Source organism: Stegostoma tigrinum, unplaced genomic scaffold, assembly GCF_030684315.1.
Source record: "Stegostoma tigrinum isolate sSteTig4 unplaced genomic scaffold, sSteTig4.hap1 scaffold_67, whole genome shotgun sequence".
NCBI lineage: Eukaryota > Metazoa > Chordata > Chondrichthyes > Orectolobiformes > Stegostomatidae > Stegostoma > Stegostoma tigrinum.
The window spans coordinates 1,172,539-1,316,717 of NW_026728611.1; positions in this window are offsets into that span (position 1 = coordinate 1,172,539).

The following is a 144,179-nucleotide window of genomic DNA, read 5'->3' on the forward strand; positions in this document are numbered from 1 at the left end:
CATTTGGAAGCAGCATAACATTCGGGGAAGTCTCATATTTTTCCTTTAATCATGAGTTCATCTCTTATGTGGACAAAGTTATTTCAAATTAACATTTCAGTTTGTCTTCAAACATACATACGAGTGTGTGTGTATGTGTGTGTGTGTGTCTGTGTGTGTGTGTGTGTGTGTGTGTGTGTGTGTGTGTGTCTGTGTGTGTGTGTGTGTGGGTGTGTGTGTGTGTGTGTGTGTGTGTGTGTGTGTGTGTCTGTGTGTGTGTGTGTGTGATTATTTTTAGAAAGGGGAAATATCAATGTACATATTTGCAGACGCAAACTGTTTTACATTCTTCTTTCCATCATAGCGTGTGTAAATTTATTTTGGTCATAAACATGCTTTTTAGCAGATTAAAGAATACTGCCTGGCTTGTTCCTAACACTGATCCTGACCCAGTCTGAGCCTATATCATCGACCACATCACCAACCTAATTACATATAAAATTTGTTGTGATCAGTGGAGGAGTGGGACTGGAAAAGGAAACAGTGACCAGCCAAGCCAGGGAACCATAGACCAGTGAGGCTGACATGAGAGCTGGGTAAGTTGTTGGAGGGGATTCTGAGGGATAGGATTTACATGCAGTTGGAAAGGCAAGCATTGATTAGAGATAGGCAACACGGCTTTGTGCAGTGTAAAACATGTCTCACTGACTTGATTATTTTGAAGAGGTGATAAAGAAGGTTGATGAAGGCAGTGTTGTCTATATGGACTTTAGGATGGTGTTTGGTAAGGTTCCGAACGGTAGACAGTTTATTATTGGGAGGGCACATAGGATCTGGGGGAGATAGCCAATTGAATTCAAAATTGGCTTGAAGGCAGAGGATTGTTTTACAGACTGGAGACCAGTGGCCAGCGGTGTACCGCAAGTATCAGTGCTGAGTTCCCTGCTTTCCATCATTGATATAAAGGGTTTGGATGTGAATATCAGAGACATGGTTAGTAAGTTTCCAGATAACATTAAAAAGTGGTGCCATGGACAGTTGTGAAGTTTATCTCAGAGTGCAAAGGGACATTGATCAGATGGGCCAATGGGCCAAGGTGTGGCTGGTGGAGTTTAATTTAGGTAAATGAGAGGTTTTGCATTTGGTAGAGTAAAGCAGGGCAGGACTTGTACAGTTAATGCTAGGATCCTGGGGAGTGTTGCCAGATAAAGAGACCTTGGGTGCAGGCACTTAGTTCCTTGAAAGTGGAGTAGCAGGTAGACAGGATCTGAAGAACATGTTTGTCACCCTTGCCCTAATCTTTCAGAGCGTTGGGTATAGGGGTTGGGATGGCATGTTGCTTCTGTACAGGACATTGATGAGGCCACGTTAAGAATACTGTGTACATTTCGGTTGGCTCTGCTAAAGGAAGGACGTTGTTAGCCTTGAGAGGAGCAGAAAAGATTGGCAAGCATGCTCCTGGATTGGAGGGCTTGAGCGAGAGGGAGACGCTGAATAGTTTGAAGCTTTTTCCCCTGGAGTGTTGGAGGCTGAGGGGTGACATTGCAGAGGTTTATAAAATCATGAGGAGCATGAACAGTCTGAAAAGCCAAGATCTGTTTCCCAGGAGTCAAAAAGTAAAGTGCCTATGCTGAAGGCGAGAGGGGAAGGATATAGAAAGGAACGTGGGGCAACATTTTCATGCAGAGAGTGGCGTGTGTACAGAAAGTGCAGCCAGAAGTGGTGGAGACGGGTGCATTTACACAGTTAAAGGGAACCTGGATTCTTAATTGAAAAGGAAGGGTTTAGATGGATATCGGCCAAATACTGGAAAATGGGAATAGATCAGATTACATTGTTGCATTACATGAGTTTCTTATTCTATAAGATGGATGAGAAGAAATTCTAAAAGGGCATTGCAATTTGGAATCCTGTTCCCCAGAAGTCTGTGGTGCCTTTCTGTTTACATTTATTCAGAGCTACAGTCGTGAAATAGTTAACAGATGTTGTGAAAAAAACCAAAGCCTCTCAAGCTGTTTACTCAAGTTGTGTTAACTAGACAGCTTTGTGCCTCTTGTTCAATCCCTCTCTTAAAAGATTCCAGAACAAAATAATCTCATACAGTTACAGCATTGTCACACTAGTTCGCACCTCGGGCTGTTACACAGGAACCTGGGGAAGCCCACTTAGGCACTTGTCCTGTTGTACAGCCCCTTGAGTCACTGACATATGAACAGGTGGAGGCCATTCAGCCCCTACAGTCATTTACATGGAAACAGAGTGAGGTAACTGATGCTCCAACATGACAAGCAAATGGAGCACGGGCTGCACAGATCGTCTGCCTCACGCTGTTCCTCATGTGTCCATTGCTCGTAGTACACATGTGGTACGTTAATGCAGTTTTCCAGCAGTGAGGTGGGAAGCCTAATGATTTGTGCAAAATCTCAAGCTCGCATCCTCCTACAGACAGACTTGTGTTCTCTATGGACGTCAGAATCTGGTTGGAATGGCTTTCTGTTTCAGAAGTAAGGTATTATGGCTAATGTCAGGATTGTGAACTGCATGACATTCAGTGTAGGGTCACACATCAATGTGGAGAGAGTTCATTCAGAGTCTGCATTTCTCTCTCAATTGACATGGAGCTCTGTGTAATTCTACATGTAAAACCAACATGTATTTACATCGGTAAAGTATGGAATTTCTCACCATATCAATGTGTTGTTTGGGCATAATTGTTCATCACCAACCCTAAGTTTTCATGGAATTATCTGTTATTCGTTCATAGCTCTACAGATTAAACAGCCAGTTTCCTCATGGTGCCATCATCTCAGGGATGAGACTGGTGATACTTGTCTGCACCGTGCCTGTGGGAAGGTGATCTTTCCTCACAAAAGAGACCATATTGTACACAGTGACCCAAAATACTCTCTGATCAAGGCTCTACAAGTGCAGAAACATGGCTTTATTTTTGTACTTGAATCATTTACAATGTAGGACAACATACCATTTACTTCCCTCATTACTGATACCCCTGTATGTACTATATTTGGCAACCTTTGATCACAGACATACAGGTCGTTTTGGACAACAACACTTTCCAACCTTGCACCATTTAATCAATACAAAATGAGATGTATACTATTGCTGGTCACATCCAAATTGTCTGCATGCCTTTCAAATTACTGTGGTCCAAACACGTAACAGTGTTCAGTCTGGAAAAGGGATTAACTCTCTGTATGGTCTCAACTAAACAATTCTCAAACCATGATGTAGATCCCCCCTTACCTCTGGACTCCAGCTTTATCCATTCACCTGTGTGCAACCGTACCAAAAGTATTCTGGAAATTCAAATACACCACTCCCACTGGTCCTCATGTGTGGATGCTTCAACCAACATATACATATTACTCAGCCGTGCATGCACTGGATAAAGGATCACAACACACAGGAATTGCCAAAACAAATAGGAAAGTACATCTACTTCTGTCGATATTCTAGTTTTCTCTATTTTTACAACTCATCATCCACATTCTCTCTCACTTTCTCTCTGTCTCATACATACATGACATATACTGAGTGAATAAATACTCCAATCTTTCTACATGCCTTATCTCTCAAGCCTCCCTCTTTCAGTTTAAATGAATTGCTCACATTTGGATGTGACTCGAATATAATTGAGGAATGAAACTGCACAAACATGACGGGGGAACTGGTCAAAGTTAACAGGAATACAATCTTAGAAGGGAAGACTGTGAAGCAGCAATGGAAGAAGTTTCTGGGGATAATTTGGATGCAGGTCCAAAATTTGTGGACGCTTTAATTGACACAAACTCCACAGGTTTATCAAAGATGATTTCCCTTTCCTAACCTAAGTTGACTTTGCCAAGTCATAATATGAGTCCCCAAGTGTCACGTTTTCACAGTCTCCACAAAAGATTGTCATATTTTCCTCATGACTGGCAACAAGTTGCCCAAATTTTAGTTTTTTTCCTGCTCCCACTCCAGATTTTATCTGGGTTACAACAGTTACTTTCCAATCTGCAGGAACAAGAAATTCCGCAATCTTAAGACTTTTGTATGGGAGCAAATAATTCTTTCTTGTAGTTACAAGTTTTAAATGACATTTGGATAATTGCATGTACAGGGAGCAATTGGAGAGGTATGGGCCAAGCCCAGGCAGGTGGGACGAGGATAGTTTGGGATTATGTTTGACATGGACTGGTTGGACTGAAGAGCTGTATGACCCGGTCGCTCTCTCACTAGCTCTATTACCACCTCCATGTATTCTCTGGGATGTACCAGAGCAACGTACCAATCTTCGGTTCAATTAGATTTGAGTAATTCCTCTTTATTAATTCTAATCTCCCACAGTTTCTCATTTTTACAGTCACTCTGCCCTGTAGAATTTCTGGAAGATTTTCTGTATCTTCTGTGGAGACAGAATTAATGTATCCCACTCAGCAGTGGGTCAGTGGGGGTGAGGTGAAGACAGATGCTTCTGTCACCAAGTGAATACATTGGAGCACTGCACTGAGGAGATGACGGACATGGCCCCCACTCATGGCCATCGACGGGTTATGCTGAAACCAGTGACACAAAGCTGTAACCACCTCATTTTAGAATCAAACTGCCCTCACACTTTGCAAATGGCACAGGTCCAGGTAGAGACAAGAATAAGTACACAATTAAAATATTAGTAACTGCAAGTGTGGCCAGAAGAGAACTGCAACTGTAAAGGAGCAGATTTTAGTTTATTCAGAAAGAGCAGTGAATAAGAAGTGAAAACTGGGAATATTATTGGTGATAAAGGGAATATTGTGATATAAATCAGCTCAGGACAAAATGGGCCAATGCTGGTTATGAACACTTTTGTTGCTCCGCGGGTGTTTGCAAGTGAAGGTGAAAAAATCCATGGAATAAGAATTGAGTTTGTAATTGAAAGTGAATACAGTAGTTTACATCTTTGCCAGATATAGATCACAGAAATTGAGACGCTGTTCACAAAGTTTTACAGAATAAATGAATGGACGGAGATAGAGAGACTTACCAGGAACTCCAACAATCCCAAGGATGGGATAGTAACCAGCCTGAATAACCATCAGTACACATTCTATTCGCCGTGTTAACCGTATCCAATCGATAGAAAGCCAGAAAAGGCCATCGGATAAACTCCTGTCCTTTGTTGGAACATTCCAATCTATTCCTCTCAGATTCTGGTACATTGTTGTAACATTCCCGTCTATGGCTCTGAGATTCTGATCCATAATTGGAACATCCCAATCTGCTCTTCACAGATTTTGATCTCCCCCTCTCTCTGGAGCTGTTAATCCTAATCGTGCTGAGGATGACACAGCCACTGATACAATGGGATAACGCTTTGGAAGAAACCCCTTACTAATTAAAGAGGGAAACCCTCCAGTGACACAGTTAGTATCCATGGAGACTGACATTAATTCAAGTCACAGAACAAACAGTTCCAGTTAACCCCTTTCACTCTGACACTTTTAATGTAACAACAATACCTGGTCTGGGTGGGATGCTGACATCACCTGCTTTCGGTCTTAGTGTCCATCTCCAATTACTCTCACAGTGAGAGAAGTAAAGGAGAAAGGTGATGCTTTCTCTACACAAGCTCAATGATTCTGCCGTGTCATCCACATGCGATGTCACATGTAACCGCTTTCCGAAGAGCCCATCGAGAGGTTGTTACAAGTCTCCTCCACCACAACAACTGCCAATCTAAACACTGTCTCTGGCCACAACGGACTACATTATTAATGGAGACATGTTGGAGAAAGACTTGAAATGTGGATTTCGCTGAACTTTCCTCTCACTGCCCTAATAAGGCAACATTTTATCTTTCACACAATACTTGCAATAATTTGCTTCTAGAGTTACAAACAACATTTTTGCCATTTATACAGCTTTTCTTTCCCGATTTGTTGGCCTTAGCCCAAAAGTAAACGTTACATTTCCAATTGCTTTGCTTATTGGGAGCAAAGGGTCAGAGACAATATCTATGTGATTGATTAAGAAACAGTAAGGAAGAGGGGACAGTGTGTGTGCAGACTGGGTAGGACTAACATGATATCGCCCAGTAGCCAATTTCTTCTTCATAGACAGAATGAAACAAAACGCAGAGAAAGAAACAGAATAAATTTGGCTGAAGGAATGGTGAGTGACAATGTAAACAAAACACGGTAGTTTGAAATGGAAAGGAGGAGAAATGATTTTATATGCACTGTTTAATCAGTGCATGTGCAGATAGATAATATTGTTCATATATGCGCACGGCATTCAGAGTTATTAATGGAGACATGATATGATGCAGACGATGTGACCTTGTCTTGTTTGAGTCTTGTTAACATTGCGCTCAATAGGGAGAACCCATCTCCCCCATTCACACCTTTATTTATTCTCACTGTACATCTGCTCCTCTTTCACCACAATTAAAAGCCCATTGTATCTTACACGGCGTCCCCACACCCGCTGGTTCCTGTCACCACTCCTCTACCTCTGTCAAGGTATTAAAAAGATCATTTTACAATCTTTTCCAGTTCTGAACAAGGGTCTCACTGGACTTGAAACCTTAACTCTGTTTCTCTGTCTCCTAGACCTGCTGAGTTTCTCCAGAAATAAATCGGCACTGACTGAATTGTCAACAAAACAAAGCACCGTGCATGCTGGAAATCTGAAGAAAGAAAAATTGCTGCAGAAACTGGGAGCTTTGAAAAGGCATCACTGGGTCCAACAGCTTAACTTTGCTTTCACTCTACAGATGCTGCCAGACCTGCTGAGTTTCTTCAGCAATTTGTGTTTTTGAATAAATTCTGATAAAGTGTGTCAAAGTTGCTCAAACACCCTGTTCAACATGGATCCCCAAACACTGAGAAGTGAGTGACAGCACAAGGTGCACAAATGCATTGGTTCCAAACGACATAACGCTGGCATCACTGACACTGCAGAGCTCTTAGTCATGGTCAGGGAGAGAAACATTCTCTTTAAAAACCTTCTTACAGTGCGGAAACAAGTCCTCCAGCCTAACTAGTCCACACTGACCCTCAGAGCACCCCATCCAGACCAATCCCCTTGTTACCAACCTAACCTACACATCCCTCAACACTATGGACAATTTAGCATGGCCAATTCAGCTAGCCCGCACATCTTTAGACTGTGGGTGGAAAGCCGACCCCCTGGAGGAAACCCACGCAGACACTGGGAGAATATGTAAACTCCACACAAACAGTTGGAATTGAACCTACATCTTGGGCACTGTGAAGCAGCAGTGCTAACCACTAAGCCACCGTGCCACCCGAAGGTGCCCCTACTGGAAGGGAAAAGATTCAGATGAATATGTTAAATGTGTTTTGAGGAATGTAACAAATTGGAGACGTGACACCACAGAAAGACCGTCAGAAGAACGAGAATATTAAAATGGAAGTGCTACCACATCAGAAAACAGAGTAGGTCACTGCGTACAAGGGCGATGGGGATTCGGTCTGAACTGGGGGACATTACATTGCACTTATTGCAGCTCAAACATGGCCATTCATGTGGTGACGGAAACCACAGCAACAGCAGCAGAAGCAGAATTGTATTCCACCAGAATGTGTGACTTTTTGTCTGGGAGAATCCCTCAGTCTATGATTACCATGAAGCTGGTCAATGGTTCAGTGACAAGTGCAGGCAAATGTGCCGGGGTCAGAACCATGTGTACCTGAAACTGATGCCAAACCATTATAGCTACTGCATTCGACTGCTTGCATTACAAACAGCAGAACTAACGCATTACAGTCAGGGTGGAATGGTTGCAAGATCAACAGACCAACTATTCTGCTACAACCAGTCATGAATGGTGATGGGGGCAGCAGGAACTGCCGATGCTAGAATCTGAGATAACAAGGTGTTGAGTTGGATGAACACAGCAGGCTAGGCAGCATCAAAGGAGCCGGAAAGCTGATGCTTCAGGTCTGGAGCCTTCTTCATAAAAAGTGGAGTGGAAGCGAGCTCTGAAATAAATACAGAGATGGGGAGGCAGTGATAGAAGGTAGACAGTGGAGCAGATAGGTGGAGAGAGTATGGACAGGTCAAGGAGTTGGGGATAAAGCCAGTAAAGGTGAGTGTAGGGGGGTTGGTCAGTGAGAAGGGAGGAGTGGGTAGGTGGGAGGGAAGACGGACATATTGAGGAGGCAGGAAGGAGGCCAGTAGAGGTGAGGTGAGTGTAGGTGGGAAGTGGGGGTGGGGGTAGGTCAGTGAGGGGGGAGTGTAGGTGCTCCAAAAGCAGTCTCCAAGCATCCACGATAACATGGTGTGAAGCTGGATGAACACAGCAGGCCAAGCAGCATCAGGGGAGCAGGAAAGTTTGACGTTTCAGGTCGGGACCCTTCTTCAGAAATGGGGGAGGGGAAGGGGATTCTGAAATAAATAGGGAGACAGGGAAGGGGATAGAAGATGGATAAAGGGGAAGATAAGGTGGGAGGAGACAGACAGGTCAGAGAGTTGGGGTTAGAACCAGTGAAGGAGAATGTCGATGTGGAGTTAGGGGGAGATAGGTCAGTCCAGGGAGGATGGACAGGTCGGGGGTGGGTGTTGGGTGTAGATAGTGGATAGGGGATGAGGGTGGGGCTTGAGATGGGAGGAATGGTTAGGGAGGGAGGGACTAGCTGGGTTGGTTTTGGCATGTGGGCGAGGGAGGGGAGATTTTGAAGCTTGTGAAATCCACATTGATACACCCTTGGGCTGCAGAGTTCCCAAGCGAAATATGAGATGCTGTTCCTGCATCTTTCAGGTGGCATCATTGTGGCAATGCAGGAGGCCCAGGATGGACATGCCATCCGAGGAGTTGGGGGGGTGTGGAAATTGAAATGGTTTGCGACTGGGAGGTGCAGTTGTTTGTTGCGACCAGAGCGTAGGTGTTCCGCAAAGCGGTCCCCAAGCCTCCGTTTGGTTTTCCCGAGGTAGAGGAGGCCGCAACGGGAACAGCGGATACAGTACATAACATTGACAGATGTGCAGATGAACATCTGTTAGATGTGAAAAGTCTTACTCGGGCCTGGGATCGGGGTGAAGGGGGAGATATAGGGGCAGATATGGCACTTGCTTCGGATGCAGGGAAAAGTGCAGGGGGTGGTGGGGCTGGAGGGGAGTGTGGAGCGGACAAGGGAGTCACAGAGGGAGCGGTCCTTCCGGAAAGCAGATAAGGGTAGGAACTGAAAAATGTCTTTGGTGGTGGGGTCGGATTGCAGATGGCGGAAATGTCGGAGGATGATGCGTTGGATTTGGAGGTTGGTCGGGTGGTACGTGAGGACAAGGGGGGATTCTGTTTTGGTTATTATTGCGAATAGTGGGTGAGAGGAATGTCTTGCGGGAAATGCAGGAGACACGGTCGAGGGCATTTTTGATCACTGTGGAGGGGAAGTTGCAGTTCGTGAAAAAAGATGACATCTGGGATGTTCGGGAGTATCATAGACCTAGACATCTTTGTCAAAGATCATCAGTCTCCTTCGCTTTGTGCAGAAAAAACTTCAGTTTCTCCAACCTGACCTTACAACTATTATCCCTCAGTTCCTGAATCATTCTGATCAATCTCCTTTCGATCACTCCACACACCCTCACATCCTTTGTGCACACCAAATGTTTGTGCAGACTCGAATGCTCTTGTGTTCAAGTGGGTGATGTTATCACACACGGGCAATTGCTCAGTGACATCACCCTGAATCCTGGGCATTTCATGAACTGTGGGTTTCCCCTCACCCCAGTGCTTCTGATGTCTTTTGAGCTGCAGACTCCAGCATTTGATTTTAAAGTTGAAGACAATGAAATTATTTCAGTATTTTTAACCAGTAATGTACACATTTTGTATCAGAGATAATGGGAACTGCAGATGCTGGAGAATCTGAGATAACAAAGTGTGGAGCTGGATGAACATAGCAGGCCAAACAGCAGCTAAGGAGCACAAAAGCTGATGTTTCGGGCCTAGACCCTTCATCAGAAAAGGGGGATGTGGAGAGGGTTCTGAAATAAATAGGGAGAGAGGGAGAGGCGAATCAAAGATGGATAGAGGAGATGGCTAGAGGGATCTCCATCCCCAATTCCCAATTCCTCCTCCTTCGCCGTATCTGCTCCCAGGATGAGGCATTTCACTCCCGCACATCCCAGATGTCCAAGTTCTTCAAGGACCGCAACTTTCCCCCCACAGTGGTCGAGAACGCCCTTGACCGCGCCTCCCGCATTTCCCGCAACACATCCCTCACACCCCGCCCCCACCACAACCGCCCAAAGAGGATCCCCCTCATTCTCATACACCACCCCACCAACCTCCGGATACAATGCATCTTCCTCCGATACTTCCGCCATCTACAATCTGACCCCACCACCCAAGACATTTTTCTGTCCCCACCCTTGTCTGCTTTCAGGAGAGACCACTCTCTCCGTGACTCCCTTGTTCGCTCCACACTGCCCTCTAACCCCACCACACCCGGCACCTTCCCCTGCAAACACAGGAAGTGCTACACTTGCCCCCACACCTCCTCCCTCACCCACTTCCCAGGCCCCAAGATGACTTTCCATATTAAGCAGATGTTCACCTGCACATCTGCCAATGTGATATACTGTATCCATTGTCCCCGGTGTGGCTTCCTCTGCATTGGGGAAACCAAGCGGAGGCTTGGGGACCGCTTTGCAGAACACCTCCGCTCAGTTCGCAATAGACAACTGCACCTCCCAGTCGCAAACCATTTCCACTCTGCCTCCCATTCTTTAGATGACATGTCCATCATGGGCCTCCTGCACTGCCACAATGATGCCACCCGAAGGTTGCAGGAACAGCAACTCATATTCCACTTGGGAACCCTGCAGCCCAATGGTATCAATGTGGACTTCACCAGTTTCAAAATCTCCCCTTCCCCTACTGCATCCCTAAACCAGCCCAGTTCGTCCCCTCCCCCCACTGCACCACACAACCAGCCCAGCTCTTCCCCTCCACCCACTGCATCCCAAAACCAGTCCAACCTGTCTCTGCCTCCCTAACCTGTTCTTCCTCTCACCCATCCCTTCCTCCCACCCCAAGCCACACTTCCATCTCCTACTGACTAACCTCATTCCTCCTCCATGACCTGTCCATCTTCCCTGGGCTGACCTCTCCCCTACCTACCACACCACCTATACTCTCCACCTATCTTCTTTTCTCTCCATCTTCGGTCAGCCTCCCCCTCTCTCCCTATTTATTCCAGAATCCTCACCCCATCCCCCTTTTCTGATGAAGGGTCTAGGCCCGAAACGCCAGCTTTTATGCTCCTGAGATGCTGCTTGTCCTGCTGTGTTCATCCAGCCTCACATTTTATTATCTCTGACCATCTCTGTGCTGTTTGATGTGATGCAATGCCACCCTCTGCTGGCCTCCACACGCCACTGCACAGGCAGCAGCAGAGGATGAGGAGCATCAGGGATTTATTCAGAGAGGGCCTGGGACAGCAATAGCTCACAACACCATCCAAACTGATTTCTTCCTCATGTACTGATCTAAATGTCTTTTAATTGTTGTAACTGCACTCACTTCCACCAGTTCATCTGGAATTTTATTCCATACACGAACCACTCTCTGTAAAGTAATTGCCCCTCATGTCTCTTTTAAAATGTTTGATCCTCAAAATTTGAAACATCCCCACAGCCTTGAAATCCTCCATCCCCAAGAAAAGATGACGGACATTCAACTTATGTGGACACCTCATGATTTATAAGCCTCAATCAGGTCACCCCTCATCCTCCTGTGCACAAGTCAGTAAAGTCCCAGCCTATACAGCCTCTGAAAACACTCTGAAGTGGTGATGTATCCGGATTGAATCAGGCGACAGTGTTGGACCCACGCAGTGTTTTCGGTGTAAGGGAGTATGTCTACATGACAGCATTCTGAAACTTGTGAACAAATCCTTCCATGACACTGTCTCTCTATCTCCCCCTCTCTATCTATATATCCAAACCATCCCATTTGTTCATATTTAAACCAATTCCAGGCCATCTATCTCTGGCAGTGACACCCATGGCACCCCTTGTCCTGGCACAGGCAGCACAGTGGCTCAGTGGTTAGCACTGCAGCCTCACAGCACCAGGGACCTGGGTTCAATTCCAGCCTCGGGCAACTGTCTGTGCGGAGTTTGTACGTTCTCCCCGTGTCTGCGTGGGTTTCCTCCGGGTGCTTCGGTTTTCTCCCACTGTCCAACGATGTGCAGGCTTGGTGGATTGGCCATGCTAAATTGCCTGTAGTGTTCAGGAGTGTGTGGGTTATAGGGGGATGGGTCTGGGTGGGATGCTTCAAGGGGTGGTGTGGACTTGTTGTGCCAAAGGGCCTGTTTCCACACCATAGGGAATCAAATCTAATCCTTATATCTCAAACCATCCATTCCCACCGACATCCCGGTAAATCTCTGCTGATCCCGCTCCAGATTAATATTATCCTTCCTATAACAGTGCGACCAGAACTGGACACAGTACTTCAGAAGATGCCTCACCTACATCCTGCACAACATGAAAATGACATCCCAACTCCCGAACTCAAAGGTCTGAGCAAAGAAGGTAACGAACTAAATACCTTCTTAACCAGCCTGTCTATATGTGGCACAGACTTCAAAGAATTATATCTGATGGCCTCGTCTCTGTTCTGCAACACGACCAAAGGTCCTAATTTAAATTGTATAAACCCTGCCCTTGTTTGTTTTAGCAAAAGCAATGTCTCACATTTATGCAAATTAAACACAATCTGCCACACCACAGCCCAGTGAGAGATATTCCCACCCCCCGACACAACCCTGACATGTTTTGAAAGACCCTCCCATCTCCAGAAGGCCTACAAACTCCTGCCTTTATTTTCGCAAAGACCCTGAGCTTGGTTTGCCTTGCGTGGGCAGCAGGAGGCGTGGGGTGGTGGTGGTGGGAGTGTGGATTGCAGACCAGCCTGTGATGGGGAGATTCATTTTCTTCAGGGTAGAGAGTTTGCCAATGGGCACCCAGATGGGCCCTAGTTATGCCTGTCTCTTCATTGGGTACGTGGAACATTCCTTTTCCCAGTCCTATTCTGCTACCCTCCTCCACCCACAGCTCTTTCTCCACTGTATCAATGATATCATCGGAGATAGTAGGAACTGCAGATACTGGAGAATCTGAGATATTATCAGTACTGCTTCTCTCTCTCATCTGGAATTGGAAAGCTTCACATATTTTGCTTCCAACTTCCACCCTGCCCTCACTTTCACCTGGTCTATCTCTGACCCCTCCCTTCCCTTCTTCAACATTTCTGTTTCCATTTCTGGGATAGACTGGCCACTGATATTCATTACAAATCCACTGTCTCCCACAGCTACCTGGGCTATATGTCCTCACACCCTCCTTCCTGTAAAATCCTGTAAATGTCTTGCATTTATGCAAATTAAACATAATCTGCCACACCACAGCCCAGTGAGTGATATTCCCACTGCACCCCCACACAACCCTGACATGTTTTGAAAGACCCTCTCAGCTCCAGAAGGCCTACAAACTCCGGTCTTTATTTTCGCAAAGACTCCCTCCATCCCATTCTCTCAGTTCCTCTGTTTCCAGCACATATGTCCAGATGAGGCTAACTTCAACAAGAGAGCCTCCGACATGTCCACCTTCCTCCTCAACCAAGGATTCCCCAGCTCCTTTGTTGACAGGGCCCTCAACCAGGTCTGATCCAATCTCGCACACTTCTGCCCTCACTCCTTCTCCTTCCTCCTGCAACAGCAAGAGGGTTCCCCGTAGCCTCACTAACCATCCCAACAGCATCCACATCCAGAAGATCATCAGACGCCATTTCTGCCACGTTCAGTGAGATGCCACCACCAGACCACCTCTCCCTTGATAACAAAGTGTGAAGCTGGATGAACACAGCAGGCCAAGCAGCATCACAGGCCTGCCTTCCGCAGGGACCGTTCTCTCTGGGACCCCCTGGTACACACTTCCTTCACCCCCAACAAATCCCCGCAGCCCTATGGCCCTTCCCCTGTAACCGGTGAAGGTGCAACACCTGCCCATTTACCCCCTCACTCCCCAGTATCGCCAAATATACCTTCCAGGTGAAGCAACACTTCACTTGCACTTCCCAGAATCTGGGCGACTGCATTCGCTGCTCACAATGTGGTCTCCTCTACATTGGGAAATGAAGTGAAGACTTGGTGACCGCGAGGTAGAACATCGATGCTCAGCTTGTAAAAAAAGTCTCTGAACTGCCTGTTGCCTGCCACTTTAATGCACCACCCTGCTCCCTGGCCAACATCTCTGTCTCTGGCTTGCTGCAGTGTTACAGTGAAGCCCAAAGCAAGCTGGAGGAACAACACCTCATTTTCCACTTGGGGACCCTGCAGCCCTCCGGACTCAGTATTGAGTTCAATAATTTTAGGGCCTAAGCTCTCCCATGTCCCACACCCCACTGCACACACCAGGCCTTGTTACCACACAACCTGCCATTACACACTCCCTGTTGTTCGTCACTAACAGTCCCTATTAACAACTACTCACCCTCCCAGCCTGATCGTTATTAACTCCTTTGTCTGTCCAACTTCTTTCTCTCTCTTTGGGCCCGAGCGTCTCGTTTACTCTCTACCCCACCCACCTCCCTATTTTCAGCATATAAACTGACATTTTCTCAGCCACCATCAATTCTGAGGAAGGGTCACTGAACCCCAAACATTGACTCTGTTTTTTTTCCTGCAAAGATGCTGCGAGATCTGCTGAGCTTTTCCAGCAACTTTGTTTTTGATCCTAGAATATAATTTGTTGCTTTGTAACATTTAATGCTTTTAGGAGGAGGGCAGGCACACCTTAGAGGTGGGAAATAGTGATCTGCAATATGATCTTTTGGGGTTGGAAATTATGCTCTTTTGTCGTGTCTGGTGTTCAGTAATGGCTGATCGAGATTCTTCAGAGTGCAGAACACGTCTGCAGAATTTCTTTCCCGAACATTGCAGTCTCCAGATATAGTAGGAACTGTTGCTGCTGGAGAATCTGAGATAACAAAGTATCGAGCTGGATGAACACAGCAGGACAAGCAGCATCAGAGGAGCAGGAAAGCTGACATTTCGGGTCTGGACCCTTCTTCAGAAATAGGGGAGTGGAAGGGGATTCTGGAATAAATAGAGAAAGAGAGAGGGGCAGGTGGATGGAAGATGGATAAATGAACAGATAGGTGGAGAGGAGACAGACAGGTCAAGGAGGCTGGGATGGAGCCAGTAAAGGTGAGTATAGGTGGGGAGTTAGGGTGGAGGTTGGTCAGTCAAGGGAAGAGGGACAGGCCATCGAGACAGGGATGACACTGGCTGGTAGGAGGTAGGGGTGGGGGTTGAGGTGGGAGGAGTGGATCACTGGGAGAAAGGATGGACAGGTCAGGGAGGCAGGGACGAGCTGGGCTGGTTTTGAGATGCAGTGGGGTGTTGGGAGATTTTGAAGCTTGTGAAGTCCTCATTGATACCATTAGGCTGCAGGGTTCCCAAGCGGAATATGAGGTCCTGTTCCTGCAGCCTTCGGGTGGTATCATTGTGGCATTGGATGAGGCCCAGGATGGACATGTCATCCAGGGTGTGGAGCGTAGATGTTCCACAAAGCGGTTTTGAAGGCTTCGCTTGTTTTCCCCAATGAAGAGGAGGCCACATCAGGAAGAGGGGATACAATATACATCAGCAGATGTGCAGGCGAACATCTGTTTGATGTGGAAGGTTTTCCTGTGGCCTGGGATGGATGGTTCAGGGTGGTGGGGTAGGGGCACGTTCCGCACTTCTCGCAGTTGCAGGGAAAAGAACCGGGTGACATGGAGCTGGAGGGGAGTGTGGAGCGGACAAGAGATTCGTGGAGAAAGTGGTCCCTCCGGAAAGCAGGGAAGAGTGGTGAGGGAAAAATGTCGTTGGTGGTGGGGTCAGATTGCAGATGGCTCAGGTGCTGGAGGATGATGTGTTGGATCTGGAGGTTGGTGGGGGTGGTCGGGGTGGGTGGGGTATCAAAGGACAAGAAGATTCTGTTTTGGTTTTATTGAGGGGAGGGGGTGTGAGGGATGAGTTGTGGAAAACATGAGAGATGCGTTCGAGGGTATTTTCAACCACTGTGGAGGGGGAGTTGCAGCCCTTGAAAAACGAAGACATTTGGGACGTCTGAGAGTAGAATGCCTCATCTCAGGAACAGATGAAGAGGAGGTGAAGGAATTGGGAATACAGGATGACATTTTTGCAGGAAGGTGGGTGGGAAGAAGTGTATTCTAGGTAGCTGTGGGAGTTGGTAGGCTTGAAATGGATATTGTTTTCCAGGTGTTTTCCAGAGATGGAAACACAGAGGCCCAGGAAGGAGAGAGATGTATCACAAATGGTCCAGCGAAACTCAAGGTTGGGGTGGAAGGTGTTGGTGATGTGGATGAACTGTTTGAGCTCCTTGTGGGATCACAAGGCGGCATCGATTCAGTTATCAATATAACGGAGGAAGAGGTGGGGTTTAGGGCCAGTGCGGCTTCGGAAAAGGGATTGTTCTATGTAACCTACAAAGAGGCAGGCATAGCTTGGGCCCATGTGGGTCCTACGGCCAACCCCTTTGTCTGTAGGAAGTGGAAGGACTTGAAGGAGAAGTTATTAATGGTGAGGACGAGTTCAGCTAAGCTGACAAGGGTGTCAGTGAAGGGAGACTGGTCGGGCCTGGGGGACAGGAAGAAGCAGAGGCCCGTTAGGTCATCTGTATGGGGATTACAAGTATACAGGGATTGGAGGTCCATGGTGAAGATGAGGTGTTGGGGACCAGGGAATTGGAAGTTCTGGAGGAGATGGAGGGCGTGGGTGGTATCATGGACATTGGTGGGGAGTTGCTGGACCAAGGGGGAGAAAATGGAGTCCTGATAGGTGGAGATATGTTCCGTGGGACAGGAGCAGGCAGACACAATGGGTTGACTAGGGCAGGCAGGTTTGTGGATTTTGGGAAGGAGATAGAAGCGGGCGGTGCAGGATTATGGAATGATGAGGTTGGAGGCTGTGAGTGGGAGGCCACCTGAGGTGATGAGGTTGAGGATGGTCTGGGAGATGATGTATTGGTGGTCAGGGGTGGGGTCATGATCAAGGAGGCAGTAGAGGGAGGTGTCAGAGAGCTGGCATCTGGTCTCAGCAATGTCGAGGTCAGTGCGCCATTCTGCAACTGTGCTTCCCTTGTCCTCGGGTTTCATAGTGAGGTGAGGGTTGGAGACAAGGGAGCAGAGGGCTGTATGATCAGCGGGGCGAGGTTGGAGTGGGTGAGAGGGCTGGAGAGGTTGAGGCAATTGATGTCTTAATGGCAGTTGGAGATGAAGAAGTCGAGGGAGGGTAGGAGGCTTGGGGATGGTGTCCAGGAGGAGGAGGTGTGTTGGCGGTGGGAGAAGGGGTCAGTTGAGGGAGGATTTCAGATAATAACCATTTGAGCTGGAAATCATAGCCAAGCAATTAAAGATGTTAATAGTTTATCTCAATGGCACAGCACATTCCCTCAACATCCTGTAGTTGAGGCAAGTACCTTGCATTTGTTCAACACTGAAAAATCTTCCCTGTGTACTTCAGTAAATTTAACCAGAATTTGATGAATTCAAATTCAGCTGAAAGTTGGCACGTAAAATGCGACTCAAAATCTGGGCATGACTTTGGTCTTGTGTAATGGGTAGCGCCAATGCCTCTGTGCCTGTGCTCTGATTCAATTCCAATCTCTGAATCTATGATAATGTCACTGGCTCTGGACCAGAAGTTCTGGATACAACTCCTGCCAGTTGCAGAGGTGTGTCACAGCCTGTCAGAACAGATTGATGAGCAAATATACGGGACAGTCATATTGTAGATTCAGGGGCCATCCCAGTGTGGTGGCCTTCACCTTTGGACCAGAGGTCTCGATTTAAATCCCACAGCAGTGTTTCATAAAATGTCTGAACAAGTTGGTGAAATATTTTCCAGAATTGTGACTTGATTGAGAAGGACCAGTGTTGAATTTCAGAATTCAGGCCCGGGATAACAGAAAGCACAGCCGTTCATGTTGATTGGAGTAAAATGTGCACCTTATATATGTTTATAAAATCATGAAGGGCATGGTTAGGGTGAATAGTCAGGGTCTTTTTCCCAGAGTATGGGAAGTCAAACATTAGAAGGCACAGGTTTATGGAACAACGGGAAAGATTTAAAAACTATACGAATGAACTGCCAGATAAAGTGCTGGAGGCTTGTGAAAACACCATTTCAAAGGATGGGTATATGAATTGGAAGGGTCCAGAGGAATGTAGGCCAAATGCTGGCAAATGGGATGAGATTAATTTCGGATACCTGGGCAGCATGGATATGTGGACCAAAGGATTTGTTCCCATACTGTGCATCTTTATGATTCATTCATTTGCTCAGGATCTCTTTGTAATCTTGGATAACCTTGTCTGTCCATGGTTCAAATAATCTCAGCGTCATCCGTAAACTTGCTAACCTTGCCTTCTATAATTTTCATCTAAATCATTCATTTAAATGACAACCAAAAGTAAATGTAGCACCGATCCCTGTGGATCACCGCTAACCACAGGCTTCCAGTCTGAAGGACAATCCTCCATGACCACCCTGTCTCCTTCCATAAAGCAGAAACACACACACACACACACACACACACACACACACACACACACACACACACACACACACACACACACACACGCACACACATACACACACACATGCACGCACGCACATGCACACAGCCATGGAGATCGATACATTCTGATGAATAAGCAGTTCAAGGGTTATGGTGAGAAGGCAAGAGAATTGTTTTGAGAAATATGTCAAGCTTAATCGAACAGCAGAGCAGACTCGATGGGCCAGATGGTAAATTCTGCTCCAATTTCTTATACTGTCTGTTCTGAAGGTATCGGGAATATTTCGAGGAGGTAATTTGCTGTGAGGCTAACACACTTTAAGGAGTCTCCCAATTCAGACTGAGATACGAATATATCTTTCTCTTTAACATTGTGCTGTCTGTGGTGTTCTCATCCCCAGGGAATAGTGAAAACTGGGTTAGTGAAGATATTCAAGGCGGAGCTCAACTGACCTTAAATGGACAAGAGAGTCCATTATTGGGAATAAACAGGAAAAGTGTGTTCAGCCACAAACAGATCAGCCATGATCTTTCTAAATTAAGCAGCAGGCTCGAGGGTCCAATTGGCCAACTGCAGCTCGTATCCTGTTTGCTGTTGTCTCACTCCACCCTTCAAAGCTGTTACAGAGGAAAAGGATGTCCCCAGCATTTGGTCCATTCCTCTCTAAACCATTCCGAAACATATACCCATCCTGATGCCATTTAAATGTTGTAACTGTACCGGCCTCCACCACTTCCTCTGGCAGCTCATTCCATAAACACACCACCCTCTGCATGAAAATGTTGCCCCTTAAGTCCCTTTTAAACCTTTCCCCTCTCCCCTTAAAGCTGTGCCCCCTCGTTTTGACTCCCCCACCCCAGGGAAAAGACATTGGCTGTTTACACTCCTGTGTCTCTTATGACTTTGCAAACGTCTGTAAGGTCACTCATCAAAGACTTTTTATTTTATTGTGTACCAATTGTGGCACTTTTTCCACACAGCACCCACAGCCAAAAATGAAATTAACCAGAAGCTTATCTATATTTGTGATGTTCTTAAAGGGACAGATGCTAACCAGGCTGATAGGAAATGTCCCCTCCTCCTCGATACATTTCCGGGGAAAATTGAGCACCTGATTGAGAGGGCAGACTAGATTTATTGCTGCATCTGAAAGGCAGCATTTTTGACCTGACAGCATTCGACTCAAATGTCAGTCTATATCCTGTGCTTGTTTTTTAAACACTCAAGGATCAGAATCATTGACAGTACAACCTCCACCTGATGATCGAAAAACAAATGGCCCTCATGGTGTGTTGCTGAGCTCAGATACTTCTCGACAACCAGCTACACACCACAGGAGAGGCCCTGCAACCTTTCTCAGCTGCGACACAGTGAGTCCTGGTTAGCTAACAGGAAATACAGAATATGGATAATTATTTAGTTTCAGGTTGGACAGCTGCGACTAATGGAATTCCTCAAGGAATGTTGTGAGTTCATCAACAGTTTACAATCCAGATTAACGATGTCAATGAAGGGCTGATCGGATTGGAGCTCAATGTGCTAGTACAGCTTTATAGTCACCCAATAAGATGACAAGTGGAGGGAGGCGATCTATACTGGTGTGCAGACAGGGGGTGTTTTGGAGCAAACTTCCGGCAATGCAAACAAAACAGTACAGTGTGGGTTGTGGGACATTTGTGTTTTGGGGAAAGGATAAAACAGCAGTAAATTATATGACTGGAGAAGTAACACAGAGATCGGTGCTACTGAGTGATTTGTGTGTCCTGGTACAGAAATCATATAAAGTTAGTTTGAAGATGTCGCAAGCGATTTGGAAAGTAAATGGAATAGTGCTGTTTCTTGAAAAGGGTGCTGGGTATGATGTTAGGCATGTTTCCCTGCTTCTGCACAGGGCATTGCTGAGAATCCATCTCATGCTCTGTCTGTAGGTATGATGCACGAAACTAAAAGAAAATCACAATGGCCTTTGAAACTTTACAAAGATGTTCTCTATACACTGTCCTGTGATGAAGGCATCATGTTATGTAGGATTAACAGTTTAGTTCTGAGAACCAGAAATGTTCTTGACGATATAAGAACTTGAGGAGAGTGTAAGTGGTGAATACCTGACGGATAATTTGTCTTGATTGGGAGAATACAACTGGGGAAATATTTTAAAAAATAAAACAGATTCTGAGGAAGGTTCACTTGACCTGAAACATTAATTCTAATTTCTCTTCATAGATGCTGCCAGGCTGCTGACCTTTTCCCCTAATTTCTGTATTTCGTTTGGAGTAAGACACCTTCATTTTAATATTGTATCAGTGATAATGGGAACTGCAGACGCTGGAGAATCCAAGATCATAAATTGTGAGGCTGGATGAACACAGCAGGCCAAGCAGCATCTCAGGAGCAGAAAAGCTGACGTTTCTGGCCTAGACCCTTCATCAGAGCCACAGAAGCACAAAATATAGATGTTGTGAAGACATCAAGGCTTGTTATTTTTAAGTTATGCAGGCTCATATAAACATGTCTTTAAATCAAGTAGACCCTTTTGTTGCTCAGGAAATGACTCTGTGTATGACAGCAGCAATGATGCGTCAACATGGAGCAGGGAATGTGATGGAAACAAATAGCTCCGACAATGTTCAAGAGGACCCCACATGTTCATGTTTGGGGGTTGCATAGCATTATTGCGCGATTCAACTCAGACAGGGGAAAAGAAACGCAACCTACCAGAAACGCAACAGCCTATCGCTCCCTCTCTATTTCCTTGTTCCTCATCGCATCAATGTATGAGAGCTGAAATGCACCAATCATCTTTACCACTCATAGAGGATTCATGATGAGGATTAACTGGAATCTCCATCTGCCTGTAGCAAAGGGATTTCAGCCAAATCTAACAGTTCAGGGAAATAACCCCATTGCCAACAACTTGTTTGAGCAGAATAAATCTGCAAGCACAATAACATTTGGGACAATCTCTCACATTTTCCTTTTATCATGAGTTCAACTGTTATGTACAAAGTTCTTCCAAATTAATATTCCAGCTTATCATTAAATATACGTGTGTGTGCGTGTGTGTCTTTCTTCTTTACATCATATTTTGAGTAAATTTGGTTTGATCATAAATGTGTCATTTTAGCAAATTCAAGAAAACTGTCTGACTCTTTCCTGACACTAACCCTGACCCAGTCTGAGACCTATATTATCAGCCACATCACCAACCTGGTTACATTTAAAATTTGTAGTGATCAGGGGAGAGGTGAGACTAGAAAATGGAACAGTGACCCGTCAAGCCAGTGCGCCAGAGACCAGTGAGCCTGACATGAGAGCTGGATAAGTTGTTGGAGGGGATTCTGAGGGATAGCATTTACATGCATTTGGAAAGGCAAGAAGTGAATAGGGATAGTAAACATTGCTTTGTGCAGTGTAAATCATGTCTCACTAACTTGATTATTTTGAAGAGGTGATAAAGAAGGTTGATGAAGGCAGTGTGGCAGACATTTTCCAAATCGGCTTCAGGAAGGTGTTCCATAACGTTTTGAATGGTAGACAGATTAGTAATGGGTAATCACATGGGATCCAGGGGGAGCGAGCCAATTGAATTTAAAATTGGTTTGAAGGCAGTGGATTGTTTTACAGACTGGAGGCCAGCGACCAGCGGTGTGCCACAAGTATCAGTGCTGAGTTCACTGCTTTCCATCATTAATATAAAGGGTTTGGATGTGAATATCAGAGACATGGTTAGTAAGTTGACCGATGACATTAAAAAGTGGTGCCGTGGACAGTGATGAAGATTATCTCAGAGTGCAAAGGGACATTGATCAGATGGGTCAATGGGCCAAGGTGTGGCTGATGGAGTTTATTTTAGATAAATGAGAGGTTTTGCGTTTGGTAGAGTAAAGCAGGGCAGGACTTTGGGCCCCACACCACAGGAAGGACATACTAGCCCTGGAGCGTGTCCAGCGGAGATTCACATGGATGATCCCTGGAATGGTATGTTTACCATATGATGAACGGCTAAGGATCCTGGGATTGTACTCATTAGAGTTTAGAAGGTTGAGGGGAGACCCAATAGAAACTTACAGAATATTGGATGGCTTAGAAGGGTTGGACGCTCGGAAGTTGTTTCTGTTAGGCGGGAGACTAGGGGAGACTAAGTTGTTTCTGTTAGGTGGGAGGAGAGCGAGAGCCAGACAGAGAGAGCGCCAGGAGGCTGTCGGGAATGTAACATTTTTAATTCCCACTTTACAAAGCTTACCTCGAGCCGGGGCCTTCTTCATTTATTTGGAAAGGAAAAAGAGTGGAAGGGCGATAGTCATTGAGGATTCAATTGTAAGGGGAATAGATAGGCTGTTCTGCGGTCAAAAACCGGACTCTCGAATGGTATGTTGCCTCCCAGGTGCACAGGTCAGGGATGTCTCCGATCGGCTGCAGAACATTCTGAAGTGGGAGGGCGAACAGCTCGTTGAGGTGGTGCATATAGGCACCAACGATATAGGCAGAAAACGGGATGAGGTCCTACCAGCAGAATTTAGGGAGTTCGGAGCCAAGTTAAAAAGTAGGACCTCAAAGGTAGTAATCACAGGATTGCTACCAGTGCCACGTGCTAGTCAGGGCAGAAATGAAAGAATAGCTAGGATGGATGTGTGGCTTGAGAGATGGTGCAGGAGGGAGGGGTTCAGATTTTTGGGACATTGGAACCGGTTCTGGGAGAGGTGGGACTATTACAAATTGGATGGTCTGCACCTGAGCTGGACTGGAACCAATGTCTTTGGGGGTGTTTTTGCGAATGCTGTGGGGGAGGGTTTAAACTAATGTGGCAGGGGGATGGGAACCAAATATTGGACAGAAAAGAGGTAGGAACGAAAGCCTGTAGGGAACTAGTTAATGGAGTCAGTGTGACTAAAGGGAATAGTGGTCGGGGCGCAGATGATGAACCCAAAGGGACAGGTGCTCTGAGGTGCATTTGTTTTAATGCGAGAAGTGTAGTTGATAAGGCAGATGAGCTTAGGGCTTGAATCAGTACCTGGAAGTATGATGTTATTGCTATTACTGAGGCTTGGTTGAGGGAAGAGTATGATTGGCAAATGGTTGCCCCAGGATATCGATGCTTCAGTGGGGTTAGAGAGGGAGCTAAAAGGGGTGGAGGAGTTGCAGTACTTGTCAAAGACGATAACACAGCCATACTGAAGGAGGGCCCCATGGAGGTCTCAAGCAACGAAGCAATATGGGTAGAACTCAGAAATAGGAGGGATGCAGGAACATTGTTGGGGCTGTACTACAGGTCTCCCAACAGCGAGCGTGAGATAGAGGTACAAATATGTAAACAGATAATGGAAAGGTGTAGGAGAAACAGGCTGATGGTGATGGAAAATTTTAATTTTCCCAACATTGACTGGGATTCACTCAGTGTTAGGGGTCAAGATGGAGAAGAATTTGTCAGGTGTGTCCAGAAGGGTTTTCTCGAGCAGTATGTATGTAGTCCAACTCGGGAAGGGGCCATACTGGACCTGGTGCTGGGGAATGAACCCGGCCAGGTGGTTGATTTTACAGTAGGGGACGACTTTGGAAAGAGCGACCACAATTCCGCAAGTTTTACAATACTCATGGACAAGGATGGCAGTGGTCCTAAAGGAAGAGTACGAAACTGGGGGAAGGCTGACTATACCAAGATTCGGCAGGATCTGAGGAATGTAGATTGCGAGAAACTGTTTGAAGGTAATTCCACATTTTATATGTGGGAGGCTTTGAAGGAGAGGTTGATTAACGTGCACGAGAGACATGTTCCTGTGAAAATGAGGAATAGAAATGGCAAGATGAAGGAACCATGGATGACAGTTGAAATTGTGAGACTAGCCAAGAGTAAAAAAGGAAGCATACATGAGGTCTAGGCGACTGAAGACAGACAAAGCTTTGCAAGAATATCGGGAATGCAGAGCGAATCTGAAATGAAGGGTTAAGAGGGCTAAGAGAGGTCATGAGATATTGCTGGCAAACATGGTTAAGGAAAAATAAAAGCTTTTTATTCATATATAAAGAGCAAGAGGGTAATGAGAGAAAGGATTGGCCCACTTAAGGACAAAGAAGGAAAGTTATGTGCCGATTCAGAGAAAATGGGTGACATTCTTAACAAGTCTTTTGCATCAGTATTCACCAAGGAGAGGGACATGACAGATGTTGAGGTTAGGGATAGATATTTGCTTACCCTAGGTCAAGCTGACATCAGTAAGGAGGAGGTTTTGGGTATCCTAAAAGTCATTAAGGTGGACAAGTCCCCTGGTCTGGATGGGATCTATCCCAGGTTACAGAGGAAAGCGAGAGAGAAAATAGCCGGGGCCTTAACAGATGTCTTTGCAGCATCCTGAGATACGGGTGAGGTCCCGGAGGACTGGAGACTTGCTAATGTTGTCCCCTTGTTTAAGAAGGGCAACAAGGATAATCCAGGTAATTATCGACCGGTGAGCCTGACATCAGTGGTAGGGAAGCTACTGGAGAAGATACTGAGGGATAGGATCTATTCCCATTTGGAAGAAAATGAGCATATCAGTGACAGGCATCATGGTTTTGTGCAGGGAAGGTCATGTCTTACCAACTTAATAGTATTCTTTGAGGACGTGACAAAGTTGATTGATGAGGGAAAGGCTGTAGATGTCATATACATGGATTTCAGTAAGGCGTTTGATGAGGTTCCCCGTGGTAGGCTGATGGAGAACGTGAAGTCCAGGGTGTGCTAGCTGGATAGATTAAAAAAACTGGCTACGCAACAGGAGACAGAGAGTTGTAGTGGAAGGGAGTTTCTCAAATTGGAGACCTGTGGCCAGTAGTGTTCCACAGGGATCTGTGCTGGGACCACTGTTGTTTGTGACATATATAAATGATTTGGAGGAAGGTGTAGGTGGTCTGATCAGCAAGTTTGCTGATGACACTAAGATTGGTGGAGTAGCAGATAGTGAAGGGGACTGTCAGAGATTACAGCAGAATATATATAGACTGGAGAGTTGGGCAGATAAATGGCAGATGGAGTTCAATCCGCGCAAATGCAAGGTGATGCATTTTGGAAGATCAAATTCAAGGGCGAACTATACAGTAAATGGAAAAGTCCGAGAGAAAATTGATGAACAGAGAGATCTGGGTGTTCAGGTCCAATGTTCCCTGAAGGTGACAACGCAGGTCAGTAGGGTGGTCAAGAAGGCATATGGCATGCTCTCCTTCATTGGAGGGGGTATTGAGTACAAGAGTTGGCAGGTCATGTTGCAGTTGAAAAGGACTTTGGTTCGGCCACATTTGAAATACTGTGTACAGCTCTGTTCACCATATTACCAAAAGGATGTGGGTGTTTGGAGAGGGTGCAGAGGAGGTTCACCAGGATGTTGCCTGCTATGAAGGGTGCTAGATATGAAGAGAGCTTGAGTAGATTAGGATTATTTTCATCAGAAAGATAGAGATAGAGGGGGTACCTGATTGAGGTCTGCAAAATCATGAGGGGGAAAGACAGGGTGGAAAGCAAAAAGCTTTTTTCCCAGAGTCGGGGATTCAATTACTAGGGGTCATGAGTTCCAAGTGAGAGGAGGAAAGTTTAAGGGAGATATGCGTGGAAAGTTCTTCACACAGAGGGTGGTGGCTGCTAGGAACGCATTGCCAGCGGAGGTGGTAGACGCACACATGTTAGCATCTTTTAAGATATATTTGGACAGGTATATGGATGGGCAGGGAGAAAATGGACCCAGGCCGTTAGAAAATAGATGACAGGTTAGACAGAGGATCTTCTGGAGGTGAGTTTCCTCGCTGAGCTGGAATGTTAGTTTTCAGACGTTTCATCACCATTCTAGGTAACATCATCAGCGAGCCTCCGATGAAGCGCTAGTGTTATGTCCCGCTTTTTATTTATCTGTTTAGGTTTCCTTGGGTTGGTGATGTCATTTCCTGTTCTTTTTCTCAGAGGATGGTAGATTGGCTCCAAATCAATGTGTATGTTGATGGAGTTCCGGTTGGAATGCCATGTTTCTAGGAATTCTCGTGCGTGTTTCTGTTTGTCTTGTCCTAGGATGGATGTGTTTTCCCAATCAAACAGGACAAATGGACAACCAAATGGACAAACGGGCAGAAAGCTAGCCACCAGGATACATGAACGTCAACTAGCCACAAAACGACATGACCCACTATCACTAGTATCCTTACATACAGATGAGGAAGGACACCACTTTGATTGGGACAACACATCCGTTCTAGGACAAGCCAAACAGAGACATGCACGAGAATTCCTCGAAGCATGGCATTCCAACCGGAACTCCATCAACAAACACATTGATTTGGAGCCAATCTACCATCCTCTGAGAAAAAGAACAGGAAATGACATATCCAACCCAAGGAAACCTAAACAGATAAATAGAAATGGAGACATAACACCAGCGCTTCATCGGAGGCTCAGTGATGATGTTACCTCGAACGTTGACGAAACTTCTGAAAAATAACCTTCCAGCTCAGCGAGTAAACTCACACCCAGAAACTCAACTTGAGCTACAAATCTTCTCAAAACTCGCTAACAGAGGATCTTGATTGGCATAGGCTTGGAGGGCCGAAGGGCCTGTTCCTGTGCTGTAATTTTCTTTGTTCTTTGTTCTTTGACACGTGGGCACAGCCTTAAAATTAGAGGTGATAAATTTAAAACTGAAATGAGTCGACATTTCTTCAGCCAGAGAGTGGTGGGCTTGTGGAATTCATTGCCACGGAGTGCAGTGGAGGCCAGGACGTTGGATGCCTTCAAGGCAGAGATCGACAAATTCTTGATCTCACAAGGAATCAAGGGCTACAGGTAGAGTGCAGGGAAGTGGAGTTGAAATGCCCATCAGCCATGATTTAAAAGGCAGAGTGGACTTGATGGGCCGAATGGCCTTACTTCCACTCCTATGTCTTATCGTCTTATGGTCTTATACAGTCAATGCTGGGGCCCTGGGGACTGTTGTTGAATAAAGAGACCTTGGGTACACACACATAGTTCCTTGAAAGTTGAGTAGCATGTGAGACAGGGTAGGGAAGGACACATTTGTCATGATTGCCCTCATCAGTCAGAGCATGGGGTATAGGGGTTGGGATGGCATGTTGCTCCTGTGCAGGACATTGATGAGGGCACTTTAAGAATACTGCGCACATATCGGTTGGCTCTGCTAAAGGAAGAAAGTTGTTATTTTTGAGAGGGTGCAGAAAAAAAGATTTACAAGGATGTTCCTCGACTGGAGGGTTTGAACTGTAGGGAGAGACCGAATAGTTTGAAAGGTTTTCCCCTGCAGTGTCAGAGGCTGGGGGGTGACATGACAGAGGTTTATAAAATTTCAATTCCATGAATATTCTGAATAACCAAGGTCCATTTCTCAGGGGGAGGGGAGGCCAAATGTCAAGTGCTAAGTTCAAAGCTGAGAGGGTATCAACTTAGAAGGGAACTTACAAAGATCAAAGAACAAAGAAAATTCGGCCCTCCAAGCCTGGTCAAGCCCAGGCATGTGGGACTAGGATAGTTTGGGATTATGTTTGACATGGACTGGTTGGGCTGAAGAGCTGTCTGGCCCTCTAACTCTTTCACGAGCTCCATTCCCACCTCCATGTATTCTCTGGGATATTCCAGAGCAAAGTACCAATTTTCAGTTCAACCAGTTTTGAGCAATTCCTCTTTATTCATTCTAATCTCCTACTGTTTCTCATTTTCACAGTCACTGTCCTGGAGAATTTCTGGAAGATTTTCTGTATCATTTTCTGTGGAGACAGAATTAATATATTTCACTCAGCAGTGGGACAGTGTGGTTGGGGTGAAGAGAGACGGCTTCTGTCACCAAGTGAATACATCGGAGCACTGCACTTAGGAGATGATGGACATGGCACCCACTCCTGCTCGGAGAGTTCTAGAATCTAAACAATTCAATGAAACTGCTATTTAAAGCCTATCGATGGGTTATGCTGAAACCAGTGACACAAAGCTGTAACCACCTCATTTTAGAATCAAACTGTCTTCACACTTTGCTACTGGCATAGGTCCAGGTAGAGACAGCCTCCAGTCAAAATTTTAGTAACTGCAAGTGTGGCCAGAAGAGAACTGCAACTGGAAAGGAGCAGATTATGAGTTATTCATAAACAGCACTGAGGCAGAAGTGAAGACTGGGGATATTATTAGTGATAAAGTGAATATTATGATATAGATCAGCTCTGGGCAAAATGGGCCAATGGTGGTTCTGAATACTTTTCTTCATCCTCAGATGTTTGTAAGTGAAGCCATGGCATAAGAATTGAGTTTGTTACTGAAAGTGAATACAATAGTTTCCATCTTTGCCAAATACAGAAAATAGAAATCGCGATGCTGTTCACAAAGATTTACAGAATTAATAAATGGAAAGACAAAGAGAAACTTACCAGGAACACCAACAAAAGCAAGAATGGGATAGGAACCTGCTTGAATAATTATCAGGACAGCTTCTATTCTCAATGTTAATGGTATCCAATTGAAAGTAAGCCAGTCAAGGCCATCGGATAAACTCCTGTCCATTGTTGGAATATTCCAATCTATTCCTCCCAGATTCTGGTGCGTTGTTGTAACATTCCACTCCATTTTTCTCACATTCTGAGCCATTGTTGGAACATCCCAATCTGCTGGTCACAGATTCTGATCTCCCCCATCTCTGGAGCTGCTGATCCCAATAGTATTGAGGATGACACAGCCACTGATACTATGGGATAACACATTGGAAGAAATCCTTTATTAGTAGAAGCGGGAAACCCTCCAGTGACACAGTCAGTATCCATGGGAACAGACATTAATTTGATTCACTGAACAAACAGCTCCAGTTAACCCCTTTCACTAATAAACTTTAAATGCAGCATAAATACCTGTTCTGCGTGGGAAGCTGACATTGCCTGCTATTGCTCTTAGTGCTCATCTCCAATTACTCTCACACTGTTAGACATAAAGGGGAAAGGTGAAGATTTCTTTTCACAGGCTCGATGGCTCTACTGTGTTATCCACGTGAGGCGTTTGGTGTAACCACATTCCTAAGAGCCATTCAAAAGGTTGTCACTGCGCTAAAGCCTTCTCCACTATAAGTGCCAATGTAAGCCCTGTCTCTGGACACAACTGCCCTGAAGAAAGACAGGAAATGCTGAACTTTCCTCTCATTGCCCTGATAAGGCAACGTTTTATCTTCAACACAATACATTCAATAATTTGCCTCTAAAGTTGCAATCATTTTTTTCACAGTTTATTTTCATTTTCTTTCCCATTTCCTTTGGCCTGAGCTTAAAAGTAAACATTATACTTCCAATTGCCGTGTTTATTGGGATTAAAGAGTCAGAGACAGCATCTGTGTGATTGGTTAGCAAACAGAAAGGAATAGGAGAATAGGAAATGCAGACTGGGCAAGAGTAAAGCGACGTTGCCCTGACACCCATATCTTCTTATAGTCAGAATAAAATAAAATGCAGAGAAGGAAAGAGAATATCCTTGTCCGAAGGAATGGCGAGTGACAATGTAAACAAAACACAATAGCTTGGAATAGAGGAGAAATGATTTGATATGTACTCTGTCAGTGTGTGCAGATAGGAAAGACTGTTCATGTGTGCACGAGACATTCAGAGTTAACAATTGAGACACAGTTCACAAAATATGATGCAGACGATGGACTAAATTTATAAAACATTTAAACATTGTTTGATTCTCAGCTGATGTGTTCTGTTCCCATTCTCTCAAGAATTTCCCATCTCTGGGTTTCCATGCTCTCCTCTCTCATTCTTATCAGTTTGTGTGTATAAATTCCCGCTTCGTGTGTCCCACCTTATTCCAATTAATTAACACACTGCAAGGAAATAAATATACTGACCTGCTGGGTTCTGTCAATGGCTGGCGTCTGTCATATTAGTGTGGATAAAAGTTCTGGCATCAGACAGAGAATGCGAACATGTTCCTCTGTTGTGCATTCATTGTACTGAGGAACACAGCACACAGAAATTGCCAGAGTAGCGAAGTACATTTACTTCTGTCAACAATCTATTTTTCTCTATTATTACACCTCTTAATCCATATTTCCTCTCTGTTTCCATCTCCCTCTCTATTTATATCTTGTTAATAAACCCTCCAATAGTGACTGGTATCACATCTCTCAAACCTCCCTCTTTCAGTTAGATCTATTGCTCATTTGTGGATGTGATGTGATTATAATTGAGGAACATCACTACAAAGGAGGAAGGAAGTTGCCAGAGTTGATGGGAATGGAAGTCGAGCGGGGACAACAGTTGAGCAGCAATGGCAGAAGTTTCTTGAGATAATTCGGAGGCTCATTTTAAATTCCTCCCAAGGGAGAAGAAGCATACTCAGGGAGGACAAGGCAGCTGTCGGTAATGCAGGAAGTCGAGGACAGCATAACAGCAAAAGAGAAAGCGTTCAAAGTGGTGAAGACTATTGGAAATCCAAAGGATTAGTAAGACTTGAAATTCCAACTTAGGGTAAATGATAAAAACAATAGAGAGGAGAAGATGAAATATGATGGCAAGCTTGTTAATGATATAAAAGAAGATTGCAAGAGGTCTTTAGATATATAACAAGGAAGAGGGGGAAGCATGACCAAACACGGGACTGCTGGAAATGAGGCTGGAGTAGTTTTGGGAAACATAGAAATGGTCGAGTATCTGAATAGGGACTTTCCATCAGTCTTCACGGTGGAAGACACCAGCAGCCAGCCAGAACATAAAGCGAATCAGAGGCAGAGGTAAGTGAGGTGACCATCAGTAAAGAGAAGGTGCTGGGGAAGCTGAAAGATCTGAAGGTAGATAAATTAACCAGATCAGATGGACTGCGCGGCATAGTTCTAAGGAGATAGCAGACAAGTTTGCTTGGCTTTGCTGGTGATCTTTCAGGAATCACTGGAGACAGAGAGGTCCCCAGAAGACTGGCAAATATCACTCTGCTGTTTAAGGAGAAAGAGGCGCAGAAATCAGGAAATTATAAATGATGGGGCAATGAAAAATATTTTGAACAAGGCTCAGTGGATCCTTAGATTTATGAGTAGAGGTCCAGAGTATAAAAGCAGGGAAGTGGTGGAGTATATTGAAAAAATATTTTATTAAGCCACAGCATGACAAGGGTTAAATTTACAAATTATATTACAAACAGAAGACTTGCAAGTGCGGTTGAAATCGGTTTAAAGCATACAGGAGGACACATGACAAATAAATTGTTGCCTAGACCCTGTAGTTAAGGATGTCGGGAACAGCTTGTAAGCAAATTGAGTTTTAAAAAGTCTAAAAAGCACAATTAAAGATGTTGCTGCAGAGGTCCCAATGCACAACAATGTCAGCAATATTGAAGATGAAATAAAGCCGGATATTTGAAAAGATTGCAGACTCATTCCTCCTTTCTCAGCAACCCAAATCACACCTTCCAGGAGAAGCAGCATTTCACTTGTACTCTTTCAATCCAGTTTGCTCTCATTGCTGAACGCAATGCTGCCTGCTTTCCACTGGCGAGACAAAAGAGAGACGGCTTTGCCAAACACTTCCACTCTGTCTGTAGGAATAATCCTAACCTCCTTGTTGCTTCCAATTTCGATATCTATACCTTGTTTTCATGCTAACATTTCGATCCTGTGTTCCTGCAAAGCTTCAACGAAGGGCATCCCAAGCTCGAGTAACACCTCATTTTATGCTTTGTGCTTTATAGTTTGTAGGCCTTAAAATTCAATTCCATAACTTCACAGCCTGACACCAGAGGGAATGTTCTCCATTTTTGTACGATCTCCCTCCCGGTCTCCCTGTGACCTTGTCATGTCTGTTTAACTTGCACTCAATGGAAAGAACACATCTCCCCTATTCACACCTGCATTTACTCCCATTTTGCATCTGTTTCTCTTTCACCACAACTAGACGTCCATTTGTCTTTTGCACTGTACACCACACCCTCTGTTTTCTGTCACTCCTCCTCGACCTCTGTCAAGGTATTTTTCAATCCCTTTCAGGTCTGAAGAAGGCCCACGCTGGGCTTGAAACCTTAATTCTGTTTCTCCATCTCCAGAGATGCATCCAGAGCTGCTGAGTTTCTCCAGAAATGAATCAGCATAATATAAATTTTCAACAAGACATAGAACTGTGGACACTGGAAATCTGAAACAAAAAAAAATTGTTGATGAAACTGAGAGCTTTGAAGAAGTGTCACCGGATCCGACAGATTAACTTTGCTTTCACTCCACAGATGCTGCCAGACCTGCTTAGTTTCTTCAGCAATTTCTATTTTCAAATAAATTCCAACTGTGTGTGTGTCAAAGCTGCACAAACTCCCTGTCCAACATGGAGCACCATACACTGGGAAGTGAATGGCACAGCAAGGTGCACTCATTCATTGGTTAAGGCTGGCATCATTGGCAATACAGAACACTTAATCATGATCAGGGAGAGAAACAGGGAGAAGCACATTCACTTCATAAACAGAAGATTTTACTGGGGAAGTGAAAAGATTCAGATGAATATAGAACATAGAACATAGAACATAGAACATAGAACAGTACAGCACAGAACAGGCCCTTCAGCCCACAATGTTGTGCCAACCATTGATCCTCATGGATGCACCCTCAAATTTCTGTGACCATATGCATGTCCAGCAGTCTCTTAAATGACCCCAATGACCTTGCTTCCACAACTGCTGCTGGCAACGCATTCCATGCTCTCACAACTCTCTGCGTAAAGAACCTGCCTCTGACATCCCCTCTATACTTTCCACCAACCAGCTTAAAACTATGACCCCTCGTGCTAGCCATTTCTGCCCTGGGAAATAGTCTCTGGCTATCGACTCTATCTATGCCTCTCATTATCTTGTATACCTCAATTAGGTCCCCTCTCCTCCTCCTTTTCTCCAATGAAAAGAGACCGAGCTCAGTCAACCTCTCTTCATAAGATAAGCCCTCCAGTCCAGGCAGCATCCTGGTAAACCTCCTCTGAACCCTCTCCAAAGCATCCACATCTTTCCTATAATAGGGCGCCCAGAACTGGACGCAGTATTCCAAGTGCGGTCTAACCAAAGTTTTATAGAGCTGCAACAAGATCTCACGACTCTTAAACTCAATCCCCCTGTTAATGAAAGCCAAAACACCATATGCTTTCTTAACAACCCTGTCCACTTGGGTGGCCATTTTAAGGGATCTATGTATCTGCACACCAAGATCCCTCTGTTCCTCCACGCTGCCAAGAATCCTATCCTTAATCCTGTACTCAGCTTTCAAATTCGACCTTCCAAAATGCATCACCTCGCATTTATCCAGGTTGAACTCCATCTGCCACCTCTCAGCCCATCTCTGCATCCTGTCAATGTCCCGCTGCAGCCTACAACAGCCCTCTACACTGTCAACGACACCTCCGACCTTTGTGTCGTCTGCAAACTTGCTGACCCATCCTTCAATTCCCTCGTCCAAGTCATTAATAAAAATTACAAACAGTAGAGGCCCAAGGACAGAGCCCTGTGGAACCCCACTCACCACTGACTTCCAGGCAGAATATTTTCCTTCTACTACCACACGCTGTCTTCTGTTGGCCAGCCAATTCTGTATCCAAGCAGCTAAGTTCCCCTGTATCCCATTCCTCCTGACCTTCTGAATGAGCCTTCCATGGGGAACCTTATCAAATGCCTTACTGAAGTCCATATACACCACATCCACAGCTCGACCCTCATCAACCTTACTAGTCACATCCTCAAAAAACTCGATAAGGTTTGTAAGGCATGACCTACCCCTCACAAAGCCGTGTTGACTGTATTTGATCAAATGCTATGTTATATGTGTTTTGAGGAATGTGACAAATTGGAGGCGTGGCATCATGGAGAGACCCTGAGAAGAATAAGAACATTAAAATAGAAGTGTTACCACATCAGAACCCAGAGTAGGTCACTGAGAACAGGAGAGATGGGGACTCGGACTGAACTGGGGAATAAGCAGTACAATGACATTGCACATATTGCAGCTCAAAACTGGGCATTCATGTGGTGATGTAAACCACAGCAGCAGCAGAAGCAGAACTGTGTTCAACCACGATCTGTAACTTTTTGTCCCAGAGAATCCCTCAGTCTATGGTTACCATCAAGCTGATCAATGGTTCAGTGATGATGGCAGGCAAACACACCAGGGTCAGAACCATCTGAACCAAAAACTGATGCCAGCCCATTATAAATGCCAGATTTGGCTGCTTGCATTCCAAACTGCAGAACTAACACATTACAGACAGGGTAAAGTGATTGCAACAGCAACAGACCATAAGTCCTGCCACAACCAGTCATAAATGGTGATTGACAGTTCAACAACTCCTTGGAGGAGAGAGATCCACAAATATCCCCATCCTAAACAACGGAACAGCCCTCCACATCAGTACAAAAGTCAAGGATGTAGTATCTGCGCCATCCTCAGCCAGAAGTGTTGAGTGGATGACTTAGCTCACTCTCATCATGACCCCCTCCAAAATCACAGATGCCAGTCTTCAACCAATTCAATTCACTGCACATGATACCAAGAAAAAGATGATAAACTAAAGACACGAAGAAGATAACTGGCCCTGTCGCCGTTCCTGCAATGGGACTGAAGGCTTGTGCTGCACAACAAGCCGTGCCCCTGGGGAAGCTGTTTCATTCCAGCCACAACTCTGACACCTGCCAGGCAATGTGGAAAATTTATCAGCTGCGCCCAGTCCCCTAAGAGGAGAATAGTTACAATCTGACCAACTGCCACACCCGCAGTCTCATCAAAACCGTCAAATTGTTGGAAGTTGTTTTTGACAGAGCTGTTAAGCAGCACAGAAATAACCTGCTCAGTGTGGTTTCTGATTGGTCCCCATGTGGAGATGGTGCTGCCACAACTCTGACACCGACCTGGCAAAGTGGACAATCACTCCGCTGTGCCCAGTCCCCTAAGAGGAGAATAGTTACAATCTGAGCAACTGCCACACCCTCAGTCTCATCAGGGCGGTCGGATTGGTGGAAGTTGTTTGTGACAGAGCTGTCAGGCAGCACAGAAATAACCTGCTCAGTGTGGGTTCTGATGGGTCCCCATGTGGAGATGGTGCTGCTGTGGAAATATCAATAGATTACTAATCCAGACCAGGCTAATGCTTTAGCAGCCGAGGAATGTTAAGACAATTAACAAAATACCAAAATTTCAAATCTGATGTCAGTAAAAGTGCGCCTTGAAACCAATATCGATTGTAAAAACCAATGTGCTTCAACAATGTACTTTCAGGATGCAAATCTACTGTGCTTTTCTGGTATGTCCTAAAAGTGACTCCAGACCCGTGTTGAACTCTTCAATGGTCTCTGTGACAGGATAGAATGCAACATTACCTTCCAATTTTTATACTCAATGCCCAGGCCAATGAAGGTCGGCATGCCATATGCCTTGTTGATTACCTTTTCCACCTGCGTAGCAACTTTCAGTGACCTGTGTACCTGGACACCCAGATCCCACTGCCTATGAGTGCTCTTCAGGGTTCTGCCATTTACTGGATATGTTCCAGCTGGATTAGGCCTTCCAAAATGCAGTACCTCACATGTTTCCGGATTGAACTCCATCTGCCATCTCTCTGCCCAAGTCACCAACCTATCAACATTCAGCTTTGTCCTTTGACAGTCCTCATCGCTGTCCGCAATTCCACCAACCTTTGTGTCATCAGCAAACTTACTAATCAGACCAGTTATATTCTCCTCCAAATCATTTATATATACAGATAGCAAATGTCCTGACACTGATTCCTGAGGAACGCCACACTTGTGATCTCAATCTGACCCAAACTATCGACACACCCTTCCCCAGACTCATTATCCACCATGTCCTTCTCTATGATAAATACTGACACAAAGTGCTCACTTAATACCTCGCCATATTCCTCTGGCTCTGCATCTAAATTCCCTTCCCTGTACTTGAGTGGGCCATCCCTCTGCCTGGCTACCCTCTTGCTCTTTGTATGTATATATGGGATTTTCCTTAATCTTGTTGATCAATGATTTTTCATGACACCTTTATAGCCGCCCTGTCTCCTCGCTTAAATTTCTTTCATCTTTCCTTATTTTCCACCCTCGCTTCGTATAATCCACGCCTCCTAGCCTTAATAAATGCTTCCTTTTTCTTTCTAATTAGGCTCACATTATCTCCCATTATCCAAGGTTCCTTAAACTTGCCGTACGTTCCCTCATCCTTACAGTTACATACTTGTCCTGAGTTCCCAGCAATATACACTTGAAAGCCCCCCACATTATAGAGGTGAATTTGCCCTCAAACATCTGTCTCAATCTAAATTCTTCAGTTCCTGCCTAATATTGTTCTAATTAGCCTTTCCCCAATTTAACACCTTCACTCGATAATTACAACTATCATTATCCGTCAGGACCCTTAAACTCACTGAATTGTGATCACAGTCTTTGAGCTATTCCCTTATTGAGACATCGACCGCCTGGGCAGGTTCATTCCCCAATACTAGGTCCCCTTTCCAAGATGGACTGTCTACATCGTGTTTCAAAAAGCCCTCCTGGATGCTCTTTACAAACTCTGCCCCATCCGAGCCCCAAGCACTAAGTGAGTCCCAGTCAATGTATGGGAAGTTAAAATCACCCACAACAACAACCTTGTACTTTTACATCTCGCCAAAGTCTGGCTACAAACCAGTTCTTCTATCTCCTGCTGACTGTATGGAGGCCTATCGTAAACCCCAAACATTGTGATTGCACCCTTCCTGTTCCTGAGCTCTACCCATATTGGCTCACTGTATGAGCCATCTGATGTGTCCTCCCATGGCACAGCTGTGATATCCACTTTAGCAAGTAGTGCAACACCCCCACCCATTATCTACCTGACTCAATCCTGCCTGAAACACCTGTATCCTGGAATGTTAAGCGATCAATCCTGTCCCTCCCATAACCAAGTCTCTGTAATAGCAACAAAATCACAGTTCTCAGTACTAATCGCTGCTCTAAGTTCTTCTGCCCTACCTGCCCTACACTTCTTGAATTGAAACAGGTGAACTTCAGTCTACTAGATCCGCTTTGATCAGCAACTACACCCAGTCTGTTCTTTCTCTGAGCCTTACTGGCCCTATTCTCTAGTTCCCTTGTGGAATTATTTCTAGACTATTAATCCAAGGACCCAGGTAATGACCCACACCCCAATTCAAATCCTGACATGGCAGATTGTGGAATTTGAAATCATTGAAACACCTGGAATGATGAAACTATTAAGCCATCGTTGATCATTGGGGAAAAAAAAACACCTGGCTCACTAATTGCCTTCAGGGAAGGAAATCTGCCATCCTTACCTGGCCTGGCCTACATGTGACTCCAGACCAACAGCAATGTGGTTGACTCTCAACCACCATTTGGAATGACCAAACCAGTCACTCAGTTATATCAATCACCACAAAGTCTCACAGAAATGACACAGGACAGACCTATTTACAGCAATACACAGCATGTGTACGGTAGAGATGCAAGCAAAAAGCTCATAAACACCTTCTCAAGGGCAACGAGGAAAGGGAAGTAAATGCTGGCCCAGCCAGTCACACCCACAAACCATTAATGCATAAAGAAGATGACCACATTCAGGAAAGACAGACTGAGGTGACACAGCTTACTTTAAGCAGGGACTTAGAAGTATATCTACATGGGCATGATATTCAGGAATATGGGAAAAAGCAAATAAAAACATGTAATTAATTTCACATTTTATTTCCGTCCCACCTGATCATCAACAATCCCTTTCTTTGCTTATACTTTTCTCTCGCTGTCTCTTTCTCAATTTATTCAACTCATTCCTTCCCCCTTCAAAACAGATATCCCTCTCACCAGCATAAATCACAATATTTGCCAGCAGATTTCAGTTCTGATGTTTGTTCAGTCGACTTGAAATGTTAACTCCGCTTTTATTTCATCAGAGCCTGCCAAACTGTTCAGTTTCCTCAGCACTTTGTTTTATTTTTGTGCCAGATCTCTGACATATTTCTTTCTTTGGTTTTACTGTTTTTTTAAAATAAATTTCACGGGATGACACCATCATTGGCAAAAGAAGCATTTTTGACCTTCATTAATTACGTTTAGCTGTGACCATTCTACAAGCCAGTTTTAAGCCAAACACATTGTTGTGAGTCTGAACTCACACTTAATTCACCCCAGGTCATAACGTTAGATTTCTTTACCAGAGGAGATCAGTGAAATGAGATAGGTTTTTTTTTTGACAAATTGCTGCTGGTTTTATGGTTGCTATGAGTGAAATTGGCCTTGGTTACAATTCTCATCATTAGAATGAAAGTGCGACCACCGATTGTGGTAGGATTTGAAACAGTATCTATCATGTAATAACCAGTGTCTCTGCATTACCTGCTGAGTGACTTAACTACTCTAACATGGTGTCCCTATCGCTAGTTACTTTGAAAACAAGAACAAGGGTGTGATCAAATTATTTGTAACTTGGAAAACAGGCCAGAAGACAGCTGGAAACATGAAGTCTTAATTTTACCAAGGCAGAGATAATGGTTTATCCAGCCACAGCGCAGAGGCAGAGGGGGAGAGGGCAGATATTATGGAGCTTGTGTTGGACAAATTTGGTGATGGAGACAATTATAAGACATAAATCAAAAAAGGCCCACAATGTTGTGAACAAGCCTTGTTCTCAGATGCTTGCGAAGGATGAGTCTAAAATTCATGGACAATAAAGCGAGGTTTTAATTGAAACTGAAGATAATTGTTTCCATCTTTTCAAAATACAGGTAACAGAAACGGCAACAAAGTTGGACATGCCTTGTGGAAGTAGTGACTGGACAGAGATAGAAAGGCTTACCAGGAACACCAACAACAGCGAGAATGGGATAGTAACCAGCCTGAATAATCATCAGTGCACCTTCTATTCGAAGTGGTCAGTTGACCAAGATGCGGTAAAATAGAGAAGGCCCCAGGATAAACTCCTGTCCATTGTTGTAACATTCCAGTCTATTGTTGTCAGCTTCTGATCCATTGTTGTAACATTCCAATCTATTGTTCTCAGATTCTGATCCATTGTTGCAACATTCCAGTCTATTGTTGTCAGATTCTGATCCATTGTTGTGACATTCCAGTCTATTGTTCTCAGATTCTGAACCATTGTTGTAACATTCCATTCTATTGTTCTCAGATTCTGATTTCTCCTCCACCTCTCTCTGCAGCTGCTGATCCCTGTCAGTTCTGATGCTGATGCTCCTGCTCATACTCTGGGATAAGACAATGAACGTCACCCTTTTGTAATAGGAGAAGGAAATCCTCCTGCAACACAGTTAGAATCCATAGAGACTGACTTCGATCACAGTCACTGAACAAACAGCTCCAGTTAACCCCTTTCGATACACCTTCAGTGAACCTTCGGTCACAATTGAAACTGGGCTGGATTGGATGTTAACATCATTGGCTATTTGTCGTATGTTTCATCACCAATTGCTCTAAAGATGTATGTGGTGAGGGAGAATGATGGATGTTTTCATTTTGCAGGTTAAGTGGCTCTGCCTTGTTGTCCACGTGCAATGTTGTAACCACCTGCATCAATACACTACCAACCCCCCAAAAAAGACAAGCAAAATGTCATTACTGTGCTGATTGTACAAAAAAAAATGCTGAGCAAAATTGGGTTGGCCTTGCAGAGAAAGTGTGGATTTCTCACTGCTGTAATAAAACAACATTGTATGTTGAAGATACAAAGTTCTTCATTGCAGTTTATGTGCTTTAAAGCAGCAACATTTACATTTCTTGATTCAATTGACCAAAACTAAAATCAAATGTGGTGTGTACAATGATGTTGTTCATTCAAGCCCATGGACTAATGAGCCAGGGACAGAATGAATGTGACATTGGTTCAGAGACAGAGAGGAATGGGGGCAGAGGCTGTCGAGACTGGAGAGGAGCACAGTGATATCTCAATGTCACCAGTATTTCATGAGCACTTTTTCTGACAGATGGAATGAAATGTAATGCAGAACAAGGAAACAGATGATATTTGAGAGATGGAATGCCAAACAGCAACATGGACACACAACGATAATTATAAATGTAACAAGAAATTATATTTTATGTAAATACTGTTTAATCATGGGGTATGCAGAATGATAAAATTGTTCATATACGTACAGGTTATTCAGAAATAAAAGCAGACAAAAGATTTCAAAATAACAAGGTTTAGAGCTGGATGAACACAACAGGCCAAGCAACATCTTAGGAGCAGAAAATCTGATATTTTGGGATTTCAAAATGTTAGGCGTATAGGGTTTGACAGGATAATAATTGTAGGGATATTGTTCACCACCAGCTGGTGCAGAGATGATGGGCTGAGTGACCTCCATCTTTGCTGTAATTATTCTCAGATTTGTACGAAAATGGCTCAGAGCCTGAAGGGAAAATCTTTCAGTGAAGGGTACGGATTGTGCCGTCATGAGTAATCTATTTCTGTTATCTCATGAAGTGCAGCTGCCTTGGAAATTTATTTTCAATCAAAATCGATTTCCTGAAATTACTGCATTGAGGAAGATATTCACAAAATGTTTTTCATAAAAAACAGACACTGGTGTAATACACGTGTAACCAGCCCAATGGCTCTCAAAGAATCAGGAATGCACGATATTGCCCAAATATAACCAAGTTCAACATCTGGACCTATCAAGAAAAGCAAAATTCTGGAGATTAAGGAAACCTGAAATAAAAGTTAGTGGAGAAACGCAATATATGAGGCAACATCTAGAGACAGATTTTGAGTTCACAGATCTGGTCTGTTATGAATCTGTTCTGAAAAAGTCATATTGCAGATGCTGCTAGACATGATAATTTTTATTCCAGCATCTCTTTTCTTTCTTAAGGACTGTCACAATTTGTCTGATCTGAATCAGAACAGTGAAGCTGCCGTTTGCGTTGACCTTCAAGTATTTGTGAGTGGTCATGAAATGAGACATTGCAAAGTTTATTTAATAAAGATCCCAAGTATCGATGGCATATTACACTGAGGTAAATTGCCATGAAAAGTTGGAACTCAGTGGCACTGATACCACATGATCAGTCCTCTTATTGAAAACGATGTGGATCCTTAACTCAATGTTCCTGATGTCGCTGGGGTTACACTCATCCAGCAAAGTCTTACCTTTCTGAGACTTTGGGCTCAACTTTGAAAACATAAAATATCTTGATTTTTTAATAGGACGCACTCAACCATGGGTTTTAGCAGGCACTAGCAAAGGCTGAGTTTATTTGTCATCACCAATAGCTCTGGAGAAAGTAACAGTGAGCAACTTTCCTGAAACACTTCCAATCCAAATGCTGCAGATGTGCACACAGAGCTGTTTGTTCGGGATTCCAGGATTTGTTTTTCAATACATTATAGTCAAGGACCAGCAATTTAGTGCCTATCCAGGATGACAAGTGACTTGAATGAATACTTTCAGAGGTTGATTTCCCATTGTCCAGTCGAGGACATTACCAGTGCAGGATTGTCTCCAATTTGCATTGATCACATTTTTGTTCAGGGCCCTTGATGCCACAATGAGTGAAGTAACATGGGTGGCATGGGAAGTTACTCTGATCTCACTTCAAATGATGTTGGAACATGAGCTAAAACACTAAAGAGCGAAAGTACAGAACACTGTGCTCATTGTTCTCACAATATGCCAAAGCTTTTTTTTTCGGTATGGACTTCCGATTCTGTCAGCAGATGTTTGTCCCATTTGTGATGAGGCTAGTTGGTGTCTGGAATGCACTGCTTAGGAGGGTGGTTGAGGCAGGTAATGTCCCAAACTTTAAAAGTATTTGGATCAGCACCTGGTGGTGTAGTCTCAATGGGCCTTTTCTCAATTGTATGGTTCTGTGTGGGAGCAGCCATGAAAGGTTTGATGTATTCTGAAATACTGGCCAATGACACTTGTGTGTCTGTTCCATCAACTGTGCATAGAAAGTGTTTCAAAACAGCATCACTCAGACAGTATCAGCACTTACTCAGCCGAGGACAGCCCAGCTATCTCTGAAGACATAGAGGATTTTTCAAATGGTCAGTGCAAGATTATTCCAGCTGTTTACCGCCATTATTTTAACAAAACCAATAAAATGGATACAGCTTTCCCTTCATTAGAATAAAATATTTTATCTGTTATGGCGTCATTCCTCAAAAGAAGAACAAACTCCTTCTTCCCATGCACACACTTTGAGAGTGTGTTTGTTTTCCTGCCGGTTCTTAATCCCCACTCCCCTCCAGTGCTGTTTCCATGATCTGGTTCCATGTTCGTGCCACTCGAATATGCATTTCCAAAGAGAATGTTTCTGTTTGAGCCAAGATTGTGAATGCTCACAAACTAACAGATCATATTCCTCCCCACCGTTTCACAGTCCTCAGTTCCTGCAGCAGTCTATCTCGTTATTCCAAAATACGTGGCACCATTCAGGTTGAGCTGATGAATGGCTAACAAGAACAGTTCTTCAGTGTTGCTGGGCAGGAATTATCTCCAACAGGAGGCAATCCGAAAGCACCACCTTGATATTCAATGAGATAATCAAATTCCAGTGACAAATATCCTATGTGTAACTATTCATCAGAAATTCACCAAATCATAGAGTCAGAAAGTTGTGATGAATGGAAACAGAGGCTACAGCTCACTTCATCCATACCAATTACATATACCCAATAAATCTTGTCCCATTTGCTAGCTCTTGACCCATATCCTTCTAAACCTTTCCTAATCACATACCCATCTTTTCAAATGTTGCAATTGTACCAAACTCCATTACTTCCCCTTGCAGCTCATTCCACACACTCACCTCCCTCTGTGTGAAAAAGTTACCCCCGAAGTTCCTTCTAAATCTTTTCCAGCTCACCTTAAACTCGCACCCTCTAATTTTGGACTCCCCACCCCGCTGAAAACACCTTGTCTAGATACCCTATCTATTCTCCTCCTGACTTTATAAATCTCAGTCAGGTCACCCCTCAGCCTTCGAATCTCCAGGCAAAAGCCTATTCAGTTTCTCCCTGCAGCTCAAATCTTCCAACTCTGGCAACATTCTTCTAAATCTTTCCTGAACCTTTTCAACTTTCACAACATCCTTCCAATAGCAGGGAGACGAGAATTGCATGCAATATTCCAAAAGTGGCCGAACCAGTGTACAGCCGCAACAGGACCTCCCAAATACTGCACGCAATGCACTGACCAATAAAGGCAAGTTGTATCAAATGCAACAGGAGTAGACTCCCAACTTTAAGGGCATTTAAATGGTCACTGGATAAACATATGGATGATAATGGAATAGTGTAGTTTAGCTGGACTTCAGACTGTTTCACATTTCGGCACAACATCGTGGGCCAAAGGGCCTGTACTCACTGTAATATTCTATATTCTATGTTAAATGCTTTCTTTACTATCCCATCTATCTCTGAATCCACTTTCAAGGAACCAAGTGCCTGCACACCAGGACATATTGCTAAGCAATACTCCCCAGGGCCTTACCATTTAGAGTACAAGTTCTGCTCTAATTTGATTTCCAAAATGCAACATGTCAGATTTATTCAAATTAAATCTACCTACCATTCCTTGGTCCATTGTCCCATCTGATCAAGATCCCATTGTACTCTGAAGTAATCTTTTTCAGTGTCCACTACATTTCCAATTTGGTGAACTTCTAGCTGGAAGCTTTCAAGGTCAATTAATGCCGGTCTAGCTCCACTAAAATCCCAAATGAATTAAAAAGAATGTCTGATTTTCCAGAAAAAATATTGATCTATAGAGCTAATTGCTGTCTTTGAGGTTGTGGGATATATTTGCAAAATGCAGTTCATGCATAATGTGAAAGAAAAAGACAAATCACAGCTCAGGTCACAGATCATTAAAGATAACGCAGCATTTTTTGAAGCAGCTGGAAGAGCACTCAAAATGCGATGCCTAGTGGGTGTCGACTTCAAGATAAGTGTGATTAATGTAGTTTTGTTTTTTTGATTGGAATAGACATGTTGATCTGAAGGTCCTGTTTTTATGCTGAATGGCTCTCTGAACTTAATTTTTGAAAACAGAAAAAGCAGTCTCACAACTTCCATAATACGTCAGCTTTTGTGCTCCTGAGATGCTACTTGGCCTCCTGTGTTCATCCAGCTTCATTCTTTGTTATTTGGATTCTCCAGCATCTGCAGTTCCCATTATCTCTGATCACCATTTCCATATGTTGTGAGCATCAAGTGGTGAGGATTACAATCTCCAAGACTACACAGCATCCTGGCTTGAATCTATATCATTGTCCATTTACTGACACTTCTTCAGAATCCTGAACGTCTCCATGGAACATATCTGTTCGTGTCCCTGGGTTTCACCATCATATTCTGAATGAAAATTAGGCAGAGGCAATATGTGCTGGTCTTGCCAACAAAAGTCATCTCAATACTCCAAATAAAAGTAATCTGTACTATTAAGGACATATATTCAGCCCAATCTGTTTACTAAAGCAGTTTTATTGAGATTTTAACTTTGTTTTATGTCTCTGATCTTGCTGAAAAACCATGAAGCTTTCCTGAGTATTTTCATAGTGTCGTTTAAAAATCGGATTTGGAAGTTGTACCCATCATTCTGAAAGGGAGAGCCTTCGTGGCAATGTGAAAACTTGGATCAGGAGTAAGTGATAGAAAAATCAAACCAAGCCAGCCATGCGGTGAGCTCTTGAATGATGTGGCCTCAAATAAACGTTCCTCTCCACCCCTTATAACATTGGTGTGTTATTCTCAGTCAAGAATCTGTCTGCCTCTCCCTTAAGAATATTCAATGATTTATCCTCCATCTCTCTCTGGAAAGACTTCCATAAACACACAGTCCTTTGAAAGGGTAAAAGAAATAAGTCACCATTGTCTAACTGAGATAGTCTCCAGTCTTACAGCCCATCCACTGTTCACAAATGGAAATAATGTTTCAGCATTCAAATTGAATAGACTGCTCAGAATATTTTGCGTTTAAACAAGATCCTGTGTCATTTCCCTCAAGTCCAATAAATCCAGGGCCAGTCTGGTCATGATTTCCTCTGAAGATAAATACTTCTGAAAGGAATCACTTCAGTCAATCATCTCTGGATGGCTTCGGAGTTCATCATGCACACAGTCTAATGCAGTCTCACCATTACCCTGGAAAAGTGTCCAATAACTGCCCTCTTCGGCCTTGAGACTGCTTGACCATGTCCTGCAGCAAACCAGGTACTACAGCCATGTTACCTTCCTTAGTACCTGCCTACCGAACCCGGTCATCCCCAATGGACTACAGTCCACGTTCAAACCTTCCCAATTTGGCCCCAAACGTGACAATGTCTACATCCAGAACATTAAGACACTTCAGAAGCATCTTTCCCAGCGACTCCTGAAACACACACTCGCAGCAATGCAACGGCAATTCCAGGCACTGCAATCCAGCCTAACTCGGCTCACAGCCTCCATCTCTCAGACCTGCAAAGGACCTCTCCTGTTTTATTATTCTTCGTAGGATCCAGAATCTGAACTCACAATTCTACTCAGCTTCAGTGGACACAAAAAACCGTAAGTACAGTAAACTTCCTGGTGACTACCATCCAAAACGGGCAACCTACACCTCCCAAATCCCCAACCCAACCCAAGAACTCGCCCACAATATGCCCGTCAGCTTTGGCCATGTGGCCACTCTCGGATCAACTGGGGATGACGTCACATCCTCCGCCGCAGGATACATCGTTTCCGGAACAGAAATGCCACCACTTTCATTTCCATGTCCAACACCATAGACACCGAGGACACACCTACCATCACTGCAGCTGCCTCCTCCTACCCTGCTCCTCCCACCACCAACGCAAATGGCACTCCGCCCACCACCGATCCAACTCCGCCCATGCCAATGCAACTTCATCCACAACCATCTCCGATGTCACTCCACCCACAGCCTCCACAGCTAGCAGCTCCAGAGGAGACAGAAACACTGAGCCCTGTCGAGTCTTCACCATCCCCACAGACCTCTCCCTTACTGAGGACAAACGATCAGTCCTCAGTAAGGGGCTCACCTTTGTCCCCCTCCACCCACACATCAATCAATACCGGTCACGCTTGGACGTTGAGTAGGATTTCCGCCGCCTCTGCCTCCATGCTTACTTCTCTAACTGTGAGCCTAACCCTCCCTCTACTGACCCCTTCATTCACCTCCAATGCACCCCCTCCTCCTGGACACCATCCAAAGGTCCTCTACCCTCCCTCAACCTCTTCATCACCAACTGCCATCGTGACATTAAACGCCTCAACTGCTCCACCCCTCACACTCACTTCAAACTCTTCCCTGCAGAACGTACAGCCCTCTGCTCCAATCTCAACCTCACCATAAAACCCATGGACAAGGACGGCACAGTTGTAGTATGGTGCACTGATCTCTACATCACTGAGGTTACACGCCAACTGTCCAACACCAACTCCTACTGCCCCCTTAATCATGACCCCACGACCGACTACCAAACCATCATGTCCCAAACCATCCACAACCTCATCACCTCAGGTGACCTCCCACACACAGCCTCCAACCTCATCATTCCCCAACCCTCCAACGGTCGCTTGTATCTCCTTCCCAAAATCCACAAACCTGCCTGCCCTGGTTGACCCATTATCTCTGCCTGTTTCTGCCCGACTGAACTTATCTCCACCTAACTGGAACTCATTTTTTCACCCTTAGCCCAGGAACTCCCTACCTATGTCCGTGAGACCACCCACACTCTCCATCTCCTACAAAACTTACAATTCCCCAGTCCCCAACACTTCATCTTTACCATGGACGTCCAGTCCCTATACACCCGCATTCCCCATGCTTATTCCTATCCCGCAGGCCCAACCAGTGCCCCAACGCTGACACCCTCATCCGCCTTGCCAAACTCGTACTCACCCTCAACAACTTCTCTTTCAATTCCTCCCACTACCTACAAAAGGGGTGGCCATGGGTACCTACATGGACCCAAGCTGTGCCTGCCTCTTTGTAGGTTCTGTGGAACAATCCCTCTTCCATACTTACACAGGCCCTAAACTCCACCTCTTCCTCCATTACAGTGATGACTACATCCACGCCGCCTCATGCATCCATGCTCAAACAGTTCATTCACTTCACTGACACCTTCCACCACACCCTTAAGTTCACCTGGACCATCTCTAATGCCTCTCCCTCCTTCCTGAATCTCTCTGTCTCCATCTCTGGCAACCACCCAGAAACCAATATCCATTTCAAGCGCACTGACTCCCACAGCTACCCGGAATTCACCTCCTCCCACCCAACTTCCTGCAAAAATGCCATCCCCTATTCCCAATTCTGCCGCAAATGTTCCCAGGTTGACGAGTCCCACCCCTGTACATCTCAGATGTCCTCGTTTTTCAAGGACGGCAACCTCCCCCCACTCAGTGGTTGAGAACTCCCTCGACCGCGTCTCCCACATTTTGAACAACTCATCCCTCACATCCCGTCCCCACCCTTGTCTGCTTTCCGGATGGACTACTCTCTCCGTGACTCCCTTGTCCGCTCCACAGTCTCCTCCAGCCCCAACACACCCGGCACTTTTCCCTGCAACCGCAGAAAGAGCTCCACCTGCCTCTACCCCTACCCCCTCACCTCGATCCCAGGCCGCACATCTGATAATGTGCTAGACTGCATCCGCTGTTCCCATTGCGGCTCCGCTACATTGGAGAACGCAGGCGGAGGCTTGGGGACAACTTTGCAGATCACCCATGCTCGGTTCGCACTAAACAACTCCCCCTCCCATTCTACAAATGGCATGTCCATCCTGGGCCTCCTGCAGCACCACAACGATGCTACCTGAAGGTGACAGAACAGCAACTCATATTCCGCTTGGGAACCCTGCAGCCCAATGAGATCAATGTGGATTTTACAAGCTCCAAAATCTCCTCTCCCCCACTGCATCCCAAAACCAGCCCAGCTCGTCCCCGCCTCTCTAACCTGTTCTTCCTCACACCTGTCCCCTCCTCCCACCTCAAGGCGCACCCCTATCTCATAACTACAAACCTCATCCCGACCCCATGACCAGTCCATCCTTCCCGACTGACCGATCCCCTACCTACCTCCCCACCTACACTCACCTTTACTGGCTCCATCCCTGCCTCTTTGACCTGCCGGCCTCCTCTCCACCTATCTTCTCCTACGCAGCAGCAGCTACGCACTGATGATGTCATCTCGACTGGAGACGAAACGTTTGCAATTCATTTGCCAAGCTCGGCGAACAAACCAACAGCCAACTATCTTCTCCTCTATCCATCTTTGGTCCGCCACCCCCTCTCTCCCTATTTATTCCAGAACCCTCTCCCCATCCCCCTTTTCTGAAGGATGGTCTAGGCCCGAAACACCAGCTTTTGTGCCCCTGAGATGCTGCTTGTCCTGCTCTGTCCATCCAGCTCCACAGCTTGTTATCTCACACGCTCCAGCTTCCGCAGTTCCCATTGTCTCCTCCTGATTGGTGGAAGAATAACCCCGCCCACCCGCCGCGACATGAACAAAAACAAAGCCCCGCGGGTCCGGCAACTTCTGTGACGGAGTGAATGCAGTTGACGTTTCGGGTCCGGTGACCCTCACTTCGAACTGGGCCCTGCCCTTGTCCTCTGATTGGTTGGAGGGGAAGCATTTCCTGTGCCTTTTCTGTCCCGCCTCTTGCTTGCTATTGGTCGTTCGAGGTCAAACCGGCGTATTCAGATATGGAGCATGCGCACAGCTCATTGTGATTGTGAGCATGCGTGTTGGGAGGGGTATCCGGAATGAAACGTTCCTCCCTGAGAGCCACAAGCGGTGAGTACAGGTTAAAGGGGAGGGCAGCTTCGGTGCTGTATTCCAGCAAGAGGGCTGCATGATTGCTCAGTTTAGGTCTCAAGTCCCAAACAGGGGTCTTCTGGTGCTACGTGTAGGTTGCAGAGAGCCTTAGGCTTCCTCTTTGAAACAGGCCGAGACTGCCCTGTGAGAGGGAAAGTCCTGTCAGCTTTTACCCTGTCAAGCCACTTCAGAATGTGATTACAGCAATGAGAGGTGTTCTCAGTAAGGCAGAACTCCAATGTGCACGCACTGGTTAGAGGTCTTTCCACTGTGTCCAGTGTTAGCACCCTCGCTGAGTTTTTAAATAATTTCTGGCTTGAATCTGAGAGCTGAACGGTGATGTCTGGACTGTTGAGCAGCAGTTGTTGTAAAAAAAATCAATTATTGGTTTCTGAGGCTAGGCCTGAAAGTCAATTGCAGGTTCTTTCTTATTTGAAAACTGTGTAGACTCTTTTGGCCATTAATGAGGTCAGCATCTGAGAACTGGTGCCAGCAAGTTTGGGAGAGAATTTGGTCAAACAGAAGCACTTTAAAACTGGGCCAAATGCACATCTTTGACGCTGAGCTGGCTGCTGGTGTGACAGAGGCTCGGAGAAAGACCACAGATTTGAGTGAGTGAGCTGAACGGGGTAGGGCCGTGTGTTTGCATATTGGGGGTATTCTTTGCCCATCACCCCACCACAAAATCTAGCCAGTTGTTTCTCTCATTGTCCCTCTTCCCCCAACTTTACCCACTTCTGTATCTCCAGCCCCTATCCCACCCCTTGCTTCCCCCAGTATCAGCAAACTTCCAAAGTTATTTCTGACATACTATGTTACTTTTCTCAGGACATTCAACAACTTGAAAACTGGATTGAAAACGAGAGACAGAGCAGCCACTGTAGAAGCTTCCAAAATCACTCTGCACTTTCTTGAACTGCTGCAATCTGCGTAGTGATTTAGCTCCCATGTTGCACATTGGGAAGGAGTTATGGGGTTTTCATCAAGTGGTGATAAGGTCGTGCTGTTTTTTTGTCAGCAGTCGTCATTTTGTTCTTATGTTCTACCTTCAACAGAATAGAAACATAGAAAATAGGAACAGGCGCAAGCCATTGTAGCTTTCGATCCTTCTCCGCTAGTCACTTTGATCGTGGCTGATCATTCTACTCAGCCTCTTCCCACTCTAGAGCCAGACCCTTTGATTCCTTAAGCCCCGACAACTATACATATCATCATCTTCGTGGAAACATCCAGTGTTCGGCCTTAACTGCTTTCTGCGCTAGCAAATTTTACAGGGTCACCAATCTCTGTATTTTTTTTAAATTTCCTCATTTCAGTCCTCAACAGCTTAGCCCATGCCCCTCAGCTCCTAATCCCTGGACATTGACAACATCCTTCCTGTATTTACCTAGAATTTTGTTGGTTTCTGTCGAATCTTTCCTCGTTCTTCTAAACTCCAGTGAATTTCATCCTAACCAATCCATCTTATCCTTATATGTAAGTCTTGCCATCCCAGGAATCAGTCTGATCAACTGTTGTGAACAGCCTCCACAGCCAGAATTTCCTTCCTCAGATAAAAATTCCAAATTTACACATATCATCCAAGGTGTGGTCTCACTAAGATCCTGTACAATTTCAGGAAGACATCCCTGCTCCTGTACTCAAATGCTCTAACTCTGCAGGTCAAAATACCATTTGCCTTCTTCACCCCCTGATACACCTGCATGCTTACTGTCAGTGACTTGTGTTTTCCTAGTTTTGTAATCCAAAAGGATAATCTCGAACTGAGACTCATTTCTCATTTAAATAACTAATTGATTGTATGAATACCTGGGATCCACCATGGACCACAGTACCACTCTGGTCACTGGTTGGCACACAAGAAATGACTGTTTATTCTGACTGTTTCTGTGTGCCAAACAGTTCTGTATCCCTGTGAATATCCAATCTCTTATGCTTTAAATTTACGTGCTAATCTCTTCTGTGCGGCCTTTGAATGCCTTCTCAAAGCCGACATAAGCCACATCCACTGCCTTTTCAACTCTAAATGTTGCATTCTTGAAACATTCCGGCAGTTTTGTACTACATGAATTCCTTTTCGTAAATCCATACCGACTCTAATTCTGTCACTGTTTTCCAGTGTAAGGCTAAGGTTTATAGTTCTCAGGCTTCTCCCACATCCCTTCTAAAACAAAGGGATAATATCAGCCACTCTCCAGTCATCTCACACCCACCCATATTTATAGATGATACGAATATTTCTGCAATTTCCTCCCTTACTTCCCACAATGTCCTCAGATACACTAGATCAGGTAGTGGAGATTTATCAACCTTTATATTTTCTGAGACATTTAGCACGTTGTTTCATGTAATGTGAACTATTTTCAAAATATCAAAAAAATATTTGAGTTCTCTAGCCTCCTTCGTTACAACTTGTCCATGCCGACCAGGCTTCCCAAACTGAACGAGTCCCACTTGCTTGAGTTGGCTCCATATCCCTCTAAACCTTTCCTCATCTTGTACATGTCCAAATGTATTTTTAAATATTGGAAGTGTACCTGCATCTTTCACTTCCTTTGGCAGTTCATTCCACATAGAAACGACCCTCTGTTTGAAACAGCTCCCCCTTGCTGCCCTTCAAATCTTTCTCCTCTCGTGTTAAAAATTACGCTCTCGTTTTGGACTCCCCTATCCAAGTGAGAAGACCCTTGCTGTTCACATTATACCCCTCACGATTTTATAAACCTCTGTAAAGTCAATGCTCAACCTCCTATTTTCCAGTGAAGTCCCAGTCTCTCCTCATATCTCATACCCTCCAGTACTGGTAACCTATAGACCATAAGTGTGGAATGAAGCCACCCAGAGTAGAAAGTTAATCCAGCCATGAGAAGCATCACCTAACCTCCATCTCTTTGGCCCTTCGTCAAATCGTCTGGCAATAAGAACTGTCCAGATTCAGACGTGAACAGGGATCGTTTCAGCTTGCTTTCTCCAGCCCCCTAGTCTTGAAATTCCCCTCACAAATGAAAAGGGATCTTCCATTCACCTTATCTGTACTCTTCATGATTTTATAAACATATGAATCATCCCTCCATTCTTAGGCTGCAGTGGAAAAATGCCTCACCCGATCAAGCCTCTCCTTATGATTCTCAACCTCCATTCCTGGCAACTTGCTGCTAAATCTTTGCTGAACCCTCCCCAGGTTGATGATATCCTTCGCTGAACAGGAGATCTGAAGTGGACACATTACTCCAGAAGAGGCCTCACTGATGTGCTGCACAACTTCAACATACTGTCCCAACTCCGATACTCAAAAGGTCTGAGCAGTGAAGGCAAGCCGGCTAAACACTGACTTAACCACCCTTTCTACATGTGATGCCAACCTCAAAGAATTAAGGGCCTGAACCCTGAGGTCTCTCTGTTCGACAACACTGACGCCAAGGCCCTACTTTTAATTGTACAAGTACTGATCTTGTTGGCTTTAGTAAAGTGAAATACCTCGCCTTTATCCAAATGAAACACCATCTGCCATTCCTCAGCCTGTTAACCCTATAAATCAAGCTCTCTTTGTAATCTTGGACAGCCTACTTCGCTGTCCACTATCCTGCCTATTTTGGTGTCATCTGCAAACTTACTGACCGTGTCTCCACTATTCTCATCTAAATCACTTTTTTATACAAAGTCAAACAAAATTGGAGTGAGCACTTACCCCTGTGCAACACTTCTGGGAACAGGCCTCCGGTCTGATAAACAACTCCCCACCACCAATCCCTGTGTCCCGTCACTAAGCCATATTTGTATCCAGTTGACAAGCTCCCCCTGAATCCCATACGATCTAACTTTACAAATTAGTCCATCTTGTGGAACCTTGTCAAAATAAACTACATCGACCACTCCGCCCTCAATAATCTTCTTTGCTACTTCTCCAAAAATCTCAATCAACTAATCATTCCTTGACTCTCCAAATGCATAAATCCTACCTTTCACAATTACCTTCAACTACGTACCCAAAACTGAAGTCAGGCTCACAGGTCTATATTTCCCAGGCTTCTCCTGAAACCCCTTAAACGAAGGCCAAATTTTAGTCACTCTCCAGTCATCTGGCACCTCACCCGTAATTATAGATGATACAAATATTTCTGCAAAGAGGCCCCATGTTTTCTCTTTAACTTCCCTCAACATGGTTTGATGCACTAGAGCAGGACCTGGAGGTTTAGAGTCAGAGTGTAATACAGCATGGAAACAGGCCCCTCAGCCCAAACTGGTCTGTGCTGACTATTGGTGCCCACTCAGCAATTTCTAACTGCCTGCATTTGGTCCATATCCCCCTCTAAACACTTCCATCCATGTACCTGCCCATATGTGTTTTAAAGGTTGCTATTGTACCTGTCTCAACCACTTTGTCTGGCAACCCATTCCAAATATGCACCACTCTGTGTGCAGAAGTTGCCCCTCACGTCCTTCCTAAATCTGCCCCCTCTCAGCTTAAATCTGTACACTCTAGTTTTCCATTCCCCATCCCTGGGGAAAAAGACTACATGCATTCTTCCTATGTATGCCCCTCATGATTTTATTCACCTCAGTAAGGTCAGCCCTCATTCTCCTCCATTCCAAGGAATAAAGTCCAATCCTGTCCAACCTCTCCTTAGAACTTGCATACTATTCCTAGCAACATCCTCGTAACTCTTCTTTGCACATTTTCCAGTTTAACTATGCCTTTCCTGGAACAGGGTGACCAAAACTGAACACCACACTGCACGTGTGGCCTCACCAATGACCTGTACACCTTTAACGTAACATCCCAACTCTTATATGCAATGCATTGACCGAAGAAGGTCAGCATGCTAAACGCTTTCTTCACCACCCTGTCTATCTGTGATGTTGCTTTCAACCAAATCTGTACTTGTGCTTCTCGGTTTCCCTGCTCCACAATATTCCTCAGAACCTTACCATTCACTGTATAACTCCTACCTAGGATGAACTTTCCAAAGGCCAACACCTCACGCTTAACTGTATTGAATTTCATTTGGCAAACGTCAGCCCACTTCCCCATCTGATCACAATCCCCCTGTAATTTTTGATACCTCAGCGATACCTCTTAAGTTTGCAGATGATACAAAATTACTAATCATGCCATATACATTCACATCCAGATCATTTATGTAAGGGACAAATAACAAAGATCCCAGTACTGACCCCCGTGGCACACCATTAGCCACAGGCCTCCAGTCCGAGAACTAACCTTCAGCCATCACGCTATGCTTCCTATCATCGACCCAATTTCGAATCCCATGAACTAGCTCTCCCTAGATCCCACACAACCGAGCCTTCATGACTAGGCTGCCGGATGGGACCTTGTTAAAGGACTTACTAAAGTTCATGTAGACAGCATTCGCTGCCTTAACCTCATCAATCCTCTTGCTTACCTCTGCAAAAAAACTTGAACAGATTTGTCAGACATGATTCCTGTGCACAAATCCATGCTGACTATCCCTCATCAGATCTGGAATATCCCAGCTTTGGTTGATTGACTCCCTGAATATTATCTTCAATACCTTGTCTACCACTGGTTCACTGGCCTGTAGTCCCCTGGCTGGTCTTTGCTACCTTTCTTAACCAATGGGACAACATTAGCCACCCTCCAGTCTTCTGGAATTTCAGTAGTGAGAAAAGATGAAGGAAAAATCTCTGCAAGGGTCTCTGCAATTTCTTCCCCACCCTCCCACAGTGTCCGAAGATGGACTTCATCAGATCCAGTGGATTTATCAACCTTAATGTACTTTAAAGCTGCCAGCACAATCTCAATGGTCCAAAACATCCCCACTTGCTTCCCTTGTTTACTTAGCATCCATGATTCTCTGCTTAGTAAACACTGAGGAGAAATATTCATTAAAAATCTCCCCCATCTCCGTGAACTGTTTTCAAACCAAAATATTTCTACCCCTGACTTGTCCCACCTCCATTTCTTTCTCAACAGTGAAACCTGATGCAATATATTCCTTTCAAATCTCTCTCCTCTCCTGATGCTCAACACAGAGTTGACCTCTTTCATCTTCACGGAGCCCTGCTTGCTCTCTCGGTGCTCTCTTGCTTTTGGTGCACTTGTAGAAACTCTTTGAATTATTCTTAAGCTTATCAACTAAGGCAGTTTCATGTTGCCTTTTTGCCATCCTGATCTCCTGTTTAAGAATGCCCCTAACACTGTTTACACTTCCAAGAGATGCATTTGAGCCAAGCTTTTTTTTTATATCTACTAATTTATATTTTTTTTATTCTTGACTAAAACCTGAGTATCTTTTTTCACCCATTGTTCTCTAATCCTACCATCCTTACCTTTCACTCTGACAGAAACATAATGACTCTGAATTGACACATTTTTGAAAGCCGCCCCAGACTTATCAGACATCCTTATACCTGCCGTCTACTCATGTCAACTTTTGAAAGTTATAAAAACAGAAGCTGCTGGAAAAGCTTAGCAGGTCTGGTAGCATCTGTGAAGGACAAATCAGTTAATGTTGTGGGTCTGTTAATCCTTCCTCAGAAGTGTTGAAAGTTCTTTTCTTACACCATTAAAATTTGCCTTACTCCAGTTCAAGCTTTTACTTCTTCTGGAAGGCATATCCTGTTCCATAATTGTTTCAAAACTGATAGTAATTCTGTCACAAGACTCAGAGTTTCCCTGTACTTTTACTTCAGTCACTTGCTACGCCTTTTTTTCCCCATAGGAACATCGATTTATCGATAAAGAAAAATTTCTTGAACACATTTCACAAAATAATCACCATCTCAACCTTTAACACAATGGCAGTCCCAGTAAATGTTTGGAAACTGAAAATCACCAACGATTATAACCTTGTTATTCGTACACATATCTGAGATCCCTCTGCATATTTTTTCCTCAGTTTCCCTCTGACTATTAGGAAGCCTACGGTACAATCCCATCAGATGATTGCTCCTTTCTTTTTTGTTATTTCTAATTTCAACATATGTTTTCATGGGATGATTTTTCAGAAACATCTCTTCTAGTGATACCAGCAATGTTTTCCTTATTTAGAAAAATTCCTGCAATTGGCCCATATTCGCTCCAAACCATTCAAGTTCATGTACTTTTCTGAATGTTTTTCAAACATCGTAACTACCCACATCCATCACTTCCTCTGGCAGTTCATTCCACACACTGAACACACAAAAAGATGCCCGTCATGCTTTTTTAAAAATCTTTCTCCCTCTCCTCTCATTTTAAAAAATATGCCCCTGGTTTTGAAATCCCCCACCTGAGGGAAACGACCTTTGCTATTCCTTATCTGTGTCTCTCATTATTTTATTAACCTACATAAGGTCATCCCTCAACCTCTTACCTTCCCATGAAAGACGTTCCCACCAATCCAGCGTATTTTTATAACTCAACCCCTCCATTCCTGGCAATATCCTGTACGTTTTTCCAAACCGACTCCAGTTTAACAATATTCTTCCCACAACAGGACGACCAGAGCAGCACACAGTCCTCCAGAAGAGGACTCGCCAACATCACTTCCCAACTCCTGTACTCAAAGGCCTGAGCAATGAAGACAAGTGTGCTAAATGCCTTCCTCACCACCCTGTCTACCTGTGATGCAAATTTCAAAGAATGATGTACCTGAAACCCGTGGTTTTTTCTCTTCTGCAACACTACCCAGAGTCCAACCATTAATTGTGTAAGTCCTGCCTTTGTGAAGTATTGCGTTGTGGTAAAACAAACATTTATCCAAATAAAATTTAATCTCCCATTCCTCAGCCCATTGCCCCAATTGATTAAGATCTCTCTGAAATCCAGAAAGCCACTAGGCCATCTCCCTTGTTATAACAACAAGTAATCATCAATGAAAAGATGTTCAGCTTCATTTGTACAAGGAAGGGGTCAGACCAAATCTCGAATACCGTCTGCAGGTTTTGGTCTTCTGTTCGTTTATTCAAAGTGGCTCAGAGGAGGTTTACAAGATTGAAACCTGGAATAAGTGGGTTGTCTGAGTAAGATGGATTGGGCAGGAAAGAGGGAAAAGGATTTGTCAAGAGCTGCTGATTAAAACAGGAAACTGATGTGAGCCAGGATACAGGGTGTATTGAAGTAGAGTCTGTTTGGGTTGAGCTGAGAAACACCAATGGACAGAAAATGACCTTAGTGCTGCATATGGACCCCGAGCTGCAGTAATATTGGGGAAGGCATTAGGGTGGAATTGAGAGGTATAAGGCATAAATTTATGGCTTTAATTACAGGTGACTGCAACCTACTTATAAATTACCCAAATCACAACTGTAACAATACGGTGCAGGAGAGATCCTTACTGTCTATATGGTACAATTTTATGAGTCAACATGTTGAAGAAGCAGATGGATATTGTACAATGAGGATGGAATAATTGACAATCCAGTTGAGTATGGGCCCTTAAGGATGAGTGACCACAATAGGATAGAATTCTTCACAAAGCTGGAGAGTGATATTGTTGTTTCTGAGACTTGGGTCCTGTAATTAAATGAAAAAAAGTTAAAATGGTGTGAGGTATGAGCCAGAGATAATGGGAACTGCAGATGCTGGAGATTCCAAGATAATAAAATGTGAGGCTGGATGAACACAGCAGGCCAAGCAGCATCTCAGGAGCACAAAAGCTGACGTTTCGGGCCTAGACCCTTCATCAGAGAGGGGGATGGGGGGAGGGAACTGGAATAAATAGGGAGAGAGGGGGAGGCGGACCGAAGATGGAGAGTAAAGAAGATAGGTGGAGAGAGTGTAGGTGGGGAGGTAGGGAGGGGATAGGTCAGTCCAGGGAAGACGGACAGGTCAAGGAGGTGGGATGAGGTTAGTAGGTAGCTGGGGGTGCGGCTTGGGGTGGGAGGAAGGGATGGGTGAGAGGAAGAACCGGTTAGGGAGGCAGAGACAGGTTGGACTGGTTTTGGGATGCAGTGGGTCGGGGGGGAAGAGCTGGGCTGGTTGTGTGGTGCAGTGGGGGGAGGGGATGAACTGGGCTGGTTTAGGGATGCAGTAGGGGAAGGGGAGATTTTGAAACTGGTGAAGTCCACATTGATACCATATGGCTGCAGGGTTCCCAGGCGGAATATGAGTTGCTGTTCCTGCAACCTTCGGGTGGCATCATTGTGGCAGTGCAGGAGGCCCATGATGGACATGTCATCAAGAGAATGGGAGGGGGAGTGGAAATGGTTTGCGACTGGGAGGTGCAGTTGTTTGTTGCGAACTGAGCGGAGGTGTTCTGCAAAGAGGTATGAGCCAGTTGTGATAAATGGTGAATCAGTGTTTAAATGGATGATGGGAAATGGGTAATGGCAAATGTTGAAAGAGGGTGTGGGCAAGCTGTGGAAGTTCTTCATCACAGCCTGGCATAAGAACAAAATGGGAAACATGATCAAACCACAGCACAGAAAGGGAAATGAACCGGTATTAAATTTAAGGAAGCAGCATACACAATTAGGCCAATAAAACAACTGACAACAGGATTGGGAGCAGTTTAGATTTCTGCAAAGGGAAACAAAGGGATTTAATCAGAGTGAGAAAACAGAACATGAGTGCATGCTGCAGGGACCATACAAACCAATAGAACTTTGTTTTATATTCATTTACAGGACCTGGACTTTGCTGGCTTGGCCAGAATTTATTGCCCATCTGTGATTTCCTAGAGGGCTATCAAGTATCAAGTGTCAACTGCATTGTTGCACGGCTGGAGTCACATATGGGCCAATCCACGTAAGGATAACAGTTCCTTTCCATGAAGGATATCCGTGAGCCAGATGATTTTTTTGTTTTCCTGATGATTGACAATTGTTTCATGATCATCATGAAACTCTTCGTTGAAGATTGTTAGTTTTAGACTGGCCACGAAGAATGTGGGCTCTCCTTCCAAGCAGAAACAGTGAATTTATAATGGGGTACAAAGTGATCGAAGACCAATTAAATATGACTGAGGTTTTCAATAAGGTCGATACAAATAATGCCCCAAAATTAAGGGGATCTCCGGGTCTATTGGGAACGTGGAATCAGTATTAGTAGGATAATGATATTGGAAAAACTAATGGGATGACAGGCAGATAAATCTCCAGAGACTGATGACCTTCACCTCAAAGTACCTTAGGAAGTGGCTGTAGAAATAACAGATGCACGAGTGGCTATCCTTCAAATTCTATGGACTGTCAGTTTTTTTATGGATTGGAGGATAGCTAATGTAACCCCAGTATGTAAGAAGGGAGTCAGAAAGAAAACAGGGAATTTGCATAAAATTGTTGGTTGGAAAAATATGTTAGGGTCAGCTGTAAAAGATGAAATGACAGAGCACTTGGAAGGTAGTGTCAAGATCAGACAGAGCCAGCAGAGCCTTTTTCCGTGCTGTAGACTCTGTGTTGGGTGTGAATTCCCTCCAAGCCATTCACCATCCTCACTTGGAAATGTATTGCTGTACCTTCAGTGCTGCTGGTTCAAAATCCTGAATTCTCTCCCTAACAGCATTATGTGTCCACCTACCATTCATGGATTACAGTGGCTCATGAAGGCAGATCACTGCCACCTTCTCCATGATAACTAAACTCAGCCAGCAATGCCCACAGGATAATGAAATGTGAGACTGGATGAACACAACAGGGCCAGCAGCGTCTCAGGAGCCTGCTGTGTTCATCCAGCCTCACATTTCATTATCTTGGATTCTCCAGCATCTGCCGTTCCCATTATCACTCACACATGCCCAGAGGATGTCGTTTTACAAAGAAATCAAGGCCAAGTGCAAATGTAGAATCGAAGAGCAAATAGATCAGCTTTTACCTTTTTGAGGCTTGAGGGGCAGAATAGAAACTCTGATTCCTAATTTGTGTGGTCTCTACGCTGATTTAAAATGCATCATCTCACTAGGATTGATGTATTCCCTGTAACTTAGAAGGATGACAGCTAATGTGATTAACATTTTTCAAATGTTAATTGAAGTTGTTCGGAGTGTAGAGAGGAACTAATCCACTGGGTGAGTGAAGTGGGAGCTCAAACCCCCTCCTCACCCGCAGTAATCAGACAAGACTCGAATTTCTTTGTCCTGCAGTTTATTCAAACGTCGGAATGAGGAACAAGTGTAGGCCACTCAGCCCCTCGAGCCTGGTCTGCGATGCTATAAAATCACTGATCTAATTTCAACCTCAGCTCTGTGTGCCTGCATATCTCAGAATAACTTTCATCGTCTTGGTCAGCAAGAATCTGCCTTTTTTTAAATTAAAAGATTCTGCATCCACTGCCTTTTGATGAAGGGAATCACAAAGGTTCTCAGCCCTCTGAGAGAAAATAAATGTTCCTCACTATTTCAGATGGACTCACCCTTACCTTTAAACAATGACCCTCACTTCGAGATCCTTCCAGAAGAGGGACCACTATTTCACCATGCATCTGGTCAGGTCCCCTCAGGATCTTTCATGTTTCAATTTAGTCTCCTCTTGCTTTTCTAAACTCCAGAGAATACAGGCCGAGCCTGTCTAGATTTTCCTTTAAGGCAATCCACTCATCCCAGGTATTAGTCCACTGAATCTGCCCTGAAATGTTTCGTAACAACCTTCTTTAAGTAGGGTGACCAAAACTGAACACAGTACTCCAAATACAAATCTCACCAGTGCAAAAGGAGAATTAATTATCTAAAAGAGGACCAGGAATTCCGACTTGCATACAGGAATGCATTTTCAGCAAGCTTCGGTCATTTACACGTATCCAGTTACAGACTGACACAGGTTATGGTCAGATAGTTGTACGGTTTGTATTGTTACACCGACAGCATTGTTGTGGTCTCACTCAAACCTCCCACTCTGCTGGCTCTGCACAAATAATGATTGGCTCTGTAGCCAGTTCCCACAGCCTGATTTGTCCTGTATTTTTCATCTTCTGTCCTTTCAAAGATATCAAATGATCCAAGTGGAATAGCTCAGCAGGACTGACAACATCTGTGAAGGACAGAACAGAGTTAATGTTTTGAGTTTGGTGACCCTTCCTCTGAACTTGAGAAAGGATCATCAGACCTGAAACATTAACCTTTTTTTTCATTCACAGATGTTGCCAGACCTGCTGAGCTTTACCAACAAATTATTTTTCATTCCTGATTTACAGCATCTGCAGTTTTTAATGATCCAGGTGACAATCTAGCAGCTTTCATTCTACTTTTAACAGTTGTAAATTATTTTTCCAGGGAATTGGAAAATGCACATTTACTGACAGGCAGCTCAACTCAAACATTGGATCAAGAACTGCCAGGAACACTTAATTCTCAGGAGCTCTGAACATGGAAGGTACAAGCATCGTTTACAGTGAAGAGAAACCATACACGTGGTCTGCGTGGACAAGCCTTCAATTAATTGTCTGGCCTGTCAGTATGTAAATGCACTCAAAACAGGGTGACAACAATGACATCAAGCAGCACTTGCTTTGTAATAGCATAGTGATGGATCTCAGTTTGAGATAAGCAAGGGCCACTCGCTCCTGTCCTCCCTACATTCTCAGTGAAAACACAGACCAAACAGCTGAATTCCAAATGTGAGAGTGACTATCCACTATCTGAAGGTTCCGTTTGATAGTGCATTGTATTAAGGAATCATGACAAAGCTAAATTCAATAGGAACCAGAGAATATTATTCTTCCTTGGATAGCTGGTTTTTGCAAACATTGTGTCTTCAGACCTCAGTAGATTGAAACAAGGTGAATTTATTCAAGCTTGTACCACATACATGTGGAAGAGGTCTCTCAGTCTTGCTCAGAGGCACTCAACTTAAAACAGCTCAAAACAGCGTATTAAGGCATTTTCACATCATAATGGTTGCATATAACATTGATATAAAATAAATTATATGTCAGTTACTTACTACAAAAAAACAGGATGCTGTTCAGTTTCTGACAAAATTCTGAGTCCTCTAATTTCAACAGAACTTCCACTTCCCCATTATGTTCGGAGCTTCTCTACCCCACCATCAGCTCACAGAATGCAAGCCTTTCCATGTGAGTAAAACTTACATGAGTGTCTTCAGCTATACAGATAGTTTAACTGCCTGTCCATAACAGTGAACCATCAACAGTTACTTAGGGCTCAGAAACTATGTCCATCTATGATTGTATTTGAATTTTACCTTGTGCTATACTGCTTGTTCAAGTTTATTTTCTACCTGTTCTGTGTTTTAAAGTTCTGCTACCTTTCCTTCTATGTTTCCAGTGTACGTTCTCTTATCCTCCTTATCCTACTTCACCCTGGTTTGATAATACTGAATACAGGAGAAGAGGCTGATGATTGTCGGAAGGTAATTGTCTCAGCTGCAGGAGTTCCTCAGGATCAGGTTCTAGTCCCAACCACCTTCAGCTGTTTCATCAATCACCTTCGCTGCATCATAAGGTCAGAAGTGGGTATGCGTGCTGATGCTTGCACAATACTTTAGCACCATTTGTGGCTCCTTGGATACGGAAGCAGTAGATATCTAAATGCAGTATGCCTGGACAACATTGAAGTTAGCCTGCTTTATGACAAAGAACATTTGCAGCAACAAGTACTAACAAATAATGACCAAGTCTGAGAAATGAGAATCTGACCACAGCCAAGTGACATTCACTGGGTGTATCTTTATGGAATTCCCCATTATCATCATCCTGGGTGCTAATATTGATGAGAAACTGAATTGGACCTACCAACTGAATAATGTGCCTGCAAAATACATCTAACCCTCTCAATCACCTGATCTTCCTGTCCACCTATGTTCAGGAATTTTTGAATGTTCATTCCAAGGTCTCTTTGTTCGTCTACACTACTCACTCATCCTCACTTTCATTGTTCAGAGTCTATAAATTCATTATCCCTTCTCTGGATTCAATTCCATTCACCACTTTATCTTTCGACTTGATTGATATCTCCATGCAGTCCATGATTTTTTTTTGTCATGGTCAACGACATGATTACTTACTGCATGTCATCTGAAAACTTCTAAATCATGGCTTCTACACCTAGGTTTTAATGATGGTTATCTATCAGAAAACAGTGGAACTCCACTGGATTAAAAACTGAAAGGGCTACCAATGCTGTAAATCAGAAACAAATAGAAGCAGAAATTACTGGAAAAGTTTAGCAGAACTGGCAGCATCAGTGGAGAGAAATCAAAGAAAACATTTCACGTTGAGTAACCCTCAGAATTCCACTAAAAACAGGTGTCCAGATACGGTTGCTTCATAGTTGGAGATTCGCAGCAGAATATAACTGTATGTGAATTTGTGGGTGTCTCTGGAGTTTATTTTTCTGAATGATCCCTTCCCACACATGGGACTGGTGAACAACCTCTCCCCAGTGTGTCTGAGTAAATGAGTTTCCTCCTCAGTGGCTAATTGAATCCTTCCCTCAGTCCCCACAGTTCCCTGGTTTCTCTGTGCTGTGGGTGTCCTTCTCTCTATCCAGATTGGACGATGAGATGAATTCAAGTCAATGCCGACAGAAGGCCCAATTTTCCCTGTTGTGAATGTGTTTTTATTCTTCCTTATTCTCCCATGGGCTGTGAGTATCGCTGGTCAGGACAGCATTTTGTTGTTCATCCCTAATTTACCTTGAACTGATGTCAGAGGGCAGTTAGGGGTCAACCATGTTGTTGTGGGCCTCAAGTCACTTGTATTGCAGACCAGGCAAGGACTTCCCTTCCAAAGGGACATGAATGAATGGGATTTCAGGAAATTAAACTCATGGCCTCTGTTTCTGAAATTCAGGTTTACTTTCCAGATTTTATTAATTGAATTTAAACTCCAGCAGCTGCTGTTTCTCAGTCCCCAGGGATTATTTGGATGTATATCACCACTGCACTGCTATCTCCCTGCTGCATTACCTTTCCGAAGAGAATAACTTTCCCTGTTCCGATCATCCCAGAGTGACGGAGATCAGTACAAGACCATTCAGACCATCACGCTGGTGTTAGTTCCTAGTGAGAAAAGGAGTGAGTGAAAGGGAAAAGTACCAGCTGGTGCACGTTTGCAACATTTGCATTGTGTCCATGTCAGGATAAATGCAGTTTAATGCAGATTGAAATGGTCACTGGGAACAATATGCTGATGCAGAGACAATGTGAGCACAATTAACTTAGCTGCTCCTGCTGAGGTAATAAACATCAGTTTGTTGGTGTAAATAGTAGAGTATGGTTTCAATCCGGTGACCTCTGGGTGATGGGCCCAGTTTGCTTTCACTACACCACACCCTGCCAGGTAAATCACAGCTGAAACACATTGTTACTTCCTTCTTGCTTCTGAATTGAAGCACACTTATTGACTGGCCTTGCTGGCTGTCCACTTCCACAGCGTCACACCACCCAGAATGTGACAGGCAGAAACACACACACAAACACACGCACATGTGCGCACGCGCAGCAGTGTATGATTAACATGCACATAATGTCAAAGGGGCCAAGCAGACCAGCAACTCACTCAGCGGGACAGACTCATGATTTGACTGAACTTTTGGTAAACGCTGAACCAACAGTTACATCTCTTATTCTGAAGAAGGGCCTCTGAACTGGGAACATTAACCCTGCTCTCAGACCTAGTGAGTCTCATCAGCAATTTCTGTTTTTGTTACACTCCTCAATGTTGTTTATCTGTGGGTGGTAACTTTCCCCGGATTGTGAACAATGACATTCAAATTCATCTATCATTGCCCATTCTCTCTATCATCCTTATCTCACCCTTCTGCCTTGTAGGTTTTTTTTAACTTTCTCTCCCTAATGGTGTCAAACGCATGAAAATCCAACTGGTTCCGATGAAAAGGTTGTGAATATGAAATAAGAATTAAGTTTTAGACGGCGCAGAGATAGACATACAAAGAGTGAATTTAACAGGCAGGGGGACTCTCTCGGGAATGGGAGAGCAATCTCCAATATGGTTGATAATTGAGACATTTCCCTGGGACAGATCAAGATCCAACAAAAAAAGCTCGTCTTTTTAAACAAATTCCATGCTGACGAACATTGCTCTCTACAGCCTGATGCCACAACAATCTCTGCTCCATGTCAATAAAAGCAGTTCCAGGTGAGGTTAAGCTCACAGCCTCGGCATTTCATGCATTTCTGTACCGTCGTAGAAGGACTCATGGTCACCGATTGCATCACAATCTAGCCCTGTGCGCTCAATGCCATCTCCATTTCCCGTTGTATCTTCGCACCTGAGTTTCTTTGATTCCAGGCATGGGAACTGGGATTATATGGTCTTCTGCAGCAGTGGTTACTTCCTTGTGTGAGGGAACTGGTAAGGTTACCGACGGTAAACAGACAACAATAGAAGGACAGAGTACGCCCTCATACACTGGACACAATGTCATACATCAAGAATATATTGGAACTGACAACAAGGCTCCTCAGACCACTCAGAACCATGGTGGCCGACACGCCCACAGCCACTCTCTGACAAACACTTGTTAGAATTAAAGACCCATTTCCACAACATGCAGAACCAACGTGGTTTACAAAATGCCGTACAATATCTACCACAAACACTACATCGGACAGACAGGAATGAAACTAGATATGCGAATTCAAAAACTTCAACTAGCAGCAAAATGGAATGATGAACTCTCCTTAATATCGAGACACTCAGACAATGAAGGCCATCAGTTCAACTGGGACAAGGTAACCATAGTAGCCCAAGCTAAACATAGACATGCACAGGAATTCCTAGAGGCATCGTTCTCCACCCATAACACAATCATCACACATAAAGAATTTGACCCCTATACAAACCCATACAGATCAAAACCAGAGATGACATTACTCATCACAGCAGAGCAAACAGTATAAATTCCAAGTGGAGGAGAAAAACACTGCTTCAATGGAGGTTCCACTGATGATGTCACTTAGCATGGTGATGAAACATGTGAACAAGAACAAGTCAGCTCAGCGAACAAGTCAGCAACTCACCCACAGCCTAAGCTATAGGTGTTTGCCAAAACTTTGAGCCGAGCTCAATGTGAGTGCTGAAGACCAGTTTTCCTGTTTACCCTGGCAAACAAATCACTCCGGATCAATCACCCACATTGACTATCATTTGTGTGTTGCCCTTTCCATGTCTCACCTTGGCTCAACATTCCCAGAAAGCAAGGATTTCATCCACCTGGATTATAATGGTCAATTTCAGACTTCAAAATCATACTCTGTTTATAACAAAGAGGAATTATTCAGCCTCTTCCATGCCCGTGTTACTGCCTCATCGTGTCCTCATCACTCTGCACTTTATACTGCTCCATCTCATTCTTCCCGCTAAACTGGAACATTCCTCGCATCACCTGCTTCCAAAATATCTTTCTTCAAACACCTGGAAGAACAAACGGGAATGTGGTATTTCAAATGCTTTTCTGGCTGGTGGAGGATATGACATGATAGCGTTAATACTGTGCATCAGAAATAATTTCAAATGACATTCAGGTTCCTTTGGATGTTGGGTGCAGCAGGCAGTGCAAATTCTCCCAGACCCCAGAATGAAATGAACTCACGGTCACTTGGCAAATCACCAAACTACAGACCCAACACTGCAGGCATAGGTGTCCCCTGAGAGAGGGTCTCATGCAGTAGAAACTGTATTGTAATAGATGACTGGATAGCTTTTGAGTAATAGAGCAAGACAGAGTGAAATATAATGTCGACAGGCCCACTGTGTTTCTGTGGTGCAGCAGTTATCACATTAACTTCACAGCGCTGCTCCCACATTATCCAAACAAGTTGTGTTTTTCCCATTTATTGATAAATGTGAGCAGAATTCATTTTTATATGACTGTTCTCATCACAAAGTCTTGCTGCTACTAACTTGGAGACAGGGATTTAGGTGGAAAGGTTCCAAAGACAGGGAGAATTTGGTGCAGCCGTTGCCAAATTTTACTAAAGCTTTTCAACCCATTCACACGAGATAAAAAAACATTCATGAGAAACGAGTTTCTGTATGTTGTGTCCCAAGGATGGGAAGGAAGCCGCTGATTGAAGCTGCAGTGGCCGCTTTCTGCTGGCAGCGGGGAATTGGGAAGAGGAGTCAAATCCCGCTGTTTGTCTCTGTCTCACCCTGTGTGGAGCAGGGGAAGAGAGGGTCCTTGATAGGTGCATTTTGATTTCAATCTTGTCATGGATTTTATGTGGGTTAAATGGAAGAACTTGACCCAAAGCAACAGAAGCCCTGCATCTGCATGGCCCCAACCTGCATCTTTTCAATGTACATTCTGACGCTGAGCCATTAAGCTCCGGAAACAGACGTCAACAAACTGTGCAAAATCCCCTGATGTGGAGGTGCCGGTGTTGGACTGGTGCAGACAAAGTCAGAAATCAGATGACATCAGGTTATAGTCCAACAGGCTTATTTGAAAACACAAGCTTTCGTAACCTCACTCCTTCATTAGGTGTTAGTGAGAGAAGTGTCAGATACAGAATTTAAAACAAAAAAATCAAAAGGATCACACCACACTCTGATTGGAGAGTATGGTATCACAGCCTGCTATTTGTCCCTGTCCCTGTCCCACTCCACGTGGAGCCGAGGTGAAACATTGATGGTGCTGTGTAAATCCAATCTCATCATCGAGGTCTAGTGGGTGATATGTAGATACGTGGTCCAGAAAATTACTTGTTCTGAAACTGCATAAGCGGCATTCCTGGGTGGTCTCGACCTACAAACCTTTCAGTGATGGACCAACTGAGATGCAGAAACTGGTGTCAACAAGACATGCAAAGTCCCCAAGCGACTATACTGACGAGGGGTTGTCCACCTGGAGCTTTCACTGTTTGCAGGACCTGTTGCCCAATTTACCACTTTCATAATCGAAACTGTCAGAGATCTGACGAACTGCAAGCACTGAGAAGGAAAGAAGACACCACATTTTTGACGTTGCCCAGCTTCCATCAGGGGTATATTACAAGCGAATCTCGTAGCGGGGGATTTGAACCTAACACTCAAAGCTGATGGGAAATTTAATTTTGCACCTTAGGTTGCTCACCCATGCTACTGCATGAAGCCACTGTGCTGAAATCGGCATAACTCATGTTTACAGCGAATTAGAATATTAACATAAAGAAACCTAGAGCCTTTTTAAAAATTCTTCCCTTGGATGTGAGTACTTCAGCATTTATTACAACTTCCCAGTTGCCCCTGAGAAGATGATGGGGAGCAGTTTGTTGCAACTGGATTAATCTGACCAACTAGCCTGATACTGACCAAAGGAGCTGTTCAGTCAACATTTCAATCATTCTCTACTTGGTATCGACAGAGAATCACTCAGATATATTTACTGAGAGCGACATATGTCTCAGGAGTGACAATATCCCACAAACCAAGGGTATCTCTCATTTACCGAATGATTGAACCATTTTGGGGCAGCAACATTCATGAAAGTTTTGAATTGAACCGAGTTGTAATTTTTAAAGTGGGTCCATTCAAATGGCAGGCGGCAGAATCTGACCAATTAGCACCCACAATGAGCCTCCGAGCTCCAAATCTTGAGACGGATACCATGTCCTGTTTTCCAAGATTTCATGTCCCTCGCTTTTCCTCCTCTTTCACTCCAAAGCATATCTTCCTTGTTGTTCCTCGATCTGATGTCTGACTGGGATCTAGCTCTGATGTGAAAGCTGAACTCTCACTCCACTGATTCTGCCAGAACTACTGTGACCATTTAGTTTTCAAACGCTTTGTAATTAACCTTCCTTTAGAAAATGTGCACAAAATAAATAAGGCATTATTCCCCAACCAGGGACCGTACTGTATCGAGGCAAAGACATGAGAGCATCAGGGACACAGTTCTGAATTTTTGCAGGTTGCTCAACATGATTTCACATCAGGCACGTTCCCCAATAAACACAACCAATGACTTACACCGTGGAAGTGAATGTATCTTTGGCAACCATATGGAAGAAACAAAAAATAAGTAAGAAGCTAAATAATTAGTCATAATTCAATAGTCCAACATGTTTCTTTGAAATTAAAAGCATTTGGAAAGCTGCTCATTTGTCAGGTGTCAGAATTCAACTTTAATGTAGCCAATATTTCAAATAGAATGGACATTGAATGTGGAAAGGGATTGTTATCGTTATATAAGTTGCAGCCAGGATACAGTAAACGGCTTTGGAGCCCATACCTAAAGAAAGGCACTTTGGCAGTGGGTCAGTGCAGTGAAGGTTCACCACATTCTCTGTTGTGTAGAGGGAGTTTTGTGTGAGCAGAGATTGAGTAGGTTGGGCCTGTACTCGGTGGAATTTAAAAGAATGAGTGAAGATTGAATTGAAAAAATTAAATGCTTGGGGGCTTGACAAGATAAATGTGGGCCTGATGTTTTCTGTGTGGAAGAGTTTACGATCATAGGGCATCGTCTCAGTCCGAGGAGTCATCCACTTGGGACAGAGACGAGGAGGATTCATTTTCTCTCAGAGGCGATGAATCTGTGGAATTCTTTACTACAGATTTAGGCTGGGTAGGTAAGCATAATCAAAGTTCAGATAGACATTTTTAATTATTAAGGATATGAAAGATTAAGTAGATAAGGCATGGAAGTGGTGTCTCCGGATTATCAGCTTATCCATGATCTCGTGGAATAGGGGAGCGGATAGGACGGACCATATGATTTATTGTGGTTCCTGCATCATATTGACTGCGTCAAGCTTATCCATGCTAATTACTTGTTTATTTTTCTGGTTGTCATCGTTGCTAACAATTTACCCACACTCTGATTAGCTGCCAGCTTCTGTCCTGAATTTAACTCGACATCCCTCTGCCTATCAAGTTATCAGATTAATTTGCTGCTTGATGTAAATACAGACTAACAGTGAATTCAAGCTTTAAACTGAAAGCAAGGAATGGGAATGTAAGACAGAAGGTGATAAGCTTACAGATGGCAGTACATATGACAAAGTATGCTGATCTTCCTGTTTCTCCAATATATTAGTTATAAGAATGTGCCCAGTGCCCATTATCTTCTACCACTCTTCCCGGTTTTGTGCACATTGTAAACCTTTGGTATTGTGGACATTTTAACACATGTTCAAACTGTGAGGAAAGGCTTTATTTTCTTTATTTCTTCATAATACTTGTGAACGTGACAGCTGTTCTGCTTGGCACAATGAGTGAAATTACCCTCCGAAGTGAAAGTCTATTTCCAGAAACGTTATACAGTCCATATTTTCTTTATCACAGCATAACCAAATACAGTTTATCACAGATGCAATACATTTGTTCCTCAAACAAGTCTCAAGACATAGATTCGGCTTTGCATTGATGTTTGTTTTGATAGATGGGCTGTTGGCATCTGGTGGGGAATTGATATTTTAAGCTGGCATACCCGAATAACTAAGCAAATGAACCAGTGGGATAGGAATCCTCGAACCCTTTTGCTGTGCCCTCACTGTAGTTGTGTTGCAAGAGCAACTTCAGAAAACGTCATATCTGAGTAAAGAGCTCATTGTGGTCTTCGGCTCTAGGTTGAGGTTCCAGTCTCTGAGGAGATGTGGGTTGTGTAGAAGCACGGTTGGGCAAATCTATGTTTAAGCTGAACGCAGCAAAATGTGTTTGCTGCTTGCAAACTGATCTATGATGTGGGACAGCACAGATCCTCCATTGGATCAGCGTCCACACTGTGTTTACATGTTGCAGTGGCATGGAATGTCCCCAGCATGATAGCGGGAACAAGCAAGCTGCACTGCACCTTCATGTTCCAGGCAAGATGCGTTGTTCACCCTCTTCACTGAAAGTGAATGGAGATCGCTATACCACTGCTGCTGTGAAATCAAATTCTGCATTAATTCTAATCGCAGCTATTTGCTGTGGTGGTGAAAAGGATGGCAATTTTGATGTCAAATTTTGTTAAATTTTTCTCATTTCCTTCATTTCTGCCCTGGAGAAGGGAACTGATGAGCCGCCTTCTCCATCCGCTGCAACCGTTGCCGTGCAGGCACACCCACATTGTTGATCAGAAGGGAAGCCTAGCCTGTTTGAGACTGTGATTGCTAATCGTCACTCTTCCTGGGTCATTCTAATCCTGTATTTTTTCCCCTAATTTGAGCATTTTCCGGAAAGTGACATTGGACTAAGCTCCTAGTGTAGTTGGAAGAACAGTTTAGAATTGCTCCACTGCCAATTGTGCGAGTGGTTCATGACACAAACAAGTTGAGGTGTCTCACAGACAGCATTCATGCTTTGGTCTGTCTGCAACTGCATGCGCCTTGTCATTCTTGCTTCGGTTGGGGTTTAGGAACTGTCCGTTTGGAGTTGTGTTCGATTGCAGAGGAGCTAACACGGTTATCTTCCTCTAGCCAAAAAACAACCTCAATGACAAAGGTCGTCAGGGTTGAACGTAAGGGAGTCTTTCATCCCTGGGTGGGCTCAAGCCGCGAATCTTTTGGTTAAGGGCCAAATGCACTAATCGATTGCACTACAGAGACATGCTCTGCCGTGCTGTGCAAACAAACAAACAAACCAGGGTTGCGTCATCCAGATGGACAGCACGTGAAGAGGCACTTGGGGCACCTCTTCCATGCCGACCAGATAAACTAAATTAATTTCGCCCCATTTGCCAGCATTTGGCCCTTATCCCTCTAAACCGTTCCGATTCATGCACACATCCAGGTGCCTTTGAAATGTTGCCTTTCTCCAGCCTCCACAACTTCCCCCGTCAGTTCATTCCATACACGCACCACCTTCTGCATGAAAACTGCCCCGCAGCTCCCATTTAACTTCCCACCCTCACCTTAAATATATGCCCTGTAGTTTTGGACTCGCCCACACGGTGAAAAAAGGTTTCGACCAATCACCCTGTTCATATCCCTCATGACTTTATAAATTTCTCTTGCTTCTCATCCTCCGAGCCTGCAGGGAAATTTTGTCCATCCTATTCAGTTTAGTCCAACAATCCATCCGCGCAGCGCCAGCAAGAACGTGATTGACAGATGCCTACAGACTGGGAACATCAAAGGCTCAGGGAACAGTAGAAGAAAATGCTGAAAATATGCGTAACAGTGATCAAACCAGTTTTGCACTCTGAGGTTCAGTAATTTCCTCAAAAAATCTGGGAGCACTTGTGAAGACGATCATATAATCCCAGTTCACAACCGATTTGCCGACCGATAAGGGATAATTGGAAATATGGAGCCATTTCAGTGCATGTACATCCAGTGGTACGGCTGGTTAACACGCAGTGCTTAAATTATAGTATTTTGAGATGCGTGCAATGCCGAATTTATGCATTGAGGCCTACACTGGTGCAGTTTTGACTTGTCGTGGGATAAGACGGTAAGGAGGAAAGTCAATTTTGATCAAAGTTTTTTTGGGAAATTGCCAGTTTCTGAGGATTTGAAATGAGTCACCGATTGATAAACCTCTGGGAAATGTTCGCAATGTCAAGAAATATTTGCCTCGAGAAAATAAAAGATTTTTTTTCAGATCGCAAACGTTTCTGGTATGACTAATTAAAATTGACTTTAGTTGCAGGCAATGTGCTGTTTAACTTGTTGCAATTCATTCAATTTGCTGCAAACTCCACAGGGCAGTGAAATAATCAGAAAGGAATTATTTATCTCATTGAAACATGCAAATGTTACATTCAACTTTGTTCAGGATTTTATCAGCTTATCGTAAAGGGAGAAGGGAGGGTTCAAAGCGCAAAAGGACAGAACATTATTTGTGGATTTCTTGCGTGGACGTCAGACAATATGAAATATACCTAACGTCATCGGGATGTGGTCAATTAATTAAAGCACCATTTAAAAGCAGGAGTTGCGACTCTGAGCGACGGTTTCCTCCCCACTCGACAGGACCGACCTTTACTTCTTAATTGAAAAGAAATGTTCAGTTTCATTTAAAATGCAATCTTATTCATCTGCACGTGCACAATAAATTTCTTTACACATGTAGTGAAAGAAAATTGAAGCTATTTCCCGTTCTCCTACAGACTTTGTCCAACTGCTAGCGTGCCTCCTTAGGGACCTAGGGGTGTAGGTCCATGATTCTTTGAAGTGTACGTCACATCCAAACAGAGTGGTTCAACAGGCTTTTGACACACGCGCTAGTGTTTAGGAGTTGGGAAGTCATATTGATGTTCTACAGGACGTTGATGAGGCCTCTTCTGGAATACAGTGTGCAGTTTCAGTGGCACAGTTACAGGAGACACATTATGAAGCTGGCGAGTGTTATGAAGAGGTTTACCATGCCGTTGCCTGGTATGGAAGGTTTGAGTTATAAAGAAAGTTTGGATAGGCTTGGACTTTTTCCGCTGGTGCTCAGGGGGTTGAGAGGCGGCCAGATAAAGTTTATAAAATAATGAGACGAGTAGATACCACCAATAGTCATTGTATTTTCTTTAGGATGGGAGATTGCAAGACTAGGGGGCATTTTTAAGTTATGGGGACATAATTTAAAAAAAAAATACGAGGCAGAATTTGGCAATGACTGTGAATAAAGCGATGGCAAGTTCAAACAGAGAAACAGGTGACAGTGAAGCAGGCATGTGAGGACAAATGTGTTTCGTTTGCCAGTGACATTCACCGCTTCACAAAGTGGATAACATTGAAGTGCAGCAGTGATGGTGAATGCCTATTCTGGTTACTCACCTTGTGAATCCTCTTTCCGCTGATGTCCCTGTTAACATCACAAGTGGACAGGACGAAAACTGCAGCAAGACGTGTGGAGTAAGTAAGGTAATTGGTACGACATCTGACTTTGACTGAGAGGATTGAAATGTTGTATCCTCTCTCGCTCGAGAGAAGCTGACAGCTTTACTACCCTCGCAAATTGACAGTTATTTCTGAAGAGCAATGTGTGCCCATCGCTGTTTTTCTCAGATTCCCAGCAGCTGAAGTGATTGGATTGCTGGGTTTGGAATCTGAAAGTTGCACACGAGTAACATGAGTGTGGGACTATTTCAGCTCACTGTCCATTTCATATCCCAGCACATGGCAACAATTCCCATTTTCAGGACAAACTGCTCGTCTTCCACATAAAGCTGTCTTTTGTCAGGGAACCGCGTGTACTGCAATAGAGCATGGACATGATGGAGACAGAGCGCATATAATACTGAGGCCTCTGTCAGTTTTGGAGGATATATCTGTGTATCTCCCTCTGTGGCTTAACATGAGCATTATTACTTCAACGGGTCTATGACATAGTTTTATGATCTTCAATTTCAGTCCCATCCATTTATTACACGGATAAACTCATTGAAATATGCCCTCGAAAATTAAGAACACCACGGGCGGTGGGCCAAATGCTGAAAACTGGAACTAGAATAGATGAAACGCACTGACACTATGTCCATAGGAGCTATAAAAACTCAAAGACAGGGAGAAACTGATCTGTCGCCAAAAGGAGCAATAACATGAAAAGGCAAAAACAATGCCATTGAGAAAGGATGCCAGCCCCTTCAACTCCTTCCTGAGCAGTCCAGCGGTTCAGTTTTGGCACATTTACCGTCACAGCCTGGGTTCGATTTTGGGTCAGTGAATTCGAGCTGTGGCTTGCTAGCTTTTCATGACCTAATGCACTTTATCCCTAACAATAAACCAGCAGGCATGTAATAAATAACTAAAGAAGCTGGTAATCTGAAATCAACAAAAAATGAATTGATTTGCCATCTCAGAAGTTATGCCATTTTCTGTGGAGAGAAACATCGTTAATGTTTTGGATCCATTGAGGCTTCATCAGAACCAGGTTAGTCGTGACCTTCTGTATTGTAATTTCGAGGAAATAATCACTTCTATCTGTCGAATCAGCATAATTATCAAACTAGCTCAGTAGCTTCCACCCGTCAACATTACAACTTTAAAGGGACTTTATTAGCTCTAATTCTGTTCTTTTTTTTCCCAAGGTGGGGAAGGTTTCTGCTTAACTGTTTGTATTTTCCTTTCCTTTTCTATCAAACAGCAGGCTAAGGTCAGAGGATAAAATCTATTGAATTCAGGGCTTTGGAGGATGTGAATGTCCAGCGTTCAGGCTATACAAAACTGATACGGGTAGTTTTTTTATTAAAAATATCAAGAATTCACAGGATAGTGGAGAAAAATGCCATTGAAGTAGGAGGTTGTCCATGACTTCATTGAATGGTGAGGCAGACTCAATGGGCTACGTGGCCGCAACGTATCTGTTATGCTTCAAAATGAAAACATCTTTTCTTATATTCACTCGGCAAATGTAATTCATATGCTGTTGGAAATAATATAAATCTTCTGGACTGCGTTCACAGATGTATTTCTCACTTGGCAATCGAGTGGTACATCGGTTGCATCAGCAGTTCCCTCACACTCTGCTCATCCCTGGAACATGTGGGTAACAAGGACACCTACATCAGACTCCAGTTTATTGACTTTAGCTACACTTCCAAATACATAATGCCAAAAAAAGCCATCTCCAAACTCTGAGGCATAGGCTTCCCTGCTCTGCAAGTGGATCTGTGAATTACAGACCCAGAGACTGCGATCAGTGAGGATAGCTGGGAAGACCTATTCCTTCCGAATCTGCAACACCGGGGCCCCACAAGGCTGTGTACTGAGCCCTTTATTATTACTCCTTCTGCACTCACAACTATGTGGCAAATTCACTTTTAACTCTGTTTACAAATTAGCTGATGACACCACTATAGTAAGACAGATCTCAAGTAACAACAAGATGGAGTACAGGAAAGAGATAGACTTCCAATTGGAATCAAGGGAAATTCTCCACTGCATGGAATAGTCTATCCTGAATACTTGTAGGTCTTGGTGATCAAGCACATAACTGTAGTTTCCTTCGGGTAGTATCCGAGACCCAACCATTCTGAGCCACTTCAATTACTTTCATTCAAATATAATTCAGATTCCTAGAATCCCTACAGTGTGGAAACAGGCTATTTGACCCAACAAGTCCACCCTATCCCTGGGACCCTGCATTTCCCATAGCCAACCCATCTAACCTGCACATGTTTTGACAGGAGGAGGAAACCAGATCATCTGGAAAAAAACCCACACACACACAGGGAGAACGTACAAACTCCACGGAGATAGTCATCTGAGGCTGGATTTGAACCCAGATCCCTGGCACGATAAGGCAGTGGTGCTAATCACTGAGATACTACCACCCATAAATGGTGCGAAATATTATGCAGTTGAGACTCCTGAAATCCACAAGCAATCCCTGTCTTGATACTGTAAAAGAAATTTGGTCACTTTTTTGCTGACGAAGAATCTTAAATGTCAGCCCTGCCATCCCTGGAATCAGCCTGGTAAACCGGTGCAACACTCCCTTCCTCAGAAAAGGAGATCAAAACCGGACACAATATTCTTGTTGTGGCCTCACCAAGGCCCTGTCTAACTTCTTTACTCGAAACCTCTCACAATGAAGGCCAACATACCGTTTACTTTCTTTACGACCTGCTGGACATGCATGCTTACCTTTAGTGACTGGTGGACAAGGACACCCAGGTCCCACTGCACACTCGCCTCTCCTAATATACAGCCCTTCGGGTAGTAATCTGCCTTTTATTTTTGCGTCCAAAGTGAATAACCTCACTTTTATCCAAATTATACTGCATCTGCCATTAATTTGTTCACTCAACCAAACTGTCCAGATATTCCGCATCCATCTCTGCATTCTCATCACAGCTCACTCTCTCATCCAAATGGTTTCATCTGCAAACTTTGTTCCACTTTGATCCAGAAAGTGGTGGGACCTTGCTGTGCAGGGGGTCAAATTGTCAGATTGTGAAAGGCAGCGAGGGGTGGGATCTTGCTATATTTTTGATGTTTTTTGTACAATTTTCATCAAATTTCATTTCTGTCTCCGTCTTTATCACACCTGCCATCCCTGAGGAGATTTAATCCGGGAGCTGAAACTCGTGATGATGCAGAGACAGAGAGACAATCAAATCGTTCTGCCGTGAGGAATCCTCAGACAGGAGTTGCAACAAGAGGGAGAGAGAGAGAAAGAATTATAATACACCATCCCGTCTTCTTGTCGTTCATTTACAAACTCATGTGCTCACGGGGGAAAAGAATTGTGGGGCTTAGGCTGTCTCTGGGGTTTATACCACAACGGGATGAGCTCTGGGCAGGGGACTGTGGGCTGGGGACCGGGGTCTGGGGGAGGCAAAAGGGCAAAGGGGGGCAGCTGCACAGTCTGATCCCATTGTCTCCCTCTCTCCCCATATTCCCAGCTCCCTGCCACTCTCACATCTTTCGTATCAAATTCCCCATTCACTCTCACCACAGCCCGTTCACGCTACCCCTCCCTCACACCATTCACTCTCCTCTCCCCTCCCATTAATTCTCCGCCTCCCCAGGTTTTTCACGGGCCTTTTCATTGGTCATTCTTGGTGAGCTCCCACCATCCTCGCTCACCTCTGACCGCACTTTTCTCTCTCCCTCGGCTCTGGGATCTTGCTGGCCTTGTTTGATGGTCATTCGATCCACATCCCACCTCCGACCCCTCCATCATTCACTCTCAATGGCACCTCTCTGTCTGCTGTTCTCTCCATCGATTTCTCCCTGACATTCTGTCTCTCTCCATCTCTCCTTTCCTCATTCTCTCCTTTGGCTTTTGTGGAATCCATAGCATCACCACAGCATGGAAGCAGGCTATTCGACCCATCGACTTCCCGAAAAGCATCCCTCACAAACCCATCCTCCTATCTATCGCTGTAACCATGCATTTCCCATGGCTAATCCACCCAGCCTGCTCAGTCCTGGGCACTATGGGACAGTTTAGACTGGCCAATCTATCTAACCTGCACATTTCATAATTGTGGGAGAAAACCAGAGCATCCATAGGAAACCCACGCAGAGACGGGGAGAATGGGACAATTCCACACAGCCAGGCAGCCACCCAAGGTTGGATTCGAACCCAGGTCCCTGGCTCTGTGAGGCAACAGTGTCTGTCATTTCTCATTCTCCCCTTCGGATTTATCTCTGTCTCTCTGTCCTCCTCTGTCTCTCTCCCTGGTTTATTTATTTTCCCTCCTTCTCTCTGCCTTTTTTCTTGTTCTTAATAGAATTTCTCTCTCTCTGTCTCTGTCCTTCCTTCTGTCTCTCCAGTATTTCTTTTATTCTCTCCCTCTGTCTCTCCCTCTGGGTTTTCTCTCTTTCTTTCTCGCTCTCTGGGATCTTCCTCTCTCTTTTTACTCCCTTTGTCTCAGTCCTGACTGTTTATTTTTTTTCTCTCTCTCTCTCTCTCTTTCCATACCTTTCTCTGTCTCTGTCCTGTCTAGCCCCACACCAGCATTCACACTCTTTCTGTCTCTGTTTATTTTTCTCTTGTCTGGCCTCTTGCTGTTCCCATCTATCTGTCTCTCTGTCTCTCTCAGTCTGTCTCTTCATCTCTCTTTGTCAGTCCTGCACTATCTCTCTCTCTGGGCTTCCTTCTCTCTCTTTATCCCTCTGTCTCTCTCCCTGGGGATATCACTCTGCCTGCCTGTGCCCTTCTACCCCTGTCCTTTTCTCTGGGAGCAGATTCGGACTCCAAGTCAGGATCGGAGGTGCTGAAAAGTTATTGTCGTGGGACCCTCACTCTCTCCCGGTGTCTTTTCTCTCCTTCGGTCAATGCCTCTTTTTATCCTCTCAAATTCTCTTTCTCTCTGTCTGCCTTTCTCTCTCCCTCCGTCTCCTGCTGTCAGTCTCCGTCTCTCCCTCCATCGCTCTTTCTGTTCCTATCCCTCTGTCGGTCCCTGGCCCTCTGTCTTGTCCCTGTCTCCCTCTCTGTTTGTTCCTGCCTCCGTCTGTCCCTCTGTCTCTCTCAGGCCCAAACCTGTGTGTGTGTGGGAGGGCGGCAACATTTGTGAGGAATCAAAGTGGGTGTGGGAATGGAGTTCCAAAATAGGGATGGAGGACAAACTTAAGTGGCAATATTTGCAGGGAATAAAATCCGGGAGAACTGCAGATGCTGTAAATCAGGAACAAAAACAAAGTTGCTGGAAAAGCCCAGCAGGACTGGCAGCATCTGTGAAGGAGAAAGCAGAGTTAACGTTTCGAGTGCGGTGTCCCTTTCTCAGAAGTGGGTCACGGGACCGGGAACGTTTTCCTTCACAGATGCTGCTCAGCCTGTTGGGCTTTTCCAGCAACTTTGTTTTTGTTCAGTATTTGGAGGGAACTGAAATGTGGGAAAAGGAATATTTGAGGACAATTCTCGGCAGGTGGTGGCAAAATATTTGTGCGGGGGCAATGCAATATCTAAGGGGACAATATTGTTTTGGTGGGCACAAAATGTGTACGTCGGGTACAATACTGTGAAGGTGCGGCAACATTTGGACACGCACCTCTGGAGGGTAGAGAGAGGGGAAAAAACTAGGAGGCAGTGAAACATGTTGAGGGGAATGGAGGAGGGGAGAGTGTGAAATGAGAGGAGTATCAGGGCTCAAAAATGAATGACACAAAATACTAAAGGTCACGTTTTAGTGTGGGGGTGGGAAAAGAGATAGGCAGAGAAAAATACAGAAAAAATACAGAGAGAAAAGAGAAATAAAGGTGGAGGGAAACGACAGAGAGTTGGAGTGGACAAGGCATGAAGGAGGGCACAGAAAGAGAAGTTGAAGAGAAAGAGACAGAGAGGGAGGATGAAATAAAGACTTGACTGTGTGAGAGACAGAGACACAGGCAAGAGAAAGAGGCACAGAGAGAGAGAGAGAGAGAGAGAGAAAGAAAGACCGAAAGGGAGACAACAGGAGAGACTTTGAGAGAAAGAGACACATAGACAATAAGAGAGAGGAAGAAAAAGAGAGCAAGAGATACACACACAGATACAGTCAGCCAGAAATCCTCTGATGTTGACCTCCTGGCTCCATCCATATGGTGCAAGTATGGCTGCCTAGACCTGGTTTATAAACGCCCAGGTCTGTCACACAAATCCCTCTGACCTTCCAAATCCCGGTGCATCCAGTCAGTTCCCAGCTCTCACTACCTGGAACATACCTCCTCCTGTTACAGGGCAATCCAAGAGGTTTCTTTGAGAAGTCAAAGCCATGGCAGGGGGCGGGGGGGGGGGGGGCGGGGTGGTGGCGGAAAACACACACTCTCCTTCTCTCACACCCTCTCACACTCCTTCACACACGCAGTATCTCTTTCTCTCTTGCTCGCTCTCTCTCACACACACTCGCCTCAGACCTGAAATACACACAGCGACAAAGCTGGAGGTTCAAACCAGCTACCAAACACTTTTATTCAGACAAGGGAACAGAATCTTCTACAGCCAAGGAACGCAGATTTATCCCACAGCGAAACAGTATTTTCGCACAAAAAAATACAAGGTTTGAATGGGACTGAACTTGATCAGTAAAGACACCGAGTTTACTTTTAACGATTTTCTGAGAATGAACTTCAATCCAAATCAGCGATGTACATCAAATGGTGACAAGGATCTGTTGTACGAGTGGATGTTTGTTCATTGTGCAAATGATCCCGAGTTTATTTATCTAGGTCTGTGTATATATGTGTCAGGGCAGAAATATGTCTGTGTGTCTCTCTAACTGTGTGTGTGAGGGTGAGTTAGTGTTTCTGAGGGTGTGCATTCGTGTCTGTCTCTCTGTTTGTGTGTGTCTCTGTGCCTATGTCTCAGTGCAGTGGGCTGTCTCTTGTCTTGGGGGTGAACCTATTGAAATTGGTTTTACCCCGTCTCCTCTTTCATTCTGTCTCTCCCTCTTTAGTTTCAAATGATACACCTGAACTGTTAATGTGTGTCTCTGAGTGTTTGTATCTGTATTTCTATCTCTGGCTGCAGTGGGACTCCCTGGACGGAAATTTGAATGAATGAATCATGAATAAATTAAAAAGTTATGAATCACGGGCACATTCTCTCGCTCCCTCTTGCGGTTAAAGTGATGCAATGCCAACCTCTGGGGGCCGTGCCACGACACTACACAAGCTGTTGATTTTTTTGTGTTTGAACGTCACGTTCCTGCCGCAAGGAAGATGAAAAATATAAAACGAGAAGTAAATTGAGACTACGACCAAAGACAGCGAATATTAGAAGACACAGAGTGTCGGTGAGCAGCTAATTGTGGAGAATGTGATGCTTGAGAGTCCTGTCCACTTCCCTTCCATACTTCACTGAACATTGGTAGATAACTGATTGGATGCAAATTAAATCGACTGGGTTTTTTTTCCTGCGTTTTGCTCAGGTCTTTGCTGGGCAATTGCACATATTTATGGGTAGATGCCAGTGCTGTAGATATACTGGCACAGATTGGCTCGTGTCGATGCCAGTTCTGGAACATGACCCTTCAGTTTCATTGCTGGAAGGTTGTCCGGGCCTACAGCTTTTGTAATATCCAGTTCCTTCAGCCATTCCCTGATATTACATGGAGTGAGTTAGTTCAAGACAGACATCTGTGACATTGAGGTTCTCAGGAAGAGGCGACTATAAGGAGATACAAAAGGTACGCCTGTGTGATCTGTCTGTACTGCACGCAAAGCAAAACTTTTCACTGTATCTCGGGGCATGTGACAGTAATATATCAAAACAAATCGAACCGATGCGTCATCAACTCAACACTGAGGGAGGTTGGGAAGTAGAGAGTGTGAAGGAGAATGTGGGAGAGAGGGCCCATGAAAAAAGAGGGGAGTAAAAAGAATGAGGACCGAGAGGGACATGATGAGGTTCGGAGGGAGATATGGAGGGAGATGTAAAAAGGGAGAGAGATGAATTCTGTCGAGGCCGGCTCAGGACGGGTGACCCACAGGTGAAATCAAGGACCGAATGACTTAAACCAAATCCTGAGCTTGACCCCAGAACCCTCCCCTTCCCTCGAGACAGGATCTGGGGCCGAGTCTGTCTCTCTCCAGCTCAGCGCCTTCAACACAAAGACAAATATGGTTTGTTCTGCTGCTTGGCATTTTTTTAATGAATATCTTTATTAATTACACATTGAAGTAATAGTTACAGTCAGTGGAGTAGTGCTTTTTCTCTTTGGCCTGTGAGTTGAGAGAAACTTTAACATGTTTCCCTGTAGCCCCCTGTGGGATAAGGTTGGATAAACCAGCATTACCCTCAGTCTGTTACCATAGCGACAGGCTGCTTCATTGCTGAAACATTGAACTGAAATGAGAAAATCCTGGATGGATTGATTAATGAGTGAATTTGATTGATTGATGAATTTGGGTAAAGGGATATTTCAGCACATTCTTCAGCTGCTGCCTGAACTTAGTCTGGGTCACGGCATAAATCGCGGTGTTCGTGCAGCAACTGAGGAGCTGCAGCGTGAAGCCCAATTCCCGCACAAAGTAACGTAGATTCACAGTGTCATACCCAAAATACCACAACCGATAGCATATAGAATACACCATTAACGTTGACCATAACAGGATGAAATTGGCCGAGATCACAAACAGTAAAATGATGGATTTTATTCGATTTCGCATTTCTGTGTCACCCTGACAATCCCCATTAGTGTGAGCCCGGAGTCTCCTGCGGCCTCTGCTGGTCACTAAAATGTATCTGACGGTGAAAACATTGAGCAGCAGAATCAGGAGAAATGGGAGAGTTGGGGTTAGAATGTGGTGGAGGAACTCGATTGTGAGCCAGACATGAGAGAAAAAAACATTGTTTGTTACATCACAAAACCAGGGGACATTCCCCAGGGAATAGCGAGCTGTGAGCATAAAATACCAGAAAACGTTCTTTAAACAGCTCAGCACAGTCACTGTTCCCAGAACCACAGCCGCCGTTTTCTCACTGCAATATTTACTTTTCAGCTTCTGGCAACAAATGGCCACAAATCGATCAAAGGTGAACGTGATGGTAAACCAGACAGAACAGTCAGTAGCTGCATAAAGTAGGACAGCGTGGATATTACACATGGGGATGTCCCGCAGGAAAGAAAACTGTTCCCGATAAACAATGGGAATGTGTCTCATTATCAGGTCGAGGATAATGATCAATAGATCCGCCACTGCCATGGCCCCCAGGTAACGTCTGACACATGGAGACAATCCACAATCTTTATAAAGCAGGATGTAGATCGTCACGACGTTCACTGTGAGGAAGGAAAACAAATAACTAGACATCAGCCTGAAGGCAAATTTACCAGTTTGATTGAGGACCCAGTGACATTTTTAAATGTATCACTGATTTATTGAAAAAAGACGCTGAAATAACAAATAGTAATGTCTCAATTTATGTTTACGAAAAACGTAACATAAAATGCAAAAAAAAGAACTTTCCCTCCCTAAATACACAAAAGTACATCCATAAGAACTGATGGTTTCTGGAAGATTCTCACACACTTGATCACTCGAGAGCAGGCACAGGTCACTTCTTTACAGTTCCTGATATAGAGGGAGAAGATGTTGCCTTCCTGAAGGATTCTCTCCCATTTCCTAAGACAAACAGAGGTTGGAAATTTCTGTCTTTTACTCTAAATTGTGGTCAGTTTTCAGTTGTGAAGAAACATGAACACAGGGAAAATGTATCCCCCCCTTTAACTGCCTGAGGGGATTTTGAAACAGTGTCCTTCTCCCTGGAACAGGATCTTTTCCCTCGGGATCTTATCTTTTGTTCAATTAACTGACATCCAGCCATTCTCAAATAATGTCAGTTACAGAATATTCCAGAGATTGTTGGTTACAGAATGTTCTGGAGAATGTCGATTTTAGAATGTTCCGGGGAATGCCGATTACAGAATGTTCCAGGGAATGCTGGTTACAGACTGTGATGGAATCATAAAGAGCCACATCACAAAGGCCCTTCTGTCCATCAGTTTTGGTGAGACCCACTCAGCCTCGCGGTGGAAATCTCTCCCCAAACTCAACACAACTGGCAAACACAAATTAAAGGCATTGCCAGATCAGCTGAAGGGGTCAGTTATCTTACATTCTCAATCCACCTCACAGAACCAGCCCAGACACCACAAACCCAGATGGAATATCTGTTCAGCATGGAGCACTGTCCAGACCAGGCTAGTGTCCTGCGAAATACAACCCGGCAATCTGTCCAGAGTGGGACACTGTGCAGGCCTCACCAGTCAAATAGATATCAGTCCAGCACGGGGAGCTGTGCAGACCACACCAGTGCATTGATCTATAAACTCGGACCAGGTATCTCTCCAGCACGGGGGTCTGTGAAGTGAACACCACTGAACTGATCTGTAATCCCAGAGCAGTTACCCTCCCAGTGTGTAGATCTGTGCAGACCACCCCAGTGCAGTGCTCAGTAAATAGCTGCCCAGCCTGGGGAAACTTGCAGCCCATGCTGGAAGTGACAGGATGTGGGGGTCCCATCCATTTACAGCTCCATATCTCCAATGTGCCATGACAACGCGGGGCCATGTGTGTGAAAATCACTGCCAGAGAGTGATGGTGGGGCATCAGTTTAAATAGGAACAAATGGGATGAGTTGGATTTATAGACAAAGACGGGGAGATCGAGAGACAGTGTCACGGAAAGGTGTGTTCACATGTTTGAGAATGTTGACATGTAGACATTTTGATAGCATCTTGCAACATGGGTCAGTTTTTCAGGAATGATGTGTGAATAGGATAATGCTGTGGGTTCAGTTGATGGAGAGTTTTGAATCAGCATTTGTTCTGCATTTGTGACTGAGTGTGGTGAGCACAGTCTTTGGCTCATTGGGCTGAATCAAACAATAATTTGCCTCAGTGACATTTTAATTGAATGTGACAGAGGGATCGTCTGCAGGAGGCTGAGCTAGTTTTTTATGCTATCTTATCAAACTCCCCTCATTATCTACCTACCCCAGCACTTGCCATTCCTCTCATTCAATACCAGCTTGATTCTAAACACACATCAGGGCTGGTAATAGTTCCCATCCCCTCTATGGCCCGGGTATTCCATGATATCTGGCACAGCAGCCATCTTTAAAAGGCCAATGGGCACACATTTGACCTTTCTCAGTTCGGAGCCAGCCTGCACAATTTACCCCAAGCCTGGCAGATGAGGGGCAATTGCACCATGTTTGATTGAAAGGGACATGGAGGTCCTGGTGGGTGGGCTGGTACAAAGGAGGACCATTCTTTTAGCAGAGGAAACCATACCACCAGACCATGCTCGGTCTGAGCTTACCACCCTGCCCAGCGCAGTACCTTAGTCCGAGGAAATGTCACCAACACAAGGCAAGCAACAATAACAAAGTGTTGAGCTGGATGAACACTGCAGGCCAAGCAGCATCTTAGGAGTGCAAAAGCTGACGTTTCGGGCCTGAAGGGTCTAGGCCCAAAACGTCAGCTTTTGTGCTCCTGAGATGCTGCTTGGCCTGCTGTGTTCATCCAGCCCCACACTTTGTTATCTTGGATTCTCCAGCATCTGCAGTTCTCATTATCTCCGATCACAAGCAACAATAGCCTTCTCTGCTCTGTCAGGATAAGTATCACCATATTCTCACTGCTCCATCTCTCTCTCTCACACACACACACACACACCTCTGCTGCTCCCCTACACTGAAAACGTTGCATGGGTCCAACACTGTCGATTGATTCAATCCAGATACCTCATCACTTCCCCCTCACCTACACCATCACTAACAGCAGGGCCACGCAACACTACCCAAGGTCCTAATTTAAATTGTATAATTCCTGTCCTTGTTTGCTTTACCAAAAGCAATGTCTCACATTTCTGCAAATTAAACACAATCTGTCCTACCACAGCCCAGTGATAGTTCCACCGCCAGCCCCCACCACCCCCACACACAGCCCTGACATAGTTTGAAAGACCCTCCCATCCCCAGAAGGACTACAAATTCTGGTTTTTTTTTAATTTTCCCAAAGACCCTGCACTTGGTTTGCATTGTGCAACCAGGAGAAGGGGTGGGGGGAAGTGTGGATTGCAGACAAGCCAGTGGTGAGGAGACGCTGGAATATAATTTGTTGCTTTGTAACATTTAATAGTTTTAGGAGGAGGGCAGTCACACGTTTGAGGCAGGAAATAGTGATCTGCAATACAGACTTTTGGGGCCGGAACTTTTGCTCTTTTGTCACCTCTGGTATCCAGTAATAATATCAATTCGAGAATCTTCATCGTGCAGAGCATGTCTGTAGGATTTCTCCCCCTATTGTTGCACTCAGCAGATAATAGCCATTTAAGCTGGAAATCATGGCCAAGCAATTGAAGATCTTAATAGTTTATCTGAATGGCACAGCACATGCACTCAACATCCTGTAGTTGAGGCAACTCCCTTGCATTCGTTCAACACTGCAAAATCTTCCCTGTGTAACTTAGTAAAGCTAACCAGAATTTGATAAATCCAAACTCAACTGATAGCTGGTGTGCAAAATGTGACTTAAAATCTGGGGATGACTGACATCGTGTGTAATGGGCAGCGCCAATACCTCTGAGGCAGAGTTCTGGATTTGCTTCCGATCCCTGAACCCGTGGGAATGTCACAAGCTCTGGACCAGAAGTTCTGGATTCAAATCCTGCCAGTCGCAGAGGTGTGTCACAGCCTGTCAGAACAGGTTGATGAGCAAATAGACAGGAGAGTAATGTTGCCGAATCAGGGACAATTGCAGTGCAGTGGGAATATCCCTACCTCTGGGCATAAAGCTCTAGATTCAAATCCCACAGAGCTGATTCATAATATGTTTGAACAAATTAATTGAAGTTTTTCTAAAATTGTGGCTTGATTGAGAAGGAAGCAGCATCAGTGTTAAATTTCAGAATCAGGCCCGGACTAACCGAAAGCACAGCCATTTGTGTTGATAATATTAGATCAGATTAGATTCCCTATGGTGTGGAAACAGGCCCTTCGGCCCAACAAGTCCACACCGCCTCTTGGACCATCCCACCCAGATCCATCTCCCGAGAACCCACACAAGCCTGAACACTACGGGCAATTTAGCATGGCGAATCCACCTAATCCGCACATATAACATCGAGCATTACAGCACAGTACAGGCCCTTCGGCCCTCGATGTTGTGCCGACCTGTCATCTTTGGACTGTGGGAGGAAACCGGAGCACCCGGAGGAAACCCACGCAGACACGGGGAGATTGTTCAAATTCCACACAGACAGTCGCCCGAGGCTGGAGTTGAACCCGGGTCTCTGGTTCTGTGAGGCTGCAGTGCTAACCACTGAGCCACTGTGCCGCCCTAAATAAATTGGAGTAAAATGTGCACCTTATATACATTTATAAAATCCTGAAGGGCATGGATAGTGTAAATAGTCAGAGTCTTTTTTTTCCCAGAGTATGGGAAGTCAAGCATCAGAAGGCACAGGTTTAAGGTGCGAGGGGAAAGATATTTTAAAAACAAATATGGAATTAACTGCTAGATGAAGAGCTGGAGGCTTGTGAAAACACCATTGTAAAGGTATCTGGACGGGTATATGAATTAGGAGTATAGGCCAAATGCTGGTAAATGGGTTGAGATTAATTTCGAATAACTGGTCAGCATGAACATGTTGAACCAAAGGATTTGTTCCCGTTGTGTACATCTTTATCGTTCATTTATCCACTTGTTCAAGATTTCCTTGTAATCTGAGATACCCTTCCCTGTCTAAGTTCAAATTATCTCAATGTCCTCTGTAAACTTGCTACCAATCCCTTCTATAATTTTCATGTAAATCATTTATGTAAATGCCAAACAAAAGTCAATCCAGCACCAATCCCTGTCGATCACCACTGGCCACAGACTTCCAGTCAGATGAACAATCCTCAGAGACCACCCTGTCTCTTGCGTCCTGACCAGAAACAAACACACACACACACACACACACACACACACACACACACACACATACACACACACACACACACACACACACACACACACACACACACAGATATATGTTTTGATTAATAAGCAGATCGAGGGATACAGTGAGAAGGCAAGAGAATTGTTTTGAGAAACATGTCAAGCATGATTAAACAGCAGATCAGACTTGATGGGCCAAATCGGTAATTCTGCTTCAATTTCTTATGCTGTCTGGTCTGAAGGTATCGGGAATATCTTCCCAAGAGAGCAGTGACAATAGAGATTGATCGATACTTCACTGAACAGAGCCAATCTGAATATGGAATAGGTTTGAGGGGATGAATGACGTACATCTGCTCCTATTTGTTGTGCTCTTTAAAGAGGAGTGAACTTGCTGTGATGTGAACACACTTTCAGGTATCTCCCAATTAACATTCAGATAAAAATATTTCTTTCTCTTTAATATTGTGCTGTCTGTAGTGTTCTCATGCCCAGGGAACAGTGAAGACTGGGTTAGTGAACATATTCATGGTGCAGCTCAACAGACCTTAATGGACAAGAGAGTCCATCATTGGGAATAAACAGGAAAGGGGTGTTCAGCCACAAACAGATCAACTTTGATCTTTCTAAATTGAGCAACAGGCTCGAGGGTCCAATTGGCCATGTGCAGTCCCTAAAAGCATGGCATTCCAACCGGAACTCCATCAACAAACACATTGATTTGGAGCCAATCTACCATCCGTTGAGAAAATGAACAGGAAATGACATCACCAACGCAGGAAATGACATCACCAACCCAAGGAAAGCTAAACAGATAAATAGAAAGCAGGACGTAACACTAGCGCTTCGTCGGAGGCTCACTGATGATGTTACCGAGACTGGTGACAAAACGTCTGGGAACGACCCTTCCCACTTAGCGAGCAAACTCACATCCAGAACCTCAACCTGAGCTACAAATCTTCTCAAAACTCGCTAAAACAGTACATGCGGGAAGTTTGTGTTTTGGGGAAGAGTAAAACAGCAGTAAATTATGTGACTGCAGAGAGAATGCAGATGTCGGTGCTGTTACCGAGAATGGTGACAAAACGTCTGGGAACGACCCTTCCCACTCAGCGAGCAAACTCACATCCAGAACCTCAACCTGAGCTACAAATCTTCTCAAAACTCGCTAAAACAGTACAATGCGGGAAGTTTGTGTTTTGGGGAAAGAGTAAAACAGCAGTAAATTATGTGACTGCAGACAGAATGCAGATGTTGGTGCTGTAGAAAGATTTGTGTGTCCTGGTACATAAACCATATAATATTGTTCTGAAGACGTCACAAGTGATTTGGTAAATTAATTGAATGATGTTGTTACTTGCAAAGGGTGCCTGTTATGATCTTAGACATGTTTCCCTGCATCTGTACAGGGCACTGCTGAGACCAGATTTGATGCTCTGTGTGTAGTTATGATGCCCGAATCTGAAAAAAAAGTCGAAAATTTTCAAAGATGGTTCTCTAAACACTGCCCTGGGATGATGGAGGATGAACAACTCAGAAATGAGAACGTGAAATGTTCTTCTTGATGATATAAGATTTTGAACAGAATGTAGCTGGTGAATACCTGATGGATATTTCCTCGTGTATGGGAGAATAAAACTGAGGAAGTAATTTATAAAATAAAGCAGGTTCTGAGGAAGGTTCACTGGGCCTGAAACATTAACTCTGAATTCTCTTTGTAGATGCTCTCAGCCTGCTGAGCTTTTCTTGTAACTTCTGTATTTATTACGAATAATAAGCATTCATTTTAACACAGATATTGTGAAGACATTAAATATTTTATTTTTAAAGTACTCAGGCACATATAAAATATATTTAAATCAAGTGGGTGCGTTTGTTACTGAGGAAATGGCTGTGTGTTCGACAGCAGCAACGATGCACCAACATGGAACAGGAAATGTGGCAGAAACATATAGTTCGGACAAAGTTTAAGGAAGCCTCACATGTTCCAACTTGTGGGTCGAATAACATTATCGTGTGAATCAACTCAGAGAAGGAATAGTAATGTAACCTCCCTATTTAGCAACGGCCTATTTCTCACACTTTCTTTCCTTCTTCCTCTTCACAGCAATGTATGAGAACTAAACACCGGTCAGTCATCTTTACCGCTCGTTGAGGGTTCATGACTAGGACTCACTGGAATCTCCCGCTGCCTGTTGCAAAGGGAATTCAGACAAATCTAACTGTTCCAGGAAGGAATCTCATTGCCAACAACTTATGCGAACTGAACACATTTGGAAGCAGAATATCATTTGGGGCAATCTCACATGTTTCCTTTCATCATGAGTTCAACTATTATGTGGACAAAGTTATTTCAAATTAATATGTAAGTTTGTCATCAAATGTACGTGTGTGTGTATCATTATTTTGAGAAAGGGAAAACATCAATGTACATAATTGCAGATCCGAACGGTTCTACATTCTTCTTTCCATGGTAGCTTGAGTAACTTTATTTTGGTCATGAATATGCTTTTTAACAGATTAAACAAAACTGCCTGACTTTTTCCTAACACAGATCCTGACCCAGCCTGAGACCTATATCATCGGGCACATCACCAACCTGGTTACAGTTAAAATTTGTTGTGTCCAGTGGAGGAGTGGGACTGGAAAAGTAAACAATGACAAGCCAAGCCAGGGAACCATAGACCAGTGAGGCTGACATGAGAGCTGGGTAATTTGTTGGAGGAGATTCTGAGGGATAGGATTTACATGCAGTTGGAAAGGCAAGAAGTGAATAGGTATAGGAAACATGGCTTTGTGCGGTGTCAGTCATGTCTCACCAACTTGACTAATTTGAAGAGGTGATAAAGAAGGTTGGTGAGGGCAGTGTGGCAGACATTGTCTATATGGACGTTAGGAAGGTACTTGGTAAGGCTCCGAATGGTAGACACAAATTATTAATGGGAGGACACATGGCATCCGGGGGAGATAGCCAATTGATTTCAAAACTGGCTCGAAGGCAGAGGATTGTTGTACAGACTGGAGACCAGTGACCAGTGGTGTGCCACAAGTAACTTGTGAGTTCACTGCTTTCCATCATTAATAGAAATAATTTAGATGAATATCAGAGACATGATTAGTAAGTTTACAGATGACATTAAATAGCAGTGCAGTGGACAATGGTGAAGCTTTTCTCAGACTGCAATAGGACATTGATCAGATGGGCCAATGGGCCAAGGTGTGGTAAACGGAGTTTAATTTAGATAAATGTGAGGCTTTGCGTTTGGTAAGGTGAAGCAGTGCAGGACTTATACAGTTAATGCTTGGACCCTGGGGAGCATTGCTGAGTAAACAGACCTGGGGTGCAGGCACTTAGTTCCTTAAAAGTGGAGTGGCAGGTAGACAGGATGCTGAAGAACACATTTTTCACGCTTGCCCTCGTCAGTCAGAGCATTGGGTACAGAGGTTGGGATGGCATGTTGCTCCTGTACAGGTTGTTGAAAAGGCCATGTTAAGAATATGGTGGGCATTGGCTCTGCTAAAGAAAGGATATTGTTAACCTTGAGAGGAGCAGAAAAGATTGACAAGCATTCTTCTGGATTGGAGGGTTTGAGCGAGAGGGAGACTCTGAATAGTTTGAAGCTCTTCCCCCTGGAGTGTTGGAGGCTGAGTGGTGACATTACAGAGGTTTATAAAATCATGAGTAACATGAATAGTCTGACTAGCAAAGATCTGTTTCCCAGGAGTCAAAAAGTAAAGTGCCTATGCTGAAGGTGAGACGGGAAAGATATAGAAGGGAACGTAGGGCAACATTTTCATGCAGAGAGTGGTGTGTACACAAAAAGTGCAGCCAGAAGTGGTGGGGACGGGTGCATTTACACAGATAAGGGGAACCTGGATTGGTAAATGTACAGGTAGGGTTTGGATGGATATCGGCCCAATACTGGAATGTGGGAATTGATCAGATTACGTACCTGGTCATCGTGGACAAGGTGCATTAAAGTGTGTGTTTCTGTGCTGTGTGAGTTTATGACTCTATTAAATGGATGAGAAGAAATTCTAAAAGGACATTTCGAGTGGGATTCTCTTCCCCAGAAGTCTGTGGTGCCTTTCTGTTTTCGTTTATTCAGAGCTACATTCGTAAAATAGTTGACAGATCTTGTGTAAAAAAAAACAGAGCCTCTCAGGCTGTCTGCTCAAGTTTTATTAGCTGGACAGCTTTGTGCCTCTAGTTCAATCTCTTTCTTAAAAGAACCCAGGAGAAAATAACCTCATATAGTTACAGCATTGTCACACTGGTTCGCACATTGAGCTGTTACACAGGAACCCGGGAAGCCCAAAGAGGCACTTGGCCCAGCTGTACAGCCCAGTGAGTCACTGACATATGATCAGGAGGAGGCCATTCAGCCACTAAAGTCACTTATATGGAAATGGAGTGAGGTAACTGATGCTCCAACATGACAAGCAAATGGGGCAGAGGCTGCACAGCTGGTTTGCTTCACGCTATTCCTCGTGCATCCATCGCTCGTGGCACCATTCATAGCTACTTTAAAGCAGTTTTCTAGCAGTGAGGTGAGAAGCCTAATGTTTTGTGTAAAATCTCAAAGTGGCATCCTCCGAGAAGACAGACTTGTGTTCTCTGTGGGGATCAGAGTGTGGGTGGAATGGCTTTCTGTTTTAGAAGTAAGATATTATGGCGAATGTCGTGATTGTGAACAGCATGGCATTCAGTGCAGGGTCACACATTAATTTGGGGAGTGTTCATTCAGAGCCAGCACTTCTCTCTCAACCGACATGAGGCTCTATGTCATTTTACATGTAAAATCCACATGTAATAAAATGGGTAATGTATGGAATTTCTCACCCTATCAATGTCTTTCATGGACATAAGTGTTCACTGTCAAATCTCAAATTTTAATGCAATTATCTCTTACTCTTGCACAGCGCTACAGATTAAACACTCAGTTGCTTCACTCTCTCCTCATGTTATCCTCATCTCAGGGTTTAGACTGGTGATACCTGTTTGGACCATGTCTGGAGCAAGGAGATCTTTCTAAACAAAAGAGATAAAATCTGTGCGTAATGCACCTAAATGCTGTCTCAACAAGGCTCTGCAAATGCAGAAACATGGTCTTATTTATGCACTTGAATCATCTTACAATGAAGGACAACATACCACTTATTTCCCTTATTACTGATCCCCCAAATGTAATAATTTTGGCAACCTCTGATCAAGGACATGCAGGTCCTTTTGAATAACAACACTTCCCAACCTCGCACTGTTTAATCATTACAAAACGAGATGTATGCTATTGCTGGCCACATCCAAATTGTTGTCTGCCTTACCAAACACTGGTACATGTGATATCCCATAAGTAACTGTGTTCAGTCTTGAAAAGGGCTCGACTGTCTGCGTTGTCTCAACTAAACAATTCTCAGTCCATGTAGTATATTTCACTTTACCCCTGGACTCCAGCTTTACTCAATTATCTGTGTGCAACCATATCAGAAGTGTTCCATCAATTCAAACACACCACTCCCCCGGTTGTCATGTGTGGATGCTTCAAATATTATATGCATATTCCTCAGCCGTACACACACTGGATAAAGGGCCACGACGAACAGGAATTGGCAAAACAAACTGGAAAGTACATCTAATTCTGTCGATAATCTACGTTTCTGTATTTTTTTCCATCTCATTATCCATATTCTCTATCTATTTGTCTCTCTCTCATACATGCATGACATATATCAAGTTAATAAATACTCCAATCTTTCTCCATGTCTTGTCTCTCAAACCTCCCTCTTTCAGTTTAAATGTATTGCTCACATTTGGATGTGACACGATTATAATTAAGAAATGAAACTGTAAAGACACGAGGAAGTAACTGGCAAGAGCTATTAGGAATAGAATCTTATTCGGGAAGCAGCAATGGAAGACATTTCTGGGGATAATTTGGACACACACCTGAGATTTGCGGACTGAAATTTAATTAACACAATCTCCACAGGTTTGCCAAAGATGACTTCCCTTTCCTGAATCTGAGTTGACTCTGCGAAGTCATATCATGATTTCCCAAGTGTCCAGTTTTCACAGCCCTCATAAAAGATTCCAATATTTTCCTCATAACAGACATCAAGTTGCCCAAAATTTAATTTTATTTTGTTTTCCCTCCAACTCCAATTTTTGTTTGCGTTACAACAGCAACTTGCCATTGTGTGGGAACCAGAAATTCCAGAATCTAAAGAATTTTCAACGGTAATCAATAATTCCTTCTCGTAGTTACATGTTTTAAATGACATTTGGATAATTACATGAACAGGAAACAGTTGGAGAGGTAATGGCCAAGACGAGGCAAGTGGGACTAGGGTAGTTAGGCATTATGTTTGACATGGACTGGTTAGATGGAAGAGCTCTATTTCCACCTCCATGTATTCTCTGGGACATACCAGAGCAACGTATCAAACTTCAGTTCAATAAGTTTTGAATAATTCCTGTTTATTAATTCTACTCTCCCACAGTTTCTCATTTTCACAGTCACTGTCCTGTAGAATTTCTGGAAGATCTTCTGTGTCTTCTTCTGTGGAGACAGAATTAATGTATTCCACTCAGCAGTGGGTCAGTGTTTGGTGGGGGGGGGGGGGGTCAGTGAAGACAGATGGACTCTGTCACCAAGTGAATACATCGGAGCACTGCCCTTAGGAGACGATGGACATGGCACCCACTCCTGCTCGGAGAGTTTTAGAATCTAAACAGATCAATAAAACTGTCATTTTATGCTGAAACCAGTGACACAAAGCTGTAACCACCTCATTTTAGAATCAAACTGCCCTCACACTTTGCAACTGCCATAGGCCCAGGTAGAGATATGAATAAGTACACAATTAAAATATGAGTAACTGCAAGTGTGGCCAGAAGAGAACTGCAACTGGAAAGGAGCAGATTTTAGTTTATTCAGAAACAGCACTGAGGAAGAAGTGAAAACAGGGAATATTATTGGTGATAAAGAGAATATTGTGATATAAATCAGCTCAGGACAAAATCGGTCAATGGTGGTATGAACACGTTTATTCCTCTAACGATGTCTGTAAGTGAAGGTGAAAAAAGCCATGGAATCAGAATTGAGTTTGTAATTGAAAGATAGTTTCCATCTTTGCCAAATACAGAAGTTAGAAATTGAAATGTTCTTCACAAAGGCTGACAGAATAAATGAATGAACAGAGATAGAGAGACTTACCGGGAACACCAACAATAGCGAGGATGGGGTAGTAACCACCTGAATGACTATCAGTACACATTCTATCCGCAATGGTATTGATAACCAATCAAAGGAAAGCAAGTAAAGGGCAGACGATAAACCACTGTTCATTGCTGGAAGATTCCAATCTATTCCTCTCAGATTCTGGTACGTTATCATAACATTCCCACCTGTCGTTCTCAGATTCTGATCCATAATTGGAACATCCTTATCTGTTGTTCACGGATTCTGATCTCTCTCTCTCTCTGGAACTGTTGGTCCCAATCACATTGAGGACGACACAGCCACTGATACTATGGGATAACGCATTGGAAGAAACCCCGTATTAATAGAAGAGGGAAACCCTCCAGTGACACAGTTAGTATCCATGGAGACTGATATTAATTTGAGTCACAGAACAAACAGCCCCAGTTAACCCCGTTCATTCTGACGCTTTTAATGTAACAACAATATCTGGCCTGGGTGGGATTCTGATATTGCCTGCTATTGGTTTTTGTGAGAGTAATTGGAGCTGGGCACAATGATAGAAGTAAAGGACAAATGTGATGCTTTCTCTTTTTAGGCTCGATGATTCTGTTGTGTTATCCACGTGAGATGTTCGATGTAACCACATTCATAAGAGCCAATCAAGAGGTTGTTACTGCACTGAAGTCTCCATCACGACAGTCTCTGGACATGACTGCCCTGAAGAAGGACAGGAAGTGTGGATTTCGCTGAATTTTTCCCTCACTGCTCTAATAAGGCAACATTTTATCTGAAAACACAATACATTCAATAATTTGATTCGAAAATTGTAAACATTTTTTGCACAATTTTAACACCTTTTTTAAGATTTTTTGGCCTGAGCTCAAAAGTAAGCATTAACTTTCCATTTCCTTTGTTTATTGGGATGAAAGAGGCAGCAACAGCATCTATGTGATTGGTTAGCAAACAGAAAGGAACAGGTGACAGTATCTGTGGAGACTGGGCAGGAGTAAAACAATATTCCCCGGCACCAATATCTTCTTATAGTCAGAATAAAATAAAACGCAGAGAAGAAAACAGAATATACTCGGCTGAAGGAATGGCGAGTGACAATGTAAAGAAAACATGATAGTTTGGAATGGAGGAGAAATGATTTGATATGTACTCTCTGTCAGTGTATTCTAATAGATAAGAATGTTCATGTGTGCATGAGACATTCGGAATAAACAATGGAGACATGGTTAACAAAATATGGTGCATACAATGTACAAAATTTATAAAACATTTTAACGTTATTTGATTCTCAGCTGACGTGTTATGTTCCTTTTCTCTCAAGAATTCCCCAACTCTGGGTTTCCATGCTTTAGTCTCTCATTCTAATCAGTTTGTGTGTTATAAATTCCTGCCTCGGGTGTCCCACCTCATTTCAATTAATTAACACACTGCGAGGAAATAAATATACTGACCTGCTGGGTTCTGTCAATGGCTGGCGTCTGTAAATTAGTGGAGATAAAAGTTCTGGCATCAGACAGAGAATGTAAACATGTTACTCTTGTTGTACAATAATTATACAAAGTACAACACTACACAGAAATTGCCAAAATAGTGAAGTACATTTACTTCAGTCAATAATCTAATTTTCTCTATATTTACACCTCTTCATCCATATTCCCTCTCTGTCTCGGTCTCTCTCTCTATTTATATCTTGTTAATAAATCGTCCAATAGTGCTCAGTGTCACATGTCTGAAACCTCCCTCTTTCAGTTTGAATTATTGCTCATTTGTGGATGTGATGTGATTTTAATTGAGGAACATCACTACAAAGGAGGAAGGAAGTTGCCAGAGTTGATGAGAAGGGAAGCTGAGCAGGAAGGACAGTGGGGCAGCAATGGCAAGAGTTTCTTTGGATAATTCTGAGGCACAGTTTAAATTCCTCCCAAGGGAGAAGAAGCATACTCGGGGAGGACAAGGCAGCTGTCGGTAATACAGGAAGTCAGCATAAGAGCAAAGGAGAAAGCATGCAATGTGGTGAAGACTATTGGAAATCCAAAGGATTAGTAAGACTTGAAATTCCATCTGAGGGCAAACAATAAAAACAATAGGGAGGAGAAGATGAAATATGATGGCAAGGTTGTTAATAATATAAAAGAAGATTGCAAGAGGTCTTTAGAAATATAAGAAGGAAGAGAGGGAAGCATGAATAAACACAGGACTGCTGGAAATGAGGCTGGAGTAGTTACGGGAAACATAGAAATGATACAGTATCTGAAGAGGGACTTTGCATCAGTCTTCACGGTGGAAGACACCAGCAGCCAGTCAGAAATAAAGTGAATCAGAGGCAGAGGTGAGTGAGGTGACCATCAGTAAGGAGAAGGTGCTGGGGAAGCTGAAAGATCTGAAGATAGATACATTAACCATGTCAGATGGACTGCATGCCATAGTTCTAAGGAGACAGTAGAGGAGATTGTTTGGCTTTGCTGGTGCTCTTTCAGGAATCGCTGGAGCCAGGTAGGGTCCCAGAAGACTGGCAAATATCACCCCGCTGTTTAAAGAGAGAGAGAGACAGAAATCTGGAAATTATAGATGATGGGGCAATGAAAAATATTTTGAACAAGGCTCAGTGGATCCTTAGTTTTATGAATAGAGGTACAGAGTATACACTCAGGGAAGTTGTGGAGTATAATGAAAATTCGTTGATTACGCTACAGCACAACAAGAGTTAAATTTATAAATTATATTACAAACAGCAGACTTGCAAGGGCGATTGAAACGAAGGAAATCAGTTTAAAACAAACAGGAGCGTATTTGACAAACAAAGTGTTGCCTCAACCCTGCAGTTAAGGATGTTGGGAGCAGCTTGTGAGTAAACAGAGTCTAAAAAGTCTAAAAAAGCACAATTAAAGCTGTTGTTGCAGAGGTCCCAACATACAACAATGCAGTCGATATTGAAGATGAAATAAAGCCGGATATTTGAAAAGTTTGCAGACTCGTTCCTCCTTTCTCACCAACCCAAATCACACCTTCCAGGAGAAGGAGCATTTCACTTGTACTCTTTCAATCCGGTCTACTGTCATTGCTGCTCACAATGCTGCCTGCTTTACACTGGCGAGACCAAAGAGAGACTGCTTTGCTGAACACTTCCACTCTGTCTAACCTTCTCATTGCTTCCAATTCCGATAATCTACCTTATTCTCATGTTCACGTCTTGGGCTCCCGCAGTGTTTCAATGAAGGGTATCCCAAACTCGAGTAACGTCTCATTTTACGCTTTGTGCTTTGTAGCCTGTAGGTCTTAATATTCAATTCCATAAATTCACAGACTGACCCCATTGTGAATTTTCTCCATTTTTCGTACATTCTCCCTCCCGGTCTCCGTGTGACCTTGTCTTGTTTGTGTCTTGTTTATCTTGCACTCAATGGATAGAACCCATCTCCTGTATTCACACCTGAATTTACTCCCAATTTAGATCAGTTTCTCTTTCACCACGTCGAAACATGTTTGTCTTTTGCACTATACACCCACACCCTATGATTTCTGTAACTCCTCCTTCACCTCTGTCAAGGTATTAAAAAGATACTTTTCTAATCCTTTTCAGTTCTGAAGAAGGCTCATGCTAGACTTGAAACCTTAACTCTGTTTCTCTGTCTCCAAAGATGCATCTAGACCTGCTGAGTTTCTCCATAAATGAATCGGCACAAAATAAATTTTCAACAAATCATAGAACTATGGACACTGAAAATGTGAAACAAAAGCAAAAATTGCTGATGAAACTGGGAGCTTTGAAGATGCGTCACCTGATCCTACAGACTAACTTTGCTTTTACTCCACAGATGCTGCCAGACCTGCTCAGTTTCTTCGGCAATTTCTGTTTTCAAATAAATTCCAACAGTGTGTGTCAAAGCTGCACAAACGCCCTGTCCAACATGGAGCACCATACACTGGGAAGTGAATAGCACAACAAGGTGCACTCATTGACTGGTTAACGGTGGTATCGCTGGCACTACAGAGGATTGAGCATGGTCAGGGAGGGAAACAGGGAGAAACACATTCACGTTAAAAACAAAAGATGCCAATATGGGAAGGGAAAAGATTCAGATGAATATATTAAATGTGTTTTGAGGAATGTGACAAATTGGAGGTGTGACATCATGGAGAGACTCTCAGAAGAACAAGAACATTAAAGTAGAAGTGTTACCACATCAGAAGCCAGAGTAGGTCACCGAGTACAGGAGCGATGGGGACTCGGACTGAACTGGGGGACAGGCAGTACAATTACATTGCACATACTGCAGCTCAAAACTGGGTATTCATGTGGTGATGTAAACCACAGCAGCAGCAGAAGCAGAATTGAATTCAACCACAATCTGTAACTTTTTGTCCCGGATAATCCCTCAGTCTATGATTGCCTTGAAAGTGGCCAATGGTTCAGTGACGAGTGCAGGCAAACATGCCGGGGTCAGAACCACATGTACCTGAAAGTGATGCCAAACTACTTTGGAGACCACATTCAGCTGCATGCATTCCAAACAGCAGAACTAACACATTACAGACAGGGCAAAGTGTTTCTCTGACCAACAGACCAAAAGTCCTGCCACAACCAGTCATAAATGGTGAGTGACAGTTAAACAACTCCCTGGAGGAGAGGGCTCCACAAATATCCCCATCCTAAACAATGGAACAGCCCCAATTCTGACATCTACCTGGCAATGTGGAAAACCAGACAGCTGTGTCCAGTCCCCAAAGAGGAGAATAGTTACAATATGACCAACTGCCACAACCTCAGCCTCATCAAGATAGTCGAATTGTTGGAAGTTGTTTTTGACCGAGCTGTCAGGCAGCACAGAAATAACCTGCTCAGTGTGTTTTCTGATGGCTTCCCATGTGGAGATGATGCTGTTGTGGAAATATCACTGGATTACTAATCCAGACCAGGCTAATGCATTGGCAGCTGTGGGATGTTAAGAACAATTAATGAAATGTCAATATTTCAAATCTGGTGGCAGTAAAACTGACCTTGACGCCAATGTTGATTGTAAAAACCAATGAGCTTGAACAATGTACTTTTAGTATGCAAATTTACCATGTTTCCCTGGTATGTCCTAAAAGTGACTCCAGACAAGTGATGAACTCTTCAATGGTCTCTGAAACAGCAATACATGGTAGTCACCCGTTTCACACTACTCTGACATCTTAAAGGACAAACCTGGGCAGAACACCCTGCCTCGGCCTCGGTATTGGGAAAGGGAAAATGAAACACTGTCCTGTCAAACCTGCAGAGACCTGCTTCTTGGCATCTGCCAGCTTGTGAGAACATGTACAGAGCTTTCCCACAGACTGCACAGAAACATCGGGAAAGGCGTAGGCCATTCAATCCATTTAGTCTTCCCCATTCTAGTTCATTGCCAAATATCCCCTCAATGCACTTCTCCCACATAATATATGTATCCCTTAGTGTGACTAATCTTCCAAAAAAACATAAAATATGAACTTCAGTAGTCCTTTCAATCCATTGATTTTTCTCCCCCATTGAACATAATGATGTCTGCTCCTCTATCCCCATCGTATACACCTGATCTGTTCTCATCAATGTAGTGTCTAGAAATCCTTACTGATATTCATGCCTTGCTTCCATAGCCTTGCACGTTAGGGAATGCCCCAGGTTCACCAGCCTCTGAGTGTCTGTACCTCATACTGTGGCCCATTATTTTAGGTGTCCCAGCCAGGAGCATTACCATTCCTGTTTACAATCTGTCTCACCTGTCTGAGTATTTCACTGAGATCTTCAGTCATTTTCCTAAACATCATAGTATTTTGGCCCAGTTGATTCAAACTCTGCTCGAACAACAGGCCTGTGATCAGAGAGATCATTCTGATCATCTTTCACTGCACTCCCTTAGTGTCACTTTCATCCTTTATGAGGTAAGGAGACCAAATTTGCACAATGTTCGAGATGAGGCCTCATCAAGGACCTGGTCTCCATTTACGCAACCTGTCTTCTATCATCACCCTCTGTCTCCTGCCACTAAGAACATTTTGAATGTGACTTGCAAAGTTACCCTTCCTACCATTAGATTCTACTTCCTTTTTGATTTTCCCATTTGGAGCTTTGTCAAAAAGCCTCGCTGAAAAGAAAATCATTTAAATGGCCACCCTGAAAAAAATTCAATTACATTTGTTAGACATAACTTCCCTTTGATGCAGCCATCCTAAATATCCATGATCAAATCTTGCCTCTCTCAATGCAGATCAATTTTCTCCTTTTCCTATTTTCTCCCCTGGTTTCCCTAACACTGATCTGATACTCACTGGCCTACCATTGCCCAGACTATCTCTGCCATTCTTCCTGTAAAGAGGAACCGCATTAGCTATTCTCCAGTCCTCTGACACCTCGCCGGCGGCAATTCTGAATAATATTGGAGCAGGGTCTTCCCTCTCTTTTTTCTCCAACAGCATTCTGTGATACAAATCAGTCGACAAGGGGATTTGTCCAATTTTATATCGTTCAAAACCCTCAATCCCTGCTCGCATTTCATACCCATCTGCTCAAGGGCTTCACATTCCATCTTTTCGAATTCTACCTACAAATCCTCCTTCTCCCAAGTAAAACAGATGCAAAATACTCATGTAACAATCTATCAATGTTCAAACCAAAGTTATTGGAAATGAGCAGCAGGCCTGGCAGCATCTGTGAAGGAAAAAAAAAAGGATGAGTTAAAGTTTTGGACCCAAGGAGGAGTTCTGAGGTGTTCTAAGGAAGGGTCACCGGACCTGAAACATTAACTCTGTTTTTTCCTCCGCAGATGTCGCCAGGCCTGCTGAGCTTTTCCAGCAACTTTGTTTCTGTTCCTGATTTACAGCATCTGCAGTTCTTTCGGTTTTTATTTATCAATGTTCTCCAGCTTCACACACAGATAGCTCTTTGTTTCTGATCGGCCCGATTTTTCCCCGGTTATTCTATTCTGCTTGATGAACATGTAGAACATTTTGAGATTGTCCTTAATCTTGCCTGCTTGCACTTCTCCATGCCCCTGTGTTAATCAGTCCCTTCTGTGAGAATTGAATAAATTTCACTGTGATCACTCGCACTCTTTGAAACTCTAGAGAACACAGGCCTAGTTTCCTCGTCAGACAATCTTGCCATCAAGAGGAATAATCTTGAGAAAATCCACCGCACTTCCTCTTCGTTCAGTCTATTCTTTCTGAGAAAACTGTCCACATTACTTCAAATACAGTCTCACCAACACTCCATGGAACTGCTGCAGGATGTCTTTCTTTCTGTATTCCGATTCCCTCTCAATGAAGGTAAACCTAGCCTTCAACTTCCATTTTCATATGTTCTCACCCCCCCATCTCTTTATTTTAATTTAATAGCTCACTGTATAATTTCTTAGAAAATCTTTGTGAATATCTATATGTACCACATGCACTATTTCTCCATTGTCTCTGTCGATACGAAACATCTTCAAACTGTTTGTGAAAGAAAGTTTTTCACATCTAATTTTCATTTTTTTAAAATTTGTTAGTATTCTCTCTAATTTTGTTATTCCTTTCTTAATATCCAGTATCACATCTTTTATAATATATTGAAACAGATTCCCTCCTGTGAATTGCACATTAACTGGCCTGTAGTTGGCCAATCTACCCCTTCTTCGCTTCTTAAACCATTGGATTACATTCTAACCTTCTAGTTAAACAGATTGGCTTCCTGCCTTCGCAGCAAGTATAGGAAAATAACAGAGTGATCCCCAATGCAATCAATATGTCTGTCGCTGTTGCCTCGGAAATTCTAGAATGAAGTACATCTGTAATGTCATACTTATTAAGGCTCAATCCAGTTATGTTTTCAAATGCTACTTCATTTTGTCTATAGTTATACACACCTCATGGTCACAAAATATGTCTGCGAGATTTTCTGGATCTTCCTCTCTGAAGACAGGCACAAAGTAACTGTTAAGTTTCCCTGTAATGTCGCTGTTCTCCACAATATATTATCCTCTCCACACATTCACTGTTCCATATTTAAACTTGTTTCCATTTTTGCTTTCTGGTAGTCTTTATGTTTCTTGTTTGTTTGAATCCTTGTTCTATCCATTTTTTAAAAAATCAGTTTCTTGGTTGAATTTATCTAAATTCATTGGTTTATGACCGTGTCCGGTATTTTTCCAATCTAATTTCTTTGACCTGATGCAATCCTTAACTTCTTTCACTGACAATCATTCCGCCCTCTTTCCCTTTTGCTGTTTGCACTTTGGGGATATATGTATATTGTCCATTTTACAATGTTTCTACAAATAACAGACAATGTCTGTCTTTCATTAAAACTTTTCCATGTGCCTTTCTCACTCACTGAAGTCACCTTTCCCCTCATACCTTCATGGCTTGCCTGATGCAGGTTTATAACTGTATATTTTCTTAAAGTGTTTTCAGATGTCACATAAAATCACCACTCCCAAAAGCTCCTTTTACAGCAATGTTTTCAATTCGCCATTCTGATCACACAATACCAGTTCCTCAATAGCCTGACCTCTAGCTTGGCACTCAACATATTGTTAAAGCAAGCCATCTCATACATGCTCATGAAATCTAATTTTCACAGCATTAGCATTCAGTTAGATTAAGACAGATTAGATGAAAATTGCACCTGTCTGTTATTACTGCATTGACCACAAACTTGTGTATCTAATTTCCTGTTTGATAAAATGCCCAACATTTATACTGCAGTTTTGTCTTTGAAATATAACTCTCATCAATGTTTGCTTCTCCTTGTTGTTTCTAAACTCCATTTCCGATGATTAAGGAATCTTAATGAGGTGGGCTCTGGTGAGATTAATGATTGATTCAGGCGGGCTACTTGGCACGGCCTGTCTGAATGCTGAAATCATCTCTCCACATCTGATTCGTTCTTCTCAAGTGTCATTGGGATATTTTCACCAGATGTCCCATACAGAAGGACAATAATATTTCAATAATGCTGTGTGTTCCTTCAGGGAACTGATGCTGCTCTAATCGAGGTTGGGTACCTGTGTACAGATTTAAACTCCTCACTGAAGAAAAGACAATGTCGTACTGGAAGAAGCTCAGAGCTGCTTCCGTAGACTGATTCCTTCACTGACTGTGTTATAGAGTGGACGTTGACCCTTGTTTGAGAAATAAAACTGAAATACCCAGAGCGGAATGCCTCGCCCTATAATCTGTTAAAAAGCAGTGTGCAAAGTCATGTTATATTTTCTTTTCAGCATTGTTTAATGGTTAAATGAAATAAATCCCTGACAATCACTTTACAATCCACAAGTAACAACTTATTAAACTCTCATTCTTATCATATTAACTAAACTATTAACAATTAAATAAACACCTTCTAACTGCTAATAATTCACAAATAAAACAAAATTCTAATGCCATATTGTTCCAATAACTATAAGTCCCACTTATGTACAACAAAATAAAAAAGTAGAATTTAGTCTTTCGAACTTACATCCAGGTCACATCTTCCAAAATGCTTTGTGCATTCTCTGTCAAATATTCTGTCAGGAACACTTTCTACGTCGAATGTTCTGTCACAATTATTAACTAGTTGTGCTGTAGGTACCTTTGATATAAATGGTGCTTCCTCTAATGCTGAGCAAAATCTGTGAGAGCCAGTGGCTCTCTCTTTCGATCTGAGGGCTGTTAATTTTGGCAGATGGCAGATCACTGTCCGGTATTTGTCCAACTGCACCCTTCTTTTATATCTTAGATGACATATCAATTTCTTACAAGAGGATCAGTCATATGTTGTTAAAACCATCAGTTTGAAATTTAATTGTTTTTTTTAATCTAAATGCCTGGGCCAAGTTAATTACCAAAATTTAAAATGTGCTGTCTTGATAACAAAAAAAATCAATATAAAACTGATACTTGGCCTGCTAACTACTCTGCTTTTTGACACAAATGTTTCAATTCAGGTTCTCTGTGCACCTGCAAGCGCACACGCTGCTGCCCAAAGATATACTTTTTGAACTTCGAAGCACAAAACAAAACACACCATCTTTTAAAAGGACCATGCACTGCTTCTCCTCACAGCACTTTAAAAGCATCCATATTTTATAAACATCAAATTCTAACGCCCTGTCTTCCAGCCTACAAATACTCTGCCACACTTCACAACACCAGTAAGGAAAGGATGATGAGGTCCAGAAACCATTGGAGTTTGCAAGATTGAAAGATAAACCTATTTTTACATAGAATGTGTCCATTCAGTCACTCAGTCCCTTACACAGCAATCAGAGGAGACCTTTTACAGCTTTGTGCCCATGGCACAAAAATTGAGGGAGATGTGAAAGAAAGGGAAGAACTTAGAATAATCATCTTCACGAGGGAACAAAAAGTAACGAGCACAGTATTGGGATTCAAGGTAAATTGCGAAAATGTACTGTCAACGAATGAATAACCGGAGATTTGCAAAGTCAAACCACAGTCCATCAAAGTCAGCATGGTTTCCGGAAGAATAAATACAATTTAAATTATTTCCTCAAGTCCTTTAAAGATGGTGGCACATTGCCTCGGCGTTTAACACTGCAAGCAAGGTGGATAATGGGGCTCCTGGAGGTGTAGTACATCTGGACTTGCAGAAGGCATTGAATAAAGTGCCAGACAAATGATTAATCCATAAAATAAGAGTGCATGGGTTTAGGAGTAATCCAATATTTTTGATAGAGGATTGGTTAACCACCAAAATAGACAGAGATGGAATAGTCGTTTTCTGGTTGACTAATTTTGAGGTGCCATTAATTTCATTTCCCAGTCCCGAACTACTTGCGATCTATGTTATTACCTATTTAAAGGGGTAGACTATCCTGCAGCCGCACTTTTAGATGACATGAAAATAGTTGGAAAAGTGGGATACAATGAAAATGCATGAAATGTGTAAGTCGATTGAGATCAGTGGATTGATCAGTGATCAAAATTCAGCCGATGAAATTTAATGTTCGTAAGTATGGTGTTATACATCGCAGCCCAAGCAACTGAAAGGCAACTTATTAACTAGATGCAGAGAAACTCCAGAGCGTTTTGTTGCAGAAGGATCTGGGCATCATTGTGTATATCACAGAAAAACCACATGCACGTAATCAACAGCAGGTAATTAGCAAACAATTGCAATTTCAGCATTTATTTCTTCAAAAAAAAGAGTTTCTATAAGTTGGGAAGTGTTTCTGCAGCTATGCCAGCCTTTAGTGATCCAGCAACTGGAGTACTGTGTACAGTTTTGGTGTCCTGACCATCGGATTGATCTAGATGCCTTGGAGGCAGTTAAAAATAGATTACAGAGATGAGGAATTTGTCTTATGGAGAAAGGTGAGCAGTCCAAGTCTACATTCTCTGGAGTTTAGAGGAATGAGAGGAGGTCTCATTGAGATCTGTAAGAAGCCAAACATGATTGAGATTGTAGATGTGGAGTAGGTATGTCCTCACATGGGTCAATCTAGAACAACAGAACATAGTTTTCATAGAATGCGGAACAGATTAAAAGAGGGGATGAGGAGAATAGATTTCTCTTAAAGGATTGTGATTGAGTGTAATTCATGACCCCAGAATGCAGTGGATGCTGGGACATTTGGTAAATGACGGATTATGGAGATTGGGAAGGAAACTGGTACCGAGGCCAAGATGACATCAGCCATGCTCGTATTAAATGCCGGAGCAGGGCGGAGGGGCTGAAAGGCTCACTGATACTCATCGTTCTTATTCAGCCCTTCGAATGTGCTACACAGGAATGGGGGAGGGCTGGTTATTCACAGGAAGCAGACGCTCGGGATAAATCAGTCTTGGTCAGTTTGACAGTATGTAACAAGTGGAGACACACTGTGACCAGTGCTGCACCCTCAATACAATCTATAACAATGATTTGGAGGAATGGAACAAATGAACTATGACTACATTTGTGGATAACACTGATATAAACGGGAAATTAAATGATCAAGGCAAGATGCCTGTAAATGGATATGAACAGGTAAAGTCAATGGATGATAGTTGGGCAGGTGGGATGTAACATGACACATCACCTGTCACTTTTTTTTCATTCCCCCAAAGGAATGGAAGGCAGTATGTTAATGAAATGAAAAGTGACTACACGATGCAGTGGTACAGTGTGAACTAGAGGCATCACTGACAGGCTCAGAAATCAGATGGATGGCTCCATTTCCCTGATGGACTTCTCCTTGACATTCACCAAGGCTCCATTGCTCTGTGTACACATGGGCTATGTTGATGTGGCAGGTTGGTGCTGGGGAGTGTGGAGCGGAGGGCATATTGAACCATATAGCATGGGGGTACTCTTTATCCAAGATGTGATCCTTTGTTGCTGCATGGAGACCTAACGACCATGGAAATGGCTGCCTGCTTGTGAATGAAGAGCCTGCGGATGCCGCCAGGACGGGGGACATTCAGCAACATGACGTACTGTGCATGGTCACACTGCAACATTAATGGCGTGAGATTTCTTTCAGTTCCCCTTCCTCTCTTAATTATAATTACCAACACCTCTAGGATATACTTCACTGGCTCATTCCATCTGCTTTTTCACCTTCAGCTATGAAATACAGTCTTAATGATGCCAAAAATCTGCTACTGACCCTTCCAGCCTCAAACCAGCACAAGCAAATCTTAATCCAATGTTCTTGAGTAGATTTGTAGCTCTGGTTGTGGATGCTGTGGCTGGTTCGCTCTTGACTCGAAATACATGCCACTGCAAAGAAAATCTGAAATTGATGTAATCAACTCCAACAGACCCCAGGTTTGAAATAATTGGCGGGAAAATACAACAGTGCTTCATCAAAAGTTGCACTGATGATGTTCCCCAGCAGGGTAATGAAACGTCTGCAAATTAATGAATTAGCTCAGAGGCGAACCAACCACAAATCTTAGTTGATTCTTCACGACTAATTTCAGAAATAAGCACAAAATCCCATCCATCCACCATTCCTCTGCTCACTGATCTACATTGTTATTGGGTCTGGTAATGCCTTTAGTTTAATATTCTCAAACATGTCAGCACATCTGTCCATGAAATGTCCCTCAGTCTCTCTCTGTCAATTATCCAAACCTGTGCCAGTTGTTCATTTAAAAAAATGATTTCCTCCATGTGTGTTCTCTCTCAAAACAAAGCTTTTCGCTTCTGAAGCCTCCATCACACTCATCAGAGACTCACAGAACCCATTGCTTTGTTCTGGTGCAATGGAGCTGTGGAGAAACACATTGCTGGGAGCCCCCTTTCCTGTCACTCACCGCAATGGCTATAAATTGCCCCATGCTGTGCAGTTATCTAATACAGGTACATTGCCAATATACTGGCAAAGGATTGCAATGCTCCCTGCGCTGGGCAGATAGCCCACTTTACTGAACAATATACTAACATAGTCTGTGGAGTTCTCCATTCTAGGCTGTCACCTTGTCCCATTTGTTGGTGTCTGGGATGGGTGTGTGAGGCAGATTCAGAATTTGATATAACAAACCATTTCAGCTGATCCAAAAAAAATTTATTCAATGTTCTCATCCTTGTGATTTTGTTGCCCTTTAAGATCTCATTCCTCCAGTTACTCCCACGCCCTCTCTTTTCCCCCAATATTTCCACAACATGTTCTCAGTTAGTTAATTATTTCTATCTTTAATGTGTATTTTTCTGTCCCTCTGTATCTTTTCCTGTCCTTGGTTTCTGGCTCCTTAGTGTATCGAGTGTTGACATTGTGAAGCTCAGAAACAATATAATGTTGTATGTCAGGCTGTTGTTCACTTCCCAGTCTGTCCCATGTGGTGCTCCATGTTGGACAGGGGTTTTAGCAGCTTTGAGAAACAAATTTGAAACTTGGTCTGTGCCTGTCCACTGAACGTCTGTGTTTGCCCCTCTCAGCTTATTTTGCAGCCAGGAGAACGAGGAATGCCTCTTGAGAATTGAAAAGGGCTGGGCATCTTGTTGCTGAGGGGCTTCTGACTGTCTCCTGCATTGAAAATTTATTGGAGGTGTCCCTATAAATGTGTGTCTCTACCTCTCTATTGCCTCAAAACAAGGCAATTGGTCTATGTATCTGTTCTGTGTGTAATGGCCGGGGGAGGGGGACATCAAAATCGTTGCTGAAACAGAACAGGCTCGGAGGAAATCAGGTGAAATATGAACAACTGGCAGAGGCTCGGGTAATTGAAAAAGAGAGAGAATGAGGGAGGTTTCATGAATAGGTGTGATAATTTGTTGAGAATATTAAAATAAAGATATTACCAGACCCAATAACAACGTAGATTAGTGGTCACAGGAATTACAGACATTTGGGACTTGGGTGTGTTTGGACACGAGCCGTGGATTCTTGACATAGATTTGCTTCTGCAGGTTTGAACCTGGGAGTGTCACCAGCAGCTTATTGGCTTCATTAAGACTGTATTTCATAAGTCAAGGTTCAAACAACAGATGGGTTGACACAATGAAGTATATTCTGGAGGCGTTGGTAGTTAAAAGTAGGAATAGTCAGGTTATGTGTCAGGAATCAATTCACAGCCGAAGGGAGCACCACATTTGTAAGTCATCTGTTCCAGCCTCAGATAGTGGTCACGGATGGGATGGAGTCAAAGTAAGGAAGTAGAGTTTGTAACCAGAACAGAATATAGTGATCTCTATTCTCATACTATTTAGATAACCAGGGCCGTGATACGATGAATTGTGGTTCACAGCTAAAACTGTGTCAATCAGCATAGAGACCTAGGAGAGATACTGCCATAAGCAAAGAGAGATAGAGATAGAGATATAGAGAGATAGAGAGATAGAGAGATGGAGAGATAGAGAGACAGAGAGAGAGAGAGATAGAGAGATAGAGAGATAGAGAGATAGAGATAGAGAGATAGAGAGATAGAGAGATAGAGATAGAGATAGAGATAGAGAGATAGATAGATAGAGAGAGAGAGAGATAGAGAGATAGAGAGAAGAGAGAGAGAGATTCACTCATACTGATAGCCGTTTGGAAAGTGAGAATCTGCATTCAGAGTCTCAGCAGGAACAACAGCTGTAGTATGGAATGTAGAGTAAATTAAAAGAACTGTAGTACAGTTGTAGATAACAATGTGTGAAGCTGAATGAACACAGAAGTCCAAACAGCATCCCAGGAGCGTAGAAGCTGACGTTTCGGGCCTAGACCCTTCATCAGAGAGGGGGATGGGCAGAGGATTCTGAAATAAATAGGGAGAGAGAGATGGGTGGACCAGAGGTGATAGAGGAGAAAATAGGTGGAGAGGAGAGTGTAGGTAGGGAGGTAGGGAGGGGATAGTTCAGTCCAGGGAGGACAAGAGAGTTGCATTGTGAGAGAGATTCCCTGAAGTTGGTCCTGAGGGAGGAGGGTAACTTCTTCAGGTTAGGCACCCCTGGAAGGCTTCACAGTGAGGTTAAAATTGTGATCAGAGATAATGGGAACTGCAGATGCTGAAGAATCCAAGATAACGAAGTGAGAAGCTGAATGAACACAGCAGGCCAAACAGCACCCCAGGAGAACAAAAGCTGACGTTTTGGGCCTAGACCCTTCATCAGAAAGGGGGATGGGGTTGGTTTACGGAAATGATAGTTGGACAGTGAGACTCATCTGGTACATCAATGATTGTTAGGATAGGATCACAAAAACATTGAATAATCAAAGTTCAAATAGTATCCGCTATAATAACGATATCTTATCATAATATGTAGGAAGATACAAAACATTCTGGGATAAACTCCTGATCATTGTTGTAATGTTGCCAATAATGACCATAACCCCAGATTCTGATCTATTGTTGGAACATTCCAGCCTAATGTTCTCAAATTTTGATCTCTCCTCCCCCTGTCTCTGGAGCTGCTCACCCCTGTTCATGCTGTCGGTGGTGCTCCTGCTCATACTATGGGATAACAAATTGAATGAAGCCCATTTATCACTAAAAGATGGAAACCCTTCACTGAGATAATTAGAATCCGTGGAGACTTACATTAATCACAGTCAGTGAATAAACAAATTCAGTTCGCCCCTTCCTTACATCACTTTTCATATCACAGTAAAAGGGAACATTTACTCGGTCCGGATGGAATGTATGATGGTTACTGAGGGCTGGGCCATAAATCTTGCAATCTTTTTAATCGTTCTTCCTTATAATTGGAAGTAGTGCCAGAACACTGCACGGGTGCATCTGATCCACGCTGCTTATATAATGAGACAGCGAGAAAATAACAGACCAGCTGCATATAATGACTGGTGGGGAAATTCCTTCTGGCCGATACCAAGGGTAACAATATTTATTGTTCATTGACTTTGTGAAATGTTGCTCCTAGATATCAGCGCCCTGCTATCAAATCCTTTCATAACCTTGAGGCATCATTCAGTGCATTGAGACTGCTCCTGAGGAACAGGAGGAATCAGTTCTGACCCCATGTGCCAGTTACAGGGGCCAGGAGGAGGCCATTCAGCCCTCACCAGCCGATTACCACTTGGAGATGTGGACAGCTGCAATGTTGGCACAGTTTGCAAAGGGAATCATCCAAAACATAGAGAAGTGTTACTGCAGCTGTATAAGGTGTCACTGAGAGGGCACCTCTCATTGTGTTCCTTGTGTTTCTGTAACTGAGAAGGGAGGGATTCCATCAGATAGAATTTAATGGCTGCTCATATTCCACGGGTTGCTGCATCATTTAATGTTTCGGGTCTGTTACAGTGGGACAGGAGGGAGCCATTCAGCCTTTAGCGTCTGTTACTCAGGGATAGGAGGAGGCCATTCAGCCAAATGACACTACTACATTAGAACAGGTGGAGGCCATTCAGCTTCTCTAGTCTGTGACACAGGAATAGGAGGAGGCCATTCAGCCCCTCAAGACTGTTACAGAGCAACAAGAAGCCACTCAGCCTCTTTAGCCTGTTACACAGGAACAGGAAGAGGTCATTAGACCTCCCAAACCTGCCACAGTGTAATATGAGGCCATTCAGCATCCGAGCCTTTTACAGAAGAACAGAAGGAGGCCATTCAGCCTTTCTAATCCCAAAATGATCGATGGACAAGATTTAGTGTGCGTTCAGATGACAGAAACTATTAGATGAGGTTTTGCTCTGCAGCTTTGTAACTGGGAGTGGAATCAACAGAGCATTTGACTCATTTGGGCTGAATCTTACATTAATATGGCAATGCCATTTTCATTGGGTTTGATGGAGGGTTTGTCTCCGCGAGGCCAGGCTGGTTTCCTGTTGCTATCTTATTGAACTCCCTTTATGACCGACCTACCCCACGCCATGACATCTATTTCAGTCAATGCCAGCCCGATTCTCCCACCCATCACGGCTGAAATTACTTACCATTGCCAGATGCCCCTGGATATTCCATAATTCCCGGCAAAGGTGCCATAATTAAATTTGCCAATGGGCACACGGTTGTACTTTCTCATTTCAGCGCTGCCGTACTCAATTTGCTGCAGCCTGGCAGGTCAGGGGCAAGGACACCAATTCATCGACAGCGGCACGGAGGTCTTTGTGAATGGGCTAAGACAGTGGAGGGCCATTCTCGTTCCTTAGGAGTCCAAACCACCAGACCTATTGAGCATGGTCTGAGCTCCCCATCCAGCCCAGCACAGTATGTGTGGTCTGAAGAAATCTCCAGCAACACAGGGCATGCATCAATAACCTTCTCTGCTCTGCCAGGATAAGTAACAGTGTGTTACATCTGCTCCCTCACACTCACTGCATATCTGTTTTTGCTCCTACTCCCGAACAAGGCTCATGCTTCACCACTCTCCACTGCATGCAGCACCGTCCATCTTCCCTCCCGCTTTTGGTCTCTCTCTCTCTCTATCTCTCTCTCAGCCTTGCATCCCCTATATTCCCGACACTAATAACACTCAATCCATGGATTCAACACTGTCAACTGACTCACTCCGAACATCTCACCATTTCCCACCCTGCCAACCCCAAACCTGCATCAGCACTAACAACAGGCCACCCACTTTCACCCTCACACACTGCCTCTTTTGCTGTCATTCCAGGAGAAATAGCCTGTGATAGGATCGAAATGTGCAAGCCGGATGGTGGAGTGCCCGACATCCATTCCCTCACACTCCTGCCCCCACGTCATGTGGAGAAAATCGTGGTAAAAGCCGGAGAGAACGAGGACAACTCGTGTGGAGATTCCAAAACATCTACATCCCACAAGGAATGATATTCAGTGAAGGGTGACTCTCACTTCAAACACACTTTCAGTTGCATTTCCACCTGGCACAGCTTAGAAATCGTGCCCCTGATGCGATCTCCGTTTTATATTGAGCTGGGACAAATCGAGGGTGGGTTCACAACACATTGTCTCCACTAGCTCCCAGGAAGGGACAATTGAGGCTCCCTCCAACATCTCCTCCTTCAGATAGCTAATATTTTGAAGCCAACTATTGAACGTGGCCCCACCTGTATCAATTGAACTGAGTTTGAGAGAGCAGAGGGCGCTAGTTTCCTCAGAACGACAATAACCCACAACGGTCCTGACTTCCACATAAGTGTGACAGTCAAGGAGACACAACAACGCTTCTTCTTCCTTGGGTGACTCAGGAGTTTTGGCCTGTCTATAAGGTCCTCAGCAACTTCTACAGAAACACCATTGAAAGCAGACTGTCTGGGTGCATCATGGCCTGGTATTGCATCTGCTCTGCCTCGGGTCGTAAGGAAAGACAGAAGATGGTGTGTACAGTTCAGACCATCATGGAAGGCAACCTTCAATCCATGGACTCTATTTACACTGCTCACTGCCATGGAAAGTCTGCCAACATCATCAATGACCAATCGCACCCCAGTAATGAACTTCAACAACCTCTTCCATCAGGCAGTAGGTAATGAAGCCTGAACACATGCATGCTCACGGAGGCTCATGAACAGCTTCTCCCTGACCGTCGTTGGACTGATGAATGGACTCTCTCTCATCAAATGATGCTGATCTTGCAAATGTTGGTCTTGCCAAGCACACACCGGTGCATTGCAACCCGTCTGCTTCTGTCTAAGTCTTTTTTTGATCTGTCCATCCTTTGCTTACTATGATCTGGCTGTCCCATTCATAAACCAAGCTTTTCACCACATTTTAATTCGCAATTTTAATTAAAACACAATTTTAATGACAATCAATCAGTCTGACAGATTCATTGCTCTCCCCACTTACAAAGAACAAAGAAAATTACAGGACAGGAACAGGCCCTTTGGCCATCCAACCCTGTGTGGACATACCGGCAATCACAACTAAAACCCTTTATCCTTCCGGTGGCCATATCCCTCTCTTCACCTCCTGTTCATACATTTGCCAAGATGTCCTTTAAAATTCACTATAATATCTGCTTCCACTGCCTCCCCGGCTGAGAGTTCCAGGCACCTCCCACGCTCTGTGTAAAAAACTTGCCCGGTACATCACCTTTAAACCGCCTCCTTCACACCTTAAACCCATGGCACCTGGTAAATAACTCTTCGACCCTGAAAAAAAGCTTCTGATCAACCACTCTGTCCATGCCCTTCATAACCTTGGATACATCCATCAGGTCGCCCCTTAATCTCTGTCGTTCCAGTGGGATAAACCCAAGTTTCTCCAAACTCTCCTCATAGATCATGCCCTCGAAATCCAGCAACATCCTGCAAAATCTTTTCTCTACCCTCTACAAAGCCGCTACATCCTTCTGCTGGTGTGGCAACCAAAAGTGAATACAGTATTCCAAATCCGACCTAAGTAAGGTTCTATAAAACTGCAACATTACCTGCCAATTTTTAAACTCAATGTCCAGGCCGATGAAAGCAAGCGTACCATCTGCCTTAGAGATAGCGGAACTGCAGATGCTGTAGAATCTGAGATAAAAAGTTGTAGAGCTGAATGAACACAGCAGGCCAAGCAGCATCAGAGGATCTGGATGTGAGTTTGCTCGCTGAGCTGGCAGGTTAGTTTTCAGACGTTTCGTCACCATTCTAGGTAACATCATCAGTGAGCCTCAGACGAAGCGCTGGTGTTATGTCCCGCTTTCTATTTATCTGGTAAGGTTTCCTTGGGATGGTGATGTCATTTCCTGTTCTTTTTCTCAGGGGATGGTAGATTGGCTCCAAGTCAATGTGTTTGTTTATGGAGTTCCGGTTGGAATGCCATTCTTCTAGGAATTCTCGTGCATGTCTCTGTTTGGCTTGTCCTAGGATGGATGTGTTGTCCCAATCAAAGTGGTGTCCTTCCTTATCTGTATGTAAGGATACGAGTGATAGTGGGTTCTTCCTTATCACTGGAATATGCTTCCGCTGAGCACTGTGAGAAATTGCTTTGAAAGGCCTCCACTGTTCCTCAGTTGACTCACCAGAAAGTTTTTGTTCCCAGTCTACCTTAACTAACTCCTATCTCATTCCTTCATAGACTCCTTTGTTTCAGCACTGGACACAGGTACTGGATTTAACCTTCTCACGCTCCATCTGTATTTTAAATTCGACCATACTATGATCGCTCCTTCCGAGAGGATGTCTAACATGTGAGAACATTAATTATTCCTGTCTCATTACACAGGACTAGATCTAGGATAGGTCGCTCCCATGTAGGTTCCATTACATTTTGTTCAAGGAAGCTATCATGGATGCAGTCTATGAACCCCTCCTCAGGGCTGCCATGAGCGACCTGGATTGCCCAATCGATATCTAGATTAAAATCCCCTGTGATAATTGCTGTGCCATTTTTATATGCATTAACTATTTCTACGTTTATTATCCACCCCACTACAAGGTCATTATTTGGTGGCCCATAGACCACACCTATCAGTGACTTCTTCTCCCTGTTATTCCTAATGTCCACCCAAATGGATTCAACGTTTTGTTCAGTAGAACCTATAACATCTCTCACTCCTGCCCTGATATATTCCTTAAAGACCATAGCCACACCACCTCCCTTACCTTCCCGTCTGTCCTCCCAAACAGTTTGCCACCCCTGGATATTTAACTCCCAGTCATGACCATCCTGTATCCATATCTTTGTAATGGAGACTAAATCATACCCATTTGCCATGATTAGCACTGTCAACTGATCCACCTTATTTCAAATGCTCCGAGCATTCATGCACAGTGCCCTTATGCCAATTTTTGCATCTTCTTTTGGGATCCTATTACCTCCATTACAAACAGTTCCTGACTTGTCCTTCCCCTTCCATTTTTTTCCTTAGTTTTCCATGAAGTAGAAACTTCCTTGTCACCTGCTAACCTGCTGCTTTGCCTTCCATTAATTGTTTTTCCCCCTCTACGCTCACTTCTTCCTTTGCCCCCTACTTAATAGTTGAAAGTCCTAATAATCACTCTATTTACACTGTTCACCAGAACTCTGGACCCGGCCCTGTTCAGGTGGAGTCCATCCCAACGTATAGATCCCTCCTGTCCCAAAGCCGATGCCAGTGCCCCATGAAAAGTAAACCCTCTTTCCCACAACACGCTTTTAGCCGCGTGTTTACTTCCCTGATCAGCCATGATTTAAATGGCGGGTTGGATGTGAAGGGCCGAATGTCATACTTCCACTCCTACGTTTTATGGTCTTATGATCCTCACCTCCCTATGCCAATTTGCACGTGGCTGGGGCAGCAATCCAGTGATTATGACCCTTGAAGACCTGTTCTTTTTTTAAATTTTGTTCCTAGCTTTTCTTAACCCCGAAACAGGTCTTTTTGCCCAGTCCTGCCTATGCTGTTGGTACCTGTGGGGACCACAAAAACAGGGTCCTCCCCCTCCCTCTGTAGTATCCTCTCAAGTCGGTCAGAGACACCTCGCACCCTTGCACCTGGCAGGCAACACACCATGGGGGATTTTCTAATCTGCTCACATAGGATGCTGTCTATACCCCTGATGTCGGAATCCCCTGCAATGAAAATCTGTCTTTTTGCACCCCCACTCTTGAATGGCCTCCTGGACCATGGTGCCATGCTCAGTTGATTCGTCCTTCCTGCAGCCCTGTTCCTCATCCTCACAGGGAGCAAGTGCCTCATACCTGTGGAACAATGTCAAGGACTGTGGCTCCTGTGTTCCTGTCTGCAGCGTCCCTCTACCCGCCTCACTCACAGTCACATACTGCTGTCCCTGCCCGCTGATTGAATTTAGATTAGTTAATCTTCCAGGTGTGACAGCCTCCTGGAAATCTGTATCCAGGTATTTCTCCCCCTCCTGGATGTGCCGCAGTGTTTGGAATTCAGATTCCAGCTCATCAATTTTGAGCTGGAGCTCCTCAAGCAGCCAACACTTGCTGCAGATGTGGTCACTGCCGTTCTCAATGGGATCAGCTAGCTTCCACATCATACAGCTACGACACATCAACTGGCCTGCCATTTAAATGGCGGGGTGGACTTGAAGGGCCGAATGTCATACTTCCACTCCTACGTGTTATGTTCTAATGATCCTCACCTCCCTATGCCAATTTGCACGTGGCTGGGGCAGCAATCCAGTGATTGAATTAGTTAATTATTCAAAATGAATTAGCTTTTATTTAGTTTCACAGTGTTCACTGCACCAGTGAGTTTACGCCATTATGTACTCAAACGGTCTCCGATTTTGCCTTCCGACCCGCTCCCAGAGGATTCGGTGTCTAGGTGACCACCCCAAAAGATAACAAAGAGACAAGGAAGAAAGAATGCAAATAGATTACCTACTCACCACACTTAGTTGTTATTAATAGAGGAGGTGGAAGGGTGAGAGACAATATGTGTGTACTGTCTCAGGCATTAGTTACCTCCCGAATTTATTGGGTGGAAGCTTGCCTTTCCAGGCTGCCCTTGTGCTTTCTCCCGGACTCCTGCTGCTGAAACAAGTGAATTTGAACTCTTTAATTTGTGATTCAATGGTATCCATGACAACTTTTGTTAACTGTGGGGAGTTTGTCTGCTTATTGAGGCCATCCTTTCGAACAGAAACAATAATTGTTGAGCATAAAGAAATGTCTACTTAAACTTCTGCCCCTGTACTTCCACTGGCCTTCCCATGGGTTGATTGTCACATCTTGCTTTAGCCCAAATATGAGACAAAACTCTGCAATTTAAATGCCTGGTTCTTTGAATTGTTTACGGGGATCTTCCATTTGTGGATGAACACATGATCAACTGAGACTGACTCCATTCTCCTAGATCCTGTGTCTCTGTTATATCTGTTCGATGGTGCCATATTCCAGAGGGCAGCCTTCGCTATGGCCTCTTTTCCCTTCCATGAGATATTCCCCAATCCCTGATGCATATCACCTTTAGCTGTGGTTGACCCATTCCCTATGTTTCTGTTCTCACCTCTTCTCCTCGTCTCCAGCAGAATGATAGTGAAATCTTCCCTCACTTTCTACTGCACTAGAATCTACATTCAAAAAATCATCCTCCACCATTTCCTCCACCTCCAGCAGGACAACGCCATCAAACATTGATTTTCTCTCCCTTCCACAGTCAACATTCCACAGAAACAATATCATTTGTGACACTCTCCATCGCCCTGAACTCTTCCCCACTCCCCAAGGCACCTTCCCATGCAATTCCAGAAGCCTCTTCACCTCCTCCATTCTCACTGTCCAATACCCCAAACATACCTTCCAGGCGATGCAGCATTTCACTTCTGTTCTTTCAATCCCATCAATTGTGATAGCTGCTCACTAAACAGAGACTCCCTTGAGGAAAGTGGTCACTCTGTATGTATAACCCTGACCTTCTAATTGCTTACCATTTCAAAAAAAAACCTACCTTGTTCTCATGCGAACATTTCAAGCCTGGAAGTCTGCATCGTTCTAGAGAAGCACAACCTAAATCTGAGTAACACCTCAATTTAAACTTTGGTACTTTAGAGCTTGTCAGGCTTAATATTCAATTGTGTAACTTCACAGACTGACACCATGTGACTGTTCTTCATTTTTCACAAATTGTCCCCCCATTATCCCCATGAAGTTGTCTTGTTTGTGTTTTGTTTATCTTGCACTCAATGGAGAGAACCCATTTACGCCATTCACAACCTGATTTCAACCCATTTTGCTTTTGTTTCTCATTCACACAATTAAAGTCCCATTTGTCTTTTGCACTAGGCCTCGACACCCTTTATTTCCCATTAGCCCTTCCCCACCTCTGACATGTTATTAAAAATTCATTCTCATATCCTTTTCAGTTCTGAACCAGTTTCACACCAGGCATGAAACGGTCTCTCTGTTTCTGTATATCCACAGATGCTGTCAGATCTGCTGAGTTGCCCCAGAAGTGAATAGGCACAGAACAATTTTTTCAATAAAACAAAGAACAGTGAATAGTGGACATCTGAAAAAAAAAACAAAATTACTTTGAAGAAGGGTCACAGGGGCAGAACGATTAACTCTGTTTTCATTCCGCAGATGCTGACCCACCTGCATTGTCTCTCCAGCAATTTATGTTTATCAACAAGTTTCAAAGACTTGTACCAAAGCTGCTGAAACGTTCTGTCCAACATGGAGCACCATCTACCAGGAAGGGAACGATAGCACAAGGTGATTAATTTTATCGGCTCTGAAACTACATAAGGCTGGCATCAGTGGCACCGTAGAGAGCTTAATCATGGTTAGAGAAATAAACAGCGGGAAGCACATCCATGTTAAATACAGAAGATGGCAGGACTGGAATGGAAAATATTCAGTTGAATATGTTAACGGATGTGGCAAATTGGAAGTATGACACAAAAGAGAGACCCTCAGAAGAATGAAAATATTAAGATGGAAATGTTGTCACATTAGAGACCAGAGTAGGTCCCTCAGTGCAAGGTTGTTAGGTGAATAGATCTCAGTGTGAATTCGAGAACTGGCAGTACAATTGCATTGCAGATATCACAGCTCAAAACTGACCATTGACATGTTTCTGCCGGCCACAGCAGCAGCTAGTGCAGAATTGTATTCAACATCAATTTCCTGTTTTCCGGGGAGAATCCCTCAGCCTACCATGGTTATCAAATCGATATATGGTTCAGTGATGCATGCGGGTGAACGTGTGGGTCAGAACCATGTGTACCTAAAAGTGATGACAACTTTTTAAAACTACAGCATATGGACTGCGAGTTTTCCAAGCAACAGAACTGACATCTGCTAGGCAGGACAAAATTATCCAAGAGACCAAGAAATCATATCTAAAATCTGCAGTCCTGCTGTATCCAGTTTTAAATGGTGATGGACTATTAAGCAACTTACTAGAGGAAACCACTCCAAAAATATCACTCTCATAAATACTGGAACATTCCTGCATATGACTGTTCAACACAAAGATGTAGTATATGCACAACCCTCAGCCAGAAGTGTTGAATTGATGATCCATTTCACTCTTGTCATGATATTCTCAGAATCACAACTGCCAGTCTTTGACCAATTCATTTCACTGGACGTGACATCAAGAAACAGCTGAACACATTAGATATGAGGGACAGGGGCCCGGACCCCGTTCCTGCAATAAGAGTGAAGATTTGTGCTGCACAACAAGTATTGCCCATGGGGAAGATATTTCTTTCCACCTTGAACTCTGATGCCTCCCTGGCAATGTGGAAAATTTCTTAACTATGTCCAGCCTCCTAAGAGGAGAGTTATTACAAACTGAGCAACTTTATCGGTCTCAGCATGATAGTCTAGTTGATGGAAGTTTTTTTTTTGACAGAGGGGTCAAGCACCACAGAAATAACCAGCTCAGTGTGGCTTCTGATGGGTCCCCATGTGGAGATGTTGCTGTCGTGGAAATATCACTGAATTACTAATCCAGGCCAGGCTATTGTTTTGCAGTTGGTGAAAGTTGAAAAACAATTAATAAAATATCAAGATTGAAAATCTGGTGTCGACAATAGTGGATTAAAACCACTGTTAATTGTAAATATCAGTTTGCTTGACTAAGGTAGTAGGAGTTGCAGATGCTGGAGAATCTGAGAGAGAATTTCTGAAGAAGGGTCTAGGACCGAAGCGTCAGCTCTCCTGCTTCTCTGATGCTGCTTGGCCGGCTGTGTTCATCCAGCTCAATACCTTGTTATCTCAGTTTGCTTTACTAATGTACCTTCAGGAAGCAACTCTGCCATGCTGTCCTATTTTGGCCTATAAGTAACTGCAGGCACATAGGCATGCAATAAACTCTTTAATTGTCTCTGAAACAGCCAATAAATACACACACATGTATCAAACTGTTCTACTATCTCAAGGGATATAACCGAACAGAACATCCAGGGTCAGCCTAGTTATCAGAAAAGGGAAAGTGAAACTTAGCCGCGTTGACTCTGCCGAGAGCACTTTCCTAACGTCTTAGAGCTTGTGACTATATTGACACAGCTTTCCCACTGAGAACATAGAAACATCGGGAAAGTAGGAGACCGTTGTGCCCAATGAGCCTCAGCCTATTCTAGCTCATGGCTGAACATTTGCTCAATGCACTTTACCACACAATGTACATATCCCTTAATATAATTAACTATTGGAAAAATATAAAAGAGGAACTGCAGTGGTCCCATCAGTCCATTGATTTTGCACTCCCATTCAGTGTAATGATGGCTATCTCCACTATGTCTACATTATATTCCTGCTGTCTCCCTTTAGTGTCTAGAAGTCATTATTTACATTCAGTGCCTTGGCCTCCAAAGCCTTATATGACAGAGAATTCCCCAGGTTCAACAGATGAAGGCAGACATTATTTCTCATCTGAATGCAGAGTGGCCTCCCTGTGGCAGAGATAGTAAAAACTGCAGATGTTGGAGAATCTGACATACCAAGCATGCTGTTTGGCCTGCTGTGTTCATCCAACTCCATAGCTTGTTGTCCGTAATACTGTGGCCCCTTGTTTTAGACATGCCAAGGGAATTATCATCCCTAATTGAAATTTGTGTTACCCTTTCAGAGTTTTCTATATTTTACAGAGATCTCCACTAATTTTTCTAAACCTTACCGAATACAGGACCATTCGACCCAATCTCCGCTCATCCGAGCGATCGGTCTGGTCATCCTTCACCGCACTCCTTTCACATCAGTTATCCCATTTAATAGGTAAGAAGACCATAACTGCACACAGTACTGCACCGTGTTCGAGATGAGGGCACACAAAGGCCCCATGTATTTGCAATAAGACAACCTTACTCCTGTACTCAAATCCACTCGAAATGAAGGTCAATGCAGCAGTTATCTTCCTAACTGCTTTCTCCTCCTGTAATATTGCTTTCATTGACTGATATACAAGGAGATCAAGATCATTTTCACTGTTACCGCTACCGACACAGCAAGGTCTATGTACATTGATCGGTGTGCCAATGCTCTTCTCAGTTTTGACCTGTGGCTTCAGAAGCCACTCTCCTCCGTGGGGGTCATAGAAGAAAACTAAATAAGAGGAGAATGAGTCCCTTTAAAGATCAACAATTTTCAGCCAATCCATTTTTAAATGGTAGGATGCCATTCTATTTTTCCCACCAAAGCACACAACATCAAATCTATCCACATTGCTCTTCATGTGCTATGTATTTGCACATTCACAGCACTTGTTTCAATTGCCTTGAAATGAAGGTCAACGCAGCATTTATCTTCCTAACTACTTTCAACGCCTGCAATATTGTTTTTGATGACTGTTGTACAAGGGCCTCTAAGGAGATCCAGATCCTTTTCAGTGCTACTGCTACCCACTGTCAGCTCTATGTCTTCTGGTCAGAGTGCTAATGTCGTTTCCAGTATTGATTTCTGGCTTCAGTGGTGGCTGCCCTGCATGGACTTCGGAAGTTTGTGCAGATGAAAACAAAAGAAATGGAGCAGAATTATCTTTAGAGGTCAAAGATTTTCAACAAAGTACCTCACCAAAGTGCACAATGTCACTTCTATCCACATTTTCCTTCATCTGACACATATTTACCCTTTCACTCGACTTGTCACAATCACCTAGGAGCCTTGTTATGTCCTCCTGACCACTCGCAATCCTACATAGTTTAGCGTTGTCAGCAGGCTTGGAAATACGGCAATATTTTGAATTCCTCAACTGAACTTGTGATATGTATATTGAACAACTAGTATGTGAGCACCGATCCTTGCAACATTACATGAATATTTCATTTCAAGAAAGATCATTTTATACCTACCCGTTGTTTCCTGTCAAATTTCTTATTCTAAAACTATACCCATTAATTAGTCAGAATCCCATAAAATTTGAATTTGCACACCAGACTTCGTACACTTATCAATAACTTTTCCAAAAATCCAAAAGCATTGCACCCATTGTTTCCCCAGAATTAATCTACCAGTCGGTTTCTCATATATGATGCCATTTGCATTAATCTATGTTGACTTTGTCTGTGCCCGTTACTTTCATTCACACAAATTTCTCCAAACCCATTTGTTTACTAATTTCCTTCTATTCTCGTTTTCTTTTCCTCACCAGGTTTCGGCTTCGTAGTATTGCTGGGAAGTTTCTTCCTAATTCTGTGAAGACAGAACTGAATTAGTTGCTTCTGACAGTTCCCTGTTCTCCATTCTTCGACTGTAAGGAAGCTGAACTTGTTTACTCTAACCTTTCGCTTTGGCATACATTCAGAAGCTATTGCAGTTCACTGTTGTAACACTTGTTAAAATACTCTTCAGAAATCCATCAGCTCCTGTCGTAAGCTGCTCAATGATTGACCTTCCATAATTATAAAATCACAGAAGATTAGAAGTTTTGACCTCAGAAATACAGCACAATCTACATGAGCCACACTTTTGTACACAAGGCCCATAGCTGCAAATGTTATGACATTTCAAGCGTTGTTCCAAGTACTTTTTTAAGGGATGTGAGGTTACCCACCATCACTACCCTCTCAGGGAGTGCATTCGAGGGCTTCAGCATCCTTGACATGGAAATCCTTGAAGCATCTCTAAACCTCAAACCTTTCACTTTAAAATTGTGCTCCCTTACACTTGGCCTTTTTATCAAAAAGAACAGCAACTTTCTATCCACCCTGTCAATACCTGCCATAAGCCTATATTTCCGAATTACATCCCACCCAGCCTTCTGTGCTCGAAAGTAAACAACTTGAGCCTGTCCAACCTCTCTACATATTTGACATACGTCATCCCAGGGAACATTCCGGTGAATCCTCCAGTCCGGAGCCGTGAAATGGACTAAGTGGAGTTTGTCTGAAATTCCCATTCTCTAATATTTTCCTGTATTATGTTATTGTGGAAGGACGGTTATTCTGAGCGTTTTTTTTTCTTTTTTTCTCTCTGATTGATTACTATGATTTTGTACTTTAGAAGGTCTGTAATACTAGATTTTATTTTTTCATTTCTTTGTTTGTAGTGATTTTGTACTGAAGAATCTGGACCTAGGCAGCTTTGTACTGAGATAGCCAAAGTAAGTGGTGACTTGAAACTTTTCACTGTACTCATATGAATGCACGTGACAACAGTTCTAATTCAAATCAATGAAATCAACACGTCTATTGTTGTTTCCTCTGAAATTCTGCTGATCAATATTCAATCCATCTATGTTATCAAACGCTATCTTGTCGCTACTTTGAATATTTTTAATCTTTAATCTTGAGTTACACAAGTCCCATAGCCACTTGATATATCTGAGAGATTTTCTGGATGTTATTCCATGAAGACAGATATGAAAAAAACTGTTTAGTTTCCTTTTATTTATGTATTAACTGCAATAAATTATCCTGTCCACATATTCACTGTTCAACATTTCACCTTGCTTTTATTTTCCTTTCAAAAATTGGTAGAAGCTTTCTGTCAGCCTTTATGTTTCTTGTTAGTTTGCATTCAAACTCTTGCTTATTTTCCTGTCAGTTTCTTTGTCTTCCTTTGCTATGCCCTAAACGGATCAAAATCCACTGGTTTACAATTGGCATTGTTTTGAGAGTGGGCGTGGTGGGTGTGTGAAATGCACTTCCGGCAGTGGTAGCGGAATCAGATGCTTTAGAGACTTTTGAGTGACTCTTGAAAAGGCGCATGGATAATAGTGTAATGTAGGGATTGCAGGGTAGTTTGATCTTAGTATGATAATACGTCAGTACAATATTGTGGGCCAAAGGGCCTGTACTGTGCTGTACTGTTCAATGTATTCTAAGCTGCCTCCTTTAATGTAATGCAATTTTTAACTTATTTGGTTAAATGTCACTGTGTCACATTTTTCTTTTGTTGTTTGCATCTTGGATGGATATACGCATATGGTACACCTTTCAGTATTTCTATAAATAACAGATATTTCCTAACTTCCATTAATTATTTTCATGCATTTTTTGAAATTCACTGAAGCCAACATTTCCCTCATACCTTTGTGGATTGTATGACTCAGGTTTGTAACCATGATTTCAAAAAAAAAGACGAAACAGATTTGTATTTCGACATTTTGTCAAATTCAATATATTATGAACACTATTTCCAAAAGCTCCTTTAGAGCAAGGTTCTGACCTTCTGATTATCCAATACCTTTTTTTTAAAAAAGAGCCTGTTCTCTTGCTTGGTGCCGAACATATTGTTAAAGCAAGCCATCTCACACACGCTTAAGAAATCCACTTAGCAATAGCATTAACTGGGGCTTACACAGTTTAGATGCAACTTGGATTCGTCCACTATTACTGCACTACCCATAAACTTGCAAATGCAATTTTCTGTTTTATAACATGTCCAGCATTTGTACTGCAGTTTTGACTTTGATGTATGTCTCCCATAAATGTTTGCTTCTCATTGCTGTTTCTACGCTCCGCTTACCAGATTTTATCAAATTTGAGTGACGTGGGCTCTGGAGAGACAAATGTTCAGCGAGGCATATATCAATGTTGAGATCATCTCACCACATCTTATTTGTTCTTCTCAAGCGTCATTGTAACATTTTCACCAGATCTCCCATTATGCTGGTGGAATAGAAAAGGACAATAATCTTTCAACAATATAGGAGCAAATGCCATGCATTCCTCCAAACAGCTGAAACTGTTCTAATATGAGTAGAAACCCTAGGGCAGGTTGGGAAATTGTTGCTGCTGCTGTACCGGATCTTGGTGAGATCAGATCTGGAGAATTATATGCAGATTCGGTCTCCTCGCTGAAGAAAGGACACTACAGTATTGCATTGGAAGCAGCTTAGAGTTGGTTTCCTGAACTGATTCCCGTATCAAAGGCATTGACATAAAAGGAAAGGATGGTCAGGTTGATCCTATACCCACTGGCGTTTGCAAGAATAAAAAAAAATCTTATTTTTACATAGAACACCAGTAGGAGTCTGCAAAAGAAACTAATTTCACAGCAAATGGAGGAATCTTTTCCACTTATTAAAGCTGTTACACAGGAACAGCAGTAGTATATTCGGTCCTTCACCCACATTGCACCAGAACAGCAGACCTTTGAAGCCTGGTACCCAGTTAAACGAGGAGGCCAATCAGTCCATTGAGCCTATCGCAAATGACAGAGAGTATGCCATGCAGCAGCAGTATCCTGCTACACAGCAACATCAGTCTATTCAGGTTCTTCACGTTTGTAACACAGGAAATGGAAAAGGCCACAAAGTGACTGGAGACTGTTAAACAGGAATAAGAGCAGGCCATTCAGCCCATTGGGAAAATTGTAAAGGAATTAGAGAAAATACAAAACTAGTTCAGATTTTTTTTAACTGGAAAGAAGGAGGCAATTCATCCTGTTCAGCCTGTTGTATGGGAACAGGAGAAAGCCAATCACTCTCTGAAACCCATTTCAGGGATAAAGGAGGAGGCTGTTTATTATCTCAAGCCTATTATTGAGGAAATTGAAGAGACCTTTCAGGCTATAAATCTGTTACACAGCAACAAGAAGATTCCATAAGCCCTCATGTCTGTTAATCATCAACAGGAGGAGGACATGCAGACCTTGAACATCTTACTCATGAACAGCAGTTAGATATTTCAGCCGTTGAGGCTATAATGTAGGAACACTAGGAGGGCATTCAAAACATCGAGTTTGTAAGCCATGAACAGAGTGAGCCCATTCAGCCACTCATGCCTCTTGCACAGCAATTGGAGCAGATTTTTTAGAGTCTTGTGCTTGTCACACTCAAACTGGAATGGAATAGAGAGGTAACAGAAAGGGAAAAATTTAGATTAATCACTTTCACTAGGCATAACGAAGAGTGAGCAAACTATTGGGATTTAAGGCAAATTATTAGAAACAAGTGATCAAAGAACTAATGTCATGATATTTGCAAAGTCAAACCACAATCCATTAAAATCAGCATGGTTTTATGAAAGATAAATCTTGTTTGAATTATTTGCTCGCGTTCTATAAAGATGTGACAAGCATCTGGACTTCCAGAAGGCATGGAATAAGGTGCTGTACAAAAGATCAATCCATAAAATGAGAGCATTTTGGGTTCAGAGTAAATTATTGTCTTAGATTGAAGATTTGTAAACAAAGAAAATGAACAGAGACTGAATAGGTATGTTGTTTACTGGTTGGCAACTTTTGGACCATGAGACTGTTCAGACCTCAGGCCCCAGGTATTTGCAATCTATCTTGCTACTTGTACAGGGGATAGAAAATAATGGGTCAAATTTTCAGAAGACACTAAAATAGTTGAAAAAGTAGGTTGCAATGAAGATGTATGAAATTTAAAATTGGTGGCTGCGCCAACATTTGGCAGTCAAATTTAACATAGATATGTCTGATGTTGTCCATTTTAGATGGGCGAATAGAAAGGTAATTTATTATCTAAACGGAGAGAAAATTCAGAGAGCTTATGTACAGAGGCATCTGGGCTTCTTCATGCAAACAACAGCAAACAGACAGGCAGGTACAGCAGGCGATGACAAAGGGAAATGACGCTTCACATTTATTTCTAAAAGAATAGAGTTTAAAAGTAGGTAAGAGCTGATGCAACTCTGAAAGGCATTAGTGAAACCGCAACTGAAATACTGAGTACAGCTTTGGTGCCCTGGCTGGGGGAGGTATGCAGTTGCATTGGAGGCTATTCAGTAGAAGTTCACCAGAGGTGACGAGTATGTCTTATGAACAGCTTTGGAGCAGTTCATACTACCTGGAGTTTTGAATAATGAGAGGAGACCTGACTGACATCTGTACAATGCGAAATGTGGTTGACAATATAGAAATAGAATTGATATGTCCTCATGTGGGACAATCTCCAGAGGAGATCATACTTTTAGGATAAAGTAGAGTAGAATTAAAATGAGGTTCAGAGAACTTACTTCTCTTAAAGATTTGTAAATCAGTGGAATTCATTATCCCAGAGTTTGGTAGATGCTAGGAAATGGAGTGAGTTAAGTGTTACGGGTAGCTGGCAGGAAAGTTGAACTGAGGCCGATATGACATAGTCATGATTGTATTAAATGGTGGAGCAGGCTCGAGGGCCTTAAATAATGAATTATTCTCTCTGTTCTTATTGAGCCCTTTGAATGTGCTACGCAGGAATATGGTAGGATAGGTTATTAATCAGAAAGCATACATTCAGGGTAAACTAGTCTAATCTGTTTGACAGAACTTAAGCAGTGGATTCACACAGTGACCAGTGCTGAGCCCTCAACTATTTACAATCTGTACAATGATTTGGAGGTGTGGAACATAAGTACTGTAACACAATTTGGCAATGCCACAAAGAAAAGCACAACAATAAATTACCAAGAGATGATGGAGACTCTGCAAATGGATTTTAACATGGAAAGTCAACAGATAATTGTTCTGCAGGTGAAATATAACATTTTTTCCATGAAGAATGGAAAGCAGGATGTTGCTGAAATGGAGAGAGGTTTCAGCACTTAGTGATACAACGTGTATTGGAGGAGTCATTCTGACCCATTCAGACGTCAAAAGTGTTGCTCTCTCCCCATGATGGTCTGCTCCTTAATGTTCCCAGTGGCGCTGTTGCTCTCAGTACACGTGGGGTGTTTTGATGTGGTTTGTTGGTGGTGATGCATTATGAGGAGTGGGGTGCATTGATCAGTGTATAAAGGGAGTAACCTTTCATTCGAGTTGTCATGCTTTCTTTCTATTTGGAGATCTGAATGCGATGGGAATGGTTACTTGCTTCTGAATGCAGAGACTGTGGCTACTGCCAAGACAGTGGGTATTCACCACCATGGTGTACTGTGCATGGTCACACTGCAACATTAATGGAGTTGGAGTTCCTTTGGTTGCTCTACCTCTCCTGATTGATATCGGGTTCTCGCAGAGACATGGACATTTTTGGCAATTCTGCTATACTGAGAAAACAACGATACATCAGAGATCTCCCCAAATGGGAAGCAATTGTGTTCATTTATCTAATGTATATGTACACCACCACCAAATTGTGATTTTGATGTCTGCATCCTGGGAGATGATGGCTATGTCCCCCACTCCGGCCAGGAAGCTTTCAAATCAGAGAAGCTCAATTCATCTGCAGTCCAAACAGCCACTGGCAGAACCATCCTCTCCTTAGTGTAAAGCTACAGGTCATGTTTAAGGAAATGCCATCGCTCAGTGACCAGCTCCTTGTTCAATCAGGGTCCCCTCACACTGTGCTCCTGGACTAGGCGCAGCTTGGGAAGTTGCTGTTGGAATACCTGGGGTCAATACTGCAGATCCCTTTCCGCACACACATTCATTTTGTGAATCCGGAACATACCCTCTCTGCAGCCTCTGCCTCGTTTGTTGGTCTTGTTGCAGACCCAGATGCTGTGTCTCCAGTCTCCATATTCCCAGATTTGGGTCACCAAATCCTCAAGACTCCCTAAATGTCTGAGGCAGTTCACAGCACCACCAACAGCAAAAATTCCCCAGCACCCTCACTAACCTTTCAATGATGGGAGTCAGTCAGAAGCCCCTCAGCTACAATTTAAGCGCCAAGTCCTTTACAATAATACTCAAGGGGCTTCTTTGTGTCGGTGATCACAGGTCAGCTGTGAGGGACAAACACAAGCGTTCAGTGGACAGGCGCAGACCAAGTTTCAAAGATGTGTCCACATGTGACACACTGGGAAGTGAACCACAGCCCGACATGCACCATTTTATTGTTTATGAACTTCACATTGTCAGCATTCTATACACTAGGGAGCCAAGAACCAAACGCAGGGAAAATTACAGAGACACAGCAACATTCACATTAACGAAAGAAACAGACGTTTAATTACTGGAGAACATGTTGTGGAAATATGGGGAAAAAGGGATGGGAATGGGACTAACTGGACGTGTGAAACCTTAAAAAGTCCCAATCACAATAATGACAGCACTAAATAAACTCATTGCCAGATCAGGTAAAATAATTCATTACATCAAAATATGAATCTGTTGCACAGAACCAGCCCTGAACCAGTGCAAAGCAAAAGGTTTGTGTTGCATGTTTGTGGGGTGAAAGGGTGATTATACATGTGAAATTCTTTGTTATGGAGGAAATTGGTTTAAATATAAAGAACTGACAGTGTTTTAGACAATCAACAAAGAGACGTTTCGTGGATAGATGTGATAATGTGATAATAAAAGCATTGCCAGATCCAAGAACAAATAGATCAGTGTGCACAGGAATTACGGATGGATGGGATCTTTCTGTGAGTTCAGATATAAGCTGTGGAGGATTGGCAAATATACAGGTTTGAAGCTGGGAGTGTCACCAGCAGATTATTGGCACCACTAAGACAGTATCTCACACCTCAAGGTTCAAATAGCAGATCAGATGAGCCAGTAAATTAAATTCTGAGAGTGTCAGTAGTTAAAATTAGGAATGATCAGGGAACGCTCATGGCTGAAGAGATCAACACCATTGTAATTCAACTGTTTGAGCCTAAGATATTGGATCACGACGGGATGGAGACAGTGGATGTAAATAGAACTTGTAACCAGAACAGAAGATAGTGACCTCCCTACTCCCAAATGTTTAAATAACAAGTGTAGGAATGCAATTAATCAAGTTTCATAGCAGAAATGGTATAGCTCAGTATAGAGACCCGCGAAGACACTTCCAGAAGCAAAAGGGAGATAGTTATGAACGAATTCACTGACGCAGTTAATACTGTTTTGAAGAGGAACATCTGGATTTAGAGTCTTAGCAGGAACACTAAAAGCTAAGAGCGTAGAATAAATGAAAAGAACAGAAATACAGTTGAACATGATTTATAGAAATAAAAACTGAACAGTGAGACTTACCAGGGACACCAATGACAGCCAGGATAGGATAATAAAAATATTGAATAATGCAAAGTGTGTGGTATATCCGCTGCGATAATGATATCCCATCATAATATGTAGAAAGGAACCAGACATTAAAGGATAAACTCCTGTCCATTGTTGCAGCATTCCAGTCTATTGTTTTCAGATTCTGATCCATTACTCGAGTATTCGAGTCTAATTTTCTCAGATTCTGACTCTGCCCCACTTCTCTCTGGAGCTGCTGATTCCTGTTGGTGTTGTAGGTGATGCTCCCACTCATACTATGGGATAACACATTGAATGGAGTCCATTTATCATTAAAAGATGGAACCCCTCAACTTGGATAATTAGAATCCATGGAGACTGAAATTAATCACAGTCACCGAACAAACAGGTTCAATTAACCCATTCCTTAAATCACTTTTCATATCACCATAAAATGGAATATTTACCCAGTCTGAATGGGGGAAATGAGATTTCTGAGGAATAGAACATAAATCTTCTCATCTTTTTAATCTTTCTCCCTTGTATATGACAGTAGTACAGAACACTGCAAGACTGCATTTGTCCCACTCTGTTCATAAAAAGAGATAGAGATAAAATAACAGACAATACATAAAATGAATGGTGGGTCATTTCAATAAGTCATAAAGCAGGATAATAATACTTGTGGCTCACTGACTTTGCATGATGCCTCTCCTATTGGTGAACGTGCTGTTATCAAATTGTTTCATGGACTTGAGAAAGACTATTAAGTCTGATGCTCAGGAACAGTGGGAAGCAATTCCATCCACAAGTGCCTGTTACAGAGGGATAGGAAGAGATCATTCTGTCCACACTAGCCTATTACCACTTGAAAAGTTAGAATGCTGCAATGTTGGCACATTTTGCAGCGGGTATCATTCAAAACATAGGGAAGTCTTACTGCAGTTTTATGAGGACTTACTGAGAGGATACCTGGAGTACATTGTGTTGTTTGTATTTCAGTAACTGAGGGAGGAGGAACCTCCGGCAGATATTGTTTTGCAGCTGCTCATAATCCAGCCATTCAATCTCTCAAGTGTCTTACACAGGAACATTAGGAAGCCATTCAGCTGCTCAAGTTTACTACAAAGGAATATGAAGAGGCTATTCAACTTCTCAAATCTGTCAAATCAGTTAGCTTGTTTGCTCAACTACAGACAGAAAAAAGAAACTTCATTCAGATTTTGAAAACGTTTTACAGAAACAGGAGAAAGATTTTTGGTTAATAGAAGCTGTAAGTAACGTGAATAGACCATTCAGTCCCTGAATTCCATTTAGAACAAGCAGCAGCCAACCACACAGTTTTTGAAACTTTTGCTCGGGAACAGGAGGAAGGCATCTATTTTCACAGGAGTGAACCACTAAATCCTGGTCCACTATTCAATAAGGCCATTGCTGATCTGGTTATGACTCCTCATTCCATTTTACAGAGACTCCCCTCTCTGCAGCGTCTGCTCCATTTGTTGGTCATGCCTCAGGGAACGATCTTCCGACTAGCTGCCTGTCTCTATAACAGTATTACAATAGCTGCATCGCTGCACACTGGTCCCTGTGACGAGGTTGTTGAAAGATCCTATCTCTAAACTGGTTGGCAATCCTACAATATGTTTTCGCTCATTTCTACTGGCAGTTTTCGTAAGCAGCTTCTTGAGCAGGCAGGTATACATGACCAGTATAAGCCACCAAATTCAAGCTTTCTTTCTCATAGGGTGGAAATGCCAGTTACCAGGGTTTATAGATTTAGAGTGCAAGGGACAGCCTTTAAAGTTGATGTATGAGGCAAGATTTTTTTTACAGGAAGGGTGGTGCCTGGAACACACTGCTAGGGGCGGTTGTGGAAGCAGATACTATAGTGCCTTTTAATGGGGCATGCTGACAAATACATGAATAGAATGGGAATAGAGGGATATGGTTCCTGGAAAGGTAGGGGGTTTCAGTTGTGACGGGCAGCATGTCAGTGCAGGCTTGGAGGGCCAAAGGGTCTGTCCCTGTGATGTAATTTTCTTTTCTTCTTTGTACTTTGCTCTTTATTCTAAGCAAGATGACTAGCTGAATAATAATGAGACAATGCAGACCCACAGATGGACCTTCACATTTAACCCCCAGTTCCACAGTCCTATCCACTATGGCTGAACATTCAGCATTTAAGTTATGTGCCTTTTTCCTTTGAAATGATCACCGTCAGTTTATGCTACTTATGCATCAATTTGACGGATGTCCTTGCGAGGTCTTGCCAGAGTATTTGAATATGTCTCATTCGAAAAGTGCGTTGCTTGTAGGGCTTGCAACAACTGAGCCCAGTTCCGAATAGCTGCCGGAGATGTTTTAACAGAAGTGTTGATAGTAACGACCTGGGCTGTCAGAGCTTCTGTGGTTGTTGCAGACTTGAGTGTAAATGCATCATTTAAAGAATGGTCCTGGAAGTCATTGCTGGGTAAAGGACACTTCTTGCACTTTTGGGTGTAGAATCAGGTTGACATGGACATGTGAGTTAACCCATAAATGGAAACAAAATCAGTACCATATCCATATGCAATCAGAGTAATTGTGTAGCCCGCACACAGACTGCAGGACTGAATAACCCTCGCATAAGCACACCCACTGATGGGCGTGAGGGCATTTGTTAATGTCGAGCCTCACCACGCTATTGTCCTTCCAATAAACTGCATATAACTGCGTATGCTTCAAGGTGGCCTGGAGAGAACTGTTTCCTATGCCCACATTGTACAGCCTTCACAGCGATAGGTATCCTGGGGTTGTGTGATGCTCGGAGGATTGATGGCAGTCCTTTGCTCCTGAACAAGTGGTCGTCATGCCAAGTACCATACAACAAATCGTGTAGATTCAAGGAATATTCTTAGGTGATGGGATGTTGATGCAGATGGATAACAGTTCACGAGTGACTCATGAGGCGTCAAACCCATTCCATTACGCCAACAGTTGCACGCACAGATCACAAGATAAAGCGGTTACCATGAACGGACAAGTGATTCCCGCCTTGTCATTGTCCCATCATTAACGAAATCAATTCGATCATTCAGAGCAGTTTCAGTTAAATTGTTAAAAGTGAAGGTGTTAGTCTGTATTTCAAACCTTCTTCTAACCTAGCGGCTATTTTGGGAAATCTAAGTTATTTTCTAACAGTACCTTTAACTTCTCTTTCAACACTCTGGGTTTTCTTGTAATCGTAAATTTTCTATGACATTAACAGCAGAGGACCCCGTCCTGCATCCTGCCAACACCCTTGCTTCTGCCTGGGTGATCCCTGCTTTCTCACTATTTGTATAAGGGGCATGCCTCCAAGAGCAGACTTAATCATTTCCAGAAATAAAGTTTGACCTGATGCATCAGTACAATTGGTTGGTAGTTCCAGATTAAATGTAATCAGTAAATAGGTTGTTGTAGTGAAGTGTTGAAGATAACATATTCATTTGCACCCATGACAATCATACCATTCGCCCCAACAGGGATAACGTGGACTTCAGAGCAGTTGAGAAGAGGACCATATTGTGTGATATACTGAGTCACAGTATGGCAGGGACAATTTTTCCCTGCTACAATTCGTTGGGCAGTTAGCATGCCATTAGTACCGTGAGCACATATCCGGCATTCAATAGTACTGTTTGAAAAGCTGGATGGAGTTGTTGTTTCACCAGATGCATGTAGATGTGACCCCGGCAAGATGAAACGGTCATGTGGTTTGCCCACATACAAGACTATAGTAGGATTTTCATAAGTGTTGTTATCTTTGTACACTGAAGATGAACACGGTATTGCAGTTAAGATCCAGAAGGGCTGCAGTCGCCAATTTTCAAAGGAGAGGGGCACCACATACTGCTTTTAGCCTGACGACATGTTAACAGTGGATAACCATCTCCAAAGGATATTTTAAGAGGATTTCTATCAGCTATATATAAGTTCCTGTCATCACAACTCACGCCCTTATTTCCAAACCAAAGTTTACTAAGTCCTTTGCATATATCCATAGCCCTTGAGTCATCAAAATTACGTCAATTGTTTTGGAGCACCGCGTGCGCCCAGGTCACTTCCTCGAATGTATATTCCTTGGAAGATCATTGTGACGATAAGGAAATGGGTCCTGTGAAAGTACAAGGTAAACACACATGGACGAGGCCCTGCCAATGCTGTTAATTGTTAAATATTTTCGGTTGTGATGGGTGTCTCCACTTGTGTATCCCACTTTTGTCTACCACACTCCACAATCACCATTGCTCATCACCTCATAGGGGCCACACCATTTAGAACTAAGCCGACTTTTTGGAGCTGCACATGAATTAAGACCCCTTCCCCAGCCCTTATCATCGGGAGTGCCGTGCACATTCCCTCTTGTTCCCAGCCATTGTTCTACTGTACCTGGTTCATCTGGTCGTTCAGCTGTTGGAGATGCATGAAAAGTTGACACATACATTCCTAAACCTGTCCTTTTATGTTGATCATTTCTGGTCTCCCCTTGCAGCAGGCCCTGAGTTTCTCCAGCAGTTTTTGTTGCTCCTTGAGATTCCCAAAGTCCGCAGCTCTTTACGTTAGCTATGAAAGCAACATGGAAACATGTTTTGTGGTTACTCACTGGATAAGGTTTTCATTTGGGGAACACTTCCCGAACCACATTAAAAACGCAGAACTGCGTAACACACAAATGTTTTCAAGTGAAAACAGCAATCACTCTTGCCTGGTGCGCTTGAACTATCGCCCTGTTGTTTAATAATTGCACACGCTGACTGATTGCGTCTCAGAGGTCAGCTAGCAGGAGGTTGCACGATCTCTAAAAGTAGGCTGCTTGTGAATGCAAGCTTCAAACTGCCTCTCTTCGAATGGCAAACAGACTCTATCAGTTTTATGTTTCCAAAAGTATACCTGGGATATTCATTGTGGAGACGTAGGAATTTTGCCAGACTTCTTTGCTGATATTACAAGCATAGTTGATAAAGGCAAGTGGTAGAGGAAGTGAATTTGAATTTCTAGTAGCTACTCAATAATGAGCCATATTAGACGTCATTGACAAAGTAAGAGTTTACGCCATTAGGGTTAAACGAGCATAGGCTGCCTGTTGTTTAACTAACAGAAAATATAGAATTGGGATTAACATGTATTTTTCAAGTTGGAAAGATGTGATTTCTGGGGTTTCAGAATGGTCAGTCATGGGGCTGCAATTAGTTATCTCTGCATTAATTAATTGTAGGAAATGTACAACAAGCACAGTGCTGGAGGGCATGCCAGGAGCAGCACCAGAAATGCAACAGAAATAGTTGCCAAACAGCTGACTGAAATGAGTGGAGAAAACCTATGGAATGCAGGGCCATGGTGGAAGTCAATGTTCAGCATTCAGACTGTACAAAACTGGGATGAATAGATTTCAATACATTAAAAATATTTAGAACTCATGGGAAAGTGGAGTAAAATGGCGCTAAAGTAGCAGGTCATCCATGATATCATTAAGCAGCGAAGCAGGTTCAATGGGCTAAGTGACTGTATCATATTTTTATGTTTCAAAATGAAAGAAATTTTCCTTATATTCAGTTGGCAAATGTAATTAATATTCCAGTGGAAATAATATAATTCTTCAACGCTACAATCGTGGATGTATTTCTCAAACGGCAATAGCGTTTTACATTGGTTGCATTAGCAGTTCCCTTACACAGGGAATTAACCATTGCTGCAGACTGTCATATCATCCCAGTTGCCCAGACCCGGAATTAGAGAAATTCAGTGTGCTATCTATTGTTATAACTACTGAATTAGAGACATTCAGGCCCTTGTCTATTGCCTATTGTCTAACACTCTGTATATGCAGGGTCAATCTGATTCCAATCCTGAATCCCCATTCCACTCAAATCCTGAAAAAGTTGATAACCTTTGCTTCGCACAATTTCTCTCTATCTGCCTTAAAAATATTCAAGAACTCTGCAGGTTGCAGCGAAAATTTACAAGCATGTTACTAGGACTGGATAAAATGAAACTTTGCTGATGTTTGGTTAGGCTGGGACTGTTCTCCTTTGAACACAGGAGGCTGACTGGAGTTTATAATCATATAACAACATTCATTAACATTCAATTTTCTTAGGGGCCTTTACAGTGTAGGTATGGGCAGATGGTTTCTCCGAGCAAGAGAGAGAGGAGATCATATCCAATTAAGGTTCAGCACATTTAATTCGGAAGTGAGGAGGAAATTCTTCGTTCAGGTGCCAGTGAACTTGTAGAATTTCTTCCTGCAGATGGCCGTTGAGGCTAGATTGTTGGGTATTGGCAAACTGTGCTAGACAGCCATCTAATCAGTAAGATGGTCAAGAGTTCTCCAGGTCAGGCAGCAGAGTGGAGTCGAAGATTATCACTGAAAGGTGCAGCAGGCTCGATGGTTCGATTACTTCTGCTCCCAATTCAGCCCTATTGCTCCTTCATCATTTTGTCCATGGTCTTATTTAATCGATAGGTCCAACATTGTTGGAACGTGGACTTAGATAATATTATAGTCTCAGATTCACGCTGTCATGCCTTGTAGCTAAACACAGCCCTTTCACTCTGTTCCCTCTGCGTATGTTTTCCACTGATGATATTTTGGATTCATCAACTGCATTGAAAGTCATTCTAAGTAAGACTGACTGCCAGCACCAACCTGGAAACACTCAACGGCCTGGTTTATCTTTGTTAAGAATCCTTTCCCGCTGTGACTACTCACACAACAGCAACACAGAGTCATTCTCTGTATGAATTTTAAAACAAGGTTACGGCGGAGAAAGCTCGTTCCAAACGAAGAGAACGTTAAAAAAATCTACAACCTAACAGTGAACGTTTGTTCATCAGCATTGTTTCTGCCTTGTTCCTTATTCCTTGTGTCAGTGAATTAAATGTGCCTCTCAGTTTGTCACAGGCTTTCACTTTTGCTCTCCTTACAGAATTGTGCCTTCGAACTTAGAAAATGCTGGGAATACTCGCAATCCTGTCCCTCCCCATCTGAGAATAAACATTTATTTGACCAAAATAAAACATGTCACACAGGAAGAAGAAATCTTCAGAATCTTGGAAAACCTTCAGGAGGAGTCCTCTCAGATTCCTTCTGTAATCTTAGCAAAAAGATCATTCTCATTTGGATTCTGTTCATCACAGAGAGTTCAGGGACAGCGGAGAGATCCGATGCATCTACAGTGCGTCCTATTTCTTGAGTTTCAAAATTAGGCAATTTTCAGGTTCCTGACTTTAGACTCGTTGTTCTGTCGTCCTGGCAATACATCCACATGATACATATTTCCTGGAGACTTTGCCTGTAAGTCACACAACAATCAGGAAGTGGACAACACCAAGCAGAGTTGGGACTGAACCATTGGATTTTACTGAAACAGTCCATAAAATTCAACCTCACCGTTAATGTGAAGAGGGGCTATGGGACTACAGTTTCCTCCCCTGCTGTTGAGTAAAGATCATTCCAACTGTAAAAGGAATTATTGTTGATTGGAATCATTTTTTCCTGAACTCAATGCCAACGGCTTTAACAAGAGGAGCTGAATTATCCTGGTAGATTGAAACGTGACGATGTGTGTTTACGAATTAAGTGAGAAAATAGCTGTATAATGTTAGCAGCACAGCATTGTTAATGGCTGAATGAAGCAGCTGCCCAGAGGGAGGCAGTTGTGTGTTTCAACCCCACGATGAACATTTTGTGTTTGGTCAAACAACATCCCTGCAGCAGTGTTCCCAATATAAAGCTAACAGGGAAGTACCACATGTAATTGAACAGCTACTGAATAAGAGAAACACTACCAAGCAGCACTCTGAAACAACAAGCTCTGCTTCCATATAAAGGAGAAACACTTTATTGAGCCAAGAGGCCATAAACCTGACATGATTTGAACACACAACCTTCTGACCCAGAGTCAGAAACGCTCCCATTGCACCATAAGCTCACAGTTGACAGAGATAGTGCTGTGCAGAATTAAGTGAAGTGATCATAGCCCAATGAGAAATTATGATGAAAAAAATAAGCCTAGAGGTCGCACACTTTCTCCATTTTTTTCTCCCCGCTCTCTCCACGTGTCGCCAAATGTGTATTTATCACTCACAACATGTTTGTCTGTCATTTTGTCCCTCATCCTGCCCTTCTCCACATCATTTTTTCAGCTTCTCGTGCCATTTAACTTTAACGTTGACACATTCGAATCCGAACTTGGGAGATTGATCCCGGGCTGTGTGTTACAGGGTGGATCCCGGAATTACTCTCCAACCTCCATCAAGCAGAACAAGAAATAAGCGATTTGGTTGTTGGATGGGAGTGGGGGTAAATTCTACTAGAGATATGCTCAGGTATTTTCCACAAATGTTCTTGTGAATAAACGACAAAACGGCTAACTGTCTGTATTCCAGCATTCGCATCTTTAGAAACCGAATGTTCTTGGTTTCAAATATACGTGACCCGCTTTCTGAAGAGATAATGGGAACTGCAGATGCTGGAGAATCCAAGATAATAAAGTGTGAGGCTGAATGAACACAGCAGGCGAAGCAGCATCTCAGGAGCACAAAAGCTGACGTTTCAGGCCTAGACCCTTCGTCAGAGAGGGGGATGTGGAGAGAGTTCTGGAATGAATAGCAAGAGAGCGGGAGGCAGACCGAAGATGGGGAGAAAAGAAGATAGGTGGAGAGGAGTGTATAAGTAGGGAGGTAGGGAGGGGATAGGTCAATCCAGGGAAGACGGGCAGGTCAAGGAGGTGGGATGAGGTTAGTAGATAGGAAATGGAGGTGTGGCTTGGGGTGGGATGAAGGGATGGGTGAGAGGAAGAACAGGTTAGGGAGGCAGAGACAGGCTGGGCTGGTTTTGTGATGCAGTGGCGGGAGGGGACGAGCTGGGCTCGTTTTGGGATGCGGTGGGGGAAGGGGAGATTTTGAAGCTGGTGAAATCCACATTGTTATTGGGCTGCAGGTTTCCCAAGCGGAATATGAGTTGCTCTTCCTGCAACCTTCGGGTGGCATCATTGTGGCACTGCCGGAGGCCCATGATGGACACGTCATCTAAAAAAAATGGGAGGGAGAGTTGAAATGGTTCGCGACTGGGAGGTGCAGTTGTTTATTGTGAACCGAGCAGAGGTGTTCTGCAAAGTGGTCCCCAACCCTCCGCTTGGTTTCCCCAGTGTAGAGGAAGCCACACCGGGTACAATGGATATAGTATACCACATTGGCAGATGTGCAGGTGAGCATCTGCTTAATGTGGAAAGTCATCTTGGGGCCTGGGATAGGGGTGAGGGTGGAGTTGTGTGGGCAAGTGTAGAACTTCCTGCGGTTGCAGGGGAAGGTGCCGAGTGTGGTGGGGTTGGAGGGCAGTGTGGAGTGAACCAGGGAGTCACCGAGAGAGAGGTGTCTCCGGAAAGCAGACACGGGTGGGGATGGAAAAATATCTTGGGTGCTGGGGTCGGATTGTAGATGGTGGAAGTGTCGGAGGATGATGCGTTGTATCCGGAGGTTCGTGGGGTGATGTGTGAATACGAGCGGGATCCTCTTTGGGCAGTTGTGGCGGGTGCGGGGTGTGAGGGGTGTGTTGCAGGAAATGCGGGAAATGCTGTCAAGGGCGTTCTCAACCACTGTGGGGGGAAATTTGTTGGTCCTTGAAGAACTTGGACATCTGGGATTCGAATGCCTCATTCTGGGAGCAGATGCGGTGGAGGCGGAGGAATTGGGAATAGGGGATGGAATTTTTGCAGGAGTGTTGGTGGGATGAGGTGTACTCTAGGTAGCTGTGGGAGCCAGTGGGCTTGAAACAGACATCAGTTACAGGCTGGTTGCCTGAGATGGAGACTGAGAGGTCCAGGAAGATGAGGGATGTGTTGGAGATGGCCCAGGTGAACTTGAGATTGGGGTGGAAGGTGTTGGTGAAGTAGATCAACTGTTCGAGCTCCTCTGGGGAGCAAGAGGCGGCGTGATACAGCCATCAATGTAATGGAGGAAGAGCTGGGGTTTGGGGCCTGTGTAGGTGCGGAAGATGGACTGTTCCACGTAACCTACAAAGAGGCAGGCATAGCTGTGGTCCATGTGGGTGCCCATGCACGCCCCCCCCCGCCCCTTTGCCTGTAGGAAGTGGGAGGAATCGAAAGATTAGTTGTTGAGGGTGAGTACGAGTTCGGCTAGGTGGATGAGGGTGTCGGTGGAGGGGGACCGTTCAGGCCTGCGTGACAGGAAGAAGCGGAGGGCCTTGAGGCCATCTGCATGTGAAATACAGGTGTGTAGGGACTGGACGTCCCTGGTGAATATGAGGTGTTGGGGGCCAGGGAATTGGAAGTTCTGGAGGAGGTGGAGGGTGTGGGTGGTGTCACGGACGTAGGTAGTGAGTTCCTGGACCAAAGTGGAGAAAATGGAGTCCAGATAGGCGAAGTGGAGTTCGGTGGGTCAGGAACAGGCTGAGACAATGGGTCGACCAGGGCAGGCAGGTTTGTGGATTTTGGGAAGGAGATAGAAACGGGCCGTGAGGGTTGGGGAATAATAAGTTTCGAGGCTGTAGGTGGGAGGTCTCCTGAGGTGATGAGGTCATGAATGGTGTTGGAGATGATGGTTTGGTGCTCAGGGGTGGGGTCATGATCAAGTGGCCGGTAGGAGGAGGTGTCGGAGAGTTGGCGTTTGGCCTCGGCGATGTAGAGGTCAGTGCACCATACTACCACTGCGCCACCCTTGTCTGCGGGTTTGATGGTGAGGTTGGGGTTGGAGCAGAGGGAGCAGACGGCCGCCCGTTCTGCAGGGGAGAGGTTGGAGTGGGTGAGAGGGGTGGAGAGGTTGAGGCGGTTAATGTGTCGATGGCAGTTGGAGATGAAGAGGTCGAGGGAGGGTAGAAGGGCTGGGGGTGGTGTCCAGGAGGACAACTTGTGTTGGAAGCGGGTGAATGGGGTCAGTGGAAGGAGGGTTAGGTTCCCGGTTGAAGAAGTAAACGTGGAGGCGAAGGCGGTTTGAAAAACTGTTCTCTGTCCAAACGTAACTGGTATTCGTTGATGTGTGGTTGTCGAGGGACAAAGGTGAACCCCTTGCTTAGCACTGAATGTTCGTCCTCAGTCAGAGGAACCCTCATCCCATCCCCCTCTCTGATGATGGGTCTCGGCCCGAAACGTCAGCTTTTGTGCTCCTGAGATGCTGCTTGGCCCGCGTTCTTTCGCTCTGTCCGGGGTAAGGCAACGGATAACGTAATGACGTTGGTTAAGGGATCATGACATTTTAGTTTTCTCTGTGGTCTTGGGCAGTTCATGACGTCTTTATACTTCCAAATTACTGTTTCTCTTTGGCCTGAATCCGTGATGAGGTTTGAATTTCTGTTGCACATGAATGAGAATCCTTTCACAGCATAAAATCAATAAATGTTAACAAGAACATCAGAGTGAATGTCCCAACATCTTTGAAGAGTGTAAGCTGAAATAGTGCCACAAGCTGCTCATGGGGACCGTTCCATTTCCCAAACCCACCGACCCAATCATGCAATTCCTGGCAATGGCAAGGAAACAAAATGGAAAACCCAGTCTCAGCTTTGTGAATCTTTAGAAACACTTTGGAAAGTGGAATCAGTGGAGAATTAATTATTAACTGTCCCATTGAGCGGATCTGGTCGTTTTTAAGAATCTGGGCCATTGACTCATGTTCTCTGGATCATTAACTGATCCAAGACATTGAAAGGATTATTGTCACTGTTGCTCTGCTTCTGCTGTTGTCACTATCAAGAACAATAAATCTTGATTCCCTGAACAGGAACGGTGACAGGCCATGATGGGGAACGCGCCGAATCCTAACTGCCAGCGGGAACGAACCAATTATATTAGCATGAACATTTCTTCTGGTTTAATATCGTCAAACTCCTGCTTTTTCACATGTCTCCCTTTGACGTTCGAATATTATCTACATGGAAAAGGAACAAAAACACAAGTCTTGTGGAATTTGAACCTGATAGCTAAAAGCAGAAATTGTGTCTCCAGGAGCTGGTTCACTTCCTAATTATTGGGGGATGACTTTCCTTACCAATTGAAGAAATAACTCAGTTCAAATGATAATGCTTCACATGGAACCATATGACAAACATTTCAAAACCATGAAATATTTTTTACAGGCAATGCTACTCAGCTGCATGCGTCCTTCATCTACATTTCCTTTTTCTGTTTTTGACAATCATGATCACTTGTCTCGCAATTTAGAATGAGCTTCACTTTGAATAATATGCTGCAGTTCTCAAAACCATGAGCGCTTTCACACTCAGTCTTAATCATCTGTTCATGAAAATTCTTTGCACCTAAAGTCATTCAAATTCGAACTGATCTCCCTGTACCGCCCTGCCCTGCCCTGCCACATAATAACTGGCACCCATTCCCCTCCGACCTGGACAGTGACTCTCTCCTCTTGTTAAATTCACTCCTCTTATGTCTGCTCATATATCTTTTAAAGCACTCAAGAATCAGCTTTTACTTTTATTTCTGAAAATTCGTTGCCCCCTTAAATAACTCTGAGTAAAAGAAATTTGACTCCAATGTTTGCTTTATCATTCACTGTTATTTTTGATTCTCTGACCTCTTGACCCTGATTCCCCCAAAAGAGGGGAATGTTCCGCAAATATAAACACACTGAACCTCGCATCATCAGGGAAATCTCCGTTAGTTTACTTCCCAATTTTCCCAAACTCAGGTGCAGCTTTTTCAACTTTCCCAACATCTCGTGAATGTAATCTTGCTCCTGTCCACAATCCCGACAAAATCTTCAGAGTCTTTTCTAATGTCTATCGCTTTGGTGAGGATGAAGGACAAGGATTACACGCGTTGCTCGAACTGAGACCGAGCTGCAGACATTGCAGCTGTACAATGATCTATTCGATAAATTAACGTGGTTCATCCATTTATAAACTCAACTAACCCAAATTATTGTCTAACCACATCATGGGCATCGTCTCTA